Source organism: Scyliorhinus canicula, chromosome 13 (genome assembly GCF_902713615.1).
Source record: "Scyliorhinus canicula chromosome 13, sScyCan1.1, whole genome shotgun sequence".
Classification (NCBI taxonomy): Eukaryota; Metazoa; Chordata; class Chondrichthyes; order Carcharhiniformes; family Scyliorhinidae; genus Scyliorhinus; species Scyliorhinus canicula.
The window spans coordinates 145833023-145977201 of NC_052158.1; the positions used below are offsets into that span (position 1 = coordinate 145833023).

Consider the following 144179-nt stretch of genomic DNA (forward strand, 5'->3'; position numbering starts at 1 on the left):
GCTTTCCTGACGGCGTGGGGCTGCCCACAATGGGAAACCCCATTGGCCGGCTGGCAGGACGGAGAATCCCGCCCATGAGCTATGGTTCATTAATTGTCAAGAAGGCCTATTTAAGCTCCTCTGATGCATCAGTTTCCAGAGAAACAGTGGTTCCTAAGCTCGATCCTGGGTTTGGAATGATACATGTGCTACCATTGAATTTGGGAGAGGAGTGAATCCCCTGCTGAAAGGTTTTTTCCCCTTGAGGGATAATATAGGAACAGAGGGCATAATCCCAGAGTCCCCCATTTAAGACAGAGATGAGGAGGAATTTCTTCTCTCAGAGGGTAGTGAATCTGTGGAATTCTTTACTGCAGAGGCTGTAGAGATTGGGTCATTAAGTATGTTCAAGGCTGAGATGGACAGATTTTTAATCAGTAAGGGAAGCAAGGGGATAAGGCAGGGAAATAGAATTGAGAATTAGCACATCAGATCAGTCAAGCAGGGGCAAGGAAAATCCCAAGGCCTTTTATACATATATAAGGAGCAAGAGGGTGACTAGGGAAAGAGTAGGCCCACAAAAGGACAGAGGAGGGAAGTTATGCGTGAAGTCAAAGGAAGTGGGTGAGATCCTTAATGAGTGCTTTGCATTGGTGTTCACTATGGAGAGCGACATGACGGATGTTGAGGTTAGGGATGGGTGTGTGAATACTCGGGGACATGTCAACATAATGAAGGAGAAAGTGTTGGATATCTTAAAATGCATTAAGGTAGACAAGTCTCATGGGCCAGATCGAATATATCCCAGGTTACTATGGGTGACAAGAGAGGAAATAGCTGGGGCCTTAACAGATATCTAAGCATCATCTTTGACCACAGGCGAGGTTCCAGAGGACTGGAGAATAGCCGATGTTGTCCATTTGTTTCAGGAGGGAAGCAGAGATAATCCAGGTAATTATAGGCTGGTGAGGCGACAACCTTACTGATGAAGACCAGGAGGAGTGGAACGTCTCTTTGGAAGTCCTGGAGGAAGTCGAGGAAGTGGCCGAGCAGGAGCTCGAGGATGGAGGTCAGATGGAGACAAGGTTTGCATAAGCAGGAAGACCAGACATGTCGTCATCGCTTCCCACTTCTCGCTATAGGACCAGCATGTTGTCCGACAGACCATCGTGATCCCTCCGCGACCATGGGAGGAGGGTGGTATGAAACCTTAGTCATCAGGGTGCTGGGCCTGGAGGGTCTGTGTGCCTGCTGATCAATCAATGTAGGAGGGAGATGACGACTCGCAATGAGGAAAGATTTGTGATGCTCTTCAGCTATTGCTTATGTCTGACTCCTGTCTGTCTGTTGCCAGGACGCCCAGCTCATGGACGACTGAGGTTCGTCCCTAGATCCTTTTGACCCTTAGCATTAGAGGGAGATTGGGGCAAGGGTCTAGGGCTCATTTATTAATGCCCGAGTCCTTTCAGGATTTACGTAACTTTCGCTTTGAGTGGGCTTAATCATACGATTGACATTGAGGGCCTGTGCAAAGAGCTGTGCCCAGATGGGGAGAGCTGTCCCATCAGGAGGAACGTTATAGAGTCATAAAGTCATAGAATCAACCATGCAGAAATAGGCCATTCGGCCCATCGAGTCTACGGCCCTTGAAAGAGCACCTTACTTAAGCCCACACCTCCATCCTATCCCCGTAAGTTCACCTAACCTTTGGACACTAAGGGGAAATTTATCGTGGCCCATCCACCCAACCTGCACACCACTGGACCGCGGGAGGAAACCAGAGCACCCGGAGGAAACCCACGCAGACACGGGGAGAAAGTGAAAACTCCACACATACAGCTACCCCAGGCTGGAATGGAGAGTTAATGAGAGTGAGGCTTTAAATTTGGGACGGACAACATTTTTAATGTAGTGACATGTGCATTTGTAACATTTGATAATGCCTCCCTATCTGTACCTAACTTCACCCATGTCCATGCTGTGCCCGTACAATTCCTTACCTTGCGAACCCTCCCACTACATCATGGGCTGTTCCCAAGATGCACATCAGAAGTGGAGGAGGCCTGCTGCCTTCCATGCCCTGTTACCTGAGATGCTCTTGGCGGGCGTCTTCTGGAGGTGGCACTGGTGTTGCCGCATCATCCTGTTCTGCCCGCTGCCCTGTGTGGCGCCAAATCCCAGGTTCACTCCCGTCCTTGGGTCACCGTCCATGTGGAGTTTGCACATTCTCACCGTGTCTGTGTGGGGGCTCACCCCCACAACCCAACGATGTGCAGGGTAGGTGGATTGGTCACGCTAAGCTGCCCCTTACTAAAAAAAATGATCTGAAAGAGCTACCAGCACATTTTGTTCTCTCTCTCTGCTCTATTTTTCTGTTGGAAAATTATAGTAGATTTACTCTTCCCATTCAGTTGACCCATCTCCACAGCTCTGTTAAAGTTGGGATTGTAATGGGAAGTTAGAATTTACCTCTCCTTCCCGGCTCTGGGTCACTGTCCGTGTGGAGTTTGCACGTTCTCCCCGTGTCTGCGTGGGTTTCGCCCCCACAACCCAAAAATGTGCAGAGTAGGTGGATTGGCCACGCTAAATTGCCCCTTAATTGGAAAAAATAATTGGCTAATCTAAAAATTAAAAAAAAAAAAGAATTTACCTCTCCTCCTTCTAAATATATAAAAAGAGAAACAGAATGAACAACTGTGTGACAGTGATATCCATGCATCAATATAATGCATGCATAAAACCTCCAGGCAAATATGAGGTAAAAATGTCACAAGGATGAGAAAAATAACCACAAAGGGAGAGAGTCTGAAACCAAGGCAGAAAGTTCTGGCAAGTCATCAGCACCTGAAAGAGAAAGACAGAATGGTCCTACCATCACAAACTTACACTGTATATGTCATCACTGATCTAATAAACTAAAGTCGCACTGGATTTTATTGATTTTTTTTGTATTGACACCTTCCTCAGAATAATATAAAAGAAATGAATTTTACACAAGCAAATCACCGTGTTTGTTACTCTGATTGCACAAGCGGATTTTAACCTGGAAATATTATAAAGTACCTTTAGCACAGAAACAGGTCATTCAGCCATACTGGTGATTTTCTCCACACAAGGATCCTCCAACCTTTCGTCATCTAACCCCACCGACATACCCTACCATTCTTTCCTCACTCGTAACTTCCCCTTAAATGGACTGATATTATTTGCCTCAATTCCTCCACGTGGTAGCTCCACATTATAAACGCTCTGCTTCTCTTGAATTCCTACTTGGATTTATCGGTGCTTATTTTATATTTATGGCTCTGGTTTTGATTTTACCCAGATATAGAAAAATCCTCTATGCATCTATTCTGTAAAATCCCTTTTTAAAAATAAATTTAGAATACCCAATTATTATTTTTCCAATTAAGGGGCAATTTAGCGTGTCCAATCTTTGGGTTGTGGGGGTGAAACCCATGCAGACACAGGGAGAATGTGCAAACTCCACACAGACAGTGACCCAGGACCGGGATTCGAACCCAGTTCCTCAGCGCCGCAGTCCCAGTGCTAACCACTGCGCCACCGTGCTGCCCTATAAAATCCTTTCTTAATTTTAAAGTTACGTCATCCCTCAGCTTTCCCTAACCTGGAGAAAAGAACATAGAACATAGAACAGACAGTGCAGAAGGAGGCCATTCGGCCCACTGAGTCTGCACCGACCTACTTAAGCCTTCACTTCCACCCTATCCCCATAACCCAATAACTCCTCCTAACCTTTTTTAGTCACTAAGGGCAATTTATCATGGCCAATCCACCTAACCTGCACACCTTTGGACTGTGGGAGGAAACCGGAGCACCCGGAGGAAACCCACGCAGACACGGGGAGAACGTGCAGACTCCGCACAGACAGTGACCCAGCGGGGAATCGAACCTGGGGCCCTGGCGCTGTGAAGCCACAGTGTTATCCACTTGTACTGCCCTTACAGCTCCAGTTAATGTCTCACATGTCTGAAACTTGGTCTTCATCGCAAAATTTGACGCACTTAGGAACTTTAATCATTACCTCATGATAATTGTGTTAACATTGGGAACAATCTTCTTCTTCAATTCCTTGCTTGAAGTCAGGTCGAACCCACAGAACCAGGACGTCCAGCATGGATAGGGCAAGGAGGCAGGTCCAATAAGCACTCCAGCTGGAAACAGGGACCTGACCCCCATGCTGTTGGCACCAATTTGATCCACACCAGCCATCCAGCCGACCCGTCCTGCAAGGAGTCGCTGTGGCAACAGACACTTTTACATAAATGTCCTGGAACTTTGAATAATGATGGTAGAGACTCCAATTTCTCTCCATCAAATAGATTGCCAGGAATATCTCCCCCTCTTCCCACCTGTCGTTGGCGTATGTTGGAAGGATTTACCAGTTGGTAATCAACCTGTTTGGTCACGTCCTGGAGTGGGACGTGAACCCAGTGTTTTTGGCAGAGGCCGGGACATTACCCATTGTGCCACAGGACCTCCCCTGTTGGTAGCAATAAAACCTGTTAATCAGCTAATGAAAGCTAAGTTTGTGCCTTAGCTGGCTATACCTCATAAAATTCACATCTGGTGTGTAGAAAACCCCAGGCCACAAAAATTACACTGTGGCGTGCAGACATATGAGCATTTAATGCAGTCATCTGAAATTCCTGCCTTTGTTATTTAAATGGCGAAACTTTAACCCTTTTAAAATAAAAAAGACTGCAGTGTCGGAGCCTGAGTAGGAGGTTATATCAGTAAGTTTACAAAATGCCTGACAGAACTATTTTGATCAAAAAAAAGGTTACAGGTTTGACCGCTGCCCATTACTGAGAGTGGAAATGCAGTGGGGAAGCCATAATTCGCTTCTGTGCTTCTACATTGGGAAATGGAACAATCAGCCAGTGTTCTCACTCTTGATCTTTATCCAATTACTCCTGTCGAAGGTGTGCCTGTAACGCTGATGTTGGGGGACAGGATTGGACTTGGATGTGATGCCTTTTATAGTCGAATTATCTGCCCTGTGCAAGGTCTGTACATGAATGAGTGAAAATTGGGAGAGGCACTGGGGGTTAGTGGCACATCTGGAACCATACTCCAACAAGTGTTATAATTACACTATAATTGCAGGTTTGAATAGCGTGCCTATTGTTAGATTGTTACAATATAATGGAGGACTGGGGAATGCGGGATTAAACTGTGTGAGAGTAGGAATAGACTGAAATGGTAGGCTGTTTCGCTTTTCACAGAGGTCAGTGAGCCTTTGAAATGTGGCACCTAATGGTGTGTTGGGTGCTGACTCTCTTTATGCCTTTGAGAGGAGGGTGGCACGGTGGCGCAGTGGTTAGCACTGCTGCTTCACGCCGCCGAGGACACGGGTTCGATCCCGGACCTGGGTCACTGCCCGTGTGGAGTTTGCACATTCTCCCCGTGCCTGCGTGGGTCTCCCCCTTCAAGAGGCAGCTGGACCAGATCTTAGCTCGGGCCGAGATTTGATAATGAGAAGGTTATACGTGGGCCATGTTATCTCCTGGACTGCTTATGATAACATGGAGAGGAATTTTTCAGAGTATTTCTTTCCTTATTGGCCACGGAGTTCTTGTCAGATTTTTGCCTTACCCGCATTACATGGTTGGTGGGTGGAGGTAATGGAGGGGGGGGGGGGGGGGGGTGCAGACTGTTGACTGTGTGATTAATGGTAGGAATTTCAAATATAAATTTGGTGCAATAATGATTAAAAACTTGGGTTAGTTTGTGCATGTGATGTTTTTTTAAAATCCTGGTTTGCAAGACAGCTCGGCTTTTGGCAGCCAGAGGTGCAATTAAAGCATTGTAAAAGCCTGGGCTAATGGATTTTTGTTTGGATTAAGAGGATTCGCTGGGGAGTATATTGGTGGAGACCATGGGTGGGATTCTACGCTTGCCGACCCCAAAATCGCATTCGGCGATCGGGCGGAGAATCCCTTTTGACGCCGAAATCGGGGGTGTCGCCTGTTTTCAGATGCTTCGCCCCCTTCTAAAACAGCGTAATTGGTGAGTATGTCGCACGCCATTGGAATAGCGTCAGGACATCACCTAAAGGCCCTCCCTGATGCACCGCCTCCGATGGGCCGACTTCCCGACGGCGTGGATCACTTGTGCTCTGTGTTTTCAACAACCTCGCGTGGCGGCTGCGGACTGTGACAGTCGGGGGCAGGGGAAACCGTTCCACTGGCCGGGGGGGCGGGGCCTTCAGCGGAGGCTGGCGGGACTGGTGGGAGGTGGTCCGGGGTGGTGAGGGGTTTTACAGGGGGGCACTATCATGCAGGCCGGGTCCGCGCGCGGCCGGTGCATGTTGTACGGCGCGAACGCTGCAAGTCATCGCTCTGCGCATGCGCGGCCACTGACTCGGCAATTCTCTGGCCATTTCTGTTGGGAACGCCGGGGGTTTTACGTGGTGCGACTGCTAGGCCCCCCACCAGGCCGAGCATCGGTGCGGTGTGGTGCCGACTTTTTTATCATAAGACTAGACACTTTCCCCGGACAAAGCCTCAAAATCGGAGAATCCAGCCCATTGCATTTCAGCTTGGCAAGATGATGCAACTAATAGGAGGAGCTAGAGTCCAGGCATTTTATTATTGAAGCTGAGATTGTTCAGTTGGTTCCTGGTAGACAGTTTCTGAAGATTTCAGCTGGAGATCCCGCATTGTTCTGACAAGATGCAGGTCTATCGTTTTGGGTCTCCTTTTTTGGCACCATGTCGGTGATTCTACAAATTGATTTGGAGCCCAGTCCCTTGGGAGCCATATTTGGGGTGTCAGACCTACCAGAGCTGCAGACCGGAGCGGGGACGGATGTCTTAGCCTTCGCCTCGCTGATTGCTCGCAGGCGGGTTCTGTTGGGGTGGAGATCAGCCTTCTACACCCAGTGCCTCAGTATGGCTGGAGGATTTCAAGGAGATTTTACACCGCGAGAAAGTTAAATTCACCATGCACGGTGCTGCAATTTGAGGGGTTCTGCAAAAGATGGCAGCTGTTTGTCTTGAACTTGAAAGAGCCGCTCACCATCAGCTGTGAGGAAGGGGGTGCAGGGGATTTTCAAGGTGTGGGAGGTGTGGGTACTGTTGTTTGTTTTTGCTTTCTTGTTATGTATTTATCAAAAAAGGTGAAACAAAAGCATTGACTATTTCTTAAGCAAGCATGTCTGGACTGCTAACTGTATTTAAAAGTGGAAGTTGGCCTGAGATGGATTTGTTTGAATGGAAGTAAAGATAGCAGTTAAGGGTTATTGTATCACTGCAGGGATTAGCATTGTTTAAGGGGTAATTGTAAGATATCTTCTCATGTGAAGTTAAAGATATTTTAATGCTGGGTTAGTAATAAAGTTTGTTTGAACATACCATATCCCTATTTTGGGTGAAATCACTCCTGGAGCGAGGTCTTACAAAATTAAAATACAACATTGGGGTTTCTGTCCAGTATTCTAGCCACTGTTGGGGTCTGGTCTGGGGTTGTTATAACTGTGGGAAGGAGGGAGGCTGGGAAGGAAGAAGTGCTTAGCCATGATGTTCCAGCCATCGTTGTGTGGGGTAGTCTTGATGGACGAACTGACTTTTTCCTGCCCATTCATTTTCAAGACGGAAGAGGAGAAATATCAAATATTGAAATATTTTCTTAAAGCTACCATTAAGAAGAAATAACTTGCATTTATATAGCATCTTCCATGTCCCAAAGTGCTTCACATGCAGTACTGGATGAATTCCAGTCACTGTAGTTGTTGTAGGCATGAGAAAGCAACCAATTTGCACATTTCAAGATGCCACAAACAGCGATGAGATGAATAACCCATTAATTTGACTCCATGGTGTGGTTATTGGAAACAGATGTTAGCCAGGACATTAATAATACTAATAATAATCTTGATTATTGTCACAAGCAGGCTCACATTATCACTGCAATGAAGTTACTGTGAAAAGCCCCTCGTCGCCACACTCCGGCACCTGTTCGGGTACACAGAGGGAGAATTCAGAATGTCCAATTCACTTAACAAGCTCGTCTTTCAGGACTTGTGGGAGGAAGCCGGAGCACCCGGAGGAAACCCACGCAGACACGGGGAGAATGTGCAGACTCTGCACAGACAGTGACCCAAGGAGTAATCAAGCCCGGGACAATGGCACTGTGAAGCAACAGTGCTAACCATTGTGCTGCCCCTAGGAAAATTCTGTTCTTCTCACAAAAGCGTCTCAAATGTTTGACCTTCAGGAGTACAATTTCCTTTAATGTCTCATCTAAAAGAGGGCATCTCCGGAAAATCAGCACTCCCCCAGTACTGTCCTGAAGTGTCAGCTGAGATTGTGTGCACAGGAACACTGTTAAAATTGTGATACATTGTTAAGCTAATGCAAGTTTCAGCAAAATAAAAGCACGACCGCATTTCTCCAAAATTAATACAGCCTTGGTGAGGGAGAATGATGGTGTTGAATTTATCATACTGATCCCGGTATGCCCTCAATGAGAGGTTGGCAGGAAAATCAATAAAGCGTTGTTATTTAATGACTTTATTTCCAGCTTACCACAGCTTGCTGATTGAAATAAAATGGCTTGTTAGACAGTTACAGCAGTGTAGTAATGAGAACTGACTATAACAGCTGTCATATATATATCAGTTGATTCCCCCTTGATGTGGTTCATGGGAAATCAAGACCAAGGTCAAGATTCTCCTCTTTGAGGTGGAGTTCTGCTGCGATGGACCTTCCACTTACCCATCTGCTCCCAAGAATCTCTATCTTTGATCTCACGAGCGGCATGGTGGCACGGTGTTGGCACTGCTGCCTCACAGCGTTAGGGACTCGGGTTCAATTCCAGCCTTGGGTGACTGACTGTGTGGAGTTTGCACTTTCTCCCCGTGTCTGCGTGCGTTTCCTCCAGGTGCTCCGGTTTCCTCCCTCAGTCCAAAGATGTTCATGTTAGGTGGATTGGCCATTCTAAATTGCCCCATAGTGGGGTTATTGTGGGATGGGGTGGCAGAGTCTGCCTGGATCTGGTGCTGTTTCAGAGGGTCGCTGCATACTTGATGGGCTGAATATCCTCCTTCTGCCCTGTAGCAATTCTATGGTTCCAAGTTCATGGTCTCTTGGTCCATAGACTTGGACCAAGTAACTCAGAATTTGCCAGTTAACAGCTCATTCCCCCTCCTGTAGCTCTCCCCAATGTGCCATTGTGCCCTTGGCCCACTTTGTCGCTAACCTGACCTTAAGCACTCTGAGAACTCCCATTTTGGAAGCGGAACCAAAGATATGTTGGGGAGAGGTTCTCCAGTGGAGCTGCATTTCTGAGTGGCTAAGACAGTCATAGATCTGCTGCAAATCATTAAACTTTGGTGAGGGAACACCTCCAACTCCACAAAATCTTTCAACTCTACTTCTGCCACTATTCTCAAACCCAACAGTTCTCTTATTTTAGGTAGTATTGTGGAGGGGAATGTCAACCAAGCTTAAGCTTCACGTGAAGAATCAGAGATAAATGAATAATCAAACCTTACATGCAGATGTAATTCAGCCTTTATTTTTATATTTCTATTTTAAATACCTATAGTTACCTCTACAATAGAAACTGTCTATGCAAACTTGCCACATTGCAATTACGCACTTCTGCCAGAGTATTGCTAAAATCCTGGCTAATTGGCACAGGGAAATGTTTTTGTCACTTCCTGGGTCCCTCATTATTGTGCCTCAGTTCAAATGGCAATTGACCTTCATTGCCATTCATCAATTGGACACATCATTGTGATGTCCACTTAGATCATCTGTATGGCAAGCACATCTGCTTCATAAAGTTGTAATTGTTGCTTGCCTTCTGCTGTATGGAATTCCCTGAATTTCTGTAGGATCCAGGTGTGCTAGCAGTCATGCTAAGTGAGGGGTCAACATATTTAGCAGTGAATGCATCGAAGATGCATGACCCCCTTCATCAGAATTTATCAGTTGGGCCACAAATGGGCAGAATTGGTCTCTATCCCAACTTCTTCCAGGATTACATGAATTCTGTGCTGAAAACAAGGTGGAATTTCTAAGTTTGTGATTCCATGCCTTGACAATGAATGTATTTATTTCTCCAAGTCGAAGTTCCTAGGGGAATTTAATACAAAATTAGGGAGGTTATACTTCGGTTCTACAGGATGCTAGTGAAACCACCATTTAAAGCATTTTGCACAGTACTGATCACCTTATTTAAGGAAAGGTGTAAATACGCTGGAAGCAGTTCAGAGAATGCTTACCAGCTATGATCTGGAATGAGTGTGTTGTTTTATGAGGAAAGGTTAGGAAGGCTGGACTTGTATCCACTGGTGTTTAGAAGAGAAAGAGGAAACTTGATTGAAATATATAAGATCCTGAAAGGTCTTGACAGGGTGGATGTAGAGTTTCCACAGGTTCCCACTCATGGTAGAATCCAGAACTAGGGGTCACTGTTAAAAATAAGGGGCGAGATTCTCCGATCCTGGGGCTAAGTGTTGATGGCGTCGTAAATGCCAGAGCATTTTATGACGCTGTCATCTGGCCCCTAGGATCAGCGATCCTGCGCAGGGGTCCAGCACGGCACTGGAGCGCTTCACGCAGCTCCAGCTGCTGATATGGGCGCGAGCACGGCCGGTGCGAGTTCGTGCATGCGCGCCATGGCCGGCGCGCGTTTGCGCATGCGCGTGGGTGGCCGTCTCCGTGCCGGCCCCGACGCAACATGGCAGAGACCTACAGGGGCCCGGTGCGGAGGAACATAGGCCCCCACTGGGATAATCCTTCCCGCCAATCGGTAGTCCCCGATTGCGGGCCAGGCCACCGTGGAGGTCCCCCATGGAGTCGGGTACCCCCTCCCCCCCACCAGGCCGCCATCCCGTAGCCAGAACGGCGAGGTCCCACCGGCTAGGACCACACGAGAACGATGCCGCCAGGACTCGGCCGAACTCGGCGAGCACTCGGCCCATCGTGCAGGGAGAATTGCCGGGAGGGCGGCCGCATTGAGCGGCTCCCGACCGGCGCCGCGCCGGCGCCATTGTCGCCGATTCTCCGACAATGGGGTGATAGGTTAGCGGGAGTAGGTGGAATGCAGATTTGAGGTTACTATCCGATCAGCCATAATCTTATTGAATGGTGGAGCATGCTTGAGGGGCTGAATGGTCTACCCTTGCTCCTTGTTTGTTTGTTCGTATTAGTTAAAGCATTCTACAGTGTGACAACTGATGGCGGAATTAGAATCTAATGCATGGGCTGAACTTAGATCTTGTGAAAAAAGTTACATTTTGCTATGGAAGCTGTGGTTCTTCTTGGCTCACTGAGTTTCTTTTTTTAATAATAATCTTTATTGTCACAAGTAGGCTTACATTAACACTGCTGAAGTCACTGTGAAAAGCCCCTAGTCGCCACATTCCGGCACCTGTTCAGGTACACAGAGGGACAATTCAGAATGTCCAAACCACCTAACCTGCACATCTTTCGAGACCTGTGGGAGGAAACCGGAGCTCCCGGAGGAAACCCACGCAGACAAGGGGAGAATGTGCAGACTCCGCACAGACAGTGACCCAAGCCGGGAATCAAACCTGGGACCCTGGCGCTGTGAAGCCATAGTGCTAACCAATGTGCTACCTTGCTGCCCTCATTAATTATCTTAATCCTTATTCTTTTTCTTGAAATTAAATGAATGAAATGGAAATTGCTTATTATAACAAGTAGGCTTCAAATGAAGTTACTGTGAAAAGCCCCTAGTCGCCACATTCCGGCGCCTGTTCATTCTTACTTAATTACTTTTGTTTTCTTTCCCATTAAATTATCTTAAGAATCCTAAAAATATTCTGTTTAGTTTAAAGTTTGTCTTTTAGAACTGTTTTACTGTCTTTTCCTGTCCCAAATTCCAGGCAAAATGTACAGAACAAAAGTCTCCTCCCTGCGGGACAGAAGCATAAAATAAGCTCTGGCACTCAGCCCTATTCTTGATGGGTGTGGATCTGCAACACAAACGGAGCACAATTTGACAGCCTCACTCAGAGAGGCAATAGGGATGATTAATGTGGGAAGTACACGCATTCAGAATAAAAGATTGAGTTTTCTGAACTTAACTTTACAGGAAATGTTTGCTGGAATGCAGAGAGAGATTTATTTTGACCTTGCTATGCTGTCAGCAGCATCCAAGTGCTTGAGGTTGACACTGGATAACAAAAATTGAGTAATTCTGCGATTTTCCTGTATTGATGTTCTTTGTTGAATACACAATTCTCAAAAATAGGTACAAGGAAACCTAAAAATAACTTGAGCAGGAATTTATTGCGTTTAATATGTCAGAAAAAGGTGATGGAGTAAATAATGGGACTTAAGACAAATCCCCAGGAACAGATGGTTTCCATCCCAAGGCATTAAATGAAATAACAGATGTGTTTAGAACGTAGAACATACAGTGCAGAAGGAGGCCATTCGGCCCATCGAGTCTGCACCGACCCACTTAAGCCCTCACTTCCACCCTATCCCTGTAACCCAATAACCCCTCCTAACCTTTGTTTTTTTCCAACACTAAGGGCAATTTATCATGGCCGATCCACCCAACCTGCACGTCTTTGGACTGTGGGAGGAAACCGGAGCACCCGGAGGAAACCCACGCAGACACGAGGAGAACGTGCAGACTCCGCACAGGCAGTGACCCAGCCGAGAATTGAACCTGGGACCCTGGCACTGTGAAGTCACAGTGCTAACCACTTGTGCCCCGTAAGAGTTTTGATCACAGGACTGGGTACAAATAACTCACAATTTTTCATCCATTAAAATGAACCTAAAGCATGAGTGGTGTGTGCCAAACTTTGGAATATAAGGTTTCTGCCCTGTCTGAAGCTTCTGTGTGAACATGAATCTACACAAAATTGTATTTGTACTATGGACATTACGGCTGTGAATGTGATTGTGAGCTTGATTATTTTTATTATTGGGATTGGGAACAGGTGAATCGCTTATTTGGACAGCATGTACTAATGCGATGGGCTGAATGGCTTCCTTCTATGTTGCAACAATTCTGTCACAGTCACACCCACCATTGCATTGGACAGTTGTGGGCTGTGGCCACCTGATTTAGGTTGGCAGACAGTGCAATAAAGAGGGGGTCCTGCATCGTTCAAGTTCAAGTTCTATTCTTTAAACAATAATAACTTCTCAATGGACTTCAGGAAGATGTTTCAGTGTAAAAATTGCTTTGAATTCTAGTGCTGCATAGCTAATATTTCTGTATACATTTAATACACCTGCCTTAGCCAAAGAGTCGAGTGAGATATGGAACTCGCTACCACAGGGAGTGGTTGAAGCAAATAGCATAGATGCATTTAAGGGGAAGCTGGACAGGCAGATGAATAAGAAGGGAATAGAACATAGAACATAGAACAGTACAGCACAGAATAGGCCCTTCGGCCCTCAATGTTGTGGCGAGCCATGATCACCCCACTCAACCCACGTATCCACCCTATACCCGTAACCCAACAACCCCCCCTTAACCTTACTTTTATTAGGACACTACGGGCAATTTAGCATGGCCAATCCACCTAACCTGCACATCTTTAGACTGTGGGAGGAAACCGGAGCACCCGGAGAAAACCCACGCACACAGGGGGAGGACGTGCAGACTCCACACAGACAGTGACCCAGCCGGGAATCGAACCTGGGACCCTGGAGCTGTGAAGCATTTATGCTAACCACCATGCTACCCTGCTGCCCCTAGAAGATTATGATGATCGATTTGGATGAGGAAAGATGGGAGGAAACTTGACCATAAATGGCAGCATGAACTGGTTGGGTCAAAAGGTCTGTTACTACATCCTATGTACTTCAATGTATAGTGGTGTATATGTAGATGGTTAATCATGTGTATTAATGCATATTGTAATGTCTATGTGGATATGAATATAGATACTTGTATATGTGTAGGTATAGGTACATGCTATGCGTCTTTACGTATGCTTGTGTGTGTGAGAAAATATATATATATATGCATAGATATTATGTTTGGATCAGTCTGCGCATATGTGCACGTTTCCTGTACATAAACACCTGCATATAAATTATTTTCTTTAAAATAAAAATTTAGAGTACCCAATTCATTTTTTCCAATTAAGGGGCAATTTAACATAGCCAATCCACCTACCCTGCACATTTTTGTGCTGTGGGGGCAAAACCCACTGCATGTTAATTGACCATTGCATTTCCAGTTTGAAACAGTGATACACTTCAAAAGTACTCCAAGGGCTGCAAAATGTTTTGTGGTCATGAAAGGTGCCATAGAAATGCAAGTCTATTTCCTGAGTGGGTGCAAAATTTAACAATATGTGTGAATTCTGTGTGAAGAACATGATGAATGCACATGGGTGCGCATGATGGCTGATCAATGAGCCGTTCTCATTTAATTATTTTTATTCTTTCACAGGCTATGCTAAGCCAGCATTTATTGCCAAAACTAATTGACCTTGAGAAGGTGGTGGTGGGTCACCTTCTTGAATCGCTGCTGTTCAGGTGTTATAGGAACATCCACAGAGCTTTAGGGAGGGAGTTCCAGGACTTTGACCCAGTGAGGGAACAGCATTATACTTCCAAGTCAGGATGGTGTGTGGCTCAGAGGGGAACACGCAGATCTTCGTGACCCCATGCATCTGCTGCCCTTGCCCATCTAGGCAGTAGAGGTCATGGGTCCGAAAGGTGCTGTCAAAGGTGTGCTGCAGTGTGTGTGGATGCCACACGCTGCTGCTGCTGTGTGTCAGTGGTCGAGAGAGTGAATATTGAAGGTGCTAGATGGGGTGCCAATCAAGAGGGCTGGCTTGTCCTGGATGGTGTTGTTGGAGCTACACTTGTCCAGGCAGGTGGAGAGCATTCATATTCATGTATCATATTCAGATTATTGGGCAGCACAGGCCTCAGTGGTTAGTACTGCTGCCTCACAGAGCCAAGGACCCAGGTTTGGTCCTGGCCCCGGGTCACTGTCCGTATGGAGTTTGCACATTCACCCTGTGTCTGCGTGTATCTCACCCCCACAACACAAAGTTGTACAGGGTAGATGGATTGGCCATGCTAGGTTGCCCCTTCATTGGAAAAAAAATCATGTTCAGATTGATAGATTTTTGGATACTAATGACATCAAGTGATAGGGGAGGTAGAAAATCAGCCATGATTTGTTTAAATGGCAAAACGGGGGCAGCAGTAGCACAGTGGTTAGCACCAGGGACCCGGGTTCAATTCCGTTCTCAGTGTGGAGTTTGCACTTTCTCCCATTGTCTGTGTGGGTTTCCGATTTCCTCCCACAGTCCAAAGATGTGCAGGTTAGGTGGATTGACCATGATAGAATTGCCCCTTGGTGTCCAGGGATGTACAAGTTAGGTGGGGTTACGAGCGTAGGGCAGGGGTCTAGGTAGGGAGCTCTTTCAGAGGGTCTGCACAGAGTCGTGGGCTGAATTGCCTCCTTCTGCTTAGTACAGACAGTCATGAACGCAGTTCAGTCCATCATGCAAGCCTGCCTCCTATCCATTGACTCCGAGTACACCTCCCACCTGCCTTGGGACAGCAGGCAACATAGTCATAGTCATAGAATTCACAGTGCAGAAGGAGGCCATTCGGCCCATCGAGTCTGCACAGGCTCTTTGAAAGAGCACCCTACTTAAGCCCACATCTCCACCCTATCCCCATAACCCAATAACCTGACCCAGGACTAAGGGCACTTTTAGACATCAAGGGCAATTTAGCGTAACCAATCCGCCTAACCTGCATATCTTTGGATTGTGGGAGGAAACCGGAGCACCCGGAGGAAACCCACGCACACACGGGGAGAACGTGCAGACTCCGCACAGACAGTGAGCCAAGCCGGGAATCTAACCTGGGGCCCTGGAGCTGTGAAGCAATTGTGCTAACCACCATGCTACCGTGCTGCCCCAAATATAATTAAAGACTCCTCCCATCTGGGTTATTCACTCTTCCATCCTGTAGGAGATAAAAAGTTTGAGAACATGCGGAAATAGATTCAGAGCTAGCTTCTTCCCTCTCATACCAGACTCCTGAATTGGCCCTCTTACAGACTGCTGACCTTTAATAGAACATAGAACAGTACAGCACAGAACAGGCCCTTCGGCCCTCAATGTTGTGCCGAGCCATGATCACCCTACTCAAACCCACGTATCCACCCTATACCCGTAACCCAACAACCCCCCCCCCCCCCTTAACCTTACTTTAGGACACTACGGGCAATTTAGCATGGCCAATCCACCTTACCCGCACATCTTTGGACTGTGGGAGGAAACCGGAGCCCCCTGAGGAAACCCACGCACACAGGGGGAGGACGTGCAGACTCCACACAGACAGTGACCCAGCCGGGAATCGAACCTGGGACCCTGGAGCTGTGAAGCATTTATGCTAACCACCATGCTACCCTGCTCCACAACTTCTCTACAGTTGTAGCACTATATTCCGTATGCATCACCCGATGTCTTCGTTTATGTATTTACATTGTGTATTTATTGTATGCCCCATGATTTTTCACGTATGGAGCGATCTGCCTGGTCTGTACGTAGAACAATACTTTTCACTGTCCCGCAGTACACGTGTCAATAAGTCTAAACCTGTGGAGATTCTACGAACAGCCTTGATGGGCCGAATGGCCTGCCCCAGCTCCCGGGTTACTATTCCCACACACTGGTGTCTGGTAAGATGACTTGGACATGTGACAGGTGGTCATTGACATTGAATGCAGGACGCCCAGCCCATTGCGCCACCGGATGAAGGTATCCAAATCTGCGCCTCCAGGCAAGTCGACACAGTGGCCGTGGGGCGGGGCCTGAGGGATGACGGCACCGGGACGTGCGTGGTGACGTGAGCACGTTCCCAGGGTACCGCGCAACGGTGTGACAGCCATCTTGGTTTGAGTGCAGTGAGGGAGAGAGAGAGAAAGAAGGAAAGAAAGAAGGAAGGAAAGAAAGAAGCTGGGGCTCGGTGTGTGAGAGAGAGACGGAGCGGGAGGGAACCGCGACCCAATAATACATAGAGCAATAAAATATAAATAACACCCCCCTGTCTCTCGCTGCCCTCTGTTGTGTGTGTGTGTCAAACCCTCTTGCTGTGCCCTAGGCCCCGGCTCCAAAGGCTGCCCCCTCTCCCCCCAGCCCCTCCGACGGGAAGGCGGCGGATGGCAGCGCTCGGCGGCTCCGGTTAGCGATCGCACATCACCGCCTACCCTCCCTTCTCTCCTCCCTCCTTCCCCTCCCCGGGCAGTGAGGAGGGGGAGGCTTCCCCCTCCCCTTAGGAGGTACAGGAGGGAGGGGGGAGGTTGAGGGGAGGGGGAAGGAGGGGTGGGGGGGTAATAGTTCAGGGGACCCATCCTCTCTGCGACACCGGACCTGCTTTAACCTGGGGGAGCCGGCCTCCTCCCTCCTCGCTGCTTCAAATTTGATTTGTGTGTGTGTGGTGTGTCTGTCTGGTGAGGGAAACAGGAACGAGAAGAGAGGAAGGAAGGAGGGGAGAGAGGAGGAAGGGGTGGGGGGAAGGCAAAGAGCGGCTGCTGCTTATTCCGGGGAGGGAGGGAGGACTGACTGCCTTTCAAAACCCCGGGGCTTTAGCTTTGCTTTCTCCATTCGACCAGAGCAGGCTCCTCTCTCCTCCCCCTCGCTCACACCCCCCCTCTCTCGCCCTGTCTGCATTTTTCATCGACCTGTGAGCAAAGAGTCAGAAGAAAAGAATCTGAACGACATAATTGGGAGTTGAGTTTTTTTTGAGGGAGGGATTTCTTTTTTCTCTCTCTTCTCCCCCCCCCCCCCCCCCTTAATGAAAAAGAGGACCCGAGTGAGCTGCCCGCAGTGCTTGGTAAACTGGAAGAAGAGGATGGTGTGCCGCGGGTGACTAATGAGAGGGAGCTTTTGGAGTCATCATCCACACGTTGCTAAAGTGCGACCGTCCCCTGCTGAAGGAGGAAAAGTAAAGCCCAGGATAAGTGCGAGAGGAGGGGGGGGGAGAGCAAGAGAAACGGAAATCTTCTTGGTATCTCCCCTGTCCAACGATGCTTGGGTTGTAACCCCTCCAAAAAAAAAGAGCAGCAGAGATGGTTTGCTTCAGACATTGTTCCTGACTGTGTTAAATCATCATTCTCTGGGGGTGTGTATGAGACACACCGAGAGGGAGAAGCTTTACAGAACAATCTACAAACTAAAAGATTTGACTTTTATTTCCCCAATTCAAGAGGGGAACTTTTATTTTTTTTCCTCGCTCTACCTTTTTTTCCGGCTTGGATGTTTATTTCCACCGCAACCAGGATGGTCTCTGTGAACTGCTGTGAATTGTAAAACGGGGGAGTGGGGGAGTGGGGGGGTGGGGGGAGAAGGATTGGAGCTGGTGTTTGAAGACACTTGTGAACTGAATCGCAGACTTTTATTTGCGGCGGAGGAAAGACCGAGAAGGTGAACTCAAAACTAAAAAAAAAAGGGCTCGACTGGAAATCTCCACATAATATATTGTGTGTGGGGTGTTCAAAATGCCGGTTAAAAAGAAGAGCGGCTTCCAGATCACCAGCGTGACCACGGCCCAGGTGGCGGCCAGCAGCATCACCGAGGACACGGAGAGCCTGGACGACCCGGACGAGTCCCGCACCGAGGACATCTCCTCGGAGATCTTCGACGTCTCCTCCCGGGCCACCGACTACGAGCACGGGGCGGAGGTGTGTGACCGCAGCTCCTCTGACGAGACCCTCAACAACGTGGGCGAGGCGGACACCCCCGGCACCACCTCGCCCAACATACCTCACGACCGGGACGCGGTGGGGCAGGCCTTCGGAGGGCGGCTGCCCCCTCCCGCCGCCTCCCCTGGGGGATGCGGGGGGACGGTGACCCCGGCCCCCCCCGCCAGCGGCGGGCAGCCTCCGGGAGCCACGCCGCCTCCCTCTACCTCGGGCAGCGGCACCCCGCTCACCATGCAGCCGGCCGTGGCTTGCACTTCCCGCTTCAGGGTCATCAAGCTGGACCACGGCTCGGGCGAGCCCTTCCGCAGAGGCCGCTGGACCTGCACCGAGTTTTACGACCGCGACTCGGACGGCACCATCCTGACCCGCTCCGCCGACAGCATCCGGCACAACAACAGCAGCACCCTGGAGCAGCAGTGCGGCGACAGGGACAGCGGGCTGGGGGCCACCAACAGCTCGGTCATCCTCCCCGCCGTGCATGGCACCGAGTCCCTGGCTGACACCTCCCTCAGTGCCACTATCATGCAGTTGGCCCAGAGCGACGTGATCAACCAACAACAAAGTTTCGCCAAGGGGCAACAACCAGCTTCTCAGGCTGCATCCTCCACTCAAATATATACCACACCTGCGATGGCTGGTCAGCAACACCAGTCACAGGTAAACCTGCAGAGTAGCTTGGGGCAGCTGAGTGTCCTACAGACCGGGATTAATGGCAAGCCCATCCATACACCCAGTGCATCTATTTCCCAGACCAATTCTCAACAGACTGCTAATATCCCTGCTCCCCAGCCTCAGCAATTTCAATTTTCTCAGCCCCAGCTTCCACGTTTACTGCCATCTCAGTCCACTATTGCAAACAGCCACACGGAATATATGCAACATCTGCCCATCATGCAGGGTCCAGGAGCTATTCAACATCCATCACCGGGAACAGTAATTCCGAATACTGCAGCTACTAGCATATCTGCGAGTCAAGCAACAAGTCATGGTCCGTCATTGGTGATGCAATCTTCTGCCAGTGGAACACAAGTACCAGCCCAGAGCTGTGATTTAGTCAATCAGGGTGGACAAGGGATACAGAATGCTCAGCCAGGTCCTGCACAGGGCCTGATGTTGCAGCAACAACATTTGGGGTCATCAGGTGTGCAACAACATTTAACCCAACAGCACCAAGTTTCTGGTCTCCAGTCTGGAATGGTTAGTCAGGTGTCTGGGTTACCCAGTGGACCTCTCAATGTGGCGGCTGGCATCCAAAATGTGCCTAGTACTGGTGTTTCAAGTGTACCAACTGGCGTGTCTGCTGTGGTGCCTAGTGCATCTGCCACTTCTGTTACTATGCCAAGTATTCTAGCAGCCATGGTTCAATCACAGTTAGGTACCCAGGCACTGATGACTGGGAGTACCGGTCTGATGCAAGGTTCAATCAATTTAATTTCAAACGTGTCACAGACCAGCCTCTTCCAAACACAGCAAGGTACAGGCCATCTAGAGGAGAGGCGAAATTCAGAGCAGCTTATACCTCAGACATCTCAGTCCAGTGAGAGCAAGCCCTCTGTGAAGCCTCTTATTCCAGAAATTCTTGGTAATCCTCTGCATTTGCAAGTGTCTAGCCCAATGAACAGCCTCTCAAATTCTGTGTTCTCTATACCTATACAAATCGATGGAGATGATGACAGGTATGATTTTTCATTAACCTATTGTTTGAATGGACTTTTGCCTTGATGCATTCTATGGATCTGCTGGCCGTCTGGTATTGAAAATGGTATGCGATTACTAACTTTTAATTCTCTCACTCCTTTCTCAAAAGTGGCAGCTTGTGCTGGGATGTAGTTTCACAGTTACCAGCACCCTCTGTTACCTTACTAAGCAAGAGTTCACGTAACCTTGAACAGTAAGTGTAGGTGGGTTTAATGAACTCTGGGAGCCACTACAGCTGAGCCCAATCATGTACTTTCCAGCATGGTACACAAAATAGCATGCAGAAGTGGGAACAGTGTTTTACTTTTCCCATTGGATAGGGGCTGGAGCAAATTGAGTCACTTCTTTGCTGCTACCCTGTTGACACAGCAAAGACAAGGGATCAGAGATAACTATTCTGAAATGAACTAACAGCTTTTGTGTGTGTGTTGATTGAAGAGACATCCAGGAAACGGATTATGTCAGTGAACCTTGCCTAATGACCCACCTTTTGGGACTGCCATCAGTTGTCCTGTTTGAGCAGTTGGTAGCCTTTCATAGAGCCATGGCAAAATTTTCCATTTGTGGTGTGGAATTGCATATGTGATCAGTCGATGTGTTACCTCCCTTTTTTCTAATAAGCTTAATTTGCTGGAAAAATCATCTCCTGTAATAAAAATGCGCAACTACCCTAAATATTTATATTGCGGATTTCGAGAAATGATTTTATTGCATGTAATAATATAGTTGAGGAGGAGCGACAGATTCAATTTTATTGCTTTCTTTAGATTATTGTGGTCATATTGTTACATTTTATAATTAAATAGTCTGTTAAAATTTGCCCAGCCTAATTATTGTATATATGCAGTAATGGGTCCTGCTAATTGAACAGCCCAATATTTAACTATTCAGTTACCAAATCTCCTGACAGTTAGAGGTTTAGAAGTATTGTTTGATTCGGCCCTAACCGCGTCTATGAGATGCTGTTTCCAACAAATTTAACAACCCAGTCATTTAATTCAAGCCCTGCATTTTAATTCCTTTATACTCAGCTGAACTTGAGTCACAAAGTATTGATTTTGGTGTATCTGGAAGTTTTCCTCTAGGCCTCTAATTGGATATCGATGTCTATTTTCTCCATACAGATTTGCTGCAGAAAAATACTAACACCACAGTAATTATCCATAAGTTATGATTTTGAACTTAACGCTGTAAGGTTTCTGTTAGCATATTGTGTAAAATTAGTCTTGGAGAAATTTCCTTTTTATTGTGGAGGGCAGCTCACTTTATGGCATGGCAAAAATGCAAGCTGGTGATTTTTGACATGATATCACCATTGATTATTCTAGAAACCTTTGTAATACCAAGAAATGAGTTAAATAGTATTCCTCACCTTATCACTGTTTATACTTGATTCTTTTGTCCGCTAAATGAAAGTTGACAATATGTAGAAGATCAGATTATTTTTATAATACTAATTTACACAAGACTCTGTTTTCAAGTAAGGTTTTTTGTTCTCCTGGACTAGCTACTTCAAATACCTTGAACTTTAGGCCCAAGGGGATATACCTGTACACTTCATATTGGTACTCTATGCTACAACAAGGTAAAAAGTGGTGGTGTTTCATAGAGTTTCTCCTTGGTAGTAATAATCCCTAATTTAGTTGTGGCCCCGATAAACAATTTGTGGATTTTCACCTATGAATTAACCTGTAGCAAGAAGACATTTTGGTTGGCGAGCATGAGTGTAAAATTAGAATTGAATAATATTTTGCACCTTAGGAACTGCATCAAAACTGAATGTTGCATATTTAGGAGCGTTATAGTTGTCAATGGGTTTTCTTTGACCACATTATGCAAAGAGTATAATATTTCATATTTTCTAGTCTTTAATGGACTGCTGGTTTGTTGGTTAACAGCTGTGGTTATTCACTCTTTGTGCATTCAAATGAGAGATTGTTTTTTTTTGCACCACTAGTGATGTACGTGTAGAGAAATTATTTTAACAGATCTCCACAAAGTGTAACCAGCAGACTGTGGGTTAGCAACAGTATTATTTCCACTGAATAAAATTGTATCCCAAGCGCTAGAGCTGATTCAAAGCCAGGTAAACCAGAGTACAGCTGATTTTAGTTAGAACAGGCTCCTTACCTTGCCAAAATAAATATTGGATATTGAATATGGTCAATAAAAAGAATTGGTAATAATTGGCCTATGATTGCATGACCTCGTTAAGCTACATATTGATGTCGTTGTCTGCTGTCGTTGAAAAGACAGCCAAGCGTTGCTGTTAGCTTTTCTCAATTACATGCTTACATATATTAGAAGAAAATAATCAAAGCATCGTGACTGATTGGGGTGCAACTTGTGCTGTTTTTAACTAATTTCAGTAACTATTTCATATAAAGTCTTCAACCAATTTCCTGCTACTTCAGTGCAACTGCTACTTTAGAGCACTGGTTGGGCACTCCACTTAACTTGTTGATTATTCAAATTCCTTAAAAATGTATCCTCAAGACTAGCTTTGGGTTCTGTGTTCACATGGGTGTGAGTTGGTTGCAGTATTGTCCCAGGAATCTTTTGAGTTCAGTTGTGCCAGTTTCAGTTGTGCCAGTTTGGTGTATATGCTGCAGTAGAGACTTTGCCATTTATGCCAATGGAAAATTGTGCCAGTACTTGGGGTCCTTTGAGTGACATAGTACCAGTATATAGGAACATAAGAGATACGAGTTTTAAATCATTCAACTCCTCGAGCCTGCTCCACCATTAAACAATGGTGATCTATCTCAGCTACATCTTCCTGCATGATCCCCATATACCTTCAACCCATTCGTATCTGAAACTCTGTTGATCTCTGAATATACTCAATGATTGCTATTCGCAGCTCTGTTATATAAATTTCCAAAGGCGCACAGCCCTTTGACCAAAGAAATTTCTGCTTATCTCAGTCCTAAGTGGCTTATTCTGAGATTGTAATGTCTAGTTCTGGACTCCCCAGTCATGGGGAAAATCCTTTCAGCATCTACCTTGTCAAGCCACAAAGATGTTGTATCTTTCAGTGAGATCACCTCTAATTATTCTTAACTCTGGGAAAAACAGGCGTAGTCTACTAGCCTAATATTGAAGAACTTCCACAAATCAGTGGAACACTTTGTTGAAATTAGATACCAAACAAGTTCCAGAAATTGTTTAAAACAGCGTAACTATGTAAAACTAAACAATCAGGTAAGAAGTAGTCTGAAGCTCAAATTACATTAAATCTAGAAATGTCCAGTTTATTGAAACCAGCTACAGACCATGGGACTGATTAGTAATAAACTTGCATAACGCACCTGGAACTGGGTGAATGATGGTGGTAAAAGGCCATTTTTATTCTTGTCAGTGATGTGTTGCCATGGATTATCTTTATGATGTGTGTGTTGGGGGGGGGGGGGGGGTGTAGAGGAGAGGGGAACTTGTGTAATTTACTGATTGGGGAAGTGCTATGCTGTTGTGGGACAGCATTTTTCGATAAGATGTTGGGTTTCTGTTTTGTGAATAACAGCGATTATATGCTGCTGGTCTCCAAGGCAGACTGTAACACCATGCCTTGGCTAATATTTCTCAATGTTTCTGTTTCTGAAATAGGGCCAACCACATAACCTGCGTACAGTAGAATCAAAAGTAAGGGGAAGTTAATTATTGGCTATGCTTTAAGTGGGCGGAGGACAGACAGGAGGGGGAAGCTGAGGTTCGTGGAGAATATCAGTGTTTGTTTTTTTCGGGATGTTGAAAGATATGCTACTTTTGTTGCTCTTGTCAAATTTAAAGGGAAGTGTTCAAAATGTATGTTCATGTGCATCAAAAGACCATACTTCCATATACATACGTCCAGGTATGTGTGCTGCATTTCACTGCATGTGAACTGTGTACATCAGTTGTGCCAACTGATAGCAGCAGCTCGCCATATGGGAATGAAGACATAGTACAGATAATTTTCCAGAGATAGATAACCCCTGTGAACTCTGGGCTGCATTCCAGAATCACAGTGAATGGTTACAATTGTGAGTCCTGCCCCACAGCAAATGGAGGCTTGTGCCCTATGTATGCATATCCTTGTAATTGTAAGTTTAATTGAGGGGAGTAGCTTGTATTTATTGCCACTAATAAAGTGTAGAATACATAGCCAATGTTATTGCTGACCACCTAATGGCAAAGAGGATGTTTATAATTCTTTTTTATGAGTGGATGAGTCACTGGTATTGTAACCTGATATCTGGTGGTTGGTTAGTAGTCTTCGGAAGGAATGTAAACATCAGTATGTAACTCCAGCAAATAATCTGCAGTTAAGCTTGGGTGCCCAAGGAAGTTTTGCCCATTTCACTTTGGTGTCTTTTTCTCCTCCTATTGCATAGGTATTCACATAGATATGTGTGCTGTGTTTGTTCTTGTGTGATTGTACCTTGTGGTCAGTCGCTTGGTAGTACAGAACTTGGAGAGACATGTTTCTGAAGGTTTTTTGTCTTGCATTCTTCGGGACATTTAGCATATGGTCAGTATTATGCGGGCAAATTCTCTCTTTGTGTTTTTCCCCTACCTCAGTTGTCCAGTGTTCTCCCTCCCCTAAAGGTGCAAACCTGTGCTTCTGTACTGCATCAAGGGTACTGTTAGCCCGCTGATATCTCACCTAGCTGGTGGATGTTGGCTGGCTGTTCTCTAAGTAGCATTATACTTGAGCCTGTTAAACAGCCAATCTATTTTATATCAACATTGAATATTTCCAGACAGCAGTTTCATAATTGGCTCAGTTTAACATGATTCTTTGGGCAACTTCAGTGTCATCTGGTTCTGCAGGTTGAACTGCCTTCTGTGCTTAACTAGGTATTGGATAGTGAACTCATATGAAATGTGGAGCATATCTTGTTAAGCTTGTATGTGCAATATTCTGTAAAGGATATAAAAATCGTTGTGTGTGTGTGTGCGCGCATGTGTGTCAAACTCTATTCTCTTCTCCGGTACAACACTCCACTAATGTTGTGTCCCACCCACTACATCACAATCAGAGAGCGATGGTTCTTAACAAATAATTATGGCATTGGACTTTTAGAAATGTAAAGCGATGGGTGTCACTTTGACCAGTAGAACTGTCTTTCTGCCAATTCATGTTGTCAGTTAATATATTGAATCTATCTTTTTCATTAACAAAAATGGCATGACTGATAATTACCCTGTGTACCAGTCTATGATGTGACTGCTGAGCACATTAAAAGAAAAGTTTACTTGTTTGCAGTTCTTTTTTAAAAAATCTATCCTGATCACTTCAGCAGTGTTCAGTTTAGAAACAGTACCTTTCTTAATGTACCAAAAAAAACATGACTGAAAGAAATATAAAGCTGGAAAGGAGACATGTTGCTGAAGCTTTTCATCTTGCACTCGTCAGGATAAATGCAGGAATGCCAAATTTTAAATCATTGCAAAAATTTATACTACAGGAGAAAATGGTGCTTATAAGTTGATTCTGGCCAAAGCATTGCCACGGAGAAAGCAAAGGGGATTATAGGCTTCCCGTGCTTCTGGGTAATTCAAAAAAAGGTACACGGTTTGAACATAATTCTTTTGTTTGCGGAGAATTGGTTCCCTATGTATGAATGCATGTTGTTTCTAGCAAATGTAAACGAGCTATGTTATAAACTCAACTGATTATCTTAAAATGGTTGTTTATAGGCAGCACAGTGGTGCAGTGGTTAGCACTGCTGCCTCACGGAACGAGATCCCAGGTTCGATCCGGCTCTGGCTCACTGTCCCTGTGGAGTTTGCACATTCTCCCTGTGTTTGTGTGGGTTTCATCCCCACAACCCAAAGATGTGCTGGGTAGGTGGATATGCCACGCCAAATTGGCCCTTAATTGGAAAAAATGAATTGGGTACTCTAACTTTATTTTTTTTAAATGGTTGTTTATACAGCTATTAGCACACTCCGGATTATTCAGCAAGTGCTGTCCAATTGTGGAATTGCATCTAGTGGTAGACGTATTGTATGGCTAGTTAAATACAGTAGTCCCCCTTTATAACGCGGGTATTGGGGTCCAAGACAGCCACCCGCGTTGTATCCGAGCCGCGGATATCCATGATGGGGGTTTTAAATTTATTTTAAAATCTATGCTAGCGCTTCCCATTGTGAGTCTACGGGGGGCGGGGGGAGAGGTCAGACCCCCGTAGACTCTCAATGGGAAGCGCTAGCATAGATTTTTAAATAAATTTAAAACCCCCATCGTGGATCCAATTAAAACAGTGTCAATTTCAGCGGCCGGCTGATTGCTTCAGTGAGAGAGCAGCTTCCCTCTCCGGATCAAAGTGAGCCGGCCGCTGAAATTGACACAACTGACAGTTGGGGTCCATAAGCCCCCCCGCGGTATATCGCGAACCGCGGTATTGCGGAGCGCGGTATAACGGGGGACTACTGTAGTCTTTTCTCTTGCCTATTATGAACACCTGGAGGACTGTGTTGTCTGAGGCCAATCACACAGTCAGTCAGCACCCTTTTCTCCTGTAGTATAAATTGTGGTGATTGTCTGATATCTGGAGCCCTTGCATTTGTCCTGATGAGTGCAAGATGATAAGTTTTGGGAACCTGTGCCTCTTTTCAGCAATTGCTAAGTCCTGTAATACCAAGTGACTGAATATAAAGTTGATTTTGGCGGCCATGGCATGGGATTAAAGCTATTCCTGTAGGTTTACTGTTTTTGATTTCAAGCAGTCAAATTATGTTATGCCTCAGTGTATGCTAGTATATCTCCAACGGCATTGATCATGGGCGGTTGGGTGTATCTCCTATGATGCCAACATGGTTTTGTTTTCAAGTCTTGTAGTCATTTGAAAGGATTTGGTTGTCCGTCAGATTGAATGGTCATTGGAGCCCTTGGGGAAAGCACCATTTTGGGGCTCAGGAGATTTCACCCAGGTGCATTTCATTCCTCTGTCCAGAAGGCACCTGGAACACAAGGTTGCAGAGAATAAAAATATAAAATAGGCAAGAGAACAGATATCAAGATGTAAGAGGCTGGTGAGGATCGTAGATTATAAGTTGGGTTTTGAGTAGGTCTTTAAGGTTTGGAGAGAGGTGGGTGTCTTTCAGGAGGGAGTCCCAGGCAGGAAGGAAGCGATAACTCTTTATGAATGGTTTAATGGGCAGCACGGTGGTGCAGTGGTTAGCCCTGCTGCCTCACGGCGCCAAGGTCCCAGGTTCGATCCCAGCTCTTTGGGTCACTGTCCGTGTGGAATTTGCACATTCTCCCTGTGTTTGGGTAGGTTTCGCCCCCACAACCCAAAGATGTGCTGGTGAGATGGATTGACCATGCTAAATTGCCCCTTGATTGGAAAAATGATTTGGATACTCTAAATTTATTTTTAAAAACGAAGTAAAGATGGATCACACAATATGAATGGCTGAATGAAATAAAGATGGATCACACAAAAATCCATATTTGGTGCTGAAGGCTGTAGGAAGTTCTAGAGATAGGGTGTGTCAAACCCATTGAGATATTTGAGGGCCAAGAGTTCAATTTCAGTGAGACACCTTGTGCCATTGTAGGTTGGTGAGGGCAGTGGGGTGGGAAAGGAAGAATAACTGCAGCAAAGGATTTTCTGTACATTTAAGAGAATCACTGCTGGAGTAAAATGTTCTATTTTAACTGACTGTTGCATCCAAACATGTATGACTATGGTTGTAGCAGTGCTAGGCAGCATGTCAGCAGATTGTTTCCATTACCTCCATGGCAGTGCAGGGATTTTGCTGATCTTTTAAACCTTGACAATGACCGTTGTAAACTGCTCCTTTCCAGAATTGATTGGTAGCAGAAACTGGCTTGAATAAATTATTATGGCCGCACTGTACAAGGGAGTTGGGAACAGTGGCATCAGCTTTTCAGTTCTAAATTCCTGGAATATGTATGCAAATTATTTACAATTTAATTGTAAATTTAGATTGTCTAAACTTGGAACATTGATTTGAAAAATCACTTCCACATTTCACCCTTATTCAGACCTGTATTTTGGAAGGACTTCCTTATTTTTGTTTTACAAATGATGGGATTGGATTGGATTGGATTTGTTTATTGTCACTTGTACCGAGGTACAATGAAAAGTATTTTTCTGCAAGCAGCTCAACAGATCATTCAGTACATGGAACAAAAGGGAATTAAACAAAATACAAGAAAATACATAATAGGGCAATACAAGATATACAATGTAACTACATAAGCATTGGCATCGGTTGAAGCATACAGGGTGTAGTGTTAATGAGGTCAGTCAATAAGAGGGTCATTTAGGAGTCTGGTGACAGTGGGGAAGAAGCTGTTTTTGAGTCTGTTCGTGCGTGTTCTCAGACTTCTGTATCTCCTGCCCGATGGAAGAAGTTGGAAAAGTGAGTAAGCCGGGTGGGAGGGATCCTTGATTATGCTGCCCGCTTTCCCCCGGCAGCGGGAGGTGTAGATGGAGAGCATGGATGGGAGGCAGGTTCGTGTGATGGATTGGGCGGTATTCACGACTCTCTGAAGTTCCTTGCGGTCCTGGGCCGAGCAGTTGCCATACCAGGATGTGATGCAGCCCGATAGGATGCTTTCTATAGTGCATCTGTAAAAGCTGGTAAGGGTTAATGTGGACATGCCGAATCTCCTTAGTTTCCTGAGGAAGTATAGGCGCTGTTGTGCTTTCTTGGTGATAGTGTCGACGTGAGTGGATCAGGACAGATTTTTGGTGATGTGCACCCCTAGGAATTTGAAACTGCTAACCATCTCCACCTCGGCCCCGTTGATGTTGACAGGGGTGTGTACAGTACTTTGCTTCCCGATCATACATAACTCACGTTAGTACAATGCTGCTACACCTGAATCTGGCCAAACAGGGCCAGCTTTCAGACCGTCTGCACCAGTTATGCTGATGTTGTATGTGAAAGATGTTAAATTAACACTTCTGTGTGAACTTCTACAGTGAAAGATGACACTCGATCAATCTTAGTGTGAATTATTTTGTTCCTACCTTCAGTACACAAATTGAATGTGTTTTAAACTAACTGGTACTGAAACTCTTAAGCTTTTGAGCTAAAGACAATTATCAAAATTTGTTCTGATTGCAAGTTGATCTGTTTTGGTTTGTTCATTGAAACCATCAGCTATTGAGTACAATACATATACTGGAAATACTTATCTGGCCACATCTTTGGAGGGAGAAACTGAGTTAAAATTTCAGGACTGTGACCATTCATCAGAATGGAGCCAGAGACACTGACAAAGGAAGGAGATGCAGCTGCAAAAGCAAGTTTTGATAGATACCTGTTCAAACACGAGACAAGAAATAGAAAGCAATGAAAGTGAAATGACGTGGAAGAGACAAATGGAAATCCTGTTGGAGAGAAAGACAGAACCACTTCAAGGTGGGCATTCCTGGAAGGGAAGCGATAGTGAACTAACACCAATACAAAAGCAAAATGCTGCAGATGCTGGATATGACAGTTTACCATATATTGAATCCCACGGGCTAACATTGAATCATTCACTTGTCTAGATGGCCAGTTGCACGTAATTAATTTGGGTTTGGTTGACCACTGTAAAATCGGAGCTCTGCAGAGTGAGTGCATGGAAATTATAGTGCAGAATATCAGCTGGGAAATTTCTTTGCTGAGTTGAGTAAGAAAATGCATTTACTTCCAAGTTGGTTTCCTGGAAGTATATGTTTTCAGGATTGCCCAGGCCCGAGGGAAACAGGAAGGTTTCAGTGCGAGGAGCAGTTTAAATGAACTTGCGAGTTTGGATTTCTCAGAGTTGAAAGTGAGATTTGTCTTGGTGAACAGTTATGCAGTTTGTTTTATTGATGTATTACAGACTGACTGGCTTTTTTTTTCAAATTTAGTGTACCCAATTAATTTTTTTTTTCCAATTAAGGGGCAATTTAGTGCTCTCAATCTACCTACCTTGCACATCTTTGGGTTGTGGGGGCAAAACCCACGCAAACACGGGGAGAATGTGCAAACTCCACACAGACAGTGACCCAGAGCCGGGATCGAACCTGGGACCTTTGCGCCACCGTGCTGCCCTACTGACTGGCATTCTTTCCTATAGGCTATTTTTCAAGACTTAGAAATATTTTTGTGATTCCTCTCTGGCATCCTCACCATCCATGTATAGAACAATCAATCTGACAACTCTTCTTTGAGTTTCTTAACTTCTTTATCTTCTATATGAAAGACCTTTCAGAGTGAAATATTGCTGGGTATTGGATAATTGACCAGTGTACAATATTGAATAATCAAAGTGCAGAATTTACTAGTTGTTTACAACCAAATGAGCTGCAGCATTTGTTGCCAGGTTTGCTTTTGAAATATGTTTGAATTATTATTATTATTATTAATAATTTTATTCACCCTCAATTGAATGCAAGCAGGTTGCCAGTTGACTAGATCTTACAGGCTCATATTTTCATTTCTCATTTATTGCAAATATTATTTGATACGTCATTTAAAAAAATATATATTTTTATTAAAATTTTTCATATTTCCTTGCAAACTTGACATGGCCAAAACACACATTTACAATAATTTACAGGCATTGTGGTTCAGGCATCAATTTGCCAACAACTTGTCTCTTGTGGTTATTTTCTCTTCTACCTGTCCCTGGTTGTTCTTTGGGGGCATCGCCCCCACCCCCCTCCCTTTTTGTACCTTATTCCGTGACTTCATAGAACCATAGAATCCCTTCAGTGCAGAAGGAGGCCATTCGGCCCATTGCGTCTCAAACCCACACCTTCACCGTATCCCCGTAACCCAATCTAACCTTTTGGACACCTAAGGGGCAATTTAGCATATATATATATCTATCTATCTCTGTCCTCTCTTCCCCCTCTCTTCCCCCCTCTCTTCCCCCCCTCTCTTTCCCCCCTCTCTTTCCCCCCTCTCTTTCCCCCCTCTCTTTCCCCCTCTCTTTCCCCCTCTCTTTCCCCCTCTCTTTCCCCCTCTCTTTCCCCCTCTCTTTCCCCCTCTCTTTCCCCCTCTCTTCTCCCCCTCTCTTTCCCCCTCTCTTTCCCCCTCTCTTTCCCCCTCTCTTTCCCCCTCTCTTTCCCCCTCTCTTTCCCCCTCTCTTCCCCCTCTCTTCCCCCTCTCTTCCCCCTCTCTTCCCCCTCTCTTCCCCCTCTCTTCCCCCCCCCCCCCCCTACTTGTATTGATTGCTGGCTACGAACCGGTCTTGAAATAAGTTGGTGAACAGCTTCCACGTCCCGTGGAAACCTTCTTCCGACCCACGGATAGCGAACCTTATCTTCTCCAGCCTGAGAAATTCCGCCCAGCCGGACTGCAATCTTGGGAGGTGCCGCCAATCGCCAGCCGAGCAGGACTCTCCGGCAGGCGATCGGGGATTGGGTATATATTGATGGTTATTGTGGGAAGAGTAAAATAGTCAGCTCAGTTGCGTTACTGGAATTGTGTGTTTGCAGATGCTGGACGCCTTTGCAATTGCAAATGCTCTCGGTCAAGTAGCATTACCAAGAGGTAAAAATAAAATGTGGTTGATTTCCCACGGGTTGAATTGAAAAATATAGAAGAGAGTGAGAGATGTTTGGGTGGCCCACCTGGCACAGTGTCATTGTAGGGGTGAGCAGCTGACAAAATGTATCATTGAAATAATTTTATTCTTTTTTGAATGGATGTGCTGCAATTGTGTGGTTATTTGACCATATCTCGGCTGAGGACGGTGCCCAGAAATGGTCAACAAGATCCAAGCAAAGCATTTGAGGCCTAGAGGTTTTACAAAGAACCCTGCAGATAACTCCTAGTTATACGAGTGATTCTATAAAAAGACCAGAAGGGGATATTTAATATACGAAAGCAAGTGGCCAAAATTGAACATTTTAAAAGATGCATCTGACTGAGATTAAAAGCAGATTTGGAGCTGGTGCTGGTTGATCTTGAAGCGGGTAATTTGTGCTTGGAATGAGCTTGCAATTTTAGGTAGTGAAGTCAATTTGGATACTATGATTTGAGGGACTAGGATTTTCTAAAGCCTTTCTTATCCATTGTTATCTTGTGAAACTTTGATAATGTCTGAGTGGGAGATTAATCAGTTGATTCAAGGTTTTCTCATGCTCTGCAGTACTTGCTGTCCTCAGCCTCCCAGTTTCATCTGCAATGCAGCTTGATCTTCATTCTGGGCTATATTTTCTGTTGCTGTACAAAACTGGTCCTGTTTTTTTTTTAAAGAGGATTCGATTTGTAATATTGATAGTGCACAGTTTTACTAAAGGTAGATAGATATTTTCCCCTATTTTACACATGTGCAATCCAGCACAGGAATGATTCACAAAAAGGTTTTTTTGCCATTAATAAAGTACCAAGCCATTGCAAAAAAAGAGACCATATTTTAACATTAACTTTGTTTCCATCACCCATTTAAAATGTTTTGGCTACATTAAATGAACTGGAATTTGAGTCCAGCAGTTTGAAAAAAATCAGATTTGACGAAACTGAAGCATCTGGATTGATGACTACCTCTGTACTTTGATTCATCCATACTTCACAATTTGTCACAGCAAATCGTGGTTCCACCCAAAGTATGGCATCAATTTTAACAAAAGATGATGTATTCCACTTTAATTGTAGCTATTCAACAAAAATATTATTAGTTATACAGGGAACCTCCATAGCCTGGTGCGTTTATTTCTCTCTCTTCCCTGCACCACCTTGTTTTACACCCACAAGGGTAAATAAAATGACACGCACAAGATGCAGAAAGATGCCATAGCTAAGATCAGGAATTCCAACCTGTCAGAATGCTGGGAACAAATATGCTTTACCCTGCTTTGTCATTGTTGGAACTCCATTCTATTAAAACGCTCCGTTTATTACTTAATTAAAAAAAAAAAAATCCAATTAAGGGGCAATTTAGCATGGCCAATCCACCTACCCTGCACATCTTTGGGTTGTGGGGGTGAGCCCCACACAGACACGGGGAAAATGTGCAAACTCCAAACGGCCGTTGACCTGGGGCCGGGATCGAACCTGTGTCCTTAGCGCCATGAGGCAGCAGTGCTAACCACTGCACCACCGTGCTGCCCTAATATTTGTTTATTTCTATTAATGGGAAGAACTTGTTACTATTATATCTAACGGGTTCAGTATATTTTCTTTCTACCTCAGATATTTCCTGCTGAACGTGTATATTGTTTTTCTTTAGATCCAAGAGCAGTTTGTTTCTGAAGTTAAGTTGGTTGGTAATTAATGGTGATTTTAAAGTGGATATGTTTTCCATCCTCCTAGGTTACTCTCCTTTCTTAGTTTGATTTAACTGAATAGTTCGAGTTTAATCACTGCTTCAGCTTCTGTAGTTGGAACGCTGTAGAAATTTAAAAAGAAAACCTTGCATTTATGTAATGGCTTCCCACATTGCTCAAATGTCTCGAACTGCTTTGTGTTCCGTGGATTGCTTTGAGGTCCAACAAACAACATTGAGTGAATGACCAATCTTGTTTACATGTTGTTTATTGAGGGGCTAATGTTATCCATGAGACAGAACGCACTTCTGACTAAATGGCACAGGGCCTTTACATCCACTTGAATGGGTAGACAGGACCTCTGTTTAATGTTTTGAATCACTTTAATTCCTCTTCCACCTTTCTCATAGCACCAAGACTGCCCTGATCAAAGTCATAAATGACACCCAAAGCCTCAGGAACATCATTGTAACTGTGACTGCACTGCATTACCTCTTGTTCTCTGACTCCACTGTAGTATTTCATCCAATTGATTATCCATTCTTCTTCCATTGCCACTCTCATTGTCCAGCTGTGTGAAACTACCATACTTGTTCCTTATGTAGTCAATGCATGAAATGTGGCTTTTCACCGTAGCCTTCTATCACCCACTTACCTTCCCCAGGGATTTGTTCTTGTCCACCCATTTGTCCTTGCCTACATGCTGCTAATGTTTGGTGGCAATACTTAATGATATGGATTTGGGTTTCTGTTGCATGCTGGTGACCAGCACCTCTCGCCCTCATCACCTTCAGACACCTACACCTGCTTCCTACACCTGCCTATCTGTCTGATATGGTCATGAATGAGCTAAAAGCTCTTTCAACTCAACATTGGGAAAACTGAACTATTTTTCTCTAAGAATGCCCATGGTACTGCTAATGTACTGCTTTCTGAATGTAAACTAATCTTTGTGGACCATTGTGCCTCTGAGTTTGAAAGCTGTGGGTTCCAAGTTCTACTCCAGGAGCAAAAATCAAGGCTGGCCCTCCAGTATCATACTGAGGGTGTTCTGCACTGTCAGAGGTGGCATCTTTTGGATGCAACTTTAAGACAAGGCCCCCTCAGGTGGATATAAAAGATCCCATGGCACAATTTAAAAGAGGGGGAGGGGAGTTATCTCTTAATCAACATCACAAAAACAGTACCAGGTTATCCTACTGCTGTTTATGCGAGTTCGCTGTGTGCAAATTGGCTCCTGCATATCCTCCATTACAATAATGAAAACACTCCAATTAAACTGCACCATTGGCTGTTGAGCACTTTGGGGTATCCTATGGCTATGAAAGGAGCTTGTAAATTTCCTATTTGCCCAATTCCTTTTGTAAATCCGATTTTAAGAGATTTCCTTTGTGTTCTTATGTAAATTGATGGGATGCAATATGCTGCTGTCTTTAGTCGAATAAACCATGGACATTAGTGTACCAGAAGTATAGCAGTATGTTCTGCAAAAGCCCAACTAAAACTCGGGGAGATTTTTGAACTGCGATGTTATCATAGAATTTACAGTGCAGAAGGAGGCCATTCGGCCCATCGAGTCTGCACCGGCTCTTGGAAAGAGCACTCTACCCAAGGTCAACGAGTCTGCACCCGCTCTTGGAAAGAGCACCCTACCCAAGGTCAACACGTCCACCCTATCCCCATAACCCAGTAACCCCACCCAAAACTAAGGGCAATTTTGGGCACTAAGGGCAATTTATCATGGCCAATCCACCTAACCTGCACATCTTTGGACTGTGGGAGGAAACCGGAGCACCCGGAGGAAACCCACGCACACACCGGGAGGATGTGCAGACTCCGCACAGACAGTGACCCAAGCCGGAATCGAACCTGGGACCCTGGAGCTGTGAAGCAATTGTGCTATCCACAGTGCTACCGTGCTGGAAAGGGATCTATGAATGACCATGACTTGCACCTCCAGTATATGTTTGGGAGTGAGGTGGAGAAGAGAGCCATTCCAGTGTTTGGGGGTGAGAGATTTGCAGGATGGTCCTGTCTTCTTTTTTGTAATTTTTAAATTGGACTTTACACTTATTGTGCCTTTGGATCACTGCCTGACATATGCAGCTGCTGTGTGTTGAATTCCTCTGGCATCCGTGAAGTGCCTTGGATAGGTAATGCTATATGTTGAGCATTCCTTTCTTAATTCTGATATCAAACGTCAAATTGAATTTAGCATGTCTTGAATATTGCCCATAGGCTTCACGTGGTTGATCAGGTGATAACGGTAGTAAGTAGCTGAACCCTACAAATTGAGAGAGGCTACTTTGTCCATCCTGCATTGGCTGATTCCAGTCAAGAGTGGTGATAGGGTTCCTCAGTCACCCTCTGCCCACCCGTTAAGTAGTTGACAAGTTGACCAAGTTTCCAGCTGTTACATGTTATTCAGTGAGGCCAGTTGTAAGTAGGTGTGTTTGAAAATCCTGATGTGGAAGGAGTCATGATTTAGACTCATCTGCGGTCCACCCTCCTTTTGCGTGCCCAACCCACTCAAATACATACTGACAATCACTATTGAGGCCCTCGCTCACACATGGGAGGTTAATTATTTGGTCCAAGGTATCAAATAGTGACTGCTGACCATGAACTGTCATTGCAGGAGTTACCACTTTTCCAATTGAGAGAATGAGTCAATTCACTCCGAAGGCAAGATTTAAGATAAAACTCAGTTGAATTCTGCGTGACAAGGCTAATGGCCACATTTTCGGAGGCTTTTTATTTTAAGTGATTGTATTTTTATTTCTTTGTCCCAGAACAGCACAGCTATGCCAAACTAACATTAAAACTAATGTCAGCTGGCTTTTGGTTACCTTCTGGAGACAATCATACCTGCTGCATCCACATTACAGCATTAGCCTTGCACTATTTGCATTATTATGAAGTGATGACACGAATTGGATAGCTTTACTTGGAAACCGACTTCTGTGCTGTATAAAACTATGGCAAAGATGTTGCTACTATTGGCTTTAGCTTCCTTTGACTGAGGATCAAAAATAGCCACAATTTCCAATCCTATATTTTTTATCCATTTCACCCCTGCACCGTCTAAATTTGTGTGAACACATCTGCTGAGGCCGGTTTTGCCCGTGGTGTCATCAGGCACTCTCGGCCTTCCATTTGGCTGTTGGCCAAGGTACCAGTACGACTGCAACTAAATTATAGCAATGAGTTAATGCCTTCAGGTGGTGTCAATTTGGTGAAAATAAAAGGTGACAGACTTGTTTGAGGAAAATATATCAGTGGCCATTGGGAGGCTAATAAGCCTGACTTCTACATTTGATTCAGCGCACAAGTTGGCACTTTTCATTGATGAAGAGAGTTATGAATGGGGTAGGGTAACTCTCTATGAGTTGCCTACATGGCCAAAGATGTAAGTGATGTAAAACCTGTACGTACCGTGAGATGCGCCATTAATCTTACAGGGTGACTGTTCTGACTTTGAGCTTCACCCATTCTCCTGAGGCCAAGTTCCTAAAATCACACATTTGACTTACTACACAGAAAGGATAAAGTGCTTGAAGAGTGGGTGAGCTCTGACATTATCCATGTCCTGATTTATGGTGAGAAACTGTCTAACCTGTCTTGAAATTTGCGGGCCTTTCACAATTGTAAAGCTGTCTAAACCATAGGTTTATACTAGCATAAACCAGGACACCCCCCTCCCTCCCTTCAGAGTTGGGGGCTTTATGTCCTCTAAACTGGATGCGCATATTAGTTGCTGCATCCATATTACAGCATTAGGTCACAGCATAAATATGTTTGGTATCTTGTACAAGTGTGCACTGAATGCAGACCTACAGGGATTATTTATTGCCAAAATTGTGAAAATATGACTCCAGGCAAGTTTGGTATATATTGATTTCATTTTTGTGTTTTGTTGGGAGGGTTTGTTGCCAGAGGGTTGAAGTTTAATACTTTATCATATCAATCCAAGAATATGAGACGTTTTATTCATCAGCAGCACATAATCTGAACATAAAGGCCTTTTCTGGCGGGAGTTGTCTCCTTCCAGAAAACTTGTTCTTCTGAGTAAGTAGTGGGTGGAAGACCAGTTATCTCTGTCTCCCACTCTTTTTCCCTTCCCCCTCCACATATTAGCAGAAATGTATGCAAGTCTATTTGGCTCTTCTGAAGTAGAGGGGAGCAGAATGCAATTTAAATTTATCATTGAGCTTTTTTTTAAAAGAAATGGTTAACTTTTGAGTCTGAATTATGTTTCTCCAAACTACTTGTGTTGAATCCTGGTTTCTAAGCTTATTTTGATCCCTTATTTATCTTACTCATCTGTAACCCCCCCCCACTAAAAATTCTAATCCACTTCTTTTTATTCCTATAAAATATTGCAGGATTTAAGTTTGTCTTTGCTTTTTCAGAGGTGAAATGTTTTCTGTGCAGTTGACACAGTTCAGTTTACATCTGTGGAACCGATCCATTAAAAAAAAATTTAAGGCCTTTTTTAAAAAAAACCAGCACTGGTTCTAGTGCTTACATTTGAAGTTGTATTTGGATTTATTGAATGTTTTCCTCAATGGATCCTTGGTATGCAGGGAACATGATTCATTCTCCATTGAACGATCTGGTTTGAGGCAAAGAAATACTTAAAAACTTTTTTGTTTGCAAGCTATGGACATGGAAAATCCTTTGAAGATAGAAACAAATGGTTCTCATTAGGCAGTAACAGCATTAGGCTAATCAGCCACTCGAGTGCTATTCTATTCCATCAGATTATGGATGGATGATGAGTAACTCTCATTTGCCTATTATTGCTGCATATACCTTGATGCTCTTATCTAACAAAAATCTACTGATCTCAGCCGAACATTTTTGGAAACCAGCCTCTGCAGCTTTCTGAAGGGAGATGCGCCTGATTTCTGCTATCCTTTCTGTCCTTAAAAGGGTAAGATTGTGCTCCCTTGTTATGGATTCACCCACCCAAGGAAATACTGTGAAATCACCATTAATCAAACTCCGATGACACAAAATTCCGGTTTTGTCAATGTCATCAACTGTTCCCCATTAGTAGTACAGAAAATCACATAGGGTAATGTTGGTTGTGAAGAAGGATGGTATTATTTTTGATATTTTGTGGGTTTATTGTGTTATTGGGTGAAGCAGGCTTGTTTGTCTCTGTGTGTCGTTAATTTAATTAAACTGGACACAGTTAGTCTGCAGAGTTGAGGACATCAAAGAGCTGCAGGCACTTGAAACAAATATGGCCAAGTTGAATTTTCTACAAGTTAATAAACCATGGGTAGAGATTTCCATTAGAAGATGCAGAAGCTGTGTTGTGTTCAGTTGTTACATTTTAAAGGGATGTAAAAAGGGGTTTATAACTTTGAAAAGGTCATAAATAAATAATGACGGGTTATTAAATTTTATTTTACCTGCAAGTAGGGCCAGTGAAATTATATAATCTTTATTATTGTCACAAATAGGCTTACATTAACACTGCAATGAAGTTGCTGTGAAAGTCCCCATGTCGCCACATTCCGGCGCCTCTCTTCAGTTGGGGTACACTGAGGAAGATTTCAGAATGTCCAATTCACCTCACAAGCACATTTTTCGGGACGTGTGGGAGGCAACCGGAGGAAACCCATGCAGACACTGGGAAAACGTGCAGACTCCGCACAGTGACCCAAGCCGGGAATCAAACCTGGGACCCTGCCGCTGTGAAGCAACAGTGCTAAAGTCATCATAGTCCCAGAGGACCATAGGCTGCTCTCTACTTTTGAGAGAAAGATTTTTATATTCTTGGAAAGGCAAGTTTCAAAGAAGGATAAGGATAATGGAATAAAAATGAAAGAGGGAGAAAATAAAGGGCGGGGTATCGGAGATGTGTTGGAATTCCAGGTAAGAACTCCCGAGTGCTGTTCTGCGCTGGAAAAAAGAACTGTAAGGGGCAAAGTGAGGCAGATTTCCAGCCACCTCTAAGAAGTGTGTTTTTCAGACAGCCAAGTTTTATTTTAAAGTTCCTTGAATTTCCACAGTTGAGTGGGGATGGTGAGAAGCCACATGACATATCTTCCCTCCAGCAACAGTGGGTTTCCTTGTTGGTAATATATAGATTAAATATCGTTAAAGGGGTGTTTATTCCTGGGTCTAACCAAGTAGAAACCCTTTTGGGGGAATGTTCTGTAGGACTAATTTTAACCCATACCAGCCTCCCCGAACAGGCGCCGGAATGTGGCGACTAGGGGCTTTTCAGAGTAACTTCATTTGAAGCTTACTTGTGACAATAAGCAATTTTTATTTCAACTGTGTTTAGGCTTTCTTTCTTAATATTTTAATTAGATGTTTAAAATCCCCAAAAGTTTTAATTTAATATTCAAAACCCCCAAAAATGTAACCAGAATTTATGGCTTCTAACTTCAATGCATGTACCTCCTTGTAGTCAAAATACAAAAAGAAAAAAGTTGTGATGAGCTTGCCAAGTTTCCCTTTGGGATTGTTTGAGATACCACCTGATGGATTATAACATGTGAACTCTTCACTCGTAATTCCGGATAGGCCAACTGTGTCTAAACTTCGTCATACGACTATGTTGAACAGAGGGGACTTAGACCACAGAAGCACAAAATCATGGAGCGCCTAGCAAGCCATCATTTTACATTGAGATCTCCTTGTGAAAGGACATGCAAAGCCTGCGAGCATGGCTTAACCGGTTGAGAAAGTTACAAGTGTTGTTGATTGGCGAGCAGATGATGCTGATACAGCAAGTGGAAAATCTTGGAGTGATGCTCCTGGATTTTATGCTGTAGCCCAGAAACACCACAAATATGTTTGTATGTTTGACTGCATATTTTTAGAACAGTACAGCACAGAACAGGCCCTTCGGCCCTCGATGTTGTGCCGAGCAATGATCACCCTACTCAAGCCAACGTATCCACCCTATACCAGTAACCCAACAACCCCCCCATTAACCTTATTTTTTAGGACACTAAGGGCAATTTAGCATGGCCAATCCACCTAACCCGCATATCTTTGGACTGTGGGAGGAAACCGGAGCACCCGGAGGAAACCCACGCACACACGGGGAGGACGTGCAGACTCCGCACAGACAGTGACCCAGCCGGGAATCGAACCTGGGACCCTGGAGCTGTGAAGCATTTATGCTAACCACCATGGTGGACTATTTCTCACACGTCTGAAGGCAGCATGCTGAGCAGAAAAACATTTCCTGGCGCTAACTCCCAACATTATTTCAATGCAAAGCTCTGGCTCCTTAGAAGGTCAGGCCTTTGTCTGTTGTGAACAAATTGAACAAAGGCTTTGTTACACATTGCTGCTTTAGGTGGTGATACATAGGGTTACATAAAGTGTATACATGTGTGAATGGGCCACCTTAGCCCTCACAAAGCTCTGCTTACACACATTTGTGTGCCCATCCCCGGGGATTCAACTCATCAAGAATTTGCTGTCGTTTCTCAGAATCTCCTCCAGTGAATTCCTTGATTTTTTTTTCCCAGTATCTTGTTTTGATCATTCTTCACTCTCACACCCCAGCGTCAAAACGTCAGGTGTTACCATTGGGGTTTCTGCAGCCTGACCTCATTATTTACCCCTTTAAGCCCCAATATAATTCTGCTGGAATTATGTGCACTTTTATTTAAAATCTTGGTAATTGGCATAGATCACTAAGGACCTTATGTACAAATCTCCATTAGAGAGAGACAATTGGTAATAGTTTGAGGAGCACCACTCCCCATAAAGCATAAGTCAAGCCTCTCCTGAATTACTACAGCCAGTGTAGGGATTGAACCTGTGCTATTGTTATCATTGAAATTTTTTTTAGAGTACCCAATTCATTTTTTTCTAATTAAGGGGCAATTTAGTGTGGCCAATTTACCTACCCTGCACATCTTTGGGTTGTGGGGGCGAAACCCACGCAAACACTGGGAGAATGTGCTAACTCCACACGGACAGTGACCCAGAGTCGGGATCGAACCTGGGACCTCAGCGCCATGAGGCAGCAGTGCTAACCCCCTGCGCCACCGTGCTGCCCTATTATCATTTTACACCACACTCCTAACCATCTAGTTAACTGAGCTAACCAACTCCATTGGACCGGTTCTGGGGCAGGTGGGACCAGTACAAACCGGGCGGTCTGCACCTGGGCAGGACTGGAACCGACTGGGGGGGTGTTTTCTAGAGCTGTTGGGGAGGATTTAAACTAATGTGGCAGGGGGATGGGAACCGATGCAGGAAGTTGGAAGGTAGTAAAACAGGGACAGAAGCAAAAGGAAGTAAGGGGAAAAGTGCAAGGCAGAGAAGAAATAGTCAAAAATCTAAAAGGGCGACAGTACAAGGTACAGTGACTGAGGGGAGCTCAGTGAATAGGCCCAGTAATAACAAAAGGAATAAAACTGGATATGTTAAGATTCAAAACAGAGGTAAAAAAACCAACATAAGTGTACTTTACCCGAATGCTCGTAGTACTCGGAATAAAGTTAATGAGTTGATGGCACAAATCATCGTAAATGACTATGATTTAGTGGCCATTACTGAAACATGGTTAAAGGATGGTCACGACTGGGAGTTAAATATCCGAGGGTATCAAACTATTCGGAAGGACAGAGTGGATGGTAAGGGAGGTGGTGTTGCTCTGTCATTTAAGGATGACATCCGGGCAATAGTAAGGGATGACATCGGTGCTATGGAGGATAAGGTTGAATCCATTTGGGTGGAAATCAGGAATAGTAAGGTGAAAAAGTCACTGATAGGAGTAGTCTATCGGCCACCAAATAGTAACGTTATAGTGGGGCAGGCAATAAACAAAGAAATGACTGATGCATGTAGAAATGGAACAGCAGTTATCATGGGGGATTTTAATCTACATGTCGATTGGTTTAACCAGGTCGGTCAAAGCAACCTTGAGGAGGAGTTTATAGGATGTATCCGCAATAGTTTCCTAGAACAGTATGTAATGGAACCTACGAGGGAACAAGCGGTCCTAGATCTTGTCCTGTGTAATGAGACAGGATTGATTCATGATCTCATAGTTAGGGATCCTCTCGGAAGGAGCGATCACAATATGGTGGAATTTAAAATACAGATGGAGGGTGAGAAAGTAAAATCAAATTCTAGTGTTTTGTGTTTAAACAAAGGAGATTACAAGGGGATGAGAGAAGAACTAGCTAAGGTAGACTGGGAGCAAAAACTTTATTGTGGAACAGTTGAGGAACAGTGGAGAACCTTCCAAGCGATTTTTCACAGTGCTCAGCAAAGGTTTATACCAACAAAAACGAAGGACGGTAGAAAGAGGGAAAATCGACCGTGGATATCTAAGGAAATAAGGGAGAGTATCAAATTGAAGGAAAAAGCATATAAAGTGGCAAAGATTGCTGGGAGATTAGAGGACTGGGAAATCTTTAGGGGGCAACAGAAAGCTACTAAAAAAGCTATAAAGAAGAGTAAGATAGAGTATGAGAGTAAACTTGCTCAGAATATAAAAACAGACAGTAAAAGTTTTTACAAATATATAAAACAAAAAAGAGTGGCTAAGGTAAATATTGGTCCTTTAGAGGATGAGAAGGGAGTTTTAATAATGGGAAATGAGGAAATGGCTGAGGAACTGAACAGGTTTTTTGGGTCGGTCTTCACAGTGGAAGACACAAATAACATGCCAGCGACTGATAGAAAGGAGGCTATGACAGGTGAGGACCTTGAGAGGATTGTTATCATATTAAAGGTAGTGATGGCAAGCTAATGGGGCTAAAGGTAGACAAGTCTCCTGGCCCTGATGGAATGCATCCCAGAGTGCTAAAAGAGATGGCTAGGGAAATTGCAGATGCACTAGTGATAATTTACCGAAATTCACTAGACTCTGGGGTGGTCCCGGTGGATTGGAAATTAGCAAACGTGACACCACTGTTTAAAAAAGGAGGTAGGCAGAAAGCAGGAAATTATAGGCCAGTGAGCTTAACTTCGGTAGTAGGGAAGATGCTGGAATCTATCATCAAGGAAGAAATAGCGAGGCATCTGGATAGAAATTGTCCCATTGGGCAGACGCAGCATGGGTTCATAAAGGGCAGGTCATGCCTAACTAATTTAGTGGAATTTTTTGAGGACATTACCAGTGCAGTAGATAACGGAGAGCCAATGGATGTGGTATATCTGGATTTCCAGAAAGCCTTTGACAAGGTGCCACACAAAAGGTTGCTGCATAAGATAAAGATGCATGGCATTAAGGGTAAAGTAGTAGCATGGTAGAGGATTGGTTAATTAATAGAAAGCAAAGAGTGGGGATTAATGGGTGTTTCTCTGGTTGGCAATCAGTAGCTAGTGGTGTCCCTCAGGGATCCAAGTTGGGCCCACAATTGTTCACAATTTACATAGATGATTTGGAGTTGGGGACCAAGGGCAATGTGTCCAAGTTTGCAGATGACACTAAGATGAATGGTAAAGCAAAAAGTGCAGAGGATACTGGAAGTCTGCAGAGGGATTTGGATAGGTTAAGTGAATGGGCTAGGGTCTGGCAGATGGAATACAATGTTGACAAATGTGAGGTTATCCATTTTGGTAGGAATAACAGCAAACGGGATTATTATTTAAACGATAAAATATTAAAGCATGCCGCTGTGCAGAGAGACTTGGGTGTGCTAGTGCATGAGTCACAGAAGGTTGGTTTACAGGTGCAACAGGTGATTAAGAAGGCAAATGGAATTTTGTCCTTCATTGCTAGAGGGATGGAGTTTAAGACTAGGGAGGTTATGTTGCAATTGTGTAAGGTGTTAGTGAGGCCACACCTGGAGTATTGTGTTCAGTTTTGGTCTCCTTACTTGAGAAAGGACGTACTGGCACTGGAGGGTGTGCAGAGGAGATTCACTAGGTTAATCCCAGAGCTGAAGGGGTTGGATTATGAGGACAGGTTGAGTAGACTGGGACTGTACTCGTTGGAATTTAAAGGATGAGAGGGGGATCTTATAGAAACATTTAACATTATGAAGGGAATAGATAGGATAGATGCGGGCAGGTTGTTTCCACTGGCGCGTGAAAGCAGAACTAGGGGACATAGCCTCAAAATAAGGGGAAGTAGATTTAGGACTGGGTTTAGGAGGAACTTCTTCACCCAAAGGGTTGTGAATCTATGGAATTCCTTGCCCAGTGAAGCAGTTGAGGCTCCTTCATTACATGTTTTTAAGGTAAAGATAGATAGTTTTTTGAAGAATAAAGGGATTAAGGGTTATGGTGTTCGGGCCGGAAAGTGGAGCTGAGTCCACAAAAGATCAGCCTCATTGATTCATTCTCATTGAATGGCGGAGCAGGCTCGAGGGGCCAGATGGCCTACTCCTGCTCCTAGTTCTTATGTTCTTATTATTGTGATTATATCCAAACAGGACAATTTTAGAAAGAAACTTTGTGTGAGTTACACATTGAAGAGGCATCAGTTTCATTCATACCCAATTTGCCATGTGGATTTGTGAAATTGTTTAAAATTTATGTTGATGCAAAAGGCTAATTGATTGAGGGCCATAAAAAGATGTTTCCAGCTCACCGAGTGAATCTGCACCAACCATTAAATTGCCGTGAGTTACAAGGCAGTGTTGCAGTAATGGAAATTTTTAACAAAACATGTGAACTTTATCAACACTTCATTAACAAAGATTATCACAGGCTATAGTGCATAGCAAACAACTTGCTCTTTTAATAATTTGTTGCAGTATAAAGATCTTTCTATTCTGCATATTCAGGCCACATTTATGAAACCGTGTGTCAGTTGTAGTTTGACATCTGCAGCTCTTGATACAGTCAAGCTTGCAACTATGTAAATGTTACTTTCTATAACTCTTGAATCCATTATATACAAACAGGTAAACCCTGAGGAAATTGTGTAGTATCTTAAACAAGGTTATACATTAAGGAAAAGCGTGCGTATAAAAAAAATCCTTTTTTGGATTATTAGTTTTGACATTTTATTTTCCAATGAATGATGACACTGGCAGAATCGTAATTTGCATCAAAATCCTGAACTAACTACCTATCTCTGTGTACCCGAACAGGCGGCGGAATGTGGCGACTAGGGGCTTTTTTACAGTAACTTCATTGCAGTGTTAATGTAAGCCTATTTGTGACAATAAAGATTATTTATTTAATTTTATTTATGAGGTGTTCCTAATAATGGCAGCATTGCATGCTGGAGTTGCGTGCTTAGCTAGTAGGTAAATTACTTCTTGCATATCTGTTCCATTTGATACTATGTTATTCAGGCATATATGCTTTTCAAAGATTTTACGTTGGGTAACTGAATGTGGTTGATGTGGTTTCATTTGACATTTGAATGTACTCATTGCCAAGTGTTATCTGTGGCATGACAAAGTAAAATAACTTGAGCCTGGGGAGTAGGCCTGGTGTACATCTTACCCCAGGTTTCATGATGCAGTAGTGGCTTATCGTTTACCTCGGAGAAAGCTACTGCAAAGATCTATCCAGTTCTGTGGCGTGGATTTCACCTTTCCTGAGGTTAATTTCCTTTTGGTGCTGTTACAGGGAACCTCTGTGTCCAGCAACAGTTGTCATCAAGCAGGGTAATCAGCCAATCATGTTGAAGAATTCTCAGCAAGCCAGGAAGTGATGAGCAGGATTTATCAATAATTCTTTAACCTTGCAGAAAGTGAAATGAAAATTGAGATATAGACATGGGATTAATGTCTGGATTTCAACATTTTTTTTTCTTAATAAATTCAGAGTACCCAATTCATTTTTTCCAATTAAGGGACAATTTAGAGTGGCCAATTCAGCTACCCTGCACATCTTTCGGCTGTGGGGGAGGGAAGCTCACGCAAACACGGGGAGAATGTGCAAACTCCACACAGACAGTGACCCAGGGCCGGGATCGAACCTGGGACCTTGGTGCTGTGAGGCAACAGGGCTAACCCACTGTGCCACCGTGCTGCCCTTGAATTTCAACATTGACTGCACATCTTCAGAACCTGCTGTTAGTTGAATAGAGTAATGATGCCGGATGCTGACAACTTAGCTATCATTACAGCTGCAAAATCTGGACCTTGTATAAATGTGAGGTTACTGGCTTATTGTGCAATCACTTCTATTTTTAAAAGAAAAATTATGCACAGAGGTAGTTTCAAACTAAAATTCAGTGCTTCGAGAAACTGAATCAAAATGCCTCAAACAAGATTGTAGACCTGAAATATGAACTGATTGTTTCCATAGACACTGCTTGAAATGCTGAGTCTGTTTGTGTTTGCGTTTCACATTTCCAAAGTTTGCAGTTTATATTTTTTGCTTTTTGAATCAGTTAATTAATGTTACTGCACTTCATTTTACATTGCAATTGTGAAAAGCAGTTAGGTTAATGAGGAAATGACCGCCTTTGCTCAATTTGAATGATTTCCTGGGGAAGAGGGTTCATTGGTTTTATTACATTTATGTCAAGAACTGACAGCCACATTTTTTTTTGACTGATAGATAACAAGGTGTCTGTAGTTTCTGTAGTTTCCTGTCTGCTATTCAATCCGTGCAGCCCTTTTTTTACTTGGTGCATTATATCAACGAAGATGACCATATATAGACTTTGAGCAGAATTCTTCCCAGTTCAAGTTTTGACTTCTGCTTGCTAAAACTTCACAGTTTGAACATGCAGAGTAGAACATTTCTGACCAAGTCACATGAGATCAATGTTCCTGACAATAATGAAAGTTGTAATGAGGAAATGGGTTAGGTTGGTTATAATGGGTAACATTTTAGAACTTTTTAACAATCATCTCACAAAAAAGTTTGCAGGTCCACTTTGGGTATTTTGCCCAATAACAGTCTATGGCTTTTGGCTTCAGATGTATACCCGTACCACCCAGTATCTAAAGGATAGTGTAGTGCAGAGGTGTAACAGTAGGATCCTCACGTGATTCGAAAAAGATGTTTCTTACATCCTCGATGTGCATGTTTTTCCAAGCTTTCTTTTGGACTGTTGTTTTGTACTGGAATGTGGCTGGGTATGATAAGTTAACTTATTTCACAGCCAGCAAGTAAATATAAAGCAATAAAGTCATTATAACACAGGAGGCCAATCAGTCCACAAAGACTGTGCTGATTTTGTTCAGCAACCCTGTACATCCCATTTCCCCTGCTCTATCCCTGTAGCCCTGCAAGTTTATTTCCTTCAAATACCATTCCAAGTACGTTTTGAAGTCAATGTCTCTGGTTCAAATACCCTTGTGGACAATGAGTTGCAGATCATGACCACTCACTGCTTAAATTTCATCCTCACATTGCAAACCCCCCCACCCCCACCTGGCCCCTCTTGACCCAAACCTAAAATCTGTGTCCCCCTGTCCTTGTACCGTAGCTAATGGGAATAGCTATTCTTTGGGCGGCACGGTAGCACAGTGTTTAGAACTTGCTTCACAACACCAGAGTCCCAGGTTCGATTCCCGGCTTAAGTTACTGTCTGTGCGGAGTCTGCATGTACTTCCCGTGTTTCCGTGGGTTTCCTCCGGGCGCTCCAGTTTCCTCCCACAAGACCCGAAAGACGTGCTTGTTAGGTAATTTGGGCATTCTGAATTCTCCCTCGGTGTACCCGAACAGGCGCCAGAGTGTGGTGACTAGGGGATTTGCACAGTAACTTCATTGCAGTGTTAATGGAAGCCTACTTGTGACAATAATAAAGATTATTATTTACAAAAATTGACTCTCTGCACTTTAACTTTGACTCCAGGCCCTCAGGACTGTTTCTTTGTATGTTATCTAAACCCATGTTGATCTATGTCCTTTTGTTCTCTTCTTTCTGGGTTTCCATCAAGGGGGACGACTGATACTGACTTCTTTCCAGGTGGATAGTCCAACTGGCTTGTCAAATTGGGGTGTAGGACTTGTTTGCCAATTCAGTGTGGGAGGACACGGGCAACATTTCCTGCTCTCAAAATGAATTGGGTGGACTCCTCTTGATAACAACCTCTGTTGCTTTGGAACAGATTATGAGCTGTTAACATTCCACAAACAAGCCTGTCTGGTTCCTTCAGTTTTTAAAAACAAAACTGTATAATCCTTTCTGAAAAGAAAACTAGCGTCAAAAATCCTGAAATGTGATTATGATCGTATTTTGAAATATATTGAGAAATAAGTAAAATTTGAAACTTGTAGATTGAAGGCCATTTATTTGGGCTAAATCTGAAGTAAAATGATAGTCAGTATTTTGGCACTTGCCATTGTGTTGCAATGGAATGTAGCTTTCACCTAGATTCCTGCATCTGTTGTATTCTTTATTTCGCTCGTAGAATGAAGAGTTGGAATTAAAGTGAGGTTTTCAGAAAATGTGGGTGGTAAAGAAATAGCTGTAGATGTCATTTTATGAGATTTAGGCCTTGCAGTAACAAGATGAGATGGCATGGTCAAGGTAAAGGCCTTGAAAATGGGCAGGAGAGTTTATAGGAAGGATGGATTTGAGAAATCAGGCAGAGACTAGATGAGTTCCTAAGGAGCTTGAAATCTTCATAGGTGAGGAGTTACGGAATTACAAACCCCGACTTCTACCATCTAGAAGTTCAAGAGCAGCAGATACCTGGGAACCCCACCACCTGGAGGTTGCCCTCCAAGTCACTCACCACCCTGACTTGGAAATATATCGCCGTTCCTTTGCTGTCGCTTGGTCAAAATCCTGGAATTCCCTCCCTAACAGCACAGTGGGTGTACCTACAACTGAAGCAGTTGAAGAAGGCAGCTCACCACCACCTTCTGAAGGGCAACTAGTGATGGGCAATAAATGCTGGCCTAACCAGCGATGCCCACATCCTGTAAATGAATTGTTAAAATGTAATAAGCGTAATAAAATGTAGCTAGAAATAAACATCCTCCTTTAATTTCTCCCCAACACATCAGCTTTTCCCTTTTGCAGTTGATTCAGGATTCCACAAATGCAGTGAGCTTGGCAATTTTAAAAGTTACCATGAGTTGAATGGGTTAGATTGGTTTTTTTTGTAACTGTGCAGCTTTCACCGTCCACTGGCTATAGCCATAATCATTTGGGACCAGAGGAATGTAGCAGGACTTGGTTGTCTTCCAGTTTTTGCACTGTTTGGTAGTTACCACAACAGTTTTAACTTCATGTGAATTTTTCATTTGATTGGTGGGCAGAAGAATGTATATTTATTGGGTATTTTAAATCCAGGTCCTCAAATCCGGCAACAAACAGTTGCTTGTTGCCCGCCCTCCAAATGACTCTGAGATGTGGACTTTGTACAGCAGGCACTTCAAAACCCTGGAGAAGTACCACCAGTACTGCCTAAAATCCTGCAAATACATTGGCAGGATAGGCACACCAACACCAGTGATCTCGCTCAGGCAACATTCCCAGCTTTGCAGCATTGGCCACTCTCAATCAGTTCTGCTGGACAGGCCAAATCGTCCATATGCCTGTCACTAGATTCTCAAAACAAGCACTCTACTCAGAGCTTTGACACAGTTAGCGAGCCCCGGGGGTTGGAGGAAATGTTTCAAGGACACCCTTGAAGCCTTGTTGGAAAAAGTACACGTTCCCTGGTTCAAAGTGGAGGAAAAGCATCTGGGAGGGAGCTTAATATCTCCGGTTTTATCCAAGAGCAAGCTGGCACCAAGCGTTGACAGCAGAAGTAGCACATGGGAACCCGGGAATCCCGCCCACCCACTCCTCCAACCGTTTGCCCCACCTGTGACAGAGACTGAAGATCACATATTGGATCCTCAGTCACCTGAGAGCTCATCTTTAATGTGGAAGCAAGTCATCTTTGACTCCAAAGGTCTGCTGAAGAAGATTTGTTGCCTACGGGAAACTTTGTATGAATTCTCTTTCATGAATGAATTAACAAAAGATAGATTTCCTTTGTGGTAATTGATGACTAATTTTGCAGAAATGTGTTGGTTGCCAGTGAGTACCTAGGATTGTCCTGGTGACCTATTTTATGATAGCACAACTCGGCAGCTTGCTTATCAAAAGACAAATCTGAATGTAAGCTGTTCTTCTGATGATGGAAGCTAATGGTTAGCATACTTGAAAGTGAAATATTCTCGCCTCCAAAGTTAGAGTAGTCTGTAAAATGTTCTGTCCTCTATCTTAATAACAATGCTGAATTTGCGAATCTTCTCCAGTTCCCATTGAAATACACAGTGCTTTAAAATTGGCACATGAAGTAATTTTCAAGTACTCGTAGCTGTACGTTCTTTAGGTCAGCTCCTGGGTGACCCTCTTGTATGCCACCTCCTGATATTCACATCACAAGATCCGCCACCCATGTTGAGGCTGCAGAATTGCCAACTGAAGGTCGCACAATTCTTTCTTTAAAATTTAGAGTACCCAATTTTTTTTTCAATAAAGGGGCAATTTAGTGTGGCCAATCCACCTAATCTGCACATGTTTGGGTTGTGGGGGTGAAACCCACGCAGACATGGGGAGAATGTGTAAACTCCACATGGACAGTGACGCAGAGCCAGGATCAAACCCGGGTCCTCAGTGCCCCAGTTCCAGTGCTAACCACTGTGCCACATACTGCCCAGAAGGTTACATAATTTTGCCACTACAATACAAAACACTGGGACCTGGCTCCAGGACATTGTTCAATTGGAATCCAGTGTTAATGAGTAATATAAGAACTACTTTATTTCATAGAATTAACAGTACACAAGGTGGCCATTCGGCCCATCGAGTCTGCACCGGCTCTTGAAAAGAGAACCCTACTTAAGCCCATGCTTCCTCCCTATCCCCGTAACCCAGTAACCCCTCCTAACCTTTTTGGACACTAAGGGCTATTTATCATGGCCAATCCACCTAACCTGCACATCTTTGGACTGTGGGAGGAAACCAGAGCACCCGGAGGAAACCCACGCAGATAGTGGGAGAACGAGACAGTGACCTAAGCCAGGAATCGAACCTGGGAACTGTGAAGCAACTCTGCTACCGTGCTGCCCCAATTACTGCGTCAGATATGAAATGGCAGTTGGATTAATCTGGGAGCAGTAAGTATAATCACAAGGGAGGGAGGGAGTGGCTTGGGAGGGGTAGATGAGATAATGGAATTGGTTTATACTAATTTGACTGTAAATGTGTTGGAGGAAGGCTGGAATGGGAGGAGTGGAGGGAGGAGTTATCATCAGAGATGTGGCATGGGAGAGATGGGTGTGAAGATGGAACTGGTTAATTATATCAATTTCACCACGGATATTTTGCTGGTTATAGATAACGGTGCTTTTTGTACAAAAGAAATTGGAATTATTATCCAATAATTTAAACTAAGAATTGTTTAAATAACAATGTGAAAGTGCTAAAGGAAATTGAGTCATCAAATCGTTTGACATTAAGTGGCTTTGAATTGGAAGTAGACCATGAGCAAGTCTATGGAATGGAAATACGATGTTCAGAGCCAAAACTAATTTTGACCTGACAGCGTGCAACAGGAGCGTTTGGGAAGGGAGAAGGAGCTGCCTGGCAGTGTATCCTGGCCAAACCATACCTTGAAATTACTAGATGAAAAATGCAGAATGAATGAAGTATGTCCACTTCCTCGTCCCAAGATAAGTGAGCCAATCATGACGCAAGTTATTCCATGCTTTCTATTTGCTGTCTCAGCCAAACCTCAGTTCCTGAATCTTAATCCGAGTTTTCCAATTCTTGTCCTGAAGCATTCTTTCTGGAAGGGAGATGATGTGTGTGATTTGAATGATCCAGTGGCAAATGTGTGCAGCATCTGGTTTGAGTAAGCAATCAGTGTGTTTAAAAAGAAACAATGGGCAACGCCCCGGTAACCAGAATTAAATATGTGACTGAAAAATACTTTATTTCAATTGAATTACTAGTTTCAGCTGAGTTTTAGAAGGTTGGCCTTTATCAATGAGGCTTTCATTTCAGTTCCTTCACAGTTCAGTTCAGGGACCTTATACCATGCTTGTTGTGTGTCGTTTCAATGTGTTTGTAATGCTTCTCTGATTAATGGGTCAGTATCTGTGACTTTCACGTCTTGTTTATTGAAAAGATGTAATGCAGAGCCACGTCTTTATACGTTAAATACACTCTGGCTATAATGGTGCACAACAAATTTATTACTAAAAGCCAGTGTTTTTAATGAGAAGGAAGAGTTCAAAAAATCATTCTTGTATGTTAACCGTCTCATTATATTTGGTGCCATTATATATGGTAATGATATTGCTATACTGATTAAAACTAAAAATTCCTGGTTTTTAAAACCTTTTTGTAGAACAAGGATGTAGAACAAGGATGTTTGATTAAGTCTACAAGGTACTAAAGTTGCCCAAAATAACCAATTCACGTGCCAATTTGAAAGTGCTTAAGCTACTGCCTTTCATTCCTGATAGATTTCATAATTTAGGTGAGTGACTCATGTACAATCAGATCAAGGCCCTATTTGGTCTATTTTTATCTTCAAATTGTTGTTTGGGCAAAATATGTTCTGGATTTTAAGTTTTGATTTGATATCCAAATTTTAAAAGTTTTCAAAGTTCTAAGAAGCATCAAATGTAGAAAGCAATGGTAGCCAAAAGTAGATAACTGCTAGTTTCCTTCACCTGTCCTCATACCAATTCTCATCTTGAAACATAACCGTAATCACTTGTGGATGCCATCCACCATAACCTGTTCTAATACTTCTAATATAATGTCCAGCTTTTAAGTATAGAGCACGTAGAACCCACCCCTCCCCCAACCTACCACAATAGGTCTGCGCTACAGCATAATAACTTGGCAGTAACAATAGTATTGTATGTGAGAGACTTTGGCACAGCTTTACGAGTAGGAACAATTGCTTCATATGTGATTCATGCAATCCAAACTACTAAATGATACTGGGCTATGAGACATTTAGTAGACTGGGCTGAAAATTTGGAGTATGAACTAGTTCCAAAATGCAGAAGTGCTGTAGTTTCATGCAGAGCCAAAGTGACCTAATGTCAACAATGACTTCCCATTTTCGAACACTTAACAGTGCGTTTTTCTGATGTGTCTTGGCCACCATTTCCTTGTTGGTGGCCAAGTTGTATGGCATGATTTACAGAACAAGAACCATTTAAGGGTGCTTCCAGCCAAAGTGCTCTTAACTTTGGTACCCTGATGTGGCATTATTCATTTTTACCATATTCTGGCCAGCTGTGCAAGGTGGGACAAAGGGATGTGACTGCTAAAGGCAGTCCTTTACCGCAGAACAAGTTGATTTTCTTCTCGGCAGTCGCATCAACAGTGAGTGCAGCCCAGGAGAAGCCCACAACCAAAATAGTCTTAAAATGAACATGGTTGCCGACATCCATACTTCTGGTTGTTGCGAGTACAAGGTAGATTACAGTTGTATGTGATTTCATTTACTTCGGTTCACACAAGTTTGCTTTCAGTTTGTGTTTGGAAACCGCCATATGAAAACTAGTGGGGCATCTGATTGTAAGAAGTGCTCTGTTTGTGTGTGGTGCGGCATGTGGAGGGAAAGCCTGGATAAGCATTGTATGTTACACTGAAAGATTACATTGAATCATGCCAGCTGAAAATCTTCAGATAGAACGGCTCCAGCATTTGCTGAAAGGGTGCATCTTTTATTCTGTCAGGCAACATAACATCAATTGGTGGCTTATGCACTGATTTGCTAAGCTGCACTTTACAAGTTTGATGCAATGACTTAAGAAACATACTCAAATGTGAAATAGATTGCCACTGATGTCCGTGACACATGAATAACTATTGAAACACGTGTATGGCATAATGTTCTGATATCCTATTACTAAAATAACCTAACGTTTGGGTAACAACCTGGATCTAGAATTTTAATGATGACTTCTCACTGCTCCTATCCTCCAATCTTCACCATTTGTGCTGTCAGCTCCTAGTGATACTTTCTACTCTGTCAAATATGCTATTCAATTTAATTCTGGATAAGATTTATCTGATCTATCTGTTCTGATTATTTTTGTTTTATTTACTATTCTTTTGTCTCCATCTTTGATTCTTGAAACATACAGGAATCCATCTGCTGCTTTCTACCGAGCTTTCCCTGTATACAAGTCTCGGGATGCAAAGAACCTCTACGATAGGTATGACTGTACGTGAAAATGCATACAGGCAGTAGTATGCATGTATTTGCTTTGCACTGTTCTGGTTTCTCGTCAACTACTTAGCTGCAAAAATAAGTGCAGTTTGACCCACGGATCCAGTCATTTCAAATATCTACAGGGCACTAGTACAGAGCCACAGCCCTCAAAATGCCATCCAGAGTTACTCCTATCCTTTGTATTGTCTAGTAAGCTGGTCAGGCAAGGTTACTTCTCACTGGATGAAAGAAAACATAGTTTGGATGGGAGGAAAGAGGAGAGAACTTGCTTTTGTCCTGTAAGTTCTCTTCTCCTTGGGCGTTACAAGTAAAATAGGTTTTGACACTATAAAATCAATATTGAGATCAACAATGATGGTAGATCACAGGCATGAGGCACAGCTTTGATTTCTGTTTCATCACTTATGTCAAGTTCTGTTTCCACATCAAGAAGTTGAGAATGTTTCCGCATGCGTGCTAAATCTTTTCTTTCTCTTCCCTGTAAGGAAGGTTCGCTCCCTTAAGGACCCATTTTAAAAAGAAATACTACTTCCACGTGAAAATTTGACCAGAGGCTTGTATCATTGTTTTGTAGTTCACTGCATTTTGTATATTGGTAGACTGCTGAAATCTGCCACATGTGTACAAGAATCATACATGTCCAAGTCAGAATTTTTATATTGCCATTGAAGTTTGAAGGCAATAATGTGAGCAACAGGCTTTTTGTGTTGCCCAGTCTAGAGTGAAAACAGATATATGCTGATTGTATTAAATGTTTTCTACCTTGATACATGATGGAGCAATGCTAGGATGCCTGGTTATGCTGTTAACTTGTGTTGTAACCTTTGTTAGTACTGATCCTGCAGTTGAAGTTATGCCAGCATTTTGGGCCATTTTGCTGTTCTCAATCCCAAAAGTTATGGATCTGTCCAGTTATTTTTAAAAAGGATGGGCAAGAAACATTCTTAACGAGTGTTATTTTTTCACGAGCGGATGTTTGAATTGGCCATTTACAAGTTGCATTGCTAATTCTCGTAGCTTCCTTCTCTTTGCTTTGTTCAGTGCTGTTTAGCCTCTAAGCTCCATCACAAGAAGTAACTTTGTGTGCGCCTCTGCAAATGTTGCTTTCTTCACTGCCTGGCAATGCTTGTGTGGGGGACAGAATAGCGCATACACTCAATGTCACTAGAAGTCTGCTACAGCACTTCAATGTTCCAGCTTGGTTTCTAAAGTCAGCCCTAATTTTTTTTAAGGTCACTTTTTTGTGTGAAAAAGTTGTTCTCCTTAAGCTATTTGATAGTGTCCTTTTAAGCAGATTATGTGCATTCCTCTTGTGTACTTGCTGCTTGTCATTTTTTTCTCCTCCTAGGTAGTAACTTTGATTTGTAAATGAATAGCGTTATCCTGTTTTATAAATGCAGTTACAGTAATGAAACTGTCCTGTTTATTATTTTTCAAGACCTACTTTAGGAGGGATAAATTTTCATCAGCCATCGTCTTTTTAACATTTGAATACAAACATGAAAGCCAGAACAAGAGAGGGTGCTGCATTTAAACGAGTGATGGAAGAGTATTTCCAAGTCCCATGATGATGCTCAGAGGCTAGAACTGAGCAAGATTGAGTCTACAATTGGGTAACTGCTTAAGGTGTGGGACAGGGAGAAACGTAACTACGCAATTTAAGACAGGATTTGTAGAACTAACTGTAGCTAGTAAGCAATATATTCAGTTATCATGTATTCCATTTAACTTCAATTTCCATTTAAATAGCATCTTAGAATGCAGGAAAGCAAACCCCTATTAAATAGGGGGGAAATGTATGTTATATACTTTTAAACTTAGTGAAATAACTAGTTTGGGGTGATTGTAATCAGCTTAAAAAACCCTTTGCTGAGGATCATTGTGTGGAAGCATGGTCTCCATTGCTAGTTTTGAATACCAATATTGCTTTAATAATTTTCAAATCATGAATTTTATACTTTGCTGTTTTTTATCCATCTTCCATGTCTTTTTAGGTGATTGAATGTTTCTGTCGATTAATTCATTATTTGAATTTAACCATAACTTGATTTAATGGGGATGCAGAGTCTTCCCAGTTAAATCTAAGATCTCTATTTACTGGCGGCACGGTAGCAGAGTGATGAGCACTGTTGCTTCACAGCACCAGGGTCCCAGGTTCGATTCCCAGCTTGGGTCACTGTCTGAGGAGTCTGCATGTTCTCCCCGTGTCTGCGTGGGTTTCCTCCGGGTACCCCGGTTTTCTCCCACAAGTCCCGAAAGACGTGCTGTTAGGTGAATTGGACATTCTGAATTCTCCCTCTGTTTACCCTAACAGGTGCTGGAATGTGGTGACTAGGGGATTTTCACAGTAACTTCATTGCAGTGTTAATAAGAACTAGGAGTAGGCCATCTGGCCCCTCGAGCCTGCTCCGCCATTCAATGAGATCATGGCTGATCTTTTGTGGACTCAGCTCCACTTTCCGGCCCGAACACCATAACCCTTAATCCCTTTATTCTTCAAAAAACTGTCTACCTTTACTTTAAAAACATGTAATGAAGGAGCCTCAACTGCTTCACTGGGCAAGGAATTCCATAGATTCACAACCCTTTGGGTGAAGAAGTTCCTCCTAAACTCAGTCCTAAATCTACTTCCCCTTATTTTGAGGCTATGTCCCCTAGTTCTGCTTTCACCCGCCAGTGGAAACAACCTGCCCGCATCTATCCTATCTATTCCCTTCATAATTTTAAATGTTTCTATAAGATCCCCCTATATCCTTCTAAATTCCAACGCGTAAGCCTACTTGTGACATTATTATTATTATTAGCTGTTTCATTGTAGTTTCAGCAGTTCCATTAGTTGGACTGCATGCGATCAAATGCCAATATAACCTGTTAGTTTTTTTCAAAACATAATAATAATCGCTTGTTGTCACAAGTAGGCTTCAATGAAGTTACTGTGAAAAGCCCCTAGTCGCTACATTCCAGCGCCTGTTTGGGGAGGCTGGTATGGGAATTGAATCCGTGCTGCTGGTCTTGTTCTGCATTACAAGCCAACTGTTTAGCCCACTGTGCTAAACCAGCAAAACATATTTTGCTGTGTACAAACCGTCTGTGTCCAATCTTAGAAGACCTGGGTAACTAAACTCAACCGAGAGTCCAATCATTAAACCTTATTTTGGTCACTTTCACTATTGCTTTATCTCGTAATTTATCTGGTGTCACTGTGTTGTTGGAGAGAAATGGGAGAGCCAGGAACAACAAGGAGGAGGGAATCTTGAATTCCTCAAAACTCAACTGATAAATTACTGACCGAGCCAAAGAGGAACAAATGGTGCAGCATATGATGATTTAGGGGTGCCTGCTTTCCAATAAATGTGATGACTTCTAAAAGCTGTGCTCACTTTGGAACCACGTTCTCTACTTGGGTGCATATAACAATATTGAGGTTTTGGAAAAATATGTAAAATGCTTTGTAATTAAAATACCAACTCAAAACCTAGGTGTAGCCCAATATGGTAGTTCACATTTTATGTTTTGAGAAGGGAATAACTGAGAGAAACTTTAATTACATATAACCATTTTTTCCTTGTGTGCAGCCAGTCACATGGGGCCTTTCACTACTCTTACTGTGTTTTCAACTGTGCAATACTTGCAATTCCTTCCGTGGCCACTGTATCCAATGTTCTTAAATGCTTTTAAATCAGAGATGCCCAATATATTGATTCCTCGAACAATTTAAGCAGTAGCTCTGTGCACAGCATCATCTTATTAGCTCTGCCAACATATAATTTTGTGTTTTATTTTTTTCTACAAAAAAAAACCTCACCATTAAAAGTGAAAAGCACAAAAAAAGCAAGAGCTCTGTTCGACTCTCATCTGAATCTACTGTATTAGTATAATCCTTTAGTTCCTCCTCCGTCATACAGTTATTTGGCTTCCCCTTAAGTGCATCTATTCTTTTCCTCCACCACTTCTCTGATCGAGTTTCCCATTCTCGCTACTCTGGATAAGGAAGTTTCTTCTAAATTCCCCATCTAATTTCTTGATGACTGTCTTATATTGATGGCCTCCAGGGTTGCTGTTTTCCACAAGTGGGAGCATTCTCTCTGGGCGGGATTCTCTGGCCCGCCTGGCCGGTGGGATTCTCCGTTGCGCCAGTCGGTCAATGGGGTTTTCCATTGTGGGGCAGCCCCAGGCCGCCGGGAAACCCCCGGGCGCCGGTATAATGGAGAATCACCCCTGCGGAGAATCCCGTCCTCTGTGTCCACTCCATCAAAACCTTTCTTAACCTATATTGGATCACATACCAGTCTCTTTCCACAGAAAGGCCGCCGTAGCCTGTTCTTTCTTGATGGGAGTAACCTTGCAGTTACAAATCTTTTTTGAAACCTGTCCAGCGGCTTGTATTATTTCGCTAAATATGGAAACCAGAACTGTATATGGTACTCCAGGTGTAGTCTAACCAATGTTCGATCCATGTAACCATTCTTCAGTTTGTACAACATCTGACTATCTTTAATTTTTCGTACAGGTGGAAGGGGTGCTGCTAAATTAGCATGGTCATTAATTGTAAATCATTCACGTTAAAATAAATTTAGTACACTTTTTATTCTAATCATACATCTTAACTTTTCTGCAGCCTGGTACTGATCTGGGGACTGAGGTTCAAATGCCGCTGCTGCAGATGGTGAAATTTGAATCCACATCTGGAATTAAAAGTCTAATAAATCTAATGATGACCGTGAAACATTGTCTGTTGTCGTAAAAAAACATCTGGTTCAATAATGTCCTTTAGGGAAGGAAATCTGCCATCCTTACCTGGTCTGGCCTACATGTGGCTCCAGATCCACAGCAATGTGGTTGACTCTTAACTGCTCCTCAAGGGCAATTAGGGATGGGCAATAAATGCTGGCACAGCCTGCGATACCCATGTACCATGAACAAATTTAAAAAATATATTTAGTTGCTTTCAATGTAAAAGAATTGCTGCCTGTATAAATACTGATTCAAGCGTGCATGAGTAAAGGCCATTCTGGTTACTGAGCTTTTTCCTTTAGTAATTTTGTCCATCCAGTCTTGCATCTTGAACTTTGCTATCAGCTTTACTTTCCCCAACATTAGGTAGTGGAGCATCCCAGATATTTATCCCCCTTTGAGCCAGCATTTCTTCCTGAGATTTACCGTACAGAAATGCAACATCTCTAGTTTTATTGGGCTTTCCTTAAAATAATATTATTACCTGTATCTTTAAAGCATCTATATATCTCAACGTGATCATCTGTTAATCCTCTTCTCTCTAAACTGTAGAGCTTTAGTTTCTCAGATCTTTCCTCCTAGCTTATGAAATGAATGAAAATCGCTTATTGTCACAAGTAGGCTTCAATTGAAGTTACTGTGAAAAGCCCCAATGACTGAGCCACATTCTAAATGTACTTACTAAAGTAGGTTTCTGCTGACTTACATAATTAAAAATGTAACAATCCCTGCAGGCAGCAGGACAGAGAGATAAGGTAGTTCAGAAGGCATATGGGATACTTGCCTTTATTAGCTGAGGCATAGAAGGGGAGGTGTACAAAATTATGAGGGACATGGATAGGGTAGATCAGAAGTACGTTTTCCCCTAAACAGCTATCTATAACCAGGAGTAAGGGGGAGGAGATTTGAGGAAAAACCATTTCACCCAGAGGGTGGTGGGAATTTGGGACTCACTGCTTGAAAGGGCAGTAGAGGCAGGAACCCTCACAACATTTAAGAAGTATTTAGATGAGCTCTGGTGTTACAAGGCTATAGACCAAGTGCTGGAAAATGGGATTAGAAGATAGGTGCTTGATGGCCAGCACAAACATAATGGGCCAAAGGGTCTCGTCTTGTGCTGTAAAATGCTGTGTCTCTTTTTAAAAAAATCTTTGGTAGTTAAATACTTGGGTAAACAGTGTAAAGTACCCTGAGCAAATTTTACAACATTGCAAGAATTTTTAAAAATAAATTTGGAGGAGCCAATTATTTTTCTTTTCCAATTAAGGGACAATTTAGTGTGGTCAATCCACCTAACCAGCACATCTTTGGGTTGTGGGGGTTAAACCCACACAGACATGGGGAGAATATGCAAACTCTACACGGAGAGTGACCCAGGGCTGGGATTTGAACCCGGGTCCTCAGTGCCGCAGTCCCAGTGCTAACCACTGTGCCACGTTGCAAGAATTTAAATGCTTTTACCCAAGTTCTCCCCATCCCCTAACACTTGCTTAATGGGTAGTAGTGAACAAGGCCAGTGAAGTTCTTTCTGTCCCTCTCATCTAGTTTGTAAAGATGCTGAACAAGAAAACCTGCTATTCATATAATTTGCATAGGTTGAGTGATAAGACCATTTATATTTCTTCTGACGTCTGCTGTATTCAAAGTTAGTTTGCATCTATACATCAGTTTTTTTTCCCTTCTCCTTTCCGCCCACACAATTTTGTGCTTCAAGTAAAAAATGGAAATAATGTCAAAAAAACTGTTTGCTGTTCCCAAAGGGTTAAACAGAAGAACTCTGAAATATTTGTAGCGATGCGCAACATTCCTGCTACTTGTCTTGCAGAGGCAAAGTAAGGCAGTTAATTCCATATTTCACTGCTTACTGTTGCATTCTCAAACTGTTACTCACTGACCACATTAGCAGTAGGGGAAAGAGGGGGGTTGTTTTGCAATCTTGTGGAACTCACTAATTTAGCCAAGCCATTTGATCAAGTAATTGGCTTCCCAGTTTGAAACAGGCATTCCTGCAAGAGCCTAATTTTTAGTTTTCATTCTTAAGAATATTTTGTACAGATTTCAGAGCTGCAATTTTTTTTTTTAACACTGAGATGGAAAAGTGACGTCATTGCCTGCCGGATATCCTTTTCAATTTAGGGTAGCGGGAAATGGGAATGTCGTTTGAGAATTGGTAACCACTTAACAACTGTGGTCTGGTTCTGTGTTCCAAAATGTTGAAGTCATGCAGGATATGTGACAGTTTTCCCAAATTATTTCAATGCTTTTATATCCTACAGTTACTCTGAAGTTCCTCACTCTATGAGTAGAGATGTCTGCTGCTGGCAGAAAATAAAGTTTTTGTGCTATCCATTTTATTGGACTAAACATCTGCTTCTGAGTTCAGGTTTTGATTGGTCGAAACTCAAATGAACAAAGTGAGTCAATAACCACAGCTTGCATTTATATAACATCTTTAATTTCATAAAATGATACAAGGCACTTCCCAAAAATGTAATTGAACGGAACATTAACCAAGCCAAAGGAGGAGACATTAGAACGGGTGGCCAAATGCTGAAACAAAACACAAGAATCAGGAGCAAAGTGTAGGTGACATGACACCTTGAGGCTACTTCGTTATTCTCTAAGGTCTTAAGGTCATTGCATGAACTTCTACATGAGAAGGGGCAGCACGGTAGCATAGTGGTTAGCACTGTGGCTTCACAGCATCAGGGTCCCAGTTCGATTCCCCGCTGGGTCACTGTCTGTGCGGTGTCTGCATGTTCTCCCCATGTCTGCGTGGGTTTCCTCCGTGTGCTCCGGTTTCCTCCCACAATCCAAAGATGTGCAGGTTAGGTGGATTGGCCATGATGAATTGCCCTTAGTGTCCAAAATTGCCCTTAGTGTTGGGTGGGGTTACTGGGTTATGGGGATAGGGTGGAGGTGTTGACCTTGGGTAGGGTGCTCTTTCCAAGAGCCGGTGCAGACTCGATGGGTCGAATGGCCTCCTTCTGCACTGTAAATTCTATGATATGATATGGCGGAAATGAGGGCTTAAGTGGGCCCGTGCAGACTCGATGGACTGAATGGCCTCCTTCTGCACTGTATGTTCTATAATTGTTTTATGTCTGTTAATCAATCTGAGCCAATGTATTATCCCTAACACCATTCGCCCTAATCTTTCTATCAAACTCTTATGTGATGCCTTCTAGAAATCCAAATATGCTATATAGAATCCACTGATTTATTTATCCCAGCATTTTCTCTACTGCCAGGCTAATTGGCCCATAGTTCCTTGTCTTCTCTCTGCCTCCTTTCTTGAACAGTGGGGCTACATCTGCTATCTTCCAATCCATTTGGACCATTCTAGAATCCAGGAAATTGTAGAAAATCAAAACCATTACATTTCTGTTATCACTTCTTTTAGGACTTGGAATTATAAGCCACCAGATCCAGGGGATTGTTGGCTATTGGTCCCATTAATTTCTCCACTTTTTCTCAACCTCATTGGACCCTTGAATTTCAGTGTCAGCTTCAATGAATGTAAAATGCTTTTTTAACATCTGTAATTCCTTGCTACCTATTATAATTACTCCTGCCTCTGCCTCTAAGGGGTTCACCATTACTTGAGCTAATCTCTTTTTGCGCACTTGTAAAAGCCCTTACAATCAGATTTTATATTGGTTTACACTCATTCTGTTTTCTCTGCGTATTCTTATCTTGGCCATCCTTTGCTGATTCTAAAATCTCTTCTAATCCTCAGACTCACTATTTGTGGCAATATTGTAATCCTGTTTCATTTTAAAATTTCTATTACTATCCTTAACTTCTCTAGTTACCCACAACTGTTATCATATTTCCAGTTCAGTTTTTATATGTCTGCCATTACCGATCTAGTTTTGTGCCGTTTGATCTAATTTCTTAATCAACCTTAGCTAACGCATGCCTCATAACTCCATGCTTAAATCTAAGATCCTAATTTCAGTCTTCACTTTCAAACTTAATATGAAATTAATATTCTGATCACTTCCCCAGAGAATCCTTCACTATAAGATTAATTGAGATTAATTTGATAATTAAATCAGTTTACTACCTCAGTGCTTAATGCTAGATCTAAAATAGTTATTCCTTATTTTGGTTCCTCAACACACTGTTCTAGAACATCTGTCTTGAAGGCATTCCCTGGAACAGTCCTCCAAAACTACCTTTGTCATCTTGATTTGTGCAGTTTCTATGAAGAAGTCCCCCAGGATTATTGCATTATTTTGTTATATACTCCTCGTATTACCTGATTTTATACTCTGCTCATCACTGTGATTTCTGTTGCGAGACTTATAAACTACTCCCACCAGTGTTTTCTGTTCTTTGTTATTTCTTGGCTCCTCCCACACTGATTCTATACCCTAAATTTCTGTTAAGGTCCTTTCCCCCTATTAGCTTTATTTCATCTATTGTCAGGGTTACCATGTCTCCTTTTCCATGTCGCTTATCTTCTACAAGTCACATACCCTGGGATATTTAATTCTCAACCTTGGTCACCTTGCAGCCACATCTCCATAATGGTCACTAGATCGAACACATTTATCTCCATACATCTGTCTTGTTGGAGTGCTATGTAATTCCGGATATTGTGCTTTTAATGATAGCCTTTTGGCATTTTTCCCTAATGTGGTTTTATCCATCATGCTCTCCTCTTCTGACACAATCTGCTTGATATTTCCTGATTTGCAACTATGGTTTTGAGCTCAGACTTTTTTTTTAACCCTTACCTGAACCTTTTCTTTCCATATTGGTTTACAGCCCTGTCTACCATCCTAGTTATCAGTTTTGCAATGTTCATTTGGTCAGTGAGGTTGATATTAAAGAAGGTCTCATGAAGATGACCAAGATGGAGGAGATTCTGAAAACTTGGGACTTAAATGCCATTGATGGGGCAAGTTGTCAGGGTTGGAAGAATACAGTCAGCTTTGCAGCGGCTTGACTGTGCAACAATGATCTCTCTGCTGCAAACAAAATGGTGCGAGAAGCTTTCAGAAGTGTTCATCTCGGCTCCTGCCTACGCCAGTAACAGTTTCGCTGTGTGCACTTGAGCATTTTTAATTTCACTTCCACCTTGCCTTCATTGCAGATGAGGCAGAGTAGTGCAGCAAAACCTTTTTATAAGTGGGGTGAGGTGTTAGGCATGTAAATTATTCTGTCAGTCCGTGGGTATTTTAAAATTTAGTTTTTAAAATTTCTGTCTACATTGAATTCCAATCTTTGGAGATGTTGCATCATTTCATAGAAGCAGTAGATTGAAATTTGAAAATAAATGTTAGGAACTGCAATAGCTTGAGTAATTCTATTTTTTAACATAGGTGAGTTCTGCGAATTGCGTACTTATTACCAAATAGGACTTGTATTGATAAAGAATGAGCCAACACTAAACCCCAGCGAAGCTGCGACTGCTCGAGAGAGAGAGAGTTCAATCATATTTTGTCTAATGTTTGGATAAATGCTTTATTGATGAGGCTTCACTTTTTAACAATGCTGATTGCTAATCCTATAATAATCTTGATTAGTGTCACAAGTAGGCTTACATTAATACTGCAATGAAGTTACTGTGAAAATCCCCAATTCACCACGCACTGGTGCCTGTTCGGGTACACTGGGGGAGAATTCCGAATGTCCAATTCACCTAACAAGCACGCCTTTCAGGACTTGTGGGAGGAAACCCACTTAGACACACGGAGAACGTGCAGACTCCGTACAGACAGTGACAAAGCCGGAAATCGAACCTGGGACCCTGACATTGTGAAGCAACAGTGCTACCCACTGTGCTGCTGTGCCGTCCAACTGACGCTTCTATTCTAGAAAAATCTGAAGTATTTAAGTAACTTGCTTGGAGAAAACTGCTGGGGTGGGGGGGGAGAAAGATGAGAATTGAAATGAGACAGCCTTAACATCGTAACTGGGCAGTAAATAGGATTTTAAGTGTTGGGAAAAGTCCCGGCGAGGCATTGGCATAGAGTGTTTTGATCGTATAGCGTTTGCTTCCAATTTGATTCCAAGCTACATTTTAATAATCGTCTGCAAATTCTCTTGTACGTTGAAGCGATTGTTCAGACAATACTTACATATTTTTTACTAATAAATGTAGGTACTTTAAAGCAGCACTGCAGTTTGACCAGGGGAAATGTAGATCAGCCGATCGAACTGCCTTGGAAAGTGATGTAGAACATAGAACAGTACAGCACAGAACAGGCCCTTCGGCCCTCAATGTTGTGCTGAGCCATGATCACCCTACTCAAACCCACGTATCCACCCTATACCCGTAACCCAACAACCCCCCCTTAACCTTACTTTTATTAGGACACTACGGGCAATTTAGCATGGCCAATCTACCTAACCCGCACATCTTTGGACTGTGGGAGGAAACCGGAGCACCCGGAGGAAACCCACGCACACAGGGGGAGGACGTGCAGACTCCACACAGACAGTGACCCAGCCGGGAATCGAACCTGGGACCCTGGAGCTGTGAAGCATTTATGCTAACCACCATGCTACCCTGCTGCCCCAGGGTGAGAGGCAACTTTTTTTCATAGAAAGGGGATTTTATTAATTTGTTCAGGGGGCAATTGAGGAGCCAAGCTTCTTCTGCTTCATAAATAGAAAATAACACAGTTACTGGTATTCCAGTAAAATGCAGCCATCTCTTGCTCTGATGCTAAGATGTTGTGTTAATTTAAAAAGCACTTAAAAACTGTTATTGGATTGCTTTATTCAGAAAGCTGAATTTTGCTCAATCCTGTTTTAAAGCCTCTATTGAAATCGGTAGTAGGCCACTTACTTGTATCGCTCTACAGATTGTCTCTGCATGCCCTCATTTTTAATTTGAGATCATTCTAATTCTGTTGTGTCGACTGTATATTTGTGCCCCTTTCTTTCAAATAGTATGGGTTCAGAGAGATCACTGGCCTTATTTTATTTGTGATGCATGTCTTTTCATTTCCCTTAAACAATAAAAGTATGGTTCTGTGCTCTATTTAAGTGTAATATTATGAGAACAAACAAATTGAGTCATCCTGGTGTTACAGAATAGAAATGGATAGGATCATTCTTTTTGCCAGAGACTGGCATGTTGCAAGCAATGAGTAATGCAGCATTGTTTCTAATCCACCTGTTTTGATAGGTCCAACTGTATTACTCGGTCTCTTTATTCAGTTATGCTATCCTATTATCTGAATTGAGGTTAATGAAATGAAGGGAATTAAATGTTTTTGACTGAAACTGTCTGCATATTGCTTCCAAACTGTTGATATATGACTAGTTTAATGGAAGAAATTGCAGACTGTGAGGCTGAGGAGGACGAGAGTAGTGAAGGCGGAATTGTGAGTAAGTAAATAGCACAGCAGTCAGGTGCAGCTCCTTTGCTGAAGAGGTGGGTTGGTGGTGGGAGGCATACATTTTAAAATGCTGTAGGCAGGATGGGCTGAGACTCGAAATTGAACTTTCTGGCATAGTAATCAGAGTGAATGTGTCAAACAAAGTGGGAGTGGAGAGGTGGTTCAGCTTTGTGTAGATTTAAAACAATTGTATTTGTATTAAAACTGGTAGATCCAGTGGTTTTATAACTTTGAGAGTTTCATACCTTGGAGCATACAGTGCATCCTGCTGGTAAGGTGGAGCTCAGAGGAGTTCTGGGCGCGTGTAAATTTAGGCTGCCAGGTCTTGATGTAACTAATTTACAATGGGGTCTTTTGGAGGCCGATTAATTTTGGGCACATCTTGAGGCCATTTTAGAGGTTACTTTTGTGAGAACCAGAATGAGTTGTTGTTTGATGTGGCAGAAATTTGCACAATTCTTTTTCAAAACATGAGTTGAAATAGCATGCAGCTAGCTGTACCTAATTACTCATGGAAGAACCTATTGACCACACTAAACAATCTGTTATTTCCTACATAACCACCTTTCTTTAAATTTCTCTGTCATTTATTTGAGAACATAGAACATACAGTGCAGAAGGAGACCATTCGGCCCATCGAGTCTGCACCAACCAACTTAAGCCCTTATTTCCACCCTATCCTCACAACCCAATAACCCCTCCTAACCTTTTTGGTCATTAAGGGCAATTTATCATGGCCAATCCACCTAACCTGCCCGTCTTTGGACTGTGGGGGGGAAACCAGAGCACCCGGAGGAAACCCACGCAGACACTGGGAGAACGTGCAGACTCCGCACAGACAGTGACCCAGCGGGGAATGGAACCTGGGACCCTGGTGCTGTGAAGACACAGTGCTATCCACTTGTGCTACCGTGCTGCCCATTTGGAAGTTGTGTTCCCCCCTGTTTAATTTTACCCTGACAGTATTATGCTCAGCTACACTCTCGCCAGCTTAAATTAACTTCTAAGTGCCTAGGGCAGCACGGTGGCCTAGTGGTTAGCATAACCGCCTCACGGCGCTGAGGTCCCAGGTTCGATCCCGGCTCTGGGTCACTGTCCGTGTGGAGTTTGCACATTCTCCCCGTGTCTGCGTGGGTTTCGCCCCCACAACCCAAAAATGTGCAGAGTAGGTGGATTGGCCACGCTAAATTGCCCCTTAATAGAAAAAATAATTGGGTAATCTAAATTTAAAAAAAAACAAAAAACTTCTAAGTGCCTATTTGCAGCAAATAACCTGTTTGGTGCAAGAAAGGATAGCTGTACTTGCTGCATTTCTAATTCTGTTCTGGGCCTACATTGACCTATTTTTCTTGCCTGCATCTGCCCCAAACCCACGTCAGTGCCACATGTGCATTCCTACATAAGTCTTTGCTACTTTCTCTCCATGATGTGTTGTTCAGATCGCTGCCATGCCATTCACCTGCAGTTATCAACTTTGCTGAGATATAATTTTCCTGGAGCTTTTAAATCCCAATGCCAACATACGAATTAGGAGCAGGAGTAGGCCATTTTTGACCCCTCAAGCCTGTTCCGCCATTCCTTATAAGATCATAGCTGATCTAATTTTAACCTCAACTTTACATTCCTGCCTACCGCAAATGATCTTTCACTTTAAAGGTATTCAAAGCCTCTGCCTCAACCACCTTTTGAGAGAGAGCGTTCCAAAGTGTGCCAATCCTGTGAAAGAGTTTCTTTCCTCACATCCATCTTAAATGGATGGCCCCTTACTTTTTAACCGTCTTCTTTTAATCTTAATCTTTATTATTATTGTCACAAATAGGCTTACATTAACACTGCAATGAAGTTACTGTGTGAATCCCCACACTGCGGTGCCTGTTCGGGTACACTGAGGGAGAATTCAGAATGTCCAATTCACCTAACAGGACGTCTTTCGGCACTTGTGGGAGGAAACCGGAGCACCCGGAGGAAACCCACGCAGACACAGGGAGAACGTGCAGACTCCGCACAGACAGTGACCCAAGCCGGGAATCGAACCTGGGATCCTGGCGCTGTGTTGCAACAGTGCTAACCATTGTGCTAACGTGCTGCTCATCGTGACCTCCTGGTTCCACATCCACCCTGTCAAATCCCGTCAGGATCTCCCAGGTTTCAATCAAGTCACCTCTTACTCTTCTGAACTTCAGTGGATACAAACCTAGTCTGTCCAGCCTTTCCTCATAAGACAACTCGCCCATTACCTTCTCTGAACTGCTTTCAATACATTTGACTATTTCTGTAAATAAGGAGGCCAGTACTGTACTCAGTACTCAAGATGTGGTATTGCGAATACCCTGTATACCTAAAGCATAACCTCCCTATACTTGTATTCAATGTTTACCTCAGTAGGTGTGTGTGTGTGTGTGTGTGTGTGTGTGTATATGACTATAAATGGAGGTGTCGGTGTCGAGGGGCTATTTGGCTGCAGAGGGAAAACCAAACTTGTTGTTCAAGGATGTATATTTGCAATGGGAGCTGGATGTATAGTAATTAGTGGAAACTGTAGCTAATTGTCTTTCTCCTGGCTCTTATTTCTTTACCCCTAACCAAAAATAAACTCCATTTCCCCAGGTTCGATCCCGTTTCTGGGTCACTGTCCATGTGGAGTTTGCACATTCTCCCCTTGTTTGCGTGGGTTTCGCCCCCACAAACCAAAGATGTGCAGTGTAGGTCGATTGACCACGCTAAATTGCCCCTTAATTGGAAAAATGAATTGAGTACTCTAAATTTATATTTAAGAAAAATAATTACCTCAGCATATTGGGATGAATTCAGGATGAAGCTATAGGCAACTGCTCGGAAAAGTAGAATTCTGCAGTTGAACCATCCATTATAATGCGCCTCACAGGTAGAACTATATGAAGACGGTAAAACTGTTTCCTGGAGTGTGCACCTTGTTGCAAATTCTGCGTGCTACAATAATGTTTCATTTTTTATAGTGTCTTTCTTTAATGCAGAAAATGCACATCCAAAGATTTGGTGAAAGAGATGGGCTTTAAAGAGGGACTTAAAGGAAGATAAACATGCAGATATGGAAGGGGTTTAGGAGAGAAATTTCATGGCGTGGAAGACAAGGTATAAAGTTAAGGGAGAGAGAACGAGAAGTTTTGCTGGATGATTATTTGATCAGACTAGTGAAATAGGTGCACGGGTGATGTTTTATATCTTTATATTATCACCACTCTCCTGTCCTTCTGTATTGTGCCTAAAGCAGAGATAAAAAAATTCTTGTCTTTTGGCAGAATTCCAACATTTTGATTATTGAATTCCGCCCTTTGTAATGTTTTTCCAACATCCACCTCCCCCTTTCCATAGTCCTTTGCTTTGGTTCGCAAGTACATAATCCAACAATGTCATGTTTCCTTGTTGGTATGAGCTTCATCCTGTATTACATACAATGCTGAGGTGACTGGGTGATTTCATACAAATTGTATTGGCCCACGCTCTTAATGGTAATGAAAGGTAAACATAGGGAAAACTGATGTTTCTGCCCACTTGAATTCTAATAATTCCACCTGTTTGAAGTGACCTAGAAGCTTTTGCACTTTACCACACATCATAAAACATGCTGGAATTTTCGTGCCCCCCGCATGATTCCTTGTCCAAATAAATTTTTGACCATTTTGCCATCTCTCATTCTTATATCTGCTAACGGTGAATGCAACTTTGGGAATCATATTTTTTCTTTTAAAACAGTTTAAAACTTTTTTTTTTAAGTTAAATTGCTGACCTGCCTTCAGGCAGTTTTTTCCTATTAAGCAGCTCCTGAGAAAACCAAAGGTTTACTGATCTGATTTGTAATAGATAAAAACACACATAGAAAATAGAAGCAGGAGGCGACCATTCGGCCTTTCGAGCCTGGCTTTCATTATCATGGCTGATCATCCAAGTTCAATATCCTGAACCTGCGTCTCTTCTCTTCCCCCCCCCCCCCCCTTATTTCTTTAGCCCCAAGAGCTATATCTAACTCCTTCTTGAAATTAAGCAACATTTTGGCCCCAACTACTTTCTCTGGTAGTGAATTCCATAGATTTACCATTCTCTGGTGAAGAAATTACTCCTCATCTTGGTCCTAAAAGGTTTATCTCTTATCCTCAAACTATGACCCCTAGTTCTGGACTCTCCCACCATCAGGAACATTCTTTCTGAATCTACCCTGTCTAATCCTGTTGAAGTAATTGAGATATTTTGACATGGGCACCTGTCTTGTTACCTGGCTGCACCTTATAAACCAACAATCTCCTATGATTGTGACCTGACACGCCTGCAAGTATCACTTGCTCCTGCTTCAGTGCATTTGTGGACTTCATTTTTATCCAGTCCAGGTGAAGAGTGGCCTCGGTTGGAACACAGCGTGACAAAGAGAATGGTTCCTCTGTTTCTAAGCTTCCAAGATAGTTTTAAACAATTCAGTCCCAAAGCAAATTTTGAGAGGAAAAAGCTGTTTTCTCTGGATGAAGATTTAGATGCAGCAAGGTTTGAATGTTTAACATTATCTGCTTAGTCCTTTTTTCTTTCTACTTTTTGGATTATATACAGAATGTTGACTTTCACTGAGAAAGGAAGAAAGACCTTCATTTACACCGAAACTTGCCTCCAGTGCCAATCTGGACCAGCTTTGGACCCGTTACTACCACTTAAGTCAGTTCAGGCACCGTCGGAAATTATTAGTTAGGGGTATTAATCTGACACACTGAGGCCCATAACTTCCTGTTTTCCCAGGGCCACGTTTAGGGAGTAGCCCAATGATGCTCTGGTGAATTCTTCTGGGAAGTTCCCATGTAAGGGTTTACCTGGAAATTGCCTAGAAGTGGTAACTTCCCTGGACATTTGCGCTGGGCTGGTAACCATCTAATAGAAGCAACATAAACTACTAACCTCTGCCGGTTTTACTCTGATAGGTACTCTAAAAGAGTTGACGGGGAAAAAAATCACTTCCAAAAATTAACTTCTAACTGTTTAAAAAAAACCTAGATTCAGCACCACCCTATCACTTTGTTATTGAACCATTTGCCTTTTAATTGTCCCATGAAACCTCCCCTTTACGGCAGCTAGTGCTGCAAAAAGTGTGTCTTTCCTCTCAACGCCCCAGTTACTGACACCGCAGGCGGGGGCACGCTTCGCTGCTGCTGTCTCACCCAGCCTGAGTGAGGAAAGTTGGTCTGATTCCTCTCTCGCTCAAATGGCTACGAATTTTGATAAAGAAGTGAGCAGAGAATCGCATAACCTCGACTGGGATGGTAGCAGCGATGCCAATTGGGTTATTTTTAAATGCGATGCTCACCGTTACTGTTCCTGATTCACAAGGCATAGATTACAAGGGCTTTAAACTTCAGCGCACAAATGACTGAATGGAAGCGTCCGTCAAGAATGGAAGTATGCCAAAGATTGCCACTCTTGAGGAAGTTATGAGTCTGGGTTATATTCTTAAATGGCAAGTCAAAAGGAAGTTTTGACGGGTTGGAACCACAAAGGAGTTAACCTAATCTCTCTCTCTCCTATGTATGACTGTTCCTCCTAAAGGACTTGAAGGCAGGGAGGTTACTCTCACAAATGTATATGAACTGACTCATTGTATATAGGCTTGTTCTAACCCCTCCTTTTCCTGTACACCTAATAAGGTGTCACGGTTTGCTTTGAATCATTCATTGACTCACTGATCAGTTTGATTGCTTCTGGAAAAGTAGATTCTTGAGGTAATAAGTGGGCGAATTTCATAACAAGATTAAAGAGATTAGTTGCTTGATTGTAATCCTGAATTATCACTCATATATTACATTCGTTTATAAAACTCGGGTTTTCAAGTTTCCCCTGTTGCACAATGTTGCACCTTTAAAGTGGACCACCTGAACCTGCGGTCATTGATGTATTTTAAGAAACGAGGAGGCTAATTTGCACATGGCAAAGTCCCACAAACAGCAAAGTATTATTCATCAAATCTGTTTTATTGATAGTTGGTTCATGGATAAATATTGACCAGGATACAGTAGAGGCCTCCCCTGCTCTTTTTTGTACAACCCATGAATCTTTCATAGCCAATCAAGAGGAAAGATGTTGCCTTCACGGTGGCACAGTGGGGCTGTTTAGCACACTGGGCTAAATCGCTGGCTTTGAAAGCAGACCAAGGCAGGCCAGCAGCACGGATCGATTCCCGTAACAGCCTCCCCAACCAGGTGCCGGAATGTGGCGACTAGGGGCTTTTCACAGTAACTTCATTGAAGCCTACTCGTGACAAGCGATTTTCATTTCATTTTCACAGTGGTTAGCACTGTTGCTTCACCGCCAGGGACCCGGGTTTGATTCCCGGCTTGGGTCACTGCCTGTGCGGAGTCCACACGTTCTCCCTGTGTCTGCATGGGTTTCCTCCGGGTGCTCCGGTTTCCTCCCACAAGTCCCGAAAGACGTGCTTGTTAGGTGAATTGGACATTTTGAATTCTCCCTGTGTACCCGAACAGTTGCCGGAGTGTGGCGACTAGGGGCTTTTTACAGTACCTTCATTGCAGTGTTAATGTAAGCCTACTTGTGACAATAATAAAGATTATTATTCTTTTAATGTCTCGTCAGAAAGACAGCACCTCCAATACTAGCATGATCTTGGGTGCAGCGTTGGGCATGATCCCCTAGATTATGTGCTCCGTCCTTTAGAGTAGAGTTTAAACTCTCAGCCTTCTGATTTGGAGGTGTGCACATTGCCACTGAGGCAAGGCTGACACCTATAGCTCAAACTAGTCAGTTTGTACATAATCTCAGAAATTATTTCTTTCATTGGCTTCTCCTAGAACTATTTCAAACTGGGGTGTGTCAAGTGCTCGTATGTGGTTCCCTCCTCCCCCCCCCCCCCCCCCCCCTGAAGTTAGTTACATATCTAAAATACACAGCACAGGCTGAAGGAAACTAACTTTGGCCAAAGTTGAATTTGTAATGGCCTTTTATTTAAAGAATTGCATGTCCTCTCATGCAGTTTTCCTCGAATCTTTTGTCCCCTCTGAAAATTAACTGATCAATTATTCTGGCATGTTTTAACTATCTTGTAAATGCGATTTATCCTCAAACTAATGAAGTGATATCAACAAAATATGAGTTTGGACTATGTAGATAAGTCTGACCAGAAATGAAAAAAAAAAACACCACAGTTCATTCGCAAAACTGGAAATTTGTTTTTTTTAATCTAGAAATGTTACTAATATTTTTTAAAAGTTAGAATTGTTACCAGTTTAATTCCTGGAACTGTTGCTATGCTGACTTATGGTAAAGGTTTCAGTGTAAGAAGTATCCAATTCGTAGAAAGCTGAATCAATTTGTGCTTTGAGTTGAAAGGAGTTCGATATATTTTTTTTAAAAGGAGAAGAATTGCTTTTTTATTTTTTATTTTTTTAAATTTAGTACCAATTTATTTTCATTTAAGGGACAATTTAGCATGGCCAATCCACCTACCCTGCACATCTTTGGGTTGTGGGGATGAAACCCATGCAAACACGGGGAGAATGTGCAAACTCCACACGGACAGTAACCCAGGGCCGGGATCGAACCTGAGTCCTCAGCGCCGTTAGGCAGCAGTGCTCACCATTGCGCTACCATGCTGCCCCAACTTGCATTTTTATTGGGCCTTTCATGACCTCAGGGACATATGAATACTAACGAACACACAAGCCAGGAGAAGGAGTAGGCCATTCAGCCCCTCAAATCTGCTCTCCCATTTAATAAGATCAGGTTGATCTGATGGGAACCTCATATCTTCATCTTCTACCCATGATAACCTGCCATCCCTTGCTTACCAAGAATCTATCCAGTCCTGCCTTACTCTGCTTCCACCGTACTTCCAGCAAGAGAGTTCCAAAGACTCACCACCCTCAGAAATGTTTTTGCCTCATCGCCATTTTAAATGGGCGATCCCCTTTTTTAAACAGTGGCCCCTAGTTCTGGATTTTCCAACAAGAGGAAACATCCTCTCCACATCCACCTTGTCAAGACCCCTCGGTATATTCTGCTTTAATCAAGTTACCTCTCCCCTTTCTAAATTCCAGCGGATACCAGCCTAGTCTGTCCAACTTTTCCTCATAAGACAACCTGCTTATTCCAGGCATTAGTCTGGTAAACCTTTTCTGAACTGTTCCCAACGCATTTGCATCCTTCCTTAAATGAGGTGACCAATACTGTGCACAGTACTCCAGATGTAGTCTCGATAGTGCTCTGTATAGCCGAAACATAACTGCCCTACTTTTGTATTCCAGTCCCCTTACAATAAACAATATAGAAACATGGAAAACAGGATCAGTAGTCAATTTGTCCCTTCGATCCTCCTCTGCCATTCAGCATGATCATGGTTGATGCTCTATCTCAATGCCATACTCCAATACTCTTCTCATAACCCCTGACACCTTTTGGAGTCTAGAAATCTATTTCCTCCTCTAATATATTCAGTGATTTGGTCTCTACAGCCTTCTGTGGTAGAGAATTTCATAGGTTCATCACACCCTGAGTGAGGCGATTTCTCCTCACCTCAGTGCTAAATGGCCTACCCTGTATCTTGAGGCTGTGACCCCTTGTTTTAGACCCCTTAGCCAGAGGAAACAACACCCTTGCACCCATGCTGTCCAACCCTGTCAAAATTTTATACCTTTCAATTAGATCCTCATTTTACTAAATTCCAATGAATACAGGCCCAGTTGACCCAATCTCTCCTCGCACAACAATCCTGCCATCCCAGGAATCAGTTTGGTGAACCTTCGCTGTGCTCTATGGCAACTATATCCATTCTGATGAGTTCCCATTTTTTCTTCCTTTATGCCCTAACCCGCCACATGGTTATTATTAGGGGTTGTTAACTACACTCATTTCTTGCCATTACCATTTCTCATCTCTATCCAAACCGTTTCCACATCCTGGTTTCCTGAACTTGGGTCCTTTGTTTTGTGTTAAGACCATCATTAACTAACCCAACTATCCCTCCACATTTTCCTCACTCTCCCCGTCTGTCCTAAATGTCCTGTGCCCTTTAATATTCATGTCCCAATCCATGTCCTCCTTCAGCCATGCCTCTGTAATATCTACCAAATCATACATACTTATTTCTATATGTGCTCTTCAGTTCATCTATTTTGTTTCCTGCATTTGGATACAAAGCATTTAGTTTTCACTGGATCCACGTAGGTTGAGGGGCGACCTGATAGAGGTTTACTAACTTATGAGTGGCATGGACAGAGTGGATAGTCGGACACTTTCTCCCAGGGTGGAGAAGTCGATTACGAGGGGACATGGGTTTAAGGTGCAAGGGGGAAAGTTTAGAGATGTGTGAGACACGTTTCTTACACGAAGGATGGTGAGTGCCGGGTGTGGGCTGCTCGAGGAGGTGGTGGAAGTAGATACTATAGTGACATTTAAGAGGCATCTTGATGAATACATGAATAGGATGGGAACAGAGCGGTACAAACCTCGGATGTGCAGAAGGTTTTAGTTTAGCCAGGCATCATGATCGGTGCAGACTTGGAGGGCCGAAGGGCATGTTCCTGTGCTGTACTGTTCTTCGTTTGTCACTTTATAAGTTCTAGTCTCATCTATTAATTTACTGTTAGATTTGTCCTCTCTATCCCTTCCTGTCACGGCCTATTTTTCATTTCCTGTAGTAATATCTTTCTATTTTGCCTTGTCTCTACTCTTTGTTTAGAACCCTCTAAACTTCCCTTGTTATGCAGCTCGCAAGAGCCACGGTTCAGGTATAGACCACCCCAATGGTACAGATCCCAGTTGCCCCAATATTGATGCCAATGCCCAATGAACTGGAACCCACTTCTCTCACATCAATCTTTGAGCCACATGCTCATCTCCCTAATCTGATTTGTCCTATGCCAATTTGCATGTGGAACGGGTAATAATTTAGTGAGTAAGACCTAAGTTCTGCTTAATTTGGTGTCAAGATCCTCATGACTACACAGAACCTCCTTTCTCCTCCCTATATCGTTGGTACTTGCATGGGTCAGAATGACTGGGTTCTCCCCCTCCCACCGCAAGTTCCACTCCAGTCCCGGACAGATGTCCCGAACCCTGGCATTGGGCTGGCAACACAGCAGTCTGGACTCTCATTCTTCGCTGCAGAGAACAGTATAAAATCGCCCCACACACACTGTGTTATCCCATGCTACCACTACATTTCTTTTGGCTCTCCCCACTTGAAAGGCTTCCTGTACCACGGTGACACGGTCAGTCAGCTCAGCACCCTGCAGGTACCCCCCACCCAAACGAGTTGGAAAAAACCCTCAAACCTGTTGTCCAGTTGCAAGGCCTGAGGCTCTTGTGCTTTACATCCAGTTACATACTTTTTTGAAGTGTAGTCAATTTGCATGCTGCAGGATCTCACCAACAACAATGTGATATGGCCAGATGTTGCTCAAGAGATAATGGCCAGGAGACGAGGGGGAACTCTTCTGCTCTTCTTTGGAATATTACCACAGGATCTTTTATTTCCTCCTGAGAGGGCAGTCGTTTAATATCTTTAATGAAGGGTGGCCCTCTGACGCTACCTCGGAGTGTGGAGTGTCAGTCAGGATCTAATACTGGTCTCTGGACTTTAACACACAGTTCTATGTTCTGTAACCGTCTACTTTTGAAGCGCGAGTGCTATCACTGAGCCAACTCTTGTTAACATATTAGTAGAGGATTCTGCATTTATAAAACTACATTTGTCGTATAATTTGGCCTTAAATCAACTTTGGGAAAAATTCCGTGCTGGCATTCTAAAAATATATTGGTGAAAATTCTTCAGAGTTCTTTCTGAGCTGTTGTATTTGGTTACAGTGCAGCTGCTGAGAACTGTCACTTCATTGGAAAATGAAATTGGAGGACAAGGTTTTCTTGACCCCCTTTAATGGAATCTAGTCTTTGAAACTTTTCTTATTATGGGATTTTCCTTTGCAGATGAACACTAACCTAACCCTGCTGCATTGTGTTTTGTGATAACATCTGTTATTTGAGCATGTTGGTGTTACCATAGGTATCAAAAGTGATGTGGCAGATTCAATAGGCCTATTCCTGCAATTGTTCCTTTTTTTTTACAAGCGATTGAAGTGAGTTTGCAGCTACATTTGGATTGCTGAACTGCCTTCTGGATTCATGTGGCTGTAGAAACTGTCTCTTCACATCATAGGCAAAAGCAGTTTCTATGGAACAATATTTTTATTAGCAACATTGGAACAACATTGTTCCGAGTCATATTGGACTTGTTTTAACTCTCCATAAATGCTGTCGGTGCTGATGTGCTTTTTCAGCACTTTCAGTTTTTATTTTCTATTAGAACTTAACTCTTTGCAATTACCTTGGGGGCTGGTTTAGCACACTGGGCTAAATCGCTGGCTTTTAAAGCAGACCAAGACAGGCCAGCAGCACGGTTCGATTCCCGTACCAGCCTCCCCGAACAGGGGCCGGAATGTGGCAACTAGGGGCTTTTCACAGTAACTTCATTGAAGCCTATTCGTGACAATAAGCAATTTTCATTTTCAATTACCTCTCAAGGGGTATTAACCGTCCCAGGTGACTGGGGAAGAGTCCGTGCAGAATAGCAAGTGGAAAATTGCTTTGCTGATTGTACCCAAAGGGCAATAAACCATGCACACCACCACATGAGATAGGTTTGGCCATTTGTTCAGGTAGCACTGCCTCTGTATCTGAAGCAAAATGCTGAAGGGTCAGGGCTGAGCCACAACTTTTAGTGGTCCACTCCTCCTCATGGCAGATCTCTGCTTGCTTTGACAAGCGATACAGAATTTGGGGTTGACAACAAGCAGCTGAAGTAAATGCGATAGTAAAAAGGCTCTTAACCATTTTCCTGGCCACTAAACCATTTATTGGCACACTGCAACATTTAAATACTCTATATATTAACTTGTACATTGTGCCACTTTTTGTTTAATGTTTATTCATGATTGTGCATATTTAGAGAATGCTGACAGGATGTAATTGAATGGTTGTGATGTGGTTTGTTTAGTCATGTCCCACTTTGGCTACTTAAAATACCTGAAATGATTTAAGATTTATTAGGTCTAATTAATGTTTGGACAAAGTAAGGTGTATTGTGTATTTTTTGTGGCCATGAGATTTTATTAGCAAGCAAGTGTTGAAATTCTCAACTGTTACAGGTGGACTTCTACATCTGAATGTGCTTTGCCTGTGCTTGTCAAGGTTGTTGCCTTGATAGCTAGGTTAAATCCTTTAAATGAACTGAAAATATAAATAAATCATGGAATTATTTGTTGCAGTTAGAGTTTGTGTGTGTGTACAAACAAAGATATATAATAGCATTTGCCATCCTTTTCTGAAGTGAAAAATAGTCTAAAGTTTCCAATTCAAAATCAAAATGAAGTAGTCGTGGAACAAAACCTGCTGTGTATATCCAGCATTTTTTTGTTTTGATTTCTTCTTCATGGAAGGGAAGCTGTTTCTAAAAGGTACGCAACAGTGAGGTCTCTGCACCTTTGTGTTAAATGTAGAATAAACCACTTTGTTTCTCAGTGACAAAGGAAAACTCACGCCTGCTCTTGTTTGGGGATAGACGGACTGTTTTATCAGTTGAAAATTTACCCGTCAGAATTGTCGCATAAGTTCGTGTAGAGCCAAGTCTACAAGCTACATCCACTAGAGGATGCTGCTGCTGCTCTAGAATAATCTGATGTTTTGCCAATCTTGTCCTATGCAGTAAAAACAGAGAATGCTGGAAGTACTCAGGTGAGGCAGCATCTGTGCATTGTTTTATGCAGTGTTCTGGAATTCTGAACTCTTGCAAGTCAGGGGCGATGAAGTGCTTGGAGGCCTTTCCTTGCACAACTCATGTTTGCTTATTGCAGTAGAGAGAAAAGTTAATATTGCACAGAGAGGATTCATTGGAATCGGTGTCTAGTAGCGCAGCATTGTGCAATATGCATCCTTCTGATCTGCAGCTTGTATTTGTGTGAAATATTTTTGAGGCTAGTGATAGGATAGTATGATTGACAGTAGAGATTATTAAAAGTTATTTTTGTAATTCACTTCTTGTGCTGCAGCAGTACCTCGCCACATTATCATAGCTTGTAAAAAATGCCCAGTCAGAATTAAAAGGATAAGCTAACAGCATTGGACTTTTTTAAACTCCAAATGTAAATGGTGTTCAAAAACTGTTCGGGGTAATATTAACCTACGTTTAGGTCTTTTTTCAGTCAATTTAAACATTGATTGCTAAATAATCAACAATTTTAACTTCTAACCTGAAGCTATTGGAAAAAGGCAAAAGTATTGGTCCTAAGTACACTCTTATTAAACTGATGTCTCTCTCTTTGCCCACCCCCAACCTTTAAGTCTTTCTTACTATCTCTGTAACTCCAGAATTGGCGACTGGTGTATGTGCTTGTAAGAGGCAGTGACAAACCCGTCAATTCTTGCCTTTCCTCTTCCTGCTCTCTCCTCACTTTGCCCTCCCCTCCAAATAGAAAGTTTGACTACATTATCAAGCCATAGGCCAAAACAGGTAAGGTCTGTAGATTTCCTTCCCTTTAGTGGACCAGAATTTTTTTTTTTTTTTTTTTGCATCAATCCAATAGTTCCATGATTACAGGGGCTATTCCAGATTTTATTTAATTGTGAATTTAAATCCCCCAGTTTCCACGGTGAGATTTGCACATGTCTCCTGATCATTAGTCCTGGCCTCTGGATTACTAGCCTAGGAACGTAAGAATGCTACCAGCCCCCAGTTTGGGGAAAAGCAGGAGTGAAAGGGATGGGGTGGGAAGTGTGAGAAATTCTCCAGATCATAGCCATTATTACATTACATAGTTCAGTCTGGTGAGACAGTGCAGATGGTTGAAACCGTGCTGAGCTAGCCACGTTCTGCAGTGCAGAAGATATACTGCAGTGTGTATGTGATGAGAAAATCTTTCCTGTATAAGTGGTGCTGGCTGATCATGCATATTGATTTTCTGCAGTTGTGTAATAGAAGCTGCAGAGGGTTCCTACTGATACAAAGTTGCATTCTAAAGATTCGTTTCTTCCATTTTGTATTTGTTTAGTGTGCATGCATGTCATTTATTAATGGTTAATTAATTAATTACCTATCTAGTAGCGGTACCTGTACTACACAGTTAGAATAAAGATTTGGTATGTTCTTCGGATCCTATGTGGCCTGTGGCATTCTAGACAGCACCATATCCAAGTGCACAGCTGACTACAGTTTGATAGTGATACTTTGCTGATTATGAATCATGCCTAAATATAGCTCCTAGCTTCAGATTACTGAGCTGTCGTTCATGGTTCAACAATGGTCATGTTGTCCACCCTCCACTGTCCAGTCTTCAGCAGCTGTGGGACAAATTATGCCGATCACCCATGCAGGCAACTGGATATTTGTCTTGGTCTGTACTGTCCTCCGTTCATGGAGCTTAGCTAGCTTTCCAGCAATAACTGCAAACAGGAAAAAAGGACTAGGCTGCATCCGCATTTTTGTCCCTTGCTCCCACACCAAGCTCTCAGAAGCACACATTGGGCAACAAGTCTAGATAATCATGAGCACTGTGATACCTTTCGTGGCAGGGTTTAGCTGATGCCTGTGACAGGCAGAGTACCACTATCTTTTATTGTGAATACAATCAGCGCAAATTGTTTTCTTCAACATGTAAGTTTTTTTTAAAATATACTTTTATTGAGAATTTTCTTTTCAATATAACCATAAAACTGTACTACATAAACCCCTCCCTCCACACACCCCACACACCAAAAAGAGAGAAAACCAACCGAGACAAATCCCCCCACACATACCTGCCCGTGATCAGCTCCCTGGAATAGGAAATAAAAGGCTGCCATCTTGAGTAGACCCCTTCTATCATCACTCCCTTGATACCCCTGACCTTTTTGAAGAGCAAAAAACACCATACAGTCATTCAACCAAGACGAAGCACTGGGTGGAACCGGTGTCCTCCACCCAAAGAGAACTCGCCGTTGGGCTATTAGTGAGACAAAGGAAAGATCATCCACCTTCATCCCTGTCTGCAACCTCGGTGAGTCCAAGACCCCCCCCCCCCCCCCCCCCCCCAATTTTTGTTTAGTTTTCCAATTAAAGGGCAATTGAGCGTGGCCAATCCACCTACCCTGTACATCTTTGGGTTGTGGGGGTGAGACCCACACAGATATGGGAAGAATGTGCAAACTCCACATGGACAGTGACCCGGGCTGTATTCAAACTTGGGTCCTGTGCGGTAGCACTGCTAATCACTGTGCCACCGTGCCGCCCTTCCCAAAGATAGCCATCGACAACCAAGGCTCCAACTCAATCCCAAGAATGCCTGATGTGGTGCTGAAGAAGGAGACCAAAAGCTCACTTGTTTAGGACAAGACCAGAACATGCGTGAATGATTTGCCGGCACCCGTGAACAACACCCGCACCTATCCTCCTCTTAAGAAAAAAACATTCATCCATGCTCTGGTCTGATGTGTCCAATGCATCATCTTGAACTGGATCAAGCTGAGCCTAGTTCTTGAGGAGGTGGAGTTGACCCTATGTAGAGCCTCACTCCACACCATCCCACCCCCATCAAAAACCTGACCCAGCTCCCCCTCCCACTTCCTTTTTTGCCTCATCCAATGGAAGCCACCTATAAATGTCCAATGTCTTCCACTCCCCAAGCTCAACCGCCGAAAGAACCTTATCTTCAATATGGGCGAGGGTGCCAAGGGAAAGGAAGAAATCTGCTTTGGCAAGTAGTTACTCACCTGATGATACCTAGATTGGTTCCCGGGAGCTAGAATTTACCCAATTACTCTCAAATCCAGAAAACATCCCTTCTATAAACATGCCCTCAAACCGTTCCAAACCCTCCTTCCCCACGCCTGAAATAACGAGTCCAAAACTGCTGGAACAAAGTAATGGTTTCATCAGGTTGGGGCTAACAACGACATGGCATCCAGCTTGAACTGTTGCCAAAAATGTCTCCATATTCTTAGAGTGGCTACCACCACCAAACTCTCATATTCTCAGTGGCCATCACCGCCGAACCTGAACTCCACTTTACAGGGTAATACTGAAACAGGCCCGTAACCAAGGCCCTCAAACTAGTACCTCTACAGACACCCCTCTCTATTCGTCCCCATATGGACTCTGTACTCTTAACCCTGCCAGTACCTTTACAATGTTCACTGCCCAATAATAAAATAACAGATTGGACAACACTAGGCAACATTAACGGCAATGATTGCCTCTTCCTCTGCAGAAACACCATACAAATCCGTGGGGTCTTGCCTGCCCAAATAAAGAAGATATAATTTTATTAGTTTTCACAAAAGAAAGATTTGAGAAGGAAACTGGGAGACACCCTATGCTTCCTCCCCTATCTATTCCCCTCCACCTCATAGATGACCTCAATGCTATGACGAGAGGCTCAATTGCCACAGCAAACAATAGCCGGAACAATGGACAATCCTGCCTCGTAACACTCTTCAGCTGGAAGTATTTCAAGCTAAAGGCATTCATGTGAACATTAATGGTGGGGGCTCTATATAAAAGCTGGATCAAAGATATAAATCTAGGTCCAAAACCAAACCTTCCAAGTGTCTTGAACAGATGCCCCATTACGCCTTTTCAGCATCCATTGAAACCATTACCTCTGGCCCGGGTCCTGGAGAGGGGGGCAGAATAACATTAAGCAATCGTCGAATGTTGGCTGACAGCTGCCTGCCCTTAAACCCAGTCTGCTCCCCCCCCCCCCCAATAGACCTTGGAAGGCAGGGTTTCAAGCATATTGCCAAAACCTTTGCCAACAACCTCGCAACTGCATTTAATAAAATAGGACGATACGACCTACACTCTGTCGGATCCTTATCCTTCTTTAAAATCATGGAAATCGATGCCTGCGCCAACATCCCCCGGGACATGGAATCGTTAAGCATCGCGAACAAGAATGGGACTGGTGACCTACAAATTTCTTATAAAATTCAATTGGGAATCCGTCCGGGCCCAGTGCCTTACCCGACTGCATCAAACCCATTAATTTCATGACCTTGGGGCTCAGCAGGGACTCTAACTCCTCCCTTCTTTCTCATTCTGCAACTGGAATAGACAAGCCACCCAAAAATGTTGTAATATCCTCTCGTCCTCTGGGGGCTCTGACTTATAACGGCAATGATAAAAAGCCTCAAAAGCTCTTGTTGACTTTACCTGAGGCGGAAACCAACCGGCCACTCTAGTCCTTCACCTGCACTATTTCCCGAATAAGGCTGCCTGAGCTGGAGCTCTATCAGGCGACTGGTCCTCCTCTCCCTATGCCCATTAAAATGCCCCCCTCGAGCGTTGCACCTGGTACACTGCCCTGCCCATCAAAAGCAGCTCAAATTCCAACTGCAATTCCTTCCTGCTTGCCAACAACTCCGGCATCGGGGCAAGCGAGTATTGGCGATCCACCTCTAGGATGGCAGCCACCAACCTCTGCATCTCCACCCTTTAAATCTTCTCCTTATATGCTCTTTAAGAGATGATCTTCCTTCAAATGACTGCCTTCAGAGCCTCCTACAATATGGAACGTGAATCTCCTCCCAGCTATTCAAGTCGGTGTATTCCCCAATGGCATTGGCAACCCTCTCACAGAAACACTTATCAACGAACAATGTCGTCTCCAACCTCCATGGGGGATGCCAAGTGGGGCCCAACACCAAATCCACAAAATGTGGAGCATGATCCGAAATAACTATTACCGAATGCCCTGCCCCCACCACTCCCAAAAATAGAGACCTACCCACCACAAGGAATTCGATCCAAGAGTAGATCTGATGCACCTGAAACAAAAAGGAAAAATCCTTCTCATTTGGATGTAAAAATCTTTTTAAAAATTCGCTTATGGGACATGGGCGTCGCAGGTTGTGCCAGCATTTATTGTCCTTTCCTAAATGCCCTTGAGGGGGGCAGTTAAGAGTCAACCTCATTGCTTTAGGCCTGAAGTCACATTGAGGCCGGACCAGGTAGAGGTCAGATTTCCTTCCCTAAAGGACATTAGTGAACCAAATTGGGTTTTGCGACAATTAACAGTGGTTTCATGGTCATCATTAGACTTTTTTTTAAATTCGAGATTTTTATTGATTTCTAATTTCACCATCTGAAGTGGCGGGATTTGAACCTGGGTCCCCAGAGCATTACTCTGGGTCTCTGGTTTATTAGTCCAGTGACAATACCACTAGGCCACCGTCTCCCCCAATCTCGTGGAAAATTATTTTCAGGCTTTATACTCTCCATAATTGGGCCATATTTTGGGAGTACTCTTACTACAAGGTGTTCTTCAGTCTCCCGAAACAGAGGCTCTAATGTAAGGTCACTAAGCTCAACACTTGTTTCTCTTCACAAATGCTGCCAGACCCACTGAGTCTTTTTGAGTCTTAATAATAGCACGGCATTACTTTACCATCTATACTACGTTTTACTATGTAGCGTCTGAGTAAGCAATCTTACCCCTAAAAGACATGTGTGCTCCTCTCTGTCAGCCTTTGGGCCATGGAGTATTTGGAACTCATTTTAAATCTGCATTTCATCACCCCCTCCCCTCAAAAAATAACCTTTGATCTCACAAACTAGTGCTCCATCTGCCGTCTCTTTTTTAGCACCCCACCCTCCCCAGAACTCCATGAACGGGTTATTGCCTCCCAAATCCATGCTCATCTTTCCCAGAGCTCCATGTTTGAAATAGGTTTCTATTCCTGCCACAGTACCTAAATTTCTCTCACGGGTTCATGGTTTGGCATTTGGCAAGATCCTAAATCCCACCAGTTGTGACATATCATGGAAGTGGGCCAATATACAACACCCAATACTTTATCAGATGCTGTAAATTAGCAGGTTTATGTACATGGGCTTGCATAATCCCACAGAACAGGGCATTTGGCCCAAGCAGTCCGTGCAGACTTTTGTGCTTTGTTTGAGCCTCCGCTTTCCTCATCTAACTAATCAAGAAAACCGTCTATTCCCTTCTCCCTTTTTGTCTAGTGTCTATTTAGATGCATGTATGATGTTTGCTTCAATCAGTCTTACTGTAAGTGGCATTGGAGGTGCCAGGTTATCATCCTGCCCAGAGCCCGACAATCTAGGGTCCCTGATCGCCTGGAGACACCACCTCCACCACCACCCCCCCACCCAGCGCCCGTACACCTGGTCCACGGTGGTGGAGCCCAGTCCTAACTGGCAGACCAGTGCTAACAGGGTCTCCGAGGCCCAAGTTGATTAAAGTTGATGACTTGTTTTACCATATTTTTGCTAACTCTTCAGCCAGATATTCATCAACCTTGCAATTTCTGCAAATTATGCTTAATGTAAATTGTGCTAATTCCAGGTTTGCGAGTACAGAAAAAAAGTGTCCCTGACTGAGTTTATTTTTAATTGTAGTTCATAGTAGACAGTGTCTTTTGTTTTCACCCATAAGGCACGCTGTATTCACTGATGCTTTTTGTTCAGTTCAGACAGACAAATGAAAAGCTAATCCTGGGCGTGGGTAAACCTCCATTTGTAAAAAGTAAATGTTCTGAAAATCAAGTGTACAATATGGAAGATGCAGCTGTTGAGTATGGCAGGATAAGTCATTTTAAAGTGAACAGCCTTTTTGCATTGAAGAAAAAGATAATTTGAGGGTTCTGGCTGCACATTAGTATGATATGTCCACGCTATCTATTCACTGCAGTCTGCTTTCAGTAGAATGCAAGAACTTAAGAAATGGAAGTAGGCTATATGGCACTCTGAGGTTGCTTCGCCATTCAACAAGATCACAGCTGAACTTCTGCAAAGACTCGACTTTCCCACCCTAGTCCCATATTCCTCAATTCCCTCCGTGTTCAAATGTCTCTCATTCTCATATTCGGCAATTGAGCGTCCACAGCCCTCTGGAAAAAATTTCCGACTTCCAAGTGAAGAAATTTATTTTTGTCTCAACGAGTTCTTATTCTGAGATAATGACCCCTAGTCATAGACTCTCCAGGCAGGGGAACAGTCAGTATCCACCTTGTTGATCGCTAAGACTTTTACGTCTCAAATTCCAAAGAATTATTGTCTCGATCCCTCCCCGTAGGATATTCCTTTCATTTCCAGGAATACAATCTAGTCCAGCAATCCAGTGCGCAAGTTAAATCCAATTGTTGAATTTTGTTCTGTGGCCTTTCTTGCTTTTAAACAAACTGTCTATAGGCGCCTTGCAGTTCTAGGTACTATTTCACACTGCCGCTAAGTGATGTTTGTTGATGCTAAATACTTGGGTGGAAGCTGGATAATATAGTCAGTGCTGTAAATCAGAAACCAGCTTTCTGCCTTTCGGCAAATTGTGTTGTCAAATTTTAATTTAAGCACTCTTCCAATGTGGACACTGTCCTTGATGACTTAATGGAAGATTGAGAGCATAACAGTTGGGCGGCACAGTGGTTAGAACTGCTGCTTCTTGGCACCGAGGACCTGGGTTTGATCCCGGCCCTGGGCCATTGTCCATGTGGAGTTTGCACATTCTCCCCCTGGCTGTATGGATCTCACCCCCACAGCCCAAAGATTTGCAGGGTGGGTGGGTTTGCCATGCTAAATTGGCCCTTAATGGGGGGGAAAAAAAGAATTGGGAACTCTGAATTTATATTTTAAAAGCATAACAGGAGCAGATTCGCGCCCGTTCAGAATGCTCTGTTATCCAGTATAATGATGGCTTATCTTTTACCTCAGCTCCATTTTCCCACCAGCTCTCCAGTATACGCATAATTCCCGAAGAATTTTTAAGTCTATGAAGAATGATGGTTAGCACTGCTGCCTCACAGCGCCAGCGACCCGGGTTCAGTTCCGGTCGTGGGTGGCTGACTGTGTGGAGTTTGCACTTTCTCCCTGTGTCTGCGTGGATTTCCTCCGGGTGCTCCTGTTTCCTCCCACAGTCCAAAGGTGTTTTGTGCCAGTTAGATGGGTTGGCCATGATCAATTGCCCCTCTGTATCCGAAGGTGAGCGGCATGGTAGCACAGTGGTTAGCACTGTTGCTTCACAGCATAACGGTGTATGGTTGGACTCCCGGCTTGGGTTATTGAATGTGTGGAGTCTGCACGTTCTCCCAGTGTCTGTGTGGGTTTTCTCAGGGTGCTCCGGTTTCCTCCTACAAGTCCCGAAAGGCGTCCTGTTAGGTGAATTGGACATTCTGAATTCTCCCTCAGTGTACCCGAACAGGTGCCGGAGTGTGGCGCCTAGGGGCTTTTCACAGTGACTTCATTGCAGGTAAAAGGTAATAAGATGATTATTATTAGAAGATGTGCAGGTTACGGGGATGGGGGGAGGGCTGTGTGGGGTGCTCTTTCAGAAGATTGGTGCAGACTTGATGGGCTGAATGGCCCCTTTCAGCATTGTAGAAATTCTATGTTTCTGTGAAACCAGAACAGGTAATGACAGCATGATTAAGAACAGGACATTTTTTTTAAATCAAGGAGTACAAATACAATGGTGCGTGGAGTGTTATAGGAACAGCAGACGGCCATTTAGCCCATCAAGGTTGTTTTGCCACCTAGTGAGAACATGACTGACTTGTGACCATATTTCATATATTTGTCTTTGCCTCATAAATTTTAGTAACCTTTGGTTAACAAAAATCTATTACTGTCAAATTGAAATGAACATTTGGCTTTGCAGCAATTGCCATTTGCATAAGAGTATTCCAAACTTCTACCACCTCTGTGTAAAAGTATTTCCTAACTTCACTCCTAAAAGCCTATTGATTAGAGCCCGATCTATGTCCCCAATTAAAATCAGTTACTCTCTCTACCTTTGTTTCCCTTTAATATCTCCAAAACCTGTAATGTTCTAAACTCCAAGGTATACTATCGTAGTTTGTATAATATTTTTCATTGACTTTGGAAATAACACAGAAGAGCTCAGGAAGCTCGGAGAACTGCAGCTTTCTGGTTTGAGGAGTTACAGGAATAAAAAAGCAGGAGAGTGTTGAAAGCATCTTTGAGCATCAATAAGAAATTTCTGGGTTGGTGCAGTCGGATTGTCACATAATAGTACTTAAGTCACAAAATGTTACCTTCCCAGTATCACCTGGCTTCAGTGACATTGTGTTAGGGTCAATTATCATTTTTAATAGAATGCAAGATATTTTACATTTTGAATTTTTTTTTGTTCATTTACAGGGTGTGGGAATCGCTGGTTAGGCCAGCATTTATTGCCCATCCCTAGTGATCCTTCAGAAGGTGGTGGCGAGCTGCCGCCTTAAACCACTGCAGTCCCTGAGGTGCAGGTACACCTACCGTGCTGTTGGGAAGGGAGTTCCAGTATTTTGCCCCAGCGTCAGTAATGGAGCGGTGATATATTTCCAAGTCAGAGTGGTGAATGACTGGAGGGCGGCGGGGGGAGAGCATCCAGGCGGTGTGGTTCCAAGTTATCTGGGGACGTCCAGGCGATGTGGTTCCCAGTTATTTGCTGCTCCTTAGTGTTGGGTGGGGTTACTGGGTTATGGGGACAGGGTGGAGGTGTGGCTTGGGTAGGGTGCTCTTTCCAAGAGTCAATGCAGACTCGATGGGCCAATTGGCCTCCTTCTGCACTGTAAATTCTATGAAAAAATCTTGTAGATGGTATACATGGCTGCAAGTGTTCATCGATGGCGGAGGGTTTGAATGTTTGTGGAAGGGGGAGCAATCAAGCGGGCTGCTGTGTCGTGGATGGTGTGAAGCTTCTTGTGTGTTGATGGAGCTGCACTCATACAGGCAAATGGAGAGTATTCTATTACACTTCTAACTTGTGCCTTGTAGATGGTGGACAGGCTTTGGAGGGTCAGGAATTAAGTCATTTTCAGTAGGATCCCTAATCTTTGACCTGCCCTGGTAGCCACAGTATTAATGTGGCTAGTCCAGTTCAGTTTCTGGGCAATTGTAATCCCCAGGATGTTTATTGTGGGAGTTTCAGTGATGGCAATGCCATTGAATGTCGTGGGGCGATGGTTAGATCCTCGCTTGTAGGAGATGGTGATTCCTGGCACTTAGAACTGTTAGGGGCCAGGGTTTAGAGAACCCCAAAGTGTATCATGGAGTTCACCTGACCCACAACTTTTAATAGATTGTGGTATGGGGAGCACATGGTTCACTCTACAGGAGTGGTACAGCAGAAATCAAAAAGTATTTTTTAAAGCAAAACAATGATTATTCTATGAACTCAAGTTAACCCATTTAAAACATACAGTGAACATCTTAGCAACCATTAATTCAAATACAACCCCAAAGAATACACTAAATATTCCTTAATAAATTCCCACACAACATCCAGAAGACAAAAGAAACATCTTTTAACAGAAGCACATCAGGTTTAAATTCACTACTGAGAACATTTATAATTCTGAAGTCACCAAATGATCAAGAGATAGTCTTTTCATGGCAGAGAGAACAGCAGTACAGCTGCTTTGTTTGGCTTCAGCTCCAACACTGAAATGAAACCAAAAAAAACACAGACACACCCAAGCTTTTCTCAAAGTGAAACTAAAAAGCAGAGCCAGAGCTCACTCCACCCACACTCTACCATCACTGCAGTAACATGAGCAGCCAAACATTTCTTAAAGCGACATTCTCATGATAGAACATACAGTGCAGAAGGAGGCCATTTGGCCAATCGAGTCTGCACCGACCGACTTAAGCCCTCACTTCCACCCTATCCCTGTAACCCAATAACGCCTCCTAACCTTACTAAAGGCAATTTAGCATGGCCGATCCACCTAACCTGCACATTTTGGACTGTGGGGGGAAACCGGAGCACCCGGAGTAAACCCACGCAGACGTGGGGAGAAAATGCAGACTCCGCACAGACAGTGACCCAGTGGGAAATCGAACCTGGGACCCTGGCGCTGTGAAGCCACGGTGCTAGCCACTTGTGCTACTATGTTCCCATTGACTCCAGTTTAGCTGGGGCTCCTTGATGCATACACAGTCAAACGCTGCCTTGATACCAAGGGCAGTCACTCTCATCTCACCCCTGGAATTCAGCTCTTTAGTCCATGTTTGAACCAAGGCTGTAATGAGGTCAGAAGCTGAGTGACCCAGGCGGAACCGAAACTGAGTGTCCGTGAACAGGTTATTGCTGAGTAAGTGCCGTTTTATAGCACTGTTGATGACTCCTTCCATTGCTTTACTGATGATGGAGAGTAGACTGATAGGGTGGGGATTGCTTGGGTTGGATTTGCCATGTTTCTTGTGTTCAAGACACACCTGGGAAATTTTCCACATTGCCGGGTAGATGCCAGTGTTGTAGCTAGATTGGAACAGCTTGGATCAGGGTGCGGCAAGTTCTGGAGCACAGACTTCAGTACTGTTGCCAGAGTATTGTCAGGGCTCATAACTGTTGCAGTATCCAGTGCCTTCAGCCATTTCTTGATATCACGTGAAGTGAATTATCATGGCTGAAGACTGACACCTGTGATGCTGGAGACCTCCGGAGGAGACCGAGATGGATTACCCACTTGGCACTTCTGGCTGTAGATTTTTGCGATTGCCTCAGCCCTGTCTTTTGTGCATATGTGCTGGGCTCCTTCATCGATGGGGATATTTGTGGAACCTCGTCCTCCAGTGAGTTCTTTCATTGTCCACCGCCATTCACGGCTGGAATTGGCAGGACTGCAGAGCTCAGATCTGATGAGTTTGTTGTGGAATCTCGTAGCTCTGTCTATTGCTACTGCTAATGCTGTTTGGCACTGAAGTAGTCTTGTGTTATAGCTTCACCCGGTTGGCACCTCATTTTTCAGTCTGCCCGATGTTGCTCCTGGCATGCTCTCTTGCACTGAACCAGGGTTGATCCCCTGGCTTGGTGGTAATGGCAGAGTGGGGAATATGCCAGGCCATGAGGTTACAGATTGTAGTTAAATACAATTCTGCTGCTGCTCATGGCCCACTGCGCCTCATGGATGCCCAGCCTTGAGCTGCTAGCTCTGTTTGAAATCTATCCCATTTAGCACGGTGGTAATGCCATATAGCACAATGGAGGGTATCCTCAATGTGAAGATGGGACTTTGTCTCCACAAGGACTGTGCGATGGTCACTTCTATCTGCAGCAGGCAGATGGGTGAGGATGAGGTCAGGTATGTTTTTCCCTCTTGTTGGTTCCAACACCACCTGCTACAGTTCCAGTCTGGCAGTTATGTCCTTTAGGACCCACCCAGCTCGGTCTGTGGTGGTACTACCGAGCCACTCTTGGCGATGGATATTGAAGTCCCCCACCCAGAGAATATACTCAGCCCTTGCCACCCTCGGTGCTTCCTCCAAGCGGTGTTCAACATGGAGGAGTACTGATTCATCAGCTGAGGGTGGACGGTACCTGGTAATCAGCGGTAGGTTTCTTTGAGCATGTTTAACCTGAAGTCATGAGACTTCATGGGGTCCATTTACATACAATACTGCAAATTACTGTCCTTAAATTTTACCTCTGACTGAACCTTTGGTCATCTGACATCATATCCTTTTATATAGCTTGATATCAAACTTTTATTTTATAATGCTCCTAGAATTCACTTGGAGACCTTTTATTATGTTAAAGGTGCTATATAAATATACTTTGTTGTATTTTTTTTTCAATTAAGGGGCAATTTGGCGTGACCAATCCAACTACCCTGCTTATCTTTGGGTTGTGGGGGTGGGGCAGGGGGAGAAGGTGCAAACTCCACACAGACAGTGACCTGGGCCGGGATCAAACGCGCGTCCTCGGCGCCGTGAGGCAGCAGTGCTAACCACTGCCTGAGCCACTGTGCTGCCCCATACTTTGTTTTCTTTTTAAATATTTTTTATTCTCCTCCTTTTTCACATTTTCCAAATTTACACCCACCAACAATAAACAATAATCAGTAACAAAATATGTCGATCCCCATATCAATAAAAACGATCCCATCCTCCCACCAAACCCCAAACATTAGCCCGCATGTTCACGCAAACAAATGACAAAAAGGAATTAGGGATCACCCATAGTCGCCATTAACACACACAGCCCCCCACCTCCCCCCAGACCTCCCACCCACACGCCCCAACTAATGGTCGATGTTATCCAGTTCTTGAAAGTGCATAATGAATAATGCCCATGAATTGTAGAACCCCTCCATCCTTCCCCTCAGTTCAAACTTAACCTTCTCAAGAGTCAAGAATTCCAACAGGTCCCCCCGCCACGCCAGGGCCACAAGGTGGAGAGGTTGCTCTCCAACCTATCAGGATCTGCCTTCGGGCGATCAACAAGGCGACGGCCACAACATCTGCCTCCTCACCCATTTCCAACCCTGGCTGGTCCGGCACCCCGAATATGGCCTCCCGGGGGCCCAGGTCCAGTTTCACGTGCACCACTTTAGAAATTACACTAAAAACCTCCTTCCAGTAATCCTCTAGCTTTGGACAGGACCAAAACATATGAACGTGATTAGTGCTGCCCCTCCCCTGCAACGTTCACACACGTCTTCTACTCCTTCAAAGAATCAGCTCATCCTCGCCCTCGTCAGGTGTGCCCTGTACACCACCTTCAGCTGTATCAGCCCCAATCTCACGGACGAGGTGGAGGCGTTCACCCTCCGGAGCACCTCACACCAGAACCCCTCTCCATATCCTCTCCCAGCTCTTCCTCTCACTTTGCTTTGATCCCTTCCAGTGGTGCCTTTTCCTCTTCCAAAATAGCTCCGTAAACCGCTGACACTACCCCCTTCTCCAGTCCCCCTATCGTCAGCACCTCCTCCAGCAATGTGGGGGCCGGCTCCTCCGGGAAGTTCTATATCTCCTTTCTGGCAAAATCTTGAACCTGCATGTATCTAAACATTTACCCCTGCTCCAGCCCATACTTCGCTTCCAGCTCCTTCAATCCTGCAAACAGACCCCTAAGAAACAAATATTTTAGTGTCTTAATCCCCTTCTCCTCCCATTTCCGAAAATTTCCATCCCACCTCCCTCAGGTGAGGAAGGAGCAGTGCTCCGAAAGCTCGTATTTGAAACAAACCTGTTGGACTTTAACCTGGTGCTGCAAGACTTCTTACTGTGCACAAATATAAAATCAGGTTTTCAGTGCTAGAGAGGTTATTCCACCGTAATTATGTCTTGGGTATGCTGTTTGAGGACCCAGTTGCACCACATTTGACCAAGCATATAATCTTGGTGTCAAAGTTCATATCAAATCAGTGATTGCAAATTGATTTTCATCTATGAGGACCTCCTGTAGGACACACTGTGGAGGAGTTTGAAACCACTGAAGCAACCTTCTGCATTTCTGTATTTAACCACCAGAATTTGCTGTTAGTGTCACAGTAATGATGGCAAATGTCAACAGCAGTAAATTACATAGACATACATAGAACATACAGTGCTGAAGGAGGCCATTCGGCCCATCGAGTCTGCACCGACCCACTTAAGCCCTCACTTCCACCCTATCCCCGTAACCCAATATACCCTCCTAACCTTTTTGGTCACTAAGGGCAATTTAGCACGGCCAATCCACCTAACCTGCACATTTTTGGACTGTGGGAGGAAACCGGAGCACCCGGAGGAAACCCACGCAGACACGGGGAGATCGTACAGACTCCACACAGACAGTGACCCAGCAGGGAATCGAACCTGGGACCTGGTGCTGCGAAGCCACAGTGCTATCCACTTGTGCTGCCCAAATTCTGGACCATTGTTGTGCCCTTCATCTTGACCGCAATCTTGCTGGTCTATGAGCTGCTTTGTCTATATTTAATGGCTATCATTGAAGCGTTTGATTTAAAACGTTACGGATTAACAAAGTAGTTCAATTCAGCGAGGTTTCAATACTGGCTGTACTTTTGCTGTCATTTGAACTGGACCATAGGAGGAGGATTCAGGAGGAGCTTTCTAATTGCTGAACACGCAAATGCTTTACTAGGTCATGGAAAATGTGTAGAAAATAGTTAAGAAGTTGTAGTGTTTTGTGCTAATTTGATCTGATTTGGAGAGGCATTGGAATCCATAGGATCCCTGCAGTGCAGAAGGAGGCCATTCAGCCCATTGTGTATGCACCGACCCTCTGAAAGAGCACTCTACCTAAACCCCTGCCCTATCCCCGTAACCCCGTAATCCCACCTAACCGTCGGACATCAAGGGGCAATGTAGCTTGGCCAATCCACCTAACCTGTACATCTTTGGACTGTGGGAGGAAACCGGGGCAACCGGAGGAAACCCACGCAGACACGGGGAGAAGGTGCAGACTCGCACAGTCATCCTTGGCTGTAATTGATCCCAGGTCCCTAGTGTTGTGAGGCAGCAGTGCCAAACACTGCGCCACCGTGCCGTCCCACCATGTCGCCCCGCTGTGCCGCCCCACTGTGCCACCATGCTGAATGAGAACACAAATGTGAACAAACAGTTGAAATGAATTTCCCATAGATGTTCTAAAGTGGTTTGCTGTATTGGTGTTCAGTATTGAGTGACAAGTTCCATTAGTCTCCACCATTAAACTTAGGAGGGAAAGGTTAATTGCATTTCACATTTACTTCACTATCAATCCAACCTTTTGAGCTGATTTCAATATAAGCCAATGTAGAAAAATCAGCATGCTGTATTTACTTGTGTGCATGGTGAGAAAATGTAATTTCTTGCGTGTGAATTCTTTTAGATACTAGTCAAAGGCTTGCTTGGCGCTTCCTACGTGGCTGGTTCGCCTCCTGGCAAAGCAGTTTTGTCAAAGATGGCCAGGTCCAGCAGCAGCATCGGGCAAGTTTGCGACCTCCCAATTCCAGATGCTGATTCAAACCAGAGACAGCGGAGTAAGAACTAGGGAAAAGCAAATGTGAAATTAGCAGCTGATCAAAGACTTCAGTAGAAGAGAGTTGGCATTCACATGGTGAATGCTGAAGTCAACAGTGACACAACGGAATAGAATGGTTGAAATGTGAAAGGGCTGAGAGAAGAGTATTTGTGGACATCGTCAGTTTGAGGGGTTTGTAAAGCTGGCCGTCATCTCACATGAGAGGTGTACTTCAACTTGCATCAGGCAAGTTGCTTTTATCTAAAAGGACAGTCCACATTTTGTTTTGGGATATTTCAGCTTTCCTTTTCTGGGGCTGAGAGTGCAAGAACAGGTCAGAGGCTGGGAATTCTCAGTGAATAATTCACCTCCTGACTCCCCTAAGTCTGTCCCCCATCTATCAGGCACAAATCAGGAGTGCGAGGGAATGCTTTCCACTTGACTGGATGAGTGCACTTCCAACAACACTCGAACTTCGACATCATCCAAGACAAAACAGCCCGCTTGTTTGGCACCCTACCCACCATCTTAAATATTCACTCCCTCTACCACCAACACGTGGCAGCAGTGTGTGCGATCTACAAGATGCACTGCAGCAACTCGCCAAGGCTCCTTTGATAAAACATAAGAACGAGGAGCAGGAGTAGGCCATCTGGCCCTTCGAGTCTGCATCTTCTAAACCCACAACCTCAACCACCTAGAAGCACCAGGGCAGCAGATGTGTGGTAACGCATCTGGACTGGTTTAGCACGCTGGGCTAAATCGCTGGCTTTTAAAGCAGACCCAGGCAGGCCAGCAGCACGGTTCAACTCCCGTACCAGCCTCCCCGAACAGGCGCCGGAATGTGGCGACTAGGGGCTTTTCACAGCAACTTCATTGAAGCCTACTTGTGACAATAAGCGATTTTTCTTTTTTTTTTTCATTTCATTTTTCACACCACCCCTTGCAAGTTCCCCTTCAGGCCTTGCATCATCCTGACCTGAAACTATATCTGGCATTCCTTCAGTGTCACCGGGTCAAACTCCTGGAACTCCCTAACAGCACTGTGGGTCACTGTATCTACAGCATATGGACTGCAGAGGTTCCAGAAGGCGGCTCACGGCCACCTTCCCAAGGGCAGTTATGGATAGGCAATAAATGTTCGACTAGCCAGTGACGCCCACATCCCATGAATAGGAAAAAAGGCTGTTTATTATCAAGCTTTATTCAAACCATTTCTGCTAGTGTTATCCTTAGGTGTTAGTTGCACAGATTAACAACAAGCAACTGTGCACGTTCAGGTGCCTCTTGAACAAATCCGTTCGTACTTATTCAAACATAGACAATGCTCCTCTCTTATCGGGTTAAACTTACAACTGATTAATTAGTTCAGTATTGAATTGGGTTTCTGGTGAACTCTGGAGTAGTTTGCTCGGCAGAACCAGACAAACTCAATACATTGCAACTGCTGTTTCGACAGATGCACTTTTATTTTTAGTGTAGAGGGTGAATGGAAAACGCTTTGCAGTTCTGGTTTTGCTTTCAGTGCGAAGTGAAATGAGTTTGCAGCTGTTAGTCTAGGTGAATTAACTGCAAATTGGCTTAAAGATTTAAGCTTAAAGATCTGGGGCTGGTTTAGCACACTGGGCTAAATAGCTGGCTTTTAAAGCCGACCAAGGCAGGCCAGCAGCGCGGTTCAATTCCCGTACTAGCCTCCCCGAACAGGCGCCGGAATGTGGCGACGAGGGGCTTTTCACAGTAACTTCATTTGAAGCCTTGTGACAATAAGCGATTTTCATTTCATTTCATTTTCATTCAGATTTAGATATAGGTTCTAAAAATACACAATTTTCAGCATCCTTTATGTGTATGTAATATTTCAATTCAAAGTAATGCAGGTCACTCCACCATTTTCAACATTTCTGCCCCGGTTTTGGTGTCCTGTAATTTCTAAAATAGTCTGGTTTTTCTTTTGCTTCCCTATTTTGCTTTTAGCCGTTCCTCATTCCTTGGTGAGAGCTGACCATCCAGGCCCCTTCCGCATGGTGACCTGATGTTGATACTGTGGTCCTATCTGCCGCCTCTGGTGGTTCAAGTGGGTGTTGAAAGCTCTCATGGCAGTACCCAAGCAACCTCGGTGCCCTGACCAACATTTCCCCTCAACCAGTCAGATGTGGTTGTCAAATCATCGAACACCAAGAACACAGAACGAGGCCTTTGGTTCATTAAGCCCATGTCAGCTTTGTGGAATAACTATCCAAATATTCCCACACTCCATTCTCTCCCCATATCATAGAAACATAGGATTTACAGTGCAGAAGGAGGCCTTTCGGCCAAACGAGTCTGCACCGGCCCTTGTAAAGAGCACTCTACCCAAGTTACCCCACCCAAACTTTTTGGACACGAAGGACAATTTAGCACAGCCAATCCACCTAACCTGCACATCTTTGGACTGTGGGAGGAAACCGGAGTACCCGGGGGAAACCCACGCAGACACTGGGAGAACGCGCAGACTCCGCACAGACAGTGACCCAAGCCGGGAATCGAACCTGGGACCCTGGAGCTGTGAAGCAATTGTGCTAACCGCTATGCTACTGTACTATCCATTCAATTGTTTGTCTGATTCCTATTTGAAAGTCATTATTGAATCAATTTTCTGTGTAACTATTCTCCCACCCCCAGCTGTCACCTCTAGCTCTTTGCAAATCTCCTGACTAATTGTAAATGCAGCACAGAATGTGCATTTGGCTGCATAACACTTAATTATGTGATGATTCAGTCTGATGAGTCTCTCTGTAACATTTATCATGGGATGTCCGGTACAGTGTGACTAATAATCTTAAATGCTTATTTTTTTTTTAAATAATCTATCCTTTTGGGACCTGGATGGCCATTCCTTTGCAACAGCCCATTTCGTTATACCTGTCTTTGTTGTTGATAGGTTTTGGATGACGTGGAGAGAGAGGTGGGGGGTTTTCCCCTATACTTGTCCTTTTCTCAAGGTTTGTGTGTGTGTATGTGTGGGACTGGCTGGGCCCACTTTTATTGCCCATCCCCAGTTGCCTCCGAGACAAGAAGATGATGGCGAACCACTAAATAAAGCCATCAGTTGTCAGCGTCATCCAGCCATAATCGGGCGACATGTTGTATTGAGACAAAAACTGTACATTCAAGAATTTAAGTTCTTGAATGTTTCAGCATATAATTGGAATTGTGTTCTATAATATGAACACCTCTGGAGCATTTAGCAAGTTTTCAGTGCCTTCCAGAGTTATCGTCTCTGCGGTATATAGTGCATCATGATCCAGCAGTATAAGGAAACGAGTGATGGTTGTATTGATGCCACAATGGACTAGAAGATTTAAAATATATTAAGAATGACCACAAGCATTGAATTTCAACCGGAAAGTTTCTAATTATGCTGCTTTTCCAGAGTGCATTACTGCACGCTCATGTTTATGATTCAAAATATCGTACGCAGGCTGTACTAAAACGTGTGATTTGGTTCATTAAGCAATGCCACTAATGTATTGTACTTCTGTATGTCTTGGAATCTGTTGGGGCGGCGAAAGAAATTAGCACTGGAGTGATGTCTTTAAACATGTGGCTTCCATCAGTTTTCATATTGTGTTCAGTGGGATGCCAGTGCAAATGCACAACCGGTGGCAACTCTGAGCTTTTAAAACCAGAAAAAAGGAAGTGTTGCCAACCACCAGCTTCTCAATATGGTAGGTTTGCCCGTGGGTTACGAGAGTACTGTGTGCCAGAAACCGGTGATGCCAAGTTCCAAACAGAAATGTATTTCTCTCTTCAGTTTAAACTTATTGAATACCTTATCCAGTGCTTATTTAATGTAAATGAATATCAGGACATTTTTTGAAATGATTCAGTCTTTCTGGGATGACGATCCGCTCTAGCTTTGCTCTGTGTGCTGCTCCAACTAAGTTACTGACAACTGTCCTCTGTGCATTTCTCAATAACGCGAGTGTGGAAAGATGTGTCGAGCGTAGTGCTGAGACCATTGGATTCTGATGCATTCAAAACAAATCAACCAAAGTTTGTGTTGCCAAATACAATGGGTTTATTGTTTCTTAAATACTGCACCACAGGAAAGATATGTCTGTTGTGCAATTTTAAATGCAGACTATACAGGCTTTGAGCAGTATTGCACATCCGTATTGACCCACCTTGTGTTGAAATGTGTCTGGAATGTCAGGGTATGAGAAACAGGAGCAGGAATAGGCCCCTTTAGCCTGCTCTGTCATTCTATGAGGTCGTGGCTGAACTGATTGTAACTTTCTAAAAAAAATTTGTTTATAAATTTAGAGTATCCAATTCATTTTTCCAACTGAGGGACAATTTAGCGTGGCCAATCCACCTAGCCAGCACATCTTTGGGTTGTGGGGGTGAAACCCACGCAAACACGGGGAGAATGTGCAAACTCCACACGGACAGTGACCCAGAGTCGGGATCGACCCTGGGATCTCAGTGCCGTGAGGCAGCAGAGCTAACCACTGTGCCTTTGTGCTGCCCTATGATAACCTTAACTCCACCTTCCTGTCTCATCTCCATAACCCTTCGCAGCGCCAGGGACCTGGGTTTGATTCCCAGCTTGGGTCACTGTCTGTGCAGAGTCTGCACGTTCTCCCCATGGCTGCGTGGGTTTCCTCCGGGTGCTCTGGTTTCCTCGCACAAGTCCTGAAAGACGTGCTTGTTAAGTGAATTGGATATTCTGCATTCTCCCTCTGTGCATCCAAACAAGCGCCGTAGTGTGGCGACTAGGGGAATTTCACAGTTACTTCATTGCAGTGTTAATGTAAGCCTACTTGTGACACTAATAAACATTATTATTATTATTGACTTAATCTGTCTAACTCCACCTTGAGTACATTGAATGATGCCATTCAATGTAACAATGCCATTGTTCCTTCTTATAGAGAATTCCAAACACGACAGTCCTCAGATAAAAATTTCCTCCTTATCTCCATCTTAAATGGGAGACCACTTATTTTTAAATTGTATCCCATAGTTTTAGATTTCCCTACGTGAGGAAACGCCCTCTCAGCATCTACTCCGTTAAGTCCATTCAGAATCTTTTATGTTTCAATAAGGTCATTGTTCGTTTTTCTAAACTTCAATATGTTTAGGCCCAAACTTCTCAACCGTTCCTCATGAGACAACCCGCTCATTCCAGGAAACAGCCCAGTCAACTTTCTCTAAACTGCTCCAAATGCAAGTATGTCACTCCTTATGTTAAGAGACTAAAACTTCTCCTCCACATGTGGTTGCTTCACTCTAAGTTGAAGTGTCAATCTTTGGTACTTTGCATCCCAGTATGTGCTGCCGCTGAGGTCTGAGGAGATGTAAAGTGATCTGTTTTACCGACATCTAGTTTTTATACATTACACCCAGTAAAGGTTTTGGGGTCTTCGTTCAGAAACTCCGAGATATGCGGTACTTTATAATTCATGATGCTCCTTGTTTCTGTTACAGTGCTTCAGGAGCTAGTGTGGTAGCAATCGACAACAAAATAGAACAGGCAATGGTAAGTTAAATGATCCCTTATTTAATTTCTTTCTTGAAGTTAATGATGCAAAATTTCCCACTGTTATTGGCTAATGTTTATTTGCAGTACAAATATCCAAATTTGATTTGCAAGTCCACTTTGTAACCCAAAGATTAACGTCAAAAGTTGATATACCAATTTGGTAAATATATGCAAGGCTGTTTCATTACTAGCCATTATTACCATGTGTCAGATTTGATGGAGGGCATTTTAGAACACTGAGCTGAACTGTAGTAAAAGTGATAGCTGTGTTACTGGGTGTAACCTTTGGGTGAGCCAAACTAAAATCCTAAATAAGAGCTTTAGTCTTTTTTCCTGTTGAAAATTGGGTTCAAAGATACTTTGCGTTGTGAGGTGCCATTCTGTATATAATAGTGAGTTTGTCATGGATATGATGTACATGCACCTGATTTCAGAAGAAATTGGAGATTCTTTTCCTTCTGATTCACCACCTGAAAAAAGAATCTGAGAATTTATTGTTGGACATCGGTAAACAATTTATTTATCTCTAGGATGCACATTGCCCTGAACCTTCCCCAGTCTATCGTGAGCTCGCTGTTTCATAGAGTCATTTTTTTTTAACAAAACATTCCAAATCCTGGACCTCTCCTGAAATAGGCTCATGCCCCAGTTTAGTTCTGTACCCTGGTGTAACACGAAAGTGCCTTTTTCTACCCTCTCTCGCCCTACTGGCCACAGTCATTTGTTAGACCCTTATTACCAACCCAACTGAAATCAACAGTCAACTTGCTGCCAAGCCAGCCCAGATACTGCTAGCTTGGAGGGACTCAAAGCCCCAGAAGTCAGAGACCTGGCCAACTGACATGGCTAGCTTCCTCGGCCTAGAAAAGATTAAGTTCGCCTTGAGAGGGTTACTGTTAGGGTTCGCCCGGAGGTAGCAACCATTCATCGGCTTCTTCGCAGAGAATTAATCGTCCGGGGGGGGGGGCATAGAATAGGGGGTCAATTAGGCGGGTCTTGGCGGAATGGGAACCGGTGATTGCACTATGTTTATTGTTCTTTGTACATTGTTTTTATACTTTTGCTGTAAGTAATGCCAAAAAATACATCATTAAAATTGTTTATGAAAACAAAACTTGCTGCCAAGCCAGGTGTATAGAACCAAGGTCTTCCTCGTCTGCACCGTATTAGCAACATCCTGAAATTGTGCAGTTCAGCCATCTAAATTTAGTAAAAGTAATCTTGTGCTGTCAAGAACATATCTCAATAGCATTTCATTCTATTGACCAGATCAATTAATTAATTACGAGCACTTGTGATGAACTATCTTTAACGCCTGATTTTTAATTGGCTAGTTCCCACAGAAAGGTGATTTATTATTTTCTGAACTTTTACTATATCATGCCCCTCAAATAAAGAGCAGCTCCATTGTGGATTATCCAAATGCTAATGTTGAACTATCTCCAAACATGTATTTGAAGCAGGGAAAGATACAGGGCTGCAGGGAAGTGAGATTAGTTTTAGGATTGTTCGAACAGGGATGATGGATTGAAGGGCTGTAAAGATGTATTGGACGTTGTTTGCTGCGCTGTTTTATAGGTGGTTTACACCCACTCGCCACCCATCCGTGTTTACATTCACAACTATCACCATTCTTTATCATGTACTCTCCAAGTAAACCTGGTAAAATAATTTTGAAGAGTAACGATTGCCAATGCAATCATGCATTTGGCTGCACTTTTATAATACAAAGTGCCTTGGAATCTCTCACTTGTGCAAATTTCTCGAGTTAAGCTGCACGTTTGAAAGGTATTTTGTAGTAGGAAATTGCCTCTGCATAAGTTTCTCATCTACCTGGCGTGGAGATACTTGAATGGAGCAAGCTCCCTACTAGCTGATCTGATGCCAGTCACGAGCAGTCTGCACTCCTGGCTCACATGTTTTAAAAGACTACACACTGCAAAGAATTACCTTTGGACGGGCGGCCAGCTTGCATGCCCCCTGTTTTCTACTGGAGCTCCTCCCGTAATTCAGGATACAAGAGGTGCCTAGCAACCATTGATGTCAAATGGGATGTGTCCCCATGCTGGCAAGAAAATTGGCAGTTCTATTTGAAAAATCATTTTATTTTGAGTCCATTTCTTTGTTCTATGCCAGGTACATAGAACAAAAAGCATTCCTGGCTTCACACCACTTTCTCTTGTTAGCAGACTAAGTGAATAGGGCACTTCTGTCACGTTGAAGGATTGCAGACCAGTGTGAAATCTGTTTGAAGGTGCAAGTCATTGATTATATTTGTTTTTTAATTGCAGGATTTAGTGAAAAGCCATCTAATGTACGCAGTAAGAGAAGAAGTGGAAGTCTTGAAGGAACAGATTAAAGAGCTGATTGAAAAGAACTGTGTACTAGAGCGAGAGAATTCACTGTTGAAGTCATTAGCGAACAATGACCAGCTGTCCCAGCTTCAGACCCAGGTGACCAATCCCAGTAGCACTTCACAAACACAGCAGCCGACAGCAGTAGCACAACCTCAACAGGCTGCACAACAGACACCGCCTCCGCCGCAGCCTAATGTCCCTTCTGCATGAAAATTTGCTCGCCTGCATAGGAAAAGAAATCTTCAAAAAAATAAAATCTGTGTGCCACTGGTGTTCCTACCATTGAACAGCAAATAGCCGTGCTTAAATGTGTTTTTTGCTCTTTGGCCTTCTCAGTATTAGACAATCATCCGCAAGAGCTTTCTACGTGCGATGTCGCAGTTGGCATCCGCAAGTGTGTGACTGCACGAAGAAAAGTGGTTGAAGGATTTGTATCTCGTAGGAGGAAAGCTGATTTTCATCAGATTTATGGATAAGTGGGTACCTACATCTTTATGGCCTATCAAGGTTTTATATATTTACACACACGCATATACACACACCCACACACACACACATATATATATATATATATATATATATATATATATATATATATGTATACATATGTGAAAAATAGGAATCTCTGGGTTGTTGCGCCTATCTAACATTAAGACCTAGTTAGCAGCTCTGTCTGAAAGAGCCACCATTCTAGCAACTTTTTGCATACATGAATTTTAATTTACTGTTTGTTTTTATTTATTACAGGGCTGCTATTTTCATATGTAAATGAACAATGTCATGGAATCTTTTTTTTTTGTAAGTTTGAAATTAAAGATTATAAGATTACTGGTAAAAGCAAGTGATAGTTGGGATTGCATATATTAGTTCAAAAAAAATATAGGCAATAATAAAATTTAAAAAAAAAAAAATCCTGGCTTAAGAGTTCTAACACTAATGGCAGTTTTACCATGGGGATTTTCTTCTGCAATAGTCGAATCCTGGTTTGAATGTAAATTTTGTATAGAGTGTAAGTATTATAAGGAAGAACATAGCAGACATGTACAAGTAGGCACCGGACATTGTGACCTAACAATTTGAAAGGATATTTGGACTTTTTTTTTTGATGAAGAAAAATAAACTCTCCTCATTTCTGTTACTGAATTTCTTTATCTGGAGAAAAAAAAGAATTGCCATATGATTTTCTTTACATTTCCTTTGTTTTTTAAACTTATTTTCCCCCGCTCAGAAGTGTGTTTGTTGGGGGAGGGGGGGGTGGAGGGGGACATAATAAAAAGCTGTGAAATTGTTCAACCTACTTTGTAACCAAAGAAGCTAAGCTGTGTATCTGAATTCATTTATTTTGTACGGCTGTTCTGTAAGCATTATTTTAGTTTACTTTGTCTTTTCTTTCAAGCTTTAACGAGCCGTTATTTCCTTTACACTCTTCGCATGTTCTGCATGACCCCTTTATCAAACCAGTTTCTTACCTCATGTTTTTACTGAGCACTCTTACTGTAACAAGTTTAGTCTGTGAACAATGTCCAATTAAAACTATTAAAAAAAACAGCTGTTGGATTCAAGCTAGTGTTAAGTGCTAGTCAGAAAAAATGGAGTGAGCCATCTTTTGTTCATTTAAATGGTGTTTTGAATTTCATATGCATAAAGTTTTGTTACATTGCAGATTTTATTGTATTTAATAAATGCAACGTGCCGATTCAGATGTCCTGAGTGGTTGAATTAAAGTGTACAATGCTGCAACAGTAGTTTAAATTAAACCTCTTCCCTCGTGTCTTAACTTCTGTAGCAGGGGCTGAAGTTGTCGGCGTGAGGCAAGGCTTTTAGCTTGTGAAACAGTTGTGCCTGACTCATGGCCACAAGATCACAGACCCATAGAGTGGCTCTGCCTCTGGAGGAAGCAGGAAGAGTACAAGAGTCGTGATGGTGCTCGGCTATGTCTTTGGTGAAATACTGAGGAAAAGGGAAACGCATCTCTTCCCAGACTATTATAGGCGGGCAGGATGGATGATTTACGATTATTCTGGGTGGGACATAGGCGAAATGGGAAGCTTGCAGTATCATAAGACCATAAGACATAGGAGCAGAATTAGGCCACTCGGCCTATCGAGTCTGCTCCATCATTCAATCACATTGTGATTTGGGCTTCACAGCCTTCTGCAGCAAAGAGTTCCGGAGATTCACCACCCTCTGGCTGAAGAAATCCCTCCTCATCTCTGTTTTAAAGGATCGTCCCTTTAGTCTGAGATGGTGTCCTCTGGTTCTAGTTTTTCCTACAAGTGGAAATATCCTCTCCACGTCCACTCTATCCAGCCCTCGCAGTATCCTGTAAGTTTCAATAAGATCCCCCCCTCATCTTTCTAAACTCCAACAAGTACAGACCCAGAGTCCTCAACCGTTCCTCATAAAACAAGTTCTTAATTCCAGGAATCATTCTTGTGAACCTCCTCTGGACCCTTTCCAAAACCAGCACATCCTCCCTTAGATACGGGGCCCAAAATTGCTCACAATACTCTGAATGGGGTCTGACCAGAGCCTTATACAGCCTCAGAAGTACATCCCCGGTCTTGTATTCTACCCCTCTTGACATGAATGCTAACATTGCATTTGCCTTCTTAACTGTCGACTGAACCTGCACGTTAACCTTAAGAGAATCATGAACAAGGACTCCCAAGTCCCTTTGTGCTTCTGATTTCCTTAGTATTTCCCCATCTAAAAAATGGTCTATGCGTAAATTCCTCCTTCCAAAGTATATATAAACTTAAATTAGGCATTATATCCCATCTAAATCTAATAAGTGTTTAATTTAATCCAAATGCTGTTTAGTTCAATCATTTTGTGTTGTGTGACTCCTTTGTATCCAAATGCTTGCTATCGATTTCTGTGACGTCTGGAGCACAAGACTCTAGCAGCTGATTGATTTGCTGTTATCACATGCTTTCTGGTCAGCAACTCAGGCATTTTGTTTGTTTTCCCTGATTTGCTTCTTGTTTGTTTTTCTCAACAGCCTTTAAATATTTTTTTAACAGGGAGTAAACAGCTTCTATTTATCTAGTGCCTTTCATGTAATAAAACATTCCAAGGCACCTCATATCATATAATAAAACATTCTGGCACCAAACAACATCAGGAGATATTGGGTCAGATGACCAAAGGCTTGGTCAAAGAGGTAGGTGTTTAAAGAGCGTCCTGAAGCACGAATCACAGTTGCGGAGCTTGTGGCTTGGGGCTGGAGAGGGATTAGGGAGGGGCGAGACCATGGAGGCATTTGAAATCGAGGATGAGATTTTTAAAATCTAGACTGTTGTTGGGACTGGGAGCCAATATCGATCTTGGTGATCAGGGAAACAGGACTTGGTGGGTGCGGGTTCAGGCACAGGCCACACAGGTTTGGGTGACCCCCCCCCCCCCCCCCAGATCACGGAAGCTAGAATGTGGGAGACCAGGAGTGCGTTGGAATAGTCAAGTCTCATGGTAACCACGGCATGAATGAGCACTTCAGCAGCAGTGAAGTTGTGCAATATTACAGAGGTGGAAGTTTGCACACACTCCCCATATCTGCGTGGGTCTCACCCTCACAACCCAAAGAGGTGCAGGGTGGGTGGATTGGCCACACTAAATTGCCCCTTGGGAAAAAAAGAACTGGGTATTTTTTAAAAATTAATATCACAGAGACGGTAATAGGCAGTTGTGGTAATGGAGTGACTGGCATTGGCAGTTCATCGTGGGATAGGATGTGGTACCAAGATTGGGTTAATCTCAGGGCTGTTGTCAGTGAGGAATGGAATCAGTAGCTAGGGAGCGGAGAATTAAGTGGGGACTGAACACAATGGCTTCATTCTTCCAAATATTGGAGGAAATTGCTCCTCATTAAATGCTGGATGTCAAGAGGGCAGCACGGTAGCTCACTGGTTAGCTTCACAGTTCCAGGGTCCCAGGTTCGACTCCCAGCTTGGGTCACTGTCTGTGCATCTGCACATTCTCTTTGTGTGTGTGTGGGTTTCCTCCTCGGGCCCTTTCCAAAGCCAGCACATCCTTCCTTAGATACGGGGCCCAAAACTGCTCACAATACTCTGAATGGGGTCTGACCAGAGCCTTATATAGCCTCAGAAGTACATCCCTGGTCTTGTATTCTACCCCTCTTGACATGAATGAATGGTGCTCCGGTTTCCTCCCACAGTCCAAAGATGTGCAGGTTAGGTTGATTGGCCATGCCCTTAGTGTCCAAAATTGCCCTTAGTGTTGGGTGGGTTTACTGGGTTATGGGGATAGGGTGGAGGTGTTGACTTCGGTAAGGTGCTCTTTCCAAGAGCCGGTGCAGACCTGATGGGCCGAATGGCCTCTTTCTGCACTGTAAATTCTATGATTCTATGTGCAGTTTGATAATTTAGCAGCAGTAGAAGAGTTGAGAGAAGGGGCGTCGTTAGTGTACATGCGAAAACTGCTTTTGGATAATGTCACTGAGGGGCAACATGGAGATGAGTAATAGGAGGGGCTAAGGATGGATCCTTGGACACCAGACATAACTGCAGGAGCAGGAAGAGAAAGCTATTGCAGGTGATACTCTGGGGGCAATTATTTAAGAATGGAGCCAGATGAGAGAAGTTGTCCCCCTCTGCCCAACCCCTCCAGCTGGGCAAGAGTAGAGGGGGCGATGATGTGTCAAAGGCAGCAGACAGATCAAGAAAGACACTGAGGGAAAGTCTACCTTTTGTGACTTTGATCTGAGCTGTTTCAGCACTGTGATGGGGTGGAAACCTGATTGGAAGGAGTCAAACATGGAGTTCCAGGAAAGATGGAATGGATTTGGGAGGTAAAGACATGTCCTTGGAGGGAGGGGCAAGAGTATTTGAGGAGAGTAGAACATAGAACAGTACAGAATAGGCCCTTCGGCCCTCAATGTTGTGCCGAGCCATGATCACCCTACTCAAACCCACGTATCCACCCTATACCCGTAACCCAACAACCCCCCCCATAACCTTACTTTTATTAGGACACTACGGGCAATTTAGCATGGCCAATCCACCTAACCCGCACATCTTTGGACTGTGGGAGGAAACCGGAGCACCCGGAGGAAACCCACGCACACGGGGAGGACGTGCAGACTCCGCACAGACAGTGACCCAGCCGGGAATCGAACCTGGGACCCTGGAGCTGTGAAGCATTTATGCTAACCACCATGCTACCCTGCTGCCCAGATTTTCTTTAATAGGTAAAGATCAACACCTGACAAGAGAATCGTTTACATGGGGACTAGGAGAGGAATTTGCCTGATCAGATTAGTGGGAAACGGATCGAGGAGTCGGTGGGGCTTGTATATAATGAGCTCAGAGAGGACATGAGGGGGAGATGGGGGAGAAGCCAGAGAACGATGCAAGTCCAGAGCTGGGGCATGGGAGACCATGATAGGAAATTTGGCCACGCAGGCTAGTGGAAGGAAGGGGGAGGGACCTGGCAAAGGCAGCAGATCGAATGGTCTCGAACTTCCTGACAAAAAGTTCATGGGCTTCTTGCACTTTTATTGGTCGAGTTTAAGAAGGTGGTGAAGCAGTCGAGAAACAGCTGGGGGTTATCTTTGCCTGAATACTGATCGGGTTTAGCAGATGAGAATAGAACCCAATGCAGCCCGATCTGCGCTGGATGACCCAGCCAGTGTCCAGCATGGCCTCTTCGTCTGTGTTCTTAAGACTTGAGGGAGTGGACATGAGGGCTGCACTGGGGACAAGCTGGGGCGAGAGAGAGAGAATAATGGTTTATTGTGGACAAGGGTATCAAATGCGGAGGTGAGGGTGTGATTTATCAAATCAGTAACCGCAGAAATGCGACAGCGAATGGAGGACAGAAAAGCTCGGCAGTTGGAGATTTTGTAAGTGAATTGGAGATGGTTGTTTCAAGGGGTGATGACAGAAATAGGTTGCACTGGGGGTTTGGAAGGTGCAGATGTGATGAGTGACCAGAGATGACCTTATCTGTAACTGAAATTTGATGTATTGATATAATTGAGTTTTAATGAGAGATGCCTTTTAATCAGGTGCATAATGCTTCCATTGAAAGCACTTCACCCTTGTTTTTAGATGTTGGAAGTTGAGACTTGTGAATTAACATTCAAGGGGGAAGTTGCAAATTTGAACCATTGCTGCTTTACAAAATTAACTTCTTGCTGTTCCTTCAGATTTCCTTTAATTCATCAGCCCAGTCCTAATTCCCTCTTTCTGATTCAGTTCTGCATTTATAAGTTTCCTTTTGCATGCAAGTCCTTGGGGTTCACCACTGTCAGTCCTGCAACGCCTGAATAAGACCTCGACCTTCATGCTGCTCAACAGATAACACTGGGTATGCTTATCCATTCTTCAAAGATTACTCTCCTCTTGCACCTAAGGGAAACATGCAAATCCTTGTCTGTGCCTACTGTCTGTTGGTATTCTTGGATTGACTAACAGCAAGCAGAGAGTAAGGATAAATGGGTCTTTTATTTTGGGTTAACAAGCTCTTAACTTGTGGAGTGCCACAGGGATCAGTGCTAGAGCCTCAATTTTACTATTTAGTCTATAAGTGATGACTCCGATGAAGGGGCTGGAAGTATGGGAGCTACATTTGCTGATGACACAAAGAAAGATAGGAAAGTAAATGGTCAAGTGTCTACAGAGGGATTTGGGTAGGTTGAAGGGGCAAAAGAAAACCATAAAAATTTTTTTTTAGAGTACCCAATTTTGTTTTCCAATTAAGGGGAAATTTAGCGTGGCCAATTCACCTACCCTGCACATCGTTTTGGATTGTGGGGGTGAGACCCACACACATACAGGGAGAAATATGCAAACTCCACACGGTCAGTGACCCAGGGCCGGAATCGAATCCGGGTCCTAGGCGCTACTGTGTCGAGTGGGCAAAATATTGTCTGATGGAGTATGTTGTGGGAAAATGTGAACGTGTCCATGGCAGGGAGAATAGAAAAGCAGCGTACCTAGATGGAGTGAGACTGCAGAACTCTCCGGTGTGGAAGGGGCCTGACTGTCCTGATACGTGAATTACAAAAAGTTGGTGTGCAAGTAATTAGGGAGGCAAATGAAATATTGGTGTTTACTGCCAGAGGAATTGAGTATAAAAGTGGAACAGTTTTTCTACAATTGTACAGGGCATTGGTGAGACTACACCTAGAGTACTGTGTACAGTTTTGGTCTTTTCCGTTAAGAAAGGATGTAATCTGAATATAAGCAGTTCAGAGAAGGTTCACTTGACTCATTCCTGGAATGAAAGGGCTCTATTTCGAGGAGAGGTTTTAGCTTCTACTATTGGAGTTTAGAACAATGAAAGGTGATCTTATTGAAACGTAAATTCTAATTCTGAGTGAGGGTGGCACAGTGGTTAGCACTGCTGCCTACAACACTGAGGACCCGGTTTCGAATCCCGGCCCTGGGTCACTGTCCGTGTGGAGTTTGCACATTCTTCCCATGTCTGCTTGGGTTTCACCCCTACAACCCAAAGATGTGCTGGTTAGGTGGATTGGCCATGCTAAATTTCCCCTTAATTGGGGGGGGGGGGGGGGGGGAAATTGGGTACTCTAAATTTATTTTTAAAAAAACAACAAACCTCTGAGTGGACTTGACAGGGGTCGATGCTGAAAGGCTGTTTCCCCATGTGAGGGAATCTTGACCCAGGAACAATTTTTAAAAATTTTTTAGAGTGCCCAATTATATATATATATTTTCCAATTAAGGGGCAATTTAGCATGGTCGATCCACCTACCCTGCACATCTTTGGGTTGTGGTGAAATCCACGCAGACACGGGGAGAATGTGCAAACTCCACACGGGCGGTGACCCAGGGCCGGGATTCGAACCGGGGTCCTCAGCGCCGCAGTCCCAGTGCTATCCACTGCACCACATGAAGCCCTCAGGAACACAGTTTTTAAAAATCACAGCACTTCCCCATTTAAGATCGAGGGTCAGAATTATTTTCTCCAAGGGTCACTAATCTGTGGAATTATCTTTCCCAGGCAGCAGAGAAAGCTGACTCATTGAATTTGTTCAAAGCTGGGATAGATTTTTGATCAATAAGGAAGCCGAGGGTTTGGGGGGGGAAGAGAGAGAGATGAACGGGAAGGTGTTGAGATCACGGCTAGATCAGCCACAAATACTGGAGCAAGTTCCTGGTGCTGGATGGCCTGTGACTCACCGTCATTTGCAAACGTAACCTGCATCGCCTCGATTTGTTAAAACTTGCAATAGGAGTTTCGATTTCCTCTTGTGCCAAACATTTTATGGTCGCTGTCTTAGCACTCATCTCGATAGAGCCAAAGTATATTCAAGATTTTAAATCCTGCTCCTTTTCCTGGGGCTGGTTTAGCTCACTGGACTAAATAGCTGGCTTTTAAAGCAGACCCAGCGCAGGCCTGCAGCGCGGTTCGATTCCCGTACCAGCCTCCCCGAACAGGTGCCGGAATGTGGCGACTAGGGGCTTTTCACAGTAACTTCATTGAAGCCTACTCGTGACAAATGATTTTCATTTCATTTTTTTTTTCCTCTTCTGTTTTTTTTTTAAATTTAGAGTACCCAATTATTATTTTTTTCCAATTAAGGGGCAATTTAGCGTGGCCAATCCACCCACCCTGCACATCTTTGGGTTGGGGGGTGAAACCCACGCAGACATGGAGAGAATGTGCAAACTCCACACGGACAGTGACCCAGGGCCGGGATTTGAACCAAGGTCCTCAGCGTCGCAGTCCCAGTGCAATCCGCTGTGCCACTATGCTGCCCTTGGGTCCCTCTTCTGTTAACAGCAGAAGAAATAGAACCAGGTTTAACCCATGCGGCCCCTCGAGCCTGCTCCACCGTTCAATAGGACATGGCTGATGCCACCTGATTTGGCTGAACAAAAGGCTCATTGACAGCGTTCGTTCCCTTCGGAGGTTGAGAGATTTCCAAAGATTCACGGCCCTTTGAGTGAAGGAATTTCTGCTGACTCTGAATTTGTAGACCGGGACCCCTGGTTTTACACCCTCCAGCCAGAGCAAACGGCCTCTTCAGAACCTACCCTGTGAAGCTCTTCTAAGAATTTAATAAATTTCACCTCTTCCTAAACTCCAGAGAATATAGGCATGTTGTACTCAATCTCTCCTCACTAGAGAGCCTTCTCATCCCAGGAAACATTCTGGTACACCCATCTCTGAAGCAGGTATATATGCAGTATTCCAGATGTAGTTTCACCAATACCCATGATAATTGCAGCAAGGATTCCTTATTCTTGATAGTTCAACCCTCCTGCAATAAACGCCTTCTGAATTGCTTGCTGTATCTGCATGTTAACTTTTGTCTCCAAATACTGATGTTTCTTCCCCTCTTAAATATTCTGCTTTTCTGTACCTCCCAGGATAATGGATGATTTCACACTTCCCCCATATTATAATCCATCTGTCACGCCTATTTCTCTTTGCATCTCCCTTGCAGTTTAGCGTTATCTCCGTCAGACAAAGAAAAGTCATATCGTAGGAAATCTTTCTCTCGCAGTCTTGTCAATTTAATTTATGCAACTGTGGTCTGTGCTCTTCTGAACTTCCTGCTTTCCTCAGCTCGATACGTTCCACCTGTTACTTACCGCTCCCTACGTTCTCCTTGTCTTCTCAGTCGCTTTCCATATCTACCCTCCTAGCTCTCCACCCCAACCTTGACAGTAGCCAAATGGTGATTCCTGAATTACCTGGCCATTTCTTCCCTATTTTCCAACCTTTTTAGTGCCCCGCACTGCAGATCCTAGTCCTTCATAGAATTTTTTAAAAATAAATAAATTTAGAGTACCCAATTATTTTTTCCAATTAAGGGGCAATTTAATGTGGCCAATCCACCTAACCTGCACATCTTTGGGTTGTGGGGGCGAAACCCACGCAGACATGGGGAGAATGTGCAAACTCCTCACAGACAGTGACCCAGGGCCGGGATTCGAACCCAGGTCCTCAGCGCTGTAGGCAGCAATGCTAACCACTGTACCACCGTGCTGCCCCTTCATAGAATTTTAATGTGCACAAGGAGGCCATTCGGCCCATCGAGTCTCCACCGGCCCTTGGAAAGAGCACCCTCGTTGAGCCCAGGCTTCCACCCTATCCCCATAACCCAACCTAACTAAGGAGCAATTTAGTGTAGCCAATCCACCTAACCTGCACATCTTTGGACTGGGGGAAAACGCACGCAGACATGGGACGAACATGCAAATTGCACCCAAACAGTCACCCAAGGTTGGAATTGAACCTGGGACCTTGGAGCTGTGAGGCAGCAGTGCTAACCACTTTGTCACTGCCGCTTTCCAATTCAAAAGAAAATCAATCCTGATGAGAGATCAGCAAATGTACAAATTAACATCCTTCCTGCTGACCTATTCAGCTGCCACCTGAAGATGTGCCTCACGAGCCTTTATGAGAACGGTAAAACATTCACAGACACAGTTTAAAGTATCAAAAGTATTCAACGTGAAAAGCAGTAAAAGGCCTTACTACAGCTCCTTTTAATTTAATGGAAATTACATGCAATTTCCAAGCAGTTGAATTCTAAATCTAAACAGACGTGCAATTTCAATTGGCTGGGCTTAGGTAGTTACGCATTCATTAGACATTACAGCACAGAACAGGCTTTTCGGCCCAATGGGTTTAGGCCCCACATGAGCCTCCTCTCGCCATACTTCACCTAACCCTCGCAGGCAATCCTGTTCTTCTCTCCCTCATATGTACTTATCTACCTTCTCCTTAAAGGCATCTATGCCGTTCACCTCAACTACCCATGTGGTGTACCGAGTTCCACATTCTAATCACTTTAGGTGAAAAACATTCTGCATTTATTCTGAAATATGGGCCGGAATTCACCGAAAAGGTGTCATTTTGGACGGGATTCGGGGGTGATTCCGGCCAGGTGTTTGGGCACGATCCAGATCGCAATTCCCCACACTTAGTCCTTTTATGGGAGCTTGGAGAGATTCTCACTGAATTATGCCACACTCAGAATTTTTATGGCAAGACCCAGCTCCTCTGAGGTCAGCCTCACTGTTAGGTAGAGAGTCCCCCCCTCCCCCACCCAAGGGCATCGCGACTGTTGATCCCGGAAGGGCAACTCTTCCCCCCCCCCCCATCACTGTGCCAGGGTGCCAAGTTGGCACTGCCTGGGCACCAGGGACAATGGCAGGCCAATTGCCCTCTGTGCCACCCGGTGTGGCTATTACGTCTGTTGGAAACCTCTTCTGATTTGCACCGGCCTCGCGCTGTTCCGCCGGTCACGGCGAATCCTGGGAGCGTGGAGACTTGGCCTCGAATGGGCTGTGCATATTTAAATGAGTTTAATAACTCATTTGAATACACAGGTCTGGATCACGCCCAGTGATCGCATTCGGCACCGCAAGTCGGGAGTATTGGCACGGTAGCACTGTGGTTAGCACTATTGCTTCACAGCGCCAGGGTCCCTGGTTCGATTCGTGGTTTGGGTCGTTGCGGAGTCTGCACGTTCTCCCCGTGTCTGCGTGGGTTTCCTCCGGGTGCTCCGGTTTCCTCCCACAAGTCCCGAAAGACGTGCTTGTTAGGTGAATTGGACATTCTGAATTCTCCCTCTGTGTGCCCGGAATGTGGCGACCCGGGGCTTTTCACAGTAACTTCATTGCAGTGTTAATGTTAGCCTACTTGTGACAATAATAAAGATGATTATTATTATTTTAAAAACGTGTTTCTAGTCTCTCGCTTTTCACCAGGAATAGCGGGATTGGCACCGGACACAACACGGCCGGATAATCGCGTCCGTGGTCTGAACTGCATTTGATATTACCAGTAATTTCTTAAGTGGTGAGGTGCCTGATGTAGTTTATGATGGTGCAAACCTTCAGAGGCAGTACAAAGATGATGGTCTGTTATCTCTTCTGAAATGCCCAAGCTCCTGAACCGTGACCCACCAAGCTCATGTAGCTTCATTCCTTCTGTGCTTGTATTTCTTGCTAACTATCCTCTTTGAGTGTTGTAGGAATTGAATGGGGTTCTAAGGCCTCACTGGAGCTCCAAAGTATCTTAACTTCCTTTGTTTGGGATGGCAGCAAATTGGTGGAAACATTAATTTTCTGGGCAGCCCAGTGACAATGCCCATGCACCATGTGGCTCACGAGGACAAGGGGCATGGGCACTCCTGATCAAAGATGAACAGCTACAATTTGAGAATGAAAATTCTATAAAGGATCAGGACGTGGGTGGAGGAACAAAGAGCCAACTGAATGCTTGCATTTTATAAAACACTCCTGTTGCTTCCTGAACTAACCCTTCGTTTCCTCTTACCATTGGAAAGTAGCGAGGAGGGTCGGTACAGACATCAGTTAGCCCTTACCTGGGCTAAGAACATTTTTAAAAAGTTTTTTCATGGGGAGTGAGCAACATTGGCTTATCCAACATTATTACCCACCGAAAAAGTTGTCGTGAGCTACCTTCTTGAATTGCCACCTGGGAGAAATGAGGCAGACTAAATTCAAGTGTGATGTGATTCCTTGCCATGAAAATTTATGCATGGCGTGAAATACGAGGGATTCCCAAGGGAATCCCGCTATCGGGCCACCATTTTGAGTGGGCGGCCCAATGACGAGGTCCCGTGGCCGGTCGCCACCCTCCCGCAGCGCAAATCAGCCCCGAACGCCCACGCCACACAGAGCCCGCACCCCTGGATTATCTAGGAGCCTCCCCCCCCCCCCCGCACACAAGTACCGGGGTGACCCGCTCCCACCCCACAGGGACCCCTGTAATAGGGAGACCCCCCCCCCTTCCCCGGGGTCCCCTGTCCAAAGGAAACCCCCACCCCCAGATAAGAAACCCCATGACTGGAAACTAGAGAGCAGACCAGACAAGGGCAGTGAGAAGAATTACAGCTGTAGCACTTACCTTTGAAGTCCACATGTCCATACCTGGAATGAGAGCAGCTGTGACCTGCGTCTGGTTCCCACAGATACATTAGCTGCTGTCCATTCATATCTTTCTAGTAGTGGTCTGTGATTGACAGCTTCTACAAACCATCTGCAGCTTTGATTCATTCAGGGGAGGCAGTTGCATAGTGATATTGTCACTGAGTTAGTAATCCAGAGACCCAGAGTCATGCTCTGGGGACCCGTGTTTGAAGGAATTAAAAGGCTAATGATGACCATGAAACCATTACCATTATCGAATGTTGTAAGAACCCATCTGGTTCACTAATTGTCCTTTAGGGGAGGAAATCTGTCATCCTTGTGTCTAATTTTGAGCACTGCACTTTAGTAAGGCCTTTGAGAGGAGGCAGAGGAGATTTCCTGGACTGATACTGGGGATGAAGGGCTTCAGTTATGTCAAAGACGGAAGAAGCTGGAATCTTCCAAACCAGTGATCTCTACCACCTCGAAGGGCAAGGGCAGCAGATGCAAGGGAACACGACCAGCTGCAAGTTCCCCTCCCAACCACACACCATCCTGACTTGGAATCATGTCATCGTTCCTTCACTGTCGTTGGGTCAAATTCCTTGGAACTACCTCCCTAACAGCACTGTGGGTGTACCAAATGAACTGCAGCGGTTCAAAAGGTACTTACCACCATCATCCCAAAGCCAATTAGGGATGGGCAATAAATGCTGGCCTAGCCGGTGATGACCACATCTCATAAAGGAATAAACAAAATTCTTCTTACACCAGAAAAGGCCACAGGATCATTTAATGGAGGTGTTCTATTTAAGAGAGTTTCTGAAATAACTAAGGATAAACGGTTTCCACTGGCAGGAGGGTCAGTAACTAAAGTTGATTGTTCAAGGTGTGAGCAAAGATTTGAGTTGGGTCACGGATCCGCCATCATCTTGAACAGCAGAACAGGCATCCTGTTAGAGATGTATAATTGAGGGGCAGAGATAGGGTGGATAGCAAGGCACTTTTTCCATTAGCGCAGGGGTCAATATCCGGGGGGCATAGATTTAAGGTAAGAAGTAGAAGGCTAAGAGGGGAGTTGAGGAGAAACCTTTTCACCCCGAGGGTGGTGGGTGTCTGGAACTCACTGCCTGAAAGAGTGGTTGAGTCAGAAACTCTCGTAACATTTCAGAAGTATTTTGACAGTCACTTGGGCTGCTTTAACATTCCAGGGCTGTGGGCCAAGCGCTGGAAAATAGGATCAGCGTAGTCAGATCTTTGTTGGCTGGCGTGCACACAATGGGCCGAACAGACTCCAATGCTGTAAACGTGCCTGAATCTGTGAGACGGGCCTGAGGGGCCAAGGAGCTTGCTGTTGCTACGTGAGTATCGGCTGGCGATCCAACCCCTGAGGGTTTAATGGCTGATCGCAACGCTGAAGTAACATTTCCTCTGGCTTATTAGGTACAACAACATGGTGACGTGTTACTTTTTCCGTGTTGCCAACTTTACTGGGAACGCCCCGGAAATAGCCACCAGTACCACCGTGTATTCCCCAGCATTTTCTGTTTTTTTTTTTTAATTTGAGGAATAATTAACCTCTCTTTAATGCCAAATATTAAAGGATGGGTTTCCGACTCGTCACGTGGGAGTAACCTGGAGCTCAAGACTGACCACTCGCTAGGGAACCTGGTTTTTATTTTCATACTTGATGGAGGTCTTCACCCATCATTCAGATAATATCTACTTACCTGCTGCTGCCTATCTTGCTCAATCGTCACAGACATTCTGCCCACATCCTCTTTCCTGTCTCTGCTTGCAGCCAGCTGGATGAGTCAGAATTCCACTGTTGGATGTGGAGCGGTTTGACAAATGATTAAAGCTGTGATTGCGGCAGATCAGAACTGTGATATTTCCCCCATTTGGAAAACAAAGGGAGAGAGAGAGAGAGAGGAAAAGAAAGTAAATGCTGACCACCTGAAATAAAAGCAGAAAATATAATGGTTGTGTTGACATGAAGCGCCCTGTCGGAAATGATAAAGGAATATTTATCATTTGCAACGTCCATAATGTGGCTCATCTACCTAGATCTTATTAAAGATCTTAAACCTGTGCATATTTCAAGTCTATTATCACAACTTCCGGTGTCATGTTTTTGCTTGCACATCTATGTCAAATTTGCCTATTGTGCGGTCCAGTGTCCAAGTTCCTCATTCAAATTTTAGTTACCCAATGACTCCTACCGGTGTCATTGTAATTACAGACTCTGGGCACCAGGTGGTGCTTTTAAAAAGAATGTCTCTCTCACAGCCCTTCAGGCAGTGGAGTCCAGATCTCCCCCCCCCCCCCCCACCACCCCCCCAAAAAAACCTTCAACTCCTCAACACAAAAAAGCTATAAAGAAAAGTAAGATCAATTATGAGAGTAAACTAGCTCAGGACAGAATATAAAAACAAACAGCAACAGTCTCTCCAAATATATAAAATGTAAAAGAATAGCTCAGGTAAACATTGGTCTTTTAAAGGATGAGAAGGAGGATTTAATAATGGGAAATGAGGAAATGGCCAAGGCATTGAAGAGGTATTTTGTGTCGGTCTTCACAGTGGAAGGCACAAATAACATGCCAATAATTGAATGCAAGGAGACTATGGCAGGTGAGGAGGTAATATTGGGCAAGTTAATGGAGCTAAAAGTAGAGAAGTCTCCTGGCCCTGACGGAATGCATCCCAGGGTACTAAAAGAGATGGAGAGGGAAATAGCAAATGCGCTTGTGGTAATTTACTAAAATTTGCTGGACTCTGGGGCGTTCCGGCAGATTGGAAAACAGCAAATGTGACGCCACTGTTTAAAAAAGAAGGTATGCATGATGTACCATCAATTGGACATGAGTCGAGATGAAGATCCAAACATTAGGCTTCAATCGACTAGTTGTGTGCCCGGCAGTCGATTTACAAAGAAAGGACAACTGCCGGGCCCGACGGGTTCTTATACCCTGCCTCGTAGGCGGGACTACTTTCCTCCCAACCAATCAGTGAGCAGTCACATGACTATTCTCAACCAACCAGCCGAGAGGCACATGATCGGCCTGAGCCAATGGGCAGCGAGTGTTCTGCACCAATGGCAGATAGGTACCGTAAACCTCCTAGTCATATCACCACATTCACCCCTTGTGGAGAAAGAAGCCGGGGGGGGGTGTGCGGGAGTAGGAAGGTGGGGGGGGGGGGGGTGCTGTAGGACTGGTGATGTGACTAGAGCTTGTATGGTGTACCAAGGTCATTGGTGGCTGCCCACTGGCTCGTGACGATTGTGCAAAACAATGAACAGTATACAAGTAAAACGAGATTACAAAATGTGCAACATGTACATTGGAACTCTGAATGACACGAGGAGTCCGATAAATGTCCAGTGGAAACATCAGATTGACACGACCAGTCTGTCGGGCGCCCTCGATGTTCTGCTGGACCGTCGCAGCGGTGCCGGTGACGTCGGGCCGGTGGCCGTCCTTGACTCCGGGAGCGGCGGCTGTGATCCTGTGTCCGTACCCCTGGTCGGTGCCAGTGAAACTCTGGCTGGGGGAGGGGGTTCCTGTGCGCTGGGTTGCGGGGGTGCCGGGGGGAATGGGGACTGGGCGGAGGGCATTGGTGTGGAGGGTTGGGGCCGCACGCCGGCGGGTGCCAGGTCTCGAAGGGAGACCGTGTCCTGCCGACTGTCGGGATACTCCACGTACGCGTACTGCGGGTTAGCGTGGAGTAACTGGACTCGTTCCACCAACGGGTCGGACTTGTGCACCCGCAAAAGCTTCCGGAGCAGGATGGGCCCGGGGGCGGCCAGCCAGGTCGGGAGTGGGGTTCATGCGGAAGACTTCCTAGGGAAAATCAGAAGACGTTCGTGAGGTGTTTGGTTTGTGGCAGTGCAGAGGAGAGACTGAATTGAATGGAGGGTGTCGGAGATGTCCTCTTGCCAGTGGGAGATAGGGAGATCTCTGGACCGTAGGGCCAGTAGGATGGTCTTCCAGACTGTGCCATTCTCCCGCTCGACCTGCCCGTTCCCCGAGGGTTATAACTGGTCGTCCTGCTAGAGGCGATGCCCCTGCTGAGTAGGAATTGACGTAGTTCATCGCTCATAAAAGAGGACCCCCTATCGCTGTGGATGTATGTGGGATAACCGAACAGGGAGAAAATGGAGAGGAGGGCCTTGATGATGGTTGTTGTGGTCATGTCGGGGCAGGGGATGGCGAAAGGGAAGCGGGTGTAGTCGTCAATCACGCTTAAGAAGTAGGTGTTAGGGCAGCACGGTGGCCTAGTGGTTAGCACAACCGCCTCACGGCGCTGAGGTCCCAGGTTCGATCCCGGCTCTGGGTCACTGTCCGTGTGGAGTTTGCACATTCTCCCCGTGTCTGCGTGGGTTTCGCCCCCACAACCCAAAAATGTGCAGAGTAGGTGGATTGGCCACGCTAAATTGCCCCTTAATTGGAAAAACTAATTGGGTAATCTAAATTTATAAAAAAAACAAAAAAAAAAAAAAAAAAGAAGTAGGTGTTGCGGTTGTTGGAGGGGAGGGGACCCTTGAAGTCCATACTAAGACGTTCAAAAGGGCAAGACGCCTTTACTAAATGTGCTTGCTCGGGGCGGTAAAAGTGCGGTTTGCACTCTGCGCAAATGTGGCAGTCTCTGGTCACGGTCCTGACCTCCTCGATGGAGTAGGGAAGGTTGCGGGTCTTGATAAAGTGGTAGAAGCGGGTTACCCCGGATGGCAGAGGTCCGCATGGAGGGTGCGGAGGCGGTCAATCTGCGCGCTGGCGCAGGTACCGCGGGACAGGGCATAAGGAGGCTCGTTGAGCTTCCCAGGATGATACAAGATATCGTAGTTGTACGTGGACAACTCGATCCGCCACCGCAAGATCTTGTCGTTCTTGATCTTGCCCCTCTGTGCATTATCAAACAGAAAGGCCACTGACCGTTGGTCTGTGAGGAGGGTAAACCTCCTGCCGGCCAGATAGTGCCTCCAGTATCGCACAGCTTCGACTATGGCCTGCGCCTCCTTTTCCACCGAGGAATGGTGGAGTTCGGAAGCGTAGAGGGTCCAGGAGAAGAAGGCCACGGGTCTGCCCGCTTGGTTCAGGGTGGCCGCCAGATCTATATCAGACGTGCACTCTCGACCTGGAATGGGAGGGACTCATCGATAGCACGCATCGTGGCCTTTGCGATATCCGCTTTGATGCGGCTAAAGGCCTGGCGGACCTCCATCGACGGTCGAAAAGTGTTGGATTGGATGAGGGGGCGGGCTTTGTCGGCGTAGTTGGGGACCCACTGGGCATAATATGAGAAGAAGCCCAGACAGCGTTTGAGGGATTTGAGGGAGTTGGGGAGAGGGAGTTCCATCAGGGGGCGCATGCGTTCGGGATCGGGGCCTATCACTCCGTTACGCACTATGTAGCTGAGGATGGCTAGACGGTCGGTGTTAAACACGCATTTATCCTTATTGTAAGTGAGGTTAAGGAGTTTTGCGGTACGGAGAATTTTCGGAGGTTGCTGCCGTGATCCTGCTGGTCGTGGCCGCAGATGGTGACATTATCGAGATACGGAAATGTCGCCCGTAAGTCGTATTGGTCAACCATTCGGTCCATCTCCCGTTGGAAGACCGAGACTCCATTTGTGACACCGAATGCAACCCTAAGAAAATGATAGAGGCGCCCATCAGCCTCGAATGCGGTGTCCTTGCAGTCACTCGCGCGGATGGGGAGCTGGTGATAGGTGGACTTATGGTCCACCGTGGAGAAGACTTTGCACTGCGCGATCCTGTTAACCAGGTCGGAAATACGAGGGAGAGGATTCGCGTCCAGCTGCGTAAACCTGTTGATGGTCTGACTGTAATCAATGACCATTCGGTTTTTCTCCCCAGTCCGAACTACCAGCACTTGGGCTCGCCAGGGACTGTTGCTGTCGATGACTCCTTCCTTTAGTAGCCTCTGGACCTCGGACCTGATGAAGGTCCGGTCCTGGGCACTGTATCGTCTGCTCCTAGTGGCGATGGGTTTGCAATCCGGGGTGAGGTTCGCAAACAAAGGGGGGTCCACATTGAGGGACGCGAGGCTGCAGACAGTAAGGGGGGGAATAGGGCCGCCGAATTTAAAGGTCAAGCTCTGCAGGTTGCACTGGAAATCCAGTCCTAAGAGTGCCGGTGCGCAGAGGCGGGAGAGGACGAGGAGTTTGTAATTGTTAAAAACTCTCCCCTGGACCGTGAGGTCCGCTACGCAGCACCCGGTGATGTGGACGGAGTGTGACCCTGAGGCTAGAGCTATCGTATGCTTGACCGGGTGAACGGGGAGCGCGCAGCGTCTTACCGTATCGGGGTGGACTAAACTCTCTGTGCTCCCGGAGTCTAGTAGGCAGCTTGTTTCGTGTCCATTGAGAAGGATCTGTGTCGTCGCCGTGGAGAGCGTGCGTGGTCGCGACTGGTCGAGAGTCACTGCAGTGAGTCGTGGCAGGAGGTCTGGGTCGTCTTCGCTTGTGGAGTAGTCACTGGTGGGGGTCCTCTGTATTGGTCCAAAATGGCGGTGCCCGTTGGCCGCACGTGGAGTCGGGGCCCCAAGATGGCGGCGTCCAGAACCCACACGTGGAGTCGGGGCCCCAAGATGGCAGTGCCCGTGGCCCGCACATGGGATCGGGGCCCCAAGGTGGCGGCGCCCGGGACCCACACGTGGCGTCCGGGACCCAAAATGGCGGCACCCGTGGGTCACTCATGGTGGCTAGAGGCAGGGGCAAAGAGGTCTGTGGGTCGCCCGTGGTGGCCGGGAGCGGGGGCAGTGAGGTCTGTGTGCCGTGCGGGGCCCTGGAGGAGCACGGGATGGGGGGAGGGGAATCCGCGGTCGCTGCGCGGAACAGTGACCTTTCTGCCATTGGCTCAGGTCGGTCATGTGACCTTTCTTACCGCAGCTCTTACAGACTGCGGAGCGGGCCAGACAGCGCGGGCGAGGGTGCTTGGCCAGGCCAGAGAAGTAACAGCGGGGCCCCGTGAGCTTATCGGGGCGCCCCGCAGCGCAGGCCTGGGGGAGGTCGGAGTCGGCGGGGGACAGGGGGGGTTGCGTGCCAAGTTGCCCATGGGGCTGCCGCGCGGCCGGGGGCATATGCGCGGGCGTTTCGGTCGGCAACCTCCAAAGAGGATGCGACGGTCCATGCCTCAGCCAGGCTATAAGTGTGTTTTTCTAATAGTCGCTGGCGTATTGCAGAAGGTTGCATGCCTGCAACGAAGGCATCCCGAATTAACAGTTCTGTATGTTCTGCCACAGTAACCTGCGGGTAGGCGCAGTTTCTTCCCAAGACAACGAGGGCCCGATAAAATTCATCTAGGGACTCACCGGGGAACTGCTGCCTTTTAGCCAGTAGATGCCGTGCATAGACTTGGTGAACAAGCCTGAGAAATGTCCTTTCAGAAGGTCCATGGCCGCATCATAGTCTTGTTTATCCTCAATCATCGAATAGACGGCGGTGCCCACGCACGAGTGGAGGATGTGGAGTTTCTGCTCTTTGGTGGGTTGGCTGCCTTTAGTGGAGAGGTAGCTGTTGAAGCACGCCAGCCAATGTTTAAAAGTTGCTTTGCGTTTGTAGCATGCGGGCTGATGCGGAGGCAGTCTGGTTTGATCCGAAGCTCCATTTCAAAATTCTACTTGATTAAATTGATGTACCATCAATTGGACTCGAGCCGTGAAGAAGTTCCACATATCAGGCTTTAATCAACTAGTTGTATGCCCGACAGTCGACTTACAGAGAAAGGCCGACTGCCGGGTCCTACGGGTTCTTATACCCCACCTCGTAGGCGGGACTACTTGCCTCTCGGCCAATGGGTGAGCAGTCACATGACTAGCCTCAACCAATCAGCAGAGAGGCACATGACCGACCTGTGCCAATGGCAGATAGGTACCGTAAACCTCCTAGTTATACCACCACAGGGACAAACCTAACGAGGGAGGAAATATGATGGGGTTTTCTCCTCCTTTAGGGACAATGCCCTGAAGAAGGCATTGGTGACCATGGACCTCCATTGATCCACGATTATGCTTGGCAAAGTCGTTTGCCACTGCCTCCTTCAGAATAGCTGACCGGGAAAGTCTCCCGCTTTGCCACCTGCCAGCTGGTGTATTGGCCATGTTATGAATGTACCTTGCATAGCCATAAAGCCCTGAAGCGGGACGTGAATCCACCGCTACCAGCTCCAGAGGTAGGGCTTCTACCATTGTGCCTCATGTTCTATTAATGGGGTTTGTATCTGAAAATAGATACATTGACAGGCCGTGTTGAGGAGAGAGGGAAGGTAGCAGGAGACTCTCTGACCGTCAGTTTCCAATCCTCCCTGGCTACAGCCATGGTGCTGGGGGATGCGAGGTCAGCTAATGTACTGCTGTTTAAAAATGGAGGAAGGGGTAGACAGTGTAATTTTAAACCAGTCAACAATACCTTGGTGGTGGAAACTTTATTGGGGAAAAATTCTGCAGGCTAGTATAAATGGTAATTTAGAAAGGCATAGATAATCAAGGGCAGACAGCACAGATTTATTAAGGGAAGGTTGTGCCTGACCAACTTATTTTTTAATTCATTTATTTATGGGATGTGGGCGCCGCTGGCTAGACTAGCATTTATTGCCAACCCTTAGTTGCACTACAGAAGATGGTGGTGAGTTGTTGCCGTGAATCCTTGAGATGCTGTTAGGGAGGGAATTCCAAGATTTTGCTCCAGCAACAGTGAAGGAATGGCGATAGATTTCCGAGTGATTGGTGCTGAGTGACTTGGTGGGGAATCTCCAGGTGGTGGGGTTCCCAGGTATCTGCTGCTTTTGTCCTTCTAGATGGTAGTGGTCGTGGGTTTGGAAGGTGCTGCTTAAGGAACCTTAGTGAGTTACTGCAGTGCATCTTGTAGATGGTACACATGGCTGCCACCGTTCATCGTTGGTGGAGGGATTGAACTTTGACAAAGGGTCATCTGGACTTGAAACGTTAGCCTTTATCTCTCCTTACAGGTGCTGCCAGACCTGCTGAGAGTTTCCAGCATTTTCTCTTTTGGTTTCTGATTCCAGTATCCGCAGTAATTTGCTTTTATCGAGGGATTGAGTGTTTGTGGGACGAGGAGCAATCAAGCAGGCTGCTTTGTCCTGGATGATGTCAAGCAGGACAGCACGATGGTGCAGTGGTTAGCATTGCTGCCTCACTGCGCCGACGTCCCAGGTTCGATCCCGGCTCTGGGTTACTGTCCGTGTGGAGTTTGCACATTCTCCCCGTGTCTGCGTGGGTTTCGCCCCCACAAACCAAAGATGTGCAGGGTAGATGGATTGGCCACGCTAAATTGGCCATTAATTGGAAACAATGAATTGGGTACTCTAAATTTATTTATTTTAGAAATTAACTGGATGGTGTCAAGCTTCTTGAGTGTTGTTGGAGCTGCACTCATCCAGGCAAGTGTTCCATTACACTGCTGACTTGTGCCTTGCAGATGGTGGATATGTTTCTATCAGATCCCCCCCCCCCCCTCCCCCCGCCCCCCATTCTTCTAAATTCCAATGAGTATAGTCCCAGTCTACGTAGTCTCTCCTCATAAGCAAATCCTCTTAACTCCGGAATGAACCAAGTGAACCTCCTCTGCACTCCCTCCAGTGCCGGTCCAGGCAAGTCACAAGTAAGGAGACCAAAACTGAACACAGGACTCCAGGTGTGGCCTCATCAACAGCCTATACAGCTGCAACATAACCTCCCTGTTTTTAAACTCCATCCCTCTAGCAATGAAGGACAAAATCCCATTTGCCTTCCTAAATACTTGCTGCACCTGCAAACCAGCTTTTTGCGATTCATGCACAAGGACACCCAGGTCCCTCTGCACAGCAGCATGCTGCCATTTTTTACTATTTAAATAATAGTCCATTTTGCTATTATTCCTACCAAAATAGATGACCTCACGTTTACCAACATTGTATTCCATCTGCCAGACCCTTTCCCATTCACTTACTCTATCTATATCCCTCAACAGACTTTCAGGGTCCTCTGCACTTTTTGCTTTACCACTCATCTTAGTGTCATCTGCGAACTTTGACATATTACACTTGGTCCCCAACTCCAAATTATGTATGTAAATTGTAAACAATTGTGGGCCCAACACTGATCCCTGAGATACACTACTAGCTACTGATCGGCAACTAGAAAAACACCCATATATCGCCCCTCTTTGCTTTCTGTTAGTTAACCAATCCTATATCCATGCTAATATATTACCCATAATGCCGTGTACATTTATGCTACAGCCTTTTGTGTGACACCATGTCGAATGTCCTCTGGAAATCCACATACACCATATCCACTGGTTCACCATCGTCCACCGTGCTCATAATGTCCTCAAAGAATTCCTAGAAATTAGTCAAACACAGCTTACCTTTCATGACCCATGCTACGTTTGCCCAATGGGACAATTTCTATCTAGATGTCTCACTATTTCTTCCTTGATGATAGATTCAAGCATTTTCCCCACCACAGATGTTAAGCTAACCAGCCTATAGTTACCTCCCTTTTGTCTTGTGGTGATATGACTAGGAGGTTTATGGTACCTATCTGCCATTGGTGCAGAACACTCGCTGCCCATTGGCTCAGGCCGGTCATGTGCCTCTCGGCTGGTTGGTTGAGACTAGTCATGTGACTGCTCACCGATTGGTAGGGAGGCAAGTAGTCCCGCCTGCGAGGCGGGGTATAAGAACCCGTAGGACCCGGCAGTTGGCCTTTCTCTGTAAGTCCACTGCCGGGCACACAACTCGTCGATTAAAGCCTAATGTTTGGATCTTCATCTCGACTCGTGTCCAATTGATGGTACATCAATTTAATCGACTAGAAGTTTAAAATGGAGCTACGGATCAAACCAGACTGCCTCCGCATCAGCCCGCACGCTACAAACGCGTCAGCAACTTTTAAACACTGGCTGGCGTGTTTCAACAGCTACCTCTCCACCACAGACAGCCAGCCCACCAAGGAGCAGAAACTTCACATCCTCCACTCGTGCGTGGGCACCGCCGTCTACTCGATGATTGAGGACGTACGGGATTATGATGCGGCCATGGACCTTCTGAAAGGACATTTCCTCAAGCCTTGAGCCTCACTGAGGAACGGACCCTCGCATCCTCCCTGGAGGTTGCCAACCGAAACGCCCGCGCATTTGCCCCCGGCCGCGCGGCAGCCCCTTGGGCAACGTGGCATGCAACCCCCTTGTCCCCCGCCGACTCCGACCCCCCCCCCCGGGGCCTGCGTTGCGGGGCGCCCCGATAAGCTCACGGGGCCCCGCTGTTATTTCTGTGGCCTAGAAAAGCACCCCCACCCGCGCTGTCCGGCCCGCTCCGCAGTGTGTAAAAGCTGTGGGAAGAAAGGTCATTACTCAGTGGCCTGTCAGTCAAAGCTGGTCGATGCTTTTCCGCGCAGCGACCGCGGATCGCAACCCCCGCGCTCCCCCAGGGCCCCGCGTGGCACACAGGCCCCCCTACCGCCGCTCCCAGCCACCACGAGTGACCCACGGACTTCTCTGCCCCTAACTCCAGCCCCCACGAGTGACCCACGGGCCTTGGACGCCATGTGTGGGTCCCGGGCGCCGCCATCTTGGGGCCCCGACCCCACGTGTGGGACCTGGGTGCCGCCATCTTGGGGCCCCGACTCCACGTGCAGGTCCTGGGCGCCGCCATCTTGGGGCCCCGACTCCACGTGCAGGTCCTGGGCGCCGCCATCTTGGGGCCCCGACTCCGCATGCGGCCAATGGGCGCCGCCATTTTGGACCAACACAGAAGACCCCACCAGTGACTACTCTGCAAATGAAGACGAGCCAGACCTACTTCCACGACTCGCTGCAGTGACACTCGACCAGTCGCGACCACGCACGCTCTCTACGGCAACGACACAGATACTTCTCAATGGACACGAAACGAGCTGCCTACTAGACTCCGGGAGCACAGAAAGTTTTGTCCACCCCGATACGGTAAGACGCTGCGCGCTCCCCGTTCACCCAGTCAAGCATAAGATAGCTCTAGCCTCAGGTTCGCATTCCGTCCACATCACCGGGTGCTGCGTAGCGGACCTCACGGTCCAAGGGAGAGTTTTTAAAAACTACAAACTCCTCGTCCTCCCCCGCCTCTGCACACCGGCACTCTTAGGACTGGATTTCCAGTGCAACCTGCAGAGCTTGACCTTCAAATTCGGCGGCCCTATTCCCCCCCTTACTGTCTGCAGCCTCGCGTCCCTCAAAGTGGACCCCCCTTCCTTATTTGCGAACCTCACCCCGGATTGCAAACCCATCACCACGAGGAGCAGACGATAAAGTGCCCAGGACCAGATCTTCATCAGGGTTCACTTTCTATCACTTTCTAAGGGTTCCATTCGGTGTCACAAATGGGATCTCGGTCTTCCAACGGGAGATGGACCGAATGGTTGACCAATACGGTTTACGGGCGACCTTCCCGTATTCCCGGACGCGACCAGCAGGACCATGAATTCAACCTCCAAAAATTCCTCCGTACTGCAAAACTCATTAACCTCACATATAATAAGGATAAGTGCGTGTTTCGCACCGACCGTCTAGCCATCCTCGGCTACGTAGTGCGTAACGGAGTGATAGGCCCCGATCCCAAACGCATGCGCCCCCTGATGGAACTCCCTCTCCCCAACTCCCTCTAATCCCTTAAACGCTGTCTGGGCTTCTTCTCTTATTACGCCCAGTGGGTCCCGAACTACGCCGACAAAGCCCACCCCCTCATTTAATCCAACATTTTCCACTGTCGATGGAGGCCCGCCAGGCCTTTAGCCGCATCAAAGCAGATATCGCAAAGGCCACGATGCATGCTATCGATGAGTCCCTCTCATTCCAGGTCGAGAGCGACGTGTCTGATGTAGCTCTGGCGGCCACCCTGAACCAAGCGGGCAGACCCGTGGCCTTCTTCTCCCGGACCCTCCACGCTTCCGAACTCTGCCATTCATATGTGGAAAAGGAAGCACAGGCCATAGTCGAAGCTGTGCGATACTGGAGGCACTATCTGGCCGGCAGGAGGTTTACCCTCCTCACAGACCAATGGTCAGTGGCCTTTCTGTTTGATAATGCACAGAGGGGCAAGATCAAGAAAGACAAGATCTTGCGATGGCGGATCGAGTTGTCCACGTACAACTACGATATCCTCTATCGTCTTGGGAAGCTCAACGAACCTCCTGATGCCCTGTCCCGCGGTACCTGCGCCAGCGCGCAGATTGACCACCTCCGCACCCTCCACGCGGACCTCTGCCATCCAGGGGTAGCCCGCTTTATCACTTTATCAAGACCCGCAACCTGCCCTACTCCGTTGAGGAGGTCAGGACCGTGACCAGGGATTGCCACATTTGCGCAGAGTGCAAACCGCACTTCTACTGCCCCGAGCAAGCACATCTGGTAAAGGCGTCCCGCCCTTTTGAACGTCTTAGTATGGACTTCAAGGGTCCCCTCCCCTCCAACAACCACAACACCTACTTCTTAAGTGTGATTGACGAGTACCCCCGCTTCCCTTTCGCCATCCCCTGCCCCGACATGACAACGACAAACGTCATCAAGGCCCTCCTCTCCATTTTCTCCCTGTTCAGTTACCCCGCGTACATCCACAGCGATCGGGGGTCCTCCTTAATGAGCAACGAGCTGCGTCAATTCCTGCTCAGCAGGGGCATCGCCTCTAGCAGGATGACAAGTTATAACCCTCAGGGTAACGGGCAGGTCGAGCGGGAGAATGGCACCATCTGGAAGACTATCCTACTGGCCCTACGGTCCAGAGATCTCCCTATCTCCCACTGGCAAGAGGTCATCCCCGACGCCCTTCACTCAATTCGGTCTTTCCTCTGCACTGCCACAAACCAAACGCCTCATGAACGTCTTCTTGTTTTCCCTAGGAAGTCGTCCTCCGGATCCCCACTCCCGACTTGGCTGGCCACACCCGGGCCCATCTTGCTCCGGAAGCACGTGCGGGTGCACAAGTCCGACCCGTCCAGTTAGTCCACGCTAACCCACAGTACGCGTACGTGGAGTATCCTGACAGTCGGCAGGACACGGTCTCCCTTCGAGACCTGGCACCCGCCGGCGTGCGGCCCCAACCCCGCACATCAACACCCCCCGCCCAGTCCCCCCCCCCCCCCCCCCCTCCCGGCGCCCCCGCAACCCAGCGCACAGGAACTCCCTCCCCCGGCCAGAGCTTCGCTAGCACCGGCCAGGGGTACGGACACAGGATCACGACCGCCGCTCCCGGAGTCAAGGACGCCCACCGGCCCGACGTCACCGGCACCGCTGCGATGGTCCAGCAGAACATAGAGGGAGCCCGACAGACTGATCGCGTCTATCTGATGTTCCACTGGACTTTTATTGAACTCCTTGTGTCATTCAGAGTTCCAATGTGCAAGTTGCACATGTTTTTTGGTTTTTTTTTCTAATTATGTACTGTTCATAGCTTGTATCTTGTCGTCGCGAGCCAGTGGGCAGCCGCCATTTACCTCGGTACACCTCGTTCTCTCAAGTCATACCACCAATCCAACAGCCCCCCCCCCCCCCCCCGGCTTCTTTCTCCACAAGGGGTGAATGTGGTGGTATAACTAGGAGGTTTACGGTACCTATCTGCCATTGGCTCAGGTCGGTCATGTGCCTCTCTGCTGATTGGTTGAGGCTAGTCATGTGACTGCTCACCCATTGGCCGAGAGGCAAGTAGTCCCACCTTCGAGGTGTGGTATAAGAACCCGTAGGACCCGGCAGTCGGCCTTTCTCTTTAAGTCGACTGTCGGGCACACAACTAGTTGATTAAAGCCTGATATATGGAACTTCTTCATGACTCGACTCCAATTGATGGTACATCAGTCTCAACTCGGGCAGCACGGTGGCGTAATGGTTAGCACTGCTGCCTCACGGCGCCGAGGTCCCAGGTTCGATCCCGGCTTTGGGTCACTGTCCATGTGGAGTTTGCACATTCTCCCCATGTTTGCATGGGTTTCGCCCCCACAAGTGAAAGATGTGCAGGTTAGGTGGATTGGCCACGCTAAATTGCCCCTTAATTGGAAAATATTAATTGGGTACTCTAAATTTATAAAAAAAGAACCATGCTCCCATTTCCCACCAGCGTTTTGTTCAATAGATCCTTATCCTTCTCCAGTTATCCTGCTTATGTATTTATAAAATTCTCTTGGGTTTTCTTTGATTTTTCTTGACCATTTTTCACGCGCATTGGTTTCCTAATTTTCTTTTACATTGTACACACTCAATACAACTCCAGGCTTTCCACATCACGGTTCTTGGTATGTGACATTTGCTTCTCTTTTGTTTTTGCCTTATCCTACCCTGCAAGCTCTCTGGCTTCCAGGACTGTCCAGATTCGACAGAGTTCTTTGCAGGGGACATATTTGTTCTGGACCCGGCTGTGGTGATCACAAGTTAACCAGATGCAACACAACTGAGCGACCACTAGAGGGAGCACGGGAGAGCCATATAAATAGATCAGGACAGGAAGTGAGGACACACTTCACAGCAGGCGGGCTGGTAAGCAGGACACACAGCAAGCAAAGCTGGTAGTTAGCACTGGAAGGTAGTTCTAGGTCGAGCTCTGGAAACTGAACGAACTCACAATAAAGCATCTTCTCCACACTTGAGACTGCGAGCTTTATTAAGACACGAGGAACAACACATGGTACCAGCAGTGATTTCAGGACGCTTACGACAGGACAACTCAGCTGCAGATACAGAAAGCACAAAATGGCATGGAAATCTCCTACTGGACATTTGACTGGGGAAGACATCGCTGATTCGAGGATGTGGCATGGATACCCACCTCAGCTGGACACGACTGGTAATGTAAGAAATGTCTGGAAAAGGTTTAAACAAATGTTCGATTTTTATCTCATAGCTAATGATGTAGCAGAGGCCTCAGACAAAATTAAAATAGCAATTCTCATCGAAGGGCCTGTCAATAGGAAAGTGTATAATGGATTTAAACACTCAAAAGGTGAAGACAGGAACATCTTACAAACGTTACTAAACAAATTTGAAGAGTACTGTGAGAAATTTGAACAGCAAGGCATGCTCACAGTCCAAACTGCACAGAGACTGAGTGATGCAAGACTTAAAAAATCACAAAAAGATCAGGAAATCGCGAATGCACAGTACAGATCAAAAAGAAGAAAGAGCGGACTATGAAAGTCCAACACGCTCACAGGAACAAGAAGAAAAAGCAGACTATGAAAGTCCAACACGCTCACAGGAACAAGAAGAAAGAGCAGACTATGAAAGTCCAACACGCTCACAGGAACAAGAAGAAAGAGCGGACTATGAAAGTCCAACACGCTCACAGGAACAAGAAGAAGACAATGCACCTCTGCCCACTGCATGCGAAGACAGTGACAAGGTGATCACACTCAACGTACAGGATCACAGTGAGACTGACAGTTCTCAGCGTGTCTGTACCAAAGCACAGAGCGAAAACAGTGACAAGGTGCTCGCACTCGACGTACAGGATCACAGTGAGACTGACAGTTCTCAGCTTGTCTGTACAGAAGCACAGAGTCGGGCCACCCAACAGTCCAGAGAAACGATGCCGAAAGAAAACATGCAGATTTTGACTCCAGAAGAGGAGCACCTGGAGCCCAGAGAGACAACGCCAAAAGAAAACATGCAGATTTTGACTCCAGAAGAGGAGCACCTGGAGTCCACAGAGACAATGCCGAAAGAAACCATGCAGATTCTGACTCCAGAAGAGGAGCACCTGGAGTCCAGAGACATCAAACAAAAAGAAACCATGCAGATTTTGACTCCAGAAGAGGAGCACCTGGAGTCCAGTGAGATAACATCAACAGAAATCATGAAGATTTTAACTCCAGAAGCGGAGCACCAAGAGTCTAGAGAAACCACGTCAACTGAAATCATGCAGATTTGGACTCCAGAAGAGGAGCGCCGAGAGTCCACAGACACCGCGTCAAATGTAATCAAGAAGACTTTGACTCCGGAAGACGAGCACCAAGAAAGCAAAGATGCGGAATCCAATTCTCCACAACTGATTGATGTCACCTGCACCGATGCAACATCAGATCATTCGCACCACTCGCGAGACGGAATGCTCAATGACTCAAATTATCCACTCGGGACACTCATAGAGTATAACAAGAAAAACAAAAGTCAAAAGAAACACAGCAAGAACAAAAACAACATGAAGCGCGACAAGACCAACAACAATAGCAAGAAGCACAGCAGAAACGAGAACGACAACAGCAAGAAGAAAAGCAACATGAAGCGCGACAAGACAAACAACAATAGCAAGAAGCACAGCAGAAACGAGAACGACAACAGCAAGAATAAAAGCAACATGAAGCGCAACAAGACAAACAACAACGTCAGGCACAAAGATAGCGACAACGACAGAGGCAGAAACAACAAGAATGGCAACAAACACAACAAAGTCAGGAGCAAAGATAGCGACAACAACAAAGACGGAAACGACAAAAACAGCGACAAGTACGGCAACGGAAACAACAAAAACAGGAACGACAGAAACAACAGCAATGAAACAACGACTTGTACACAATGGCACTACTTGGCACATGATGGACGATGCCACAGCACACTGCAAAACGATAACAAGACTACAAACATGTCATGGGATGACAACGAATCGCACAAACTCACGTCTGCTCCAGAACAAGCAAGCACACCAGCATCCAAGGCGGATGAGACAATAAATCAACACCACAAGCACAAAAAAAAAGTCCATGCCAGTCAACATCAGTGATGTGACCATGCAAACACCTCGGGATGACGCATTGGGTACTTAAGATAACAAGGAACACCAACAACATTCACAGCGGACTTGCAACATCAATATCACCACGTCATCAACAACAAAAAGAAAAAAAAAAAAAGCTCTGAACAAATTCATCAAGTTTGGACTCATAAATGTGTTTATTAAGTTTGGACATATAAATACATTGGCTTTGTTAACTAAGGCAATAGCATCATCACTTGTATAGATACGCATATCATAAGTTACTGTTTTGTATAATTTTCCTTAATGATGTACAGAAACTATGTAATGAGAAAGAGGGGGATGTGGTGATCGTAGATTGACCAGATACAAAAACAACAGAGCAAACACGAGCGGGAGAGCTATAAATACACTGGGACAGGATGTACAATTTTCTTTAACAATGTTCAGAAAATGTGTTAAGAGAAAAAGGGGGATGTGGTGATCACAAGTTAACCAGATGCAACACAACTGAGCGACCACTAGAGGGAGCACGGGCGAGCCATATAAATAGATCAGGACAGGAAGTGAGGACACACACTTCACAGCAGGCGGGCTGGTAAGCAGGATACACAGCAAGCAAAGCTGGTAGTTAGCACTGGAAGGTAGTTCTAGGTCGAGCTCTGGAAACTGAACGAACTCACAATAAAGCATCTTCTCCACACTTGAGACTGCGAGCTTTATTAAGACACGAGGAACAACACACCGGCCTGTGTCCCTCGAACGCTTCCCGCTGCTCTGACACTTGATGTACGTTCATGCAGCTGTTTCCCGTCCGCTTCTGTCAAAGCACATCTCAGTCTGGTTAACGTTTAAAAATTGGCCTCTCCCCAACATGACACATTTACCCTCGGCCTACCTTTGTCCTTTCCCGTAACTGCGTTAAATATAACCGAGTTATGTTCACTGACACTGAAATGGTCTTCCACCGATACCCATTCCAGCTGACCAGCTTCAGTCTGAGTTGGGAATTGACCGTGCTCTTCTTGGGTGAGTTTAAATAAAAATCTCCTGATTGCATGTTAGGAACTCCGCAATCTCCGTGCCAGTTAATATTGGGGCAGTTTAGATCCCTGAGTATCACTGCCCTATTGTTTCTGCATTTCCCACCAACTTGCCCCCATATTTATATTTACAAGTGCCATGGTACCTCTATTGTGACATCTTCCCCTTTTCCATTTCCCTCCAACTGTGATTGCCCCTTTCTTGGTCCTCGGTTCCAACCCACATAACCTCATCTGATGATCTTTCCCGCAACCTGTTTTTTTTTCACAGACTTTCATAGAATTTACAGTGCAGATGGAGGCCATTCAGCCCATCGAGTCTGCCCCGGTTCCCTGGAAAGAGCATCCCACCCAAGCCCACACCTCCACCCTAACCCCGGCAAGCCAGCAACCCCACCTAGCCTTTTGGACACTAAGGGGCAATTTAAATAAATAAACAATCTTTATTGTCACAAGTAGGCTCACATTACTACTGCAATGAAGTTACTGTGAAAAGCCCCTAGTTGCCACATTCCGGTGCCTGTTCGGGTACACGGAGGGAGAATTCAGAATTCTCAGCTGGTACGGGAATTGAACCCGCGCTGCCGGCCTTGTTCTGCCTCACAAACCGGCTGTCTAGCCCACTGAGCTAAACCAGCCCCCTAGCACGGCCAATCCGTCTAACCTGCATATCTTTAGACAGTGGGGGGAAACTGAAGCACCCGGAGGAAACCCAAGCGGACACGGGGAGGAAGTGCAAACTCCACAGTCACCCAAGGCCGGAATTGAACTTGGGTCTCCGGAGGCAGCAGTGCTAACCACTGTGCCACTATGCCGCCCTCTCCATGCCATTCCTCCCTCCATGCCATCTGAAATCCTTGCAGCCAAGGATGTTGAGCTGCCATTCCTTAAACCATATTTCAGCGATAACTACACTATCACCAGTGTCTCTTTGTGCCCTCAGCTGTTTCTGTTACCCACTGGACCCTTTGCATTGAAGTATATGCCATCAATCAGCAAACATCTCCTTAGTCGTCTGTTTTCTGGCCTTTGTTTCCACCGCCTTTTGTACAAATGTCCTGCATCCCACTTTCAGCTTTGCTCCTCTACACTCTGAATCTGTGCTCAGATTCCCAGCCCTCTGCCAAGTTTGTTTAAACCCTCCCTTGAGGCCATATGCTCCTGCTTGCTGTTTGCAACACCCCAGATCATCTGGCGTCTTGTTGCTGACATCCTTTCACATATGTGCAATTCCTCTCCGAACTTTCTTTTCTTTAACGTTAACAACTAAGATTGAAACAGCCCAAACATACTGATGGGGAACACACACCCGTCATTCCACAGTATTCCTGTTCCTGTCTTATATATTCAAGCTTTCTAAGCTTCTCGGCCCATTCTCAGATCAGGAGGAGGCCATTCAGCCCCTTCAGCCTTTTCCACCATTCAATGAGATCATGGTTGATCTGTGATCTATTTTCATCTACTCACTTTTACCCCATATCCCTTAATACCTTTGGTTAACAAAAATATGGTAATCGTAAATGTATTATTAACAATTGATCTAGCAAGTTAGGTGGATTGGCCATGCTAAATTGCCCCTGAGTATCCAAAGGTTAGGTGGGGTTACGGGGATAGGGCGGGGGAGTGGGTTGAGGTAGGTTGCTCTTTCGGAGGGTTGGTGCAGGCCCAATGGGCCAAATGGCCTCCTTCTGCACTGTAGGGATTCTATGATCAATTATGGATTGCAGTAGAGCGTTCCAAAATGCTGCCATACCTGTGCAGAAGTGTTTTCTCATTTCATGCCTGAAAGCTCCAGCTTTAATATTTTTAAAATAAATTTGAAGTGTCCAATTCTTTTTTATTCCAATTAAGGGGCAATTTAGCGTGGCCAATCCACCTATCCTGCACATCTTTGGGTTGTGGGGGTGAGACCAGTGGCGTGCAGAGGGGGGGGCCGACGGTGCGCTGGCCCCGGGCATCGATTGGATGGGGGCAGCAGCGTGAAGAGAACGGAGCACGCACTGCGGTCGGCCAGAGCGCGCCTGCGCACCGCGGTCGGCCGGAGCGCGCCTGCGCACCGCGGTCGGCCGGAGCGTGCCTGCGCACTGCGGTCGGCCGGAGCGCGCCTGCGCACCGCGGTCGCCGCTGGTGAAGAGGCGGCTTTGCACTCGGCGGCTGGAGCGTGAACAAAAAGGGCGCGAATTCTCCCGAATCGACGGCAATCAATGCCACCATGGGTGAGTTTTATTTATTCTTTATCTTTATCTTTTGATCCATTTTTAAACTCTTCTCTGCACCCTCTCTATAGTTGTCAACTTACTAAACTGTCGTGCCCAGAATTTGACATTTGGGCCAGGGGCACCCATTTGGGACAGAACCAGTATTTTATGAAGATTCATCATGGCCTCTTAACTTTTGCCCTCTTACCCTTTATACTTAAAGCCCAGGGTCCTATAAATGGGAGATTCTCAGAGACAGGGGCAGCACGGTAGCATGGTGGTTAGCATAAATGCTTCACAGCTCCAGGGTCCCAGGTTCGGTTCCCGGCTGGGTCACTGCCTGTGCGGAGTCTGCACGTCCTCCCCGTGTGTGCGTGGGTTTCCTCCGGGTGCTCCGGTTTCCTCCCACAGTCCAAAGATGTGCGGGTTAGGTGGATTGGCCATGCTAAATTGCCCGTAGTGTCCTAAAAAAGTAAGGTTAAGGGGGGGGGTGGGCTGTTGGGTTACGGGTATAGGGTGGATACGTGGGTTTGAGTAGGGTGATCATTGCTCGGCACAACATCGAGGGCTGAAGGGCCTGTTCTGTGCTGTACTGGTCTATGTTCTATGTTCTACTTGACTGCAAGCTGCTGGAGCTCGGATCTTGAACAGAGCTTTATATCTGGATTTGGGGACCCTTTATGCACTGGCATAGTGCACAAACAGGCCCCACATGACCAGGGTTTTGTGAAGAAGAAGGGATCTGGAAATGTGTCGACTGTGAAAATTATATTTGTGGAAATTGGGTGAAGTAATGCCGTTGTTTGATGCACAGTAAGAAGTCTTACAACACCAGGTTAAAGTCCAACAGGTTTGTTTCAAACACGAGCTTTCGGAGCACGGCTCCTTCTTCAGGTGAATGGAAAGGCTTGTTCCAGAAATGTTTATATAGACACAGTCAGAGATGCCCCGGAATGCGAGCACCTGCAGGCAATCAAATCATCAAAGATGCAGAGAGAGAGGTAACTCCAGGTTAAAGAGGTGTGAATTGTCCCAAGCCAGTTCAGTCGGTAGGCCTCTGCAAGTCCAGGCTTGTTGGTGGGGGCCGAATGTAATGCGACATGAATCCCAGATCCCGGTTGAGTCCGCATTCATGCGTGCGGAACTTAGCTATAAGTTTTTGCTCAGCAATTTTGCGTTGTCGCGTCTCCTGAAGGCCTCCTTGTAGAATGCTGACCCGGAGATCAGAGGCTGAATGTCCTTGACTGCTGAAGTGTTCCCCAACTGGAAGGGAACAGTCCTGCCTGTTGATAGTCGCACGATGCCCGTTCATTCGTTGTCGCAGTGTCTGCATGGTCTCGCCAATGTACCACGCTTCGGGACATCCTTTCCTGCAGCGTATGAGGTAGACTACATTGGTCGAGTCGCACGAGTATGTGCCGCGTACCTGGTGGGTGGTGTTTCCACGTGTAATGGTGGTGTCCATGTCGATGATCTGGCATGTCTTGCAGAGATTACCCTGGCAGGGTTTTGTGGTGTTGTGGTTGCTGTTCTGAAGGCTGGGTAATTTGCTGCAAACAATGGTTTGTTTGAGGTTGCGCGGTTGTTTGAAGGCCAGTAGTGGGGGTGTGGGGATGACCTTGGCAAGATGTCCATCCTCGCTGATGATGTGTTGGAGGCTGCGAAGAAGATGTCGTAGTTTCTCTGCCCCAGGAAAGTACTGGACGACGAAGGGTACTCTGTCAGTGGTGTCCCGTGTTTGTCTTCTGAGGAGGTTGGTGCGGTTTTTTGCTGTGGCGCGGTGGAACTGTCGATCAATGAGTCGAGCGCCATATCCCGTTCGTACGAGGGCATCTTTCAGCATCTGTAGGTGTCTGTTGCGCTCCTCCTTGTCTGAGCAGATCCTGTGTATACGGAGGGCTTGTCCATAGGGGATGGCTTCTTTAATGTGTTTCGGGTGAAAGCTGGAGAAGTGGAGCATCGTGAGATTATCTGTGGGCTTGCGGTAAAGCGAGGTGCTGAGGTGACCGTCCTTGATGGAGACGAGTGTGTCCAAGAATGGAACTGAATTTGGAGAATAGTCCATGGTGAGTTTGATGGTGGGATGGAACTTATTGATGTCATCGTGTAGTCGCTTCAGTGATGTCTCGCCGTGGGTCCAAAGGAAAAAAATGTCATCGATGTATCTGGTGTATAGCATCGGTTGAAAGTCCTGTGTGGTGAGGAAGTCCTGTTCAAACTTGTGCATGAAGATGTTGGCATATTGAGGTGCAAATTTGGTCCCCATGGCTGTTCCGTGCGTCTGGATGAAGAATTTGTTGTCGAAGGTGAAGACGTTGTGGTCTAGAATGAAACGGATGAGTTGCAGAATTGCGTCTGGAGATCTGCAGTGCAGCAACCGAAAAGGAAAGAGTCAAATTGGACCCCTCCGGAAGGCCGCTGCCCTAGACTCGACATGTATGCTCAAGCTGTCAGAAGTCGTGTCAATGCCAGATTCATCACTCGCAATCACAAGGCAGCCTCAAACGTCACCCAAGCACAACGCAACGCCATCCGCACTCTCAAGACCAACCGCAACATCGTCATCAAACCAGCAGACAAAGGAGGGGCCACCGTCATACTGAACAGAACAGACTACTGCAAAGAAGTATACCGACAACTCGACAACCAGGAACACTACAGGCAGTTACCCGCAGATCCAACCAAGGAACACATCCGCCAACTCAGCAGACTGATCAAGACCTTAGATCCAGACCTTCAGAACACCCTACGTGCTCTCATCCCACGTAATCCCCGCATTGGAGATCTCTACTGCCTCCCGAAAATACACAAGGCCAACACACCAGGCCGTCCTATCGTTTCAGGCAATGGGACCCTGTGTGAGAACCTCTCTGGCCACATCGAGGGCATCTTGAAACCCATCGTACAAGGTACACCCAGCTTCTGTCGCGACACGACGGACTTCCTACAGAAACTCAGCACCCATGGACCAGTTGAACCAGGAACATTCCTCGTCACAATGGATGTCTCGGCACTCTACACCAGCATCCCCCATGATGACGGCATTGCTGCAACAGCCTCAGTCCTCAACACCGACAACTGCCAATCTCCAGACGCAATTCTGCAACTCATCCGTTTCATTCTAGACCACAACGTCTTCACCTTCGACAACAAATTCTTCATCCAGACGCACGGAACAGCCATGGGGACCAAATTTGCACCTCAATATGCCAACATCTTCATGCACAAGTTTGAACAGGACTTCCTCACCACACAGGACTTTCAACCGATGCTATACACCAGATACATCGATGACATTTTTTTCCTTTGGACCCACGGCGAGACATCACTGAAACGACTACACGATGACATCAATAAGTTCCATCCCACCATCAAACTCACCATGGACTATTCTCCAAATTCAGTTCCATTCTTGGACACACTCGTCTCCATCAAGGACGGTCACCTCAGCACCTCGCTTTACCGCAAGCCCACAGATAATCTCACGATGCTCCACTTCTCCAGCTTTCACCCGAAACACATTAAAGAAGCCATCCCCTATGGACAAGCCCTCCGTATACACAGGATCTGCTCAGACAAGGAGGAGCGCAACAGACACCTACAGATGCTGAAAGATGCCCTCGTACGAACGGGATATGGCGCTCGACTCATTGATCGACAGTTCCACCGCGCCACAGCAAAAAACCGCACCAACCTCCTCAGAAGACAAACACGGGACACCACTGACAGAGTACCCTTCGTCGTCCAGTACTTTCCTGGGGCAGAGAAACTACGACATCTTCTTCGCAGCCTCCAACACATCATCAGCGAGGATGGACATCTTGCCAAGGTCATCCCCACACCCCCACTACTGGCCTTCAAACAACCGCGCAACCTCAAACAAACCATTGTTTGCAGCAAATTACCCAGCCTTCAGAACAGCAACCACAACACCACAAAACCCTGCCAGGGTAATCTCTGCAAGACATGCCAGATCATCGACATGGACACCACCATTACACGTGGAAACACCACCCACCAGGTACGCGGCACATACTCGTGCGACTCGACCAATGTAGTCTACCTCATACGCTGCAGGAAAGGATGTCCCGAAGCGTGGTACATTGGCGAGACCATGCAGACACTGCGACAACGAATGAACGGGCATCGTGCGACTATCAACAGGCAGGACTGTTCCCTTCCAGTTGGGGAACACTTCAGCAGTCAAGGACATTCAGCCTCTGATCTCCGGGTCAGCATTCTACAAGGAGGCCTTCAGGAGACGCGACAACGCAAAATTGCTGAGCAAAAACTTATAGCTAAGTTCCGCACGCATGAATGCGGACTCAACCGGGATCTGGGATTCATGTCGCATTACATTCGGCCCCCACCAACAAGCCTGGACTTGCAGAGGCCTACCGACTGAACTGGCTTGGGACAATTCACACCTCTTTAACCTGGAGTTACCTCTCTCTCTGCATCTTTGATGATTTGATTGCCTGCAGGTGCTCGCATTCCGGGGGCATCTCTGACTGTGTCTATATAAACATTTCTGGAACAAGCCTTTCCATTCACCTGAAGAAGGAGCCGTGCTCCGAAAGCTCGTGTTTGAAACAAACCTGTTGGACTTTAACCTGGTGTTGTAAGACTTCTTACTGTGCTCACCCCAGTCCAACGCCGGCATCTCCACATCGTTGTTTGATGAGACTTGGTGCTAAAGCTTTAGAGAAATGAAGATGGAATTTGATTTGAAGAAGTTCAACGTTTTGAAGGATATTGTGGCTGAAATGAATGTGATACGTGCTGAATGGGCTGACTGAGAAATGTGTGAGATATGTCTTTGTATCTTCTATGTGTAATTTATCGGTCATATTATTGCAATTTTCCTGTTAATTCATGTTTAATTTTCGTTGATTTTGGTGTGATTGCTAATATAAAAGTGAAGTCTTGTATATTGGTCTTAGTTGGGTTGTTTGTAGTTTGTTTCCACAAGGTTCATAACAGTATTTCCATGACGTTGCTGCTCTTATCCTTCTCCATGGGGGTTGCAGAGGAGGGAGGCACAACTTTCGAGACATAACATCTCACCCATTGCTGCAAAGCAAAATGACTGAAGAAGAGAACAATATCCCTAGAATCCCAGCGCTAAGGGGAAATTGACTAACTCTTACAGCGCAATTTAACCTCAGGCAGCCGTCCTATACCTTAGAGATGACCTAGAGGCAGCTTGGGGCCTGTCGTGAAGGTGAGTGAGTGCCTTTAAATTTGCTTACCTTTCACCGGGAGCAGGGTTTGAGGGAATATCAGGTAAGCTCTTTGTTTCTTTTTCTTCTTCTTGTTTTTTTTTAAATCTAGAGGTGATGTCAGGGAAGGCAGTACAATGCTCCTCCTGCAGAATGTTTGAGGTGAGGGACGCCGTCAGTGTCCCTGCTGATTTCATCTGTGGGCAGTGCACCCAACTCCAGCTCCTCAAAAACCATGTTAGGGACCTGGAGCTTGAGCTGGATGAACTTCGGATCATTCGGGAGGCAGAGGGGGTCATAGATAGGAGCTTCAGGGAAGTAGTTACACCAAAGACTGGAGATAGATGGGTAACTGTAAGAGGGACTGGGAAGAAGCAGTCAGTGCAGGGACCCTAAGCCATGGGGTACGGGCCTCTGGCACGGAGTCTGTCCCTGTTGCTCAGAAGGGAAGGGGGGAAAGGAGTAGAACATTAGTAATTGGGGACTCAATAGTCAGGGGCACAGATAGGAGATTTTGTGGGAGCGAGAGAGACTCACGTTTGGTATGTTGCCTCCCAGGTGCAAGGGTACGTGATGTCTCGGATCGTGTTTTCCGGGTCCTTAAGGGGGAGGGGGAGCAGCCCCAAGTCGTAGTCCACATTGGCACTAACGACATAGGTAGGAAAGGGGACAAGGATGTCAGGCAGGCCTTTAGGGAGCTAGGATGGAAGCTCAGAGCGAGAACAAACAGAGCTGTTATCTCTGGGTTGTTGCCCGTGCCACGTGATAGTGAGATGAGGAATAGGGAGAGAGAGCAATTAAACACGTGGCTACAGGGATAGTGCAGGCGGGAGGGATTCAGATTTCTGGATAACTGGGGCTCTTTCTGGGGAAGGTGGGACCTCTATAGACAGGATGGTCTACATCTGAACCTGAGGGGCACCAATATCCTGGGGGGGAGATTTGTTAGTGCTCTTTGGGGGGTTTAAACTAATTCAGCAGGGGCATGGGAACCTGGATTGTAGTTTTGGGGTACGGGAGATTGAGAGTATAGAGGTCAGGAGCACAGATTTGACTTCGCAGGAGGGTGCCAGTGTTCAGGTAGGTGGTTTGAAGTGTGTCTACTTCAATGTCAGGAGTATACGAAATAAGGTAGGGGAACTGGCAGCATGGGTTGGTACCTGGGACTTTGATGTTGTGGCCATTTCAGAGACATGGATAGAGCAGGGACAGGAATGGTTGTTGCAGGTTCCGGGGTTTAGGTGTTTTAGTAAGGTCAGAGAAGGGGGCAAAAGAGGGGGAGGTGTGGCGCTGCTTGTCAAGGACAGTATTACAGTGGCGGAAAGGATGCTAGATGGGGACTCTTCTTCCGAGGTAATATGGGCTGAGGTTAGAAACAGGAAAGGAGAGGTCACCCTGTTGGGAGTTTTCTATAGGCCACCTAATAGTTCTAGGGATGTAGAGGAAAGGATGGCGAAGATGATTCTGGAAAAGAGCGAAAGTAACAGGATAGTTGTTATGGGAGACTTTAACTTTCCAAATATTGACTGGAAAAGATACAGTTCGAGTACATTAGATGGGTCGTTCTTTGTACAATGTGTGCAGGAGGGTTTCCTGACACAATATGTTGACAGGTCAACAAGAGGCGAGGCCACATTGGATTTGGTTTTGGGTAATGAACCAGGCCAGGTGTTAGATCTGGAGGTAGGTGAATACTTTGGAGACAGTGACCACAATTCGGTGACCTTTAC

General features: G+C 45.1%; 1 protein-coding gene across 2 annotated transcripts; it reads left to right on the top strand.

Moving 5' to 3' along the window:
- Positions 1-16850: 16850 nt before the first annotated feature.
- On the top strand, positions 16851-105072 carry tsc22d2 (TSC22 domain family 2). 2 transcript variants are annotated; one of them, XM_038815232.1, is made up of 4 exons: positions 18456-20359; positions 54569-54640; positions 100961-101012; positions 103307-105072. In XM_038815232.1, the coding sequence occupies exons 1-4, from the start codon at positions 18480-18482 to the stop codon at positions 103580-103582; spliced, it is 2280 nt and encodes a 759-aa protein (XP_038671160.1). In that variant the 5' UTR covers positions 18456-18479; the 3' UTR covers positions 103583-105072. The 2 variants fall into 2 exon arrangements, with proteins under 2 accessions (XP_038671159.1, XP_038671160.1); XM_038815231.1 differs by lacking the exon at positions 54569-54640 and having other exon boundaries at positions 16851-20359.
- The last annotated feature ends 39107 nt before the right edge of the window (positions 105073-144179 follow it).

Excerpts from the sequence above, each read along its gene's own strand:
- tsc22d2 (XM_038815232.1), top strand. The coding sequence starts at position 18,480 with ATGCCGGTTAAAAAGAAGAGCGGCTTCCAGATCACCAGCGTGACCACG. Across the intron at positions 20,360-54,568 it reads ATCGATGGAGATGATGACAG|GAATCCATCTGCTGCTTTCT; the intron begins GTATGATTTTTC and ends TGAAACATACAG. Across the intron at positions 54,641-100,960 it reads GCAAAGAACCTCTACGATAG|TGCTTCAGGAGCTAGTGTGG; the intron begins GTATGACTGTAC and ends TTTCTGTTACAG.